The 144,179-nt window shown below is 41.7% G+C and overlaps 1 protein-coding gene across 1 annotated transcript; it reads right to left on the reverse strand.

The window, feature by feature from the left end:
• Nucleotides 1-17,745: 17,745 nt before the first annotated feature.
• Nucleotides 17,746-114,567, reverse strand: LOC141476678 (ADP-ribosylation factor-like protein 15). Its single transcript, XM_074165484.1, has 4 exons — nt 114,214-114,567; nt 31,402-31,546; nt 29,358-29,417; nt 17,746-18,738 (listed from the first exon to the last, which is right to left on the reverse strand). Exons 1-4 carry the CDS (start codon nt 114,223-114,225, stop codon nt 18,521-18,523), a joined length of 435 nt encoding a protein of 144 aa, XP_074021585.1. The 5' UTR covers nt 114,226-114,567; the 3' UTR covers nt 17,746-18,520.
• Nucleotides 114,568-144,179: the final 29,612 nt, after the last annotated feature.

Genomic DNA, 144,179 nt, shown 5'->3' on the forward strand with positions numbered 1-144,179 from the left:
AGTGGGATAAGCAAAAAAGGTGAATGAGAAAGTTGGCAGGGGGAAAGGTCCAAGTCCTACTGGGTTTATATATGATGGGTCTTGAGTTCCACAACACTGTTTTTCTGTACCAGTAACACTTCCGTTCTCACCTTCCTCCCACCCCTTGTTTGTGCCTGTACACTAACTTATCCAATTGTCTTGTAAGCTGAGTCTGTTTGAAAATAAGACCAGGAAGGAGAGGAGCAGTAATTCATTCTTATGTCCAAATCAGCTCATCACATGGCCACACAATCGGACTGTCACACCTGAAGGATGGGACAGAGGCCAGCATGCAAGTCAATATTACTGACAAAAGAAACAAAGTACACCCATCTATACATATCCAAAACAACCATTTGCAGACACAAACAGTGCTTTAAAAATCAGTTACTGATGTTGAAAAGCTATACACAGCAACACCCTTCGAAATCTACTCGAAATCATGCAACTTTTTTGGCAGACCTGTACCCCACACCATTAGTTGCAAGCACTACTCAAGAGATTTACTTTTCTAGGGACAGTTTGATGTCATGAAACTGGTGTATGCAGACAGCACTTCCAACTCCTGTGTCTTAGCTACTCTAGTCCTGTTCTTCAGCTCCTTGAACATTGTGCAATAAGTGCACATTTGCAGGTGTGCTCAAGCATTTTTGTATCTTTAGGAGGGTCATTCCAATTCAGAGTTTCAAGGGGTATTCTTTCAACTCAGTTCCTTGCAGACTTCTTTGTCAAGAGCAGGACTAGTCATTTACTATTGAGATATTTATATTTCTTTGCTAAATTGGACACATAAATTGGCACAGCACAGTTACTTGTAAGCTGCATTAGTCACCTAAAAATTATCAACAAATTCCAATTCATCTTTTGATCTAATATATCTAATATATATTTGATCTAAATATATTGGGGATTTTATCTGTCATGGCTTTGTTTATTTTAAAACAATAATTGAAACAGAAATCCATGTAAAGAAAAGAGTATGCTTACTGTTTGGATTCTTCATGTCACCTTTTTATAAAAGGATTTTCAAAAAAAGTAGAGCCATTCTAGATAGATTTATTTATAAATTCTTAAAAAGACTTTACAATTACTTTTCAGATCATCTTAATTTATTTTTTGCTCACCATTATTTCCTCCCATGACAGTGATTCAAAGAGAACAGACAAATCCAGCTTCTTCCAAGATTTGCAGTTTCTCATTTTAATTTCTTTATACGGTCACTTGTGATAAGATAGGGATAAGAGTGTCTCCACAAACAGGTGATAAAATATGGATAAGAGTGTCTCCACAAACAGGGAAGTTAAATGAAATTACCGGAGTGAGATAGCCAAAAGAATAGGAGAGTTAATTGAAGCTGCAGGACTGAGATAACCAAAAAAATAGGGGAATTAACTGAAAATGCAAAAGTTAGACAATTATAAAACTGCAAAAGTTAAACTTTTATGCAATAGGCGGATTGAGAAGTCTGTACCTTCCAAGTACCTCAGCCAATGGGGAAAGGAAGAGGGTTACATGCGGCCGGGGAATTAGGATAAAATGGAGGCTGCGTCCTCCGGAAAATTGAGAGACCCCACAGGGGAATGCCCCAGTGGACTCTCCCTTTATTCAAATAAGGTCTTTCCAGGACTCCTCTGTCTCCTTTGTGAACATCGACCTCTGGCAACAGGATTTTCTGCACAAGTAGGGGCTTGTCCGGGATCCTTCCACCTTCCAGGGATGGCGGACGACGAACGGAGCTGATGGCGCACCTCACCAGAATTTCGGTCATCAGTTCCCTTCGACAGCTGCCGGCACTGGACGACTGATTGGGTACCCGAGACTGTTCAGGAGAAGACGAGCAACGGACTGCAGGGGTCCGTGAAGAGGTCAACAGGGAGAGACCATTGGAAACCTCACCGGTGAGTACTATGGGAAATTCGGGGAGTAAAAGAGGGAGGACACCCAGGGAGGGCAGTAAGGAAAAGTCGAGAATGGGTCTCGACAACCAGGATGACGATCCTGAAATACCTGCAGAAAGTCCCTTGGGGAGAATGTTAAGATCTTGGGGAGATCTACACATTCACCCAGAAATAACTAAGGAAACAATGGTAAAGTTTTGTTATTTTATCTGGCCTGAATATAATTTGCAAAAAGGTTTTAGATGGCCTCCTCTTGGGTCAGATGATGTTAGTCTTTGTCAATGTTTATGCTTATACTTGAACAACACTGAGAAAGGACTTATTGAAAAAGCATGTGGGGAAATATGGTTAAGAGCGCCACCAACAGGAATTTATGTGGTCAGAGGGAGAAGAAATAAGGGAGAGTCAGAAAATGGGGGGGGGGGGGGGGGGGAAGGGGACAGAGAAGGAGACGTGGGATGTTCTTCAGTGTCTTCCCCTGCCTTATCGTCGAGCCCCTCCCGGTCCCCCAGGGGACCCAGGAGTGGCTGCTGGGCCTTTATACCCCCAAATCCCAGATCAAGAAAATCAGGGAGAAACCATCCCTACAGCCCCTCTTAAAGAAGACAACAGTGGAGGGAAGGATGGGCAAGAGATTATGTCCCCATCTAGAACTAGAAGGGGGACACAATATAAAGGACTAAGGGTGCCTAAAACCCAGGAGGCAAGCATTCATCAGATGCCTCTTCGCCAGGTCCCTTTGGGTGGACAAGGGGGAGGATTTGGGTTTGTAATTGTACCCCTTACAACTCAGGACATAAGAGGGTTGAAAAAGGAATTACCCCCATATCTGCATGACCCAATAAGGGTGGGGGAAAAGATAGACGAATATCTAGGGAATGCAGATTATACCTGGAAGGACTGGGACTTTCTTCTGGGAATTTTATTTGGGCCACAGGAAAAACAAATGATTTTGCAAAAAGCCCGTCAGTTGTGGGAAGATGAACACCCGCAGGCAGCGGGGAATGCAGGGCAGAATGTGCCCTGGTTGATGACATAATCCCCCAGGTGGACCCCAACTGGGATCCAAACAATCAGGCTAACCTAATCCGCCTTCGGGATTACAGAGCCTATTTGATTAGAGCAATTAAGACAGCGGTTCCCAGTACTAACAATATGACAAAGGCTATGTCCCTAGAACAGGAAAGAGACGAGAGTCCCTCTCACTGGTTGGAAAGGACCAGGAATGCCTTAAGAAAACAGGGAGGGTTGGACCCCGAGGGACCAACCTTTGACACTCTGTTGAGGGTGCAATTTGTCACCAAGTCCTGGCCTGACATAAGGAGAAGAATACAGAAAGACGAGGATTATAAGAACAGGCCTTTGGACAAGTTGGTTAGAAAGGCACAACAGGTATACGTAAGAAGGGATGAAGAGAGGGTAAAGACAAAGGCAAGAGTGATGGCACAGCTTTTACAGCTTCCAAAGGGAAAAATGCAGGGACCCCCAGGATCGAAGGGGAGGGGGCAACCATCAGGATTTAACAGAAACGTGTCTTCCTCGGTGGGGAGAGGTCAGCCCAGGGCTCGGTTGGGAAGAAATCAGTGTGCTATTTGCAAGAAAGGAGGACATTGGAAGAGAGAGTGTCCGCGGAGGCAGGTGGATTCTAATGAGGAGGAAGTCCACCGGTTGATGGAAATGGATTGTTAGGTGCGTCAGGGGCTCCCACTGTTCCAAGGACCCACCACCTTGGAGCCCTTGATAACCTGTCGGGTGGGTCCAAATCGGGAGGACGTACACTTTTTAGTGGATACCAGAGCCTCTTGATCTACTTTAAACTTTGTGCCTAAGGGGGGACAGTTGTCAAGAGAATCTTTAATTATCCAAGGAGTAAGTGGAAAGGATGAACGGGTACATTTCATCCATCCGCTATTAACAGATATAGGAGATAAGTTTGAGATGCATGAATTTTTGTTTGTTCCTAATTGTGATTGAAATTTATTGGGGAGGGACCTGATGGCTAAATTAGGGATGCAGATTAATATCATAAAGGGTGATGAAGAAGCGAGCACTGTTGTAACTTTGTGCAAATTGTCCAATAGAGCTTATGCTAAAGTAAACCCAGAGGTGTAGGAAGTCCCAGGGAAATATGGAAAATTAGATATGGAACCTCTTCAGGTCACTTTGAAACAGCCTGGTCAAGTGGTCTCTAAAAAGCAATACCCTATTTCAAGAGATGCAAGAAAGGGACTGCAACCCATTATTGAGTCCTTACTAAAGGCAGGTCTTTTGGAGCCGTGTATGTCTCCCTATAATACTCCCATCCTGCCAGTTAAGAAACCAGATGGAACCTATAGAATGGTACAAGATTTAAGAATAATAAATAAGATTATTAAACCAAGGCATCCCACGGTTCCAGATCCTTATACTATCCTGAACCAAATTCCCTCCTCACACCACTATTATTCAGTGCTCAACTTAAAAGATGCTTTTGGGGATGCCCACTCACAGATGATAGTAAACAATATTTTGCCTTTGAATGGGAACAAGAAGAATCAGGGAAAATAGCGAAGCAACAATTGTCGTGGACAGTCCTTTGGCAGGGATACACAGAAGCACTGGTTCTGTTTGGGCAAGCTTTACAAGAAATATTGGGAAAATTTACTCTGCCCCCAGGGATTAGGTTGTTACAATATGTAGAGGATTTACTCCTGATAGGAGAACAAGAGGAGGCAGTGGAAGAGACCACTGTGGAATTGCTTAATTTTCTAGCTAAGAAAGGGCTTAGAGTATCTGAAAAGAAGGCACAACTAGTGGAACAGAAGGTTAAATATTTGGGACATATTTGACTGAAGGTTTGCGGTGTATTGATCCAGAAAGAATTTGAGGAGTTGTAGAGGTGTCATTACCTAAGACTAAAAAGGAGCTGCAACAATTTTTGGGACTAATAGGATATTGCAGGATCTGGATCTGGATTGAGGACTTTTCTGCTTTAGCCAGACCCCTGTGTGATCTCTTAACACAAGACAGCCCAAATATTGTAGTATGGACACAAGAAGGGAAGCAGAGCTTTGAAATGTTAAAGAACAAGTTAACCAAAGCTCCGGCTCTAGCCCTTCCAGACCGGGAAAAAAAATTCGAATTATATGTGGATGTTAAACAAAGGGATTCTAAAGGGATTCTAGTACAAGAACACGGGGGTAGTCAAAGACCAGTGGCCTATTTTTCTAAAATGTTGGATCCAGTGGCAAGGGGGTGGCCCCATTGTTTACAAAACTGTGCAGCTATGGCTTTAATGGTAACCGAGGCTCAAAAACTGACAGCAGGAGGAGCTCTCATTGTTAAAGTACCACACCAAATTAAAGCTTTGTTAACTGAAAGAGCTTCTAAATGGATGACCGGTGCTAGGTTATTACAGTATGAAACTTCTTTAATGGAACAAGAGGATTCAGAATTAAGAAGCGGGGAAGGGTTTAATCCAGCCTCCTGCTTAGCTGGTCCTGAGGGGAGGAGATCCGGAGGAAATTCATGACTGTTCAAGTCATAGATCTTCAAACCCGGGATAGGGAAGAATTAAGGGATACCCTTTGGCCAAATGGGGAAAATGTGCTTATTGACGGGTCCTCAAGGGTAATAGAAGGAAAACGAGTTACAGGGTATGCTGTGGTAAAAGGAAGAGAACTGCAAGAAGGAGGGAAGCTACCCTCCACATGGTCAGCACAGACTGCAGAATTGTATGCATTAATACGAGCCTGTGAATTGTATCAAGGAAAAGCAGTAAACATATCTACAGATTCAAAATATGCATACGGGGTGGCTCATGCATTTGGAAAATTATGGGAGGAAAGAGGGTTATTAACCTGTAGAGGAAAAACATTAGCTCATGAAGGTTTAATCACTTGCCTATTGGAGGTGGTGAATTTACCAAAGAAAGTGGCTATAATACATGTCAAGGGACATCAGACAGGATACTCGGAGGAGGCAATAGGCAATCGACTGGCAGATGAAGAAGCTCAAAAAGCAGCACTTTTGCCAGAGGTATCTAGGATCCTCCCTTTGCTCCCAGTGACTCCACCACTGCCAGAGAGGATGTGTTTTCCACCTGAGGAGCCGGAGATAATTAAAAATAGTGGAGCAGAAAAAAAAGAGAGAATAATTGGTTTACAAAGAACAGTAAACAATGAGTACCGAAGGCCTTGGCCCTGCAAATATTAAAACAACTCCATGAGGGGAGTCATTTGGGTTCTCAAGGATTAACGGAAGCCTTCCTCAAAATGTATGCTGCCTTGGGTCTTTTTGTTTTAGCAAAAAGAGCAATTGAGGGTTGTGTAATTTGTGCTAAGGTCAATAATCGGGTTACAAGAGAAGCTGTTACAGGAGGGCGACCTTGGGCTGTACGCCCATTCCAACGATGTCAGGTGGATTTTACTGAAATGCCCCGAGCAGGAAGACTTAAGTATCTTTTGGCAATAGCATGCTAGCTTACCAGGTGGCCAGAAGCATTTCCAGTTGCTTCAGCAACTGCAGGATCAGTTATTAAAGTGCTTTTAGAACAAATAATTCCTAGATATGGAATAGTAGAGGCAATAGATTCAGATAGAGGAACTAATTTTACTGGAAAAATTCTTCAAGGTTATAGTGGCCTTAGGAATACAATGGGATTTACATACTCTGTGGCATCCTCAGAGTTCGGAGAAAGTAGAGAAGATGAATGGGGAGATTAAGAAGCATCTTTTAAAATTAGTTTTGGAAACCAAAATGCCATGAATACATCTTCTACCGTAAGCTTTAGCTAGAATACGGGCCAAGCCCAGAGGAGACATTCAATTATCCCCCTTTGAATTAATGTTTGGAATCCCTTACCCTGCTAACTCTCGACCTAGTGGGGAGGTAGAAATAAGTGATGTATACTTGAAGCAATATGTGGCCAGGATACTGTCTCTTGTGAAATCTCTTCAACAAGAAGCTCAGCTGGCACAGACCCTGCCTTTGGACTCTGCTGTCCACAGCATCCAACCAGGAGATTGGGTCCTAACTAAAGAGTGGAAAGAAGGACCACTGGTGGCAAAGTGGCGGGGACCGTACCAAGTGTTATTAACCACCGAAACAGCAGTTAAGACATCTGAACACGGGTGGACTCATCATACTCGAGTCAAGACGTCCAAGGCCCCGGAAAACTGGACTTCGGAGCTAGAGGAAGAGGAGGGGAAACTGCAGCTAACCTTCTGTAGAAAAAGACCCGATTAGCAGTATTTGATAAGTTAAAATCAAGGGCAAGACTGGATTGACCTATGTGTTTGCCACAACAAGAAATTCTAAACTCCACTACCGGCTGCAACCCAGTAGGCGTTGAGCAGTGGAAGCGCATGCCGTACCAGACCTTGATTTGAAAAAATGAAAAATTGAAGTTTAGGGGGGGAAAACTAAAACTAACTTTTACAAGGAGTGGATCAGACCAGTAGCCATCAGGTAGACCTCGGGAGGAGTTCCGTGTGTTTACCCAAAGGATCTATGGTATAGATCCATAAGGAAAGGAGTTCCCTTATTGGAACTTCCAGCAACTGGTGAGCAAACACTAACTGAATTGTTTCTGTATATTCACTTGCCACATCAAGTGTAGAAAGATAATAAGCTCAAGATGAAATTTTTAGTAATCATGTTTCTATATTATTGGCAAAAACGAAGTCTGGGATGGGAAAACTGATTTTTGACTCTAGGGGAAGAGGTAGCCAAAGCTTTTAACCTCAGTAATTGCTGGGTCTGTGGAGGCCCAGGAGGAGCTGAAGATTGGCCGTGGGTAGCCCAGCCCGTCCAGCCTACATGGTGGGTGAGTGACTGAAGTATAGTGCATAATGGAACTGGTTTCTGGAAGGAAGAAGGAGGTACATGCAAAATACAGTACCCAGGAAAAGGAAATTACTGTCTGAATAGAACCAAGCTGGGAGGGAAAGATGTAGGGAAAAGCGAATGTGAGTGGACATTGCCACCAGGAATGGATTGGTATGATCCTTATTGTAGACCTTATAGTTGCTTCATATACCAAAGAAGATGGAACCAAACACATGTTAAGCTTATAGATGGCACCTGGGTAAAGTGCTCTTTCAAAGAACCTTGGCACAGTGGATGTAAAGCAGTTGCGAGAGAAATTACACGAAAAGGGAGGTTTAGAGACTCTTTATTCCTGGCTTGTCAGCGGGACAATACCATTAGCAAAAATCATGTAATAAGGGTTTATCAATGGACCTGGCAAAACTCAAATGGAACTAGGACCTATTTTAGAAAATTTTGGTTAGCTACAAATCAAACTAAGAATGATAGGGGATGTAACTGTAAATGGCACCCAGATGCAGGAGCCTTTGAATGTGATTATTGCGATTCCTATGGTGATTTAAGTATAGCAGGAGGTCCATTGGGATCAAAAGATACTCTATACTATGAAATACCACAGGATAATGAGACATAGGAAGGCCCATTCGCTAACGGGACTTGGGCTTTGAAGGGCCATTATTTGATTTGTGGGCAACATGCCTACCGAAGGTTGCCTCCAAATTGGTCAGGGATATGCTATATAGGATATATTAGACCATTATTTTTCTTATTATCACAAGTTCAAGGAAACGAGTTAGGGGTTAATCTATATGATGATTTGATAAGAGAACGATGATCAATTGATAAATCCCTAACTAAAGGTGGTTCCCAATCATGGGGAAAAGATGAATGGCCACCTGAACGAATGATACAATATTATGGACCAGCAACATGGAATCCCCGTGAGGTGATTTCTGGAGCAAGAGACCCCATTTATAATTTAAATGGGATAATTAGATTACAAGCCATTTTTGAAATTATAACTAACCAGACATCTGAGGCTCTTGACCTTCTTGCAGACCAATCTACTCAAATGAGGAATGCAATTTTCCAACACCGAATGGTCCTAGATTATTTGCTAGCAGAAGAAGGGGGAGTTTGTGGAAAATTAAATGAATCCAACTGTTGTTTACAAATCGATGATAACGGGAAGGTAGTAAAACAGATAACAAAAGGAATGAGAAAACTAGCTCGTGCCAGTTCAAACCTGGAAAGGATGGGAATTAGACATGTTCTCATGGTTGCCTGGTGGACCATGGATTAAACGCATATTGTTTTTCTCTCTTTGTGCAGTAGCGGCTCTGATTTTTGTACCATGTGTGATACCTTGTTTTATGCAGCTCATTCAGCATGTAGTCAGAAGGATGCAAGTAGTAGCTGTGCCCACTGACCCAGAATTAGCTACAAGGGGACAAAAGATGATGCCTCTGCAAATAGTTCCAAAACCAAAATAAGTCAAGAAGAAAAGATCCAATTAATGGTGACTAAACTTTGTGAAGACAAATATTAAAATAAAAAGAGGAGGGATTGATAAGATAGGGATAAGAGTGTCTCCACAAACAGGTGATAAAATATGGATAAGAGTGTCTCCACAAACAGGGAAGTTAAATGAAATTACCGGAGTGAGATAGCCAAAAGAATAGGAGAGTTAATTGAAGCTGCAGGACTGAGATAACCAAAAAAATAGGGGAATTAACTGAAAATGCAAAAGTTAGACAATTATAAAACTGCAAAAGTTAAACTTTTATGTAATAGGCGGATTGAGAAGTCTGTACCTTCCAAGTACCTCAGCCAATGGGGAAAGGAAGAGGGTTACATGCTGTCCCGGTTTGAAGTAAAACCGAACCAATTTTCTGTTCTGTAACTTTATATCCTAGCTAGGCCTCCTCTAACTCTCTGAAATGAACGGCATATTGTGGAGAAAACTGCTCGTTCTCAGAGTGATAAGACCAATGTTTGTGCTCCGTGCCAAGGGATGGTGTGCAGGGAGGCCCTTGCTTATACTTATTGCTATAACAACCAAGGTCAGCCAATTTCGTTATTTGCCCCCTTAGAGGGTCGGAAAGGGAAAAAACGTAGAGGGGTCACATCGGTGGGGAGGAGCGGACAGGACAGGTGACCCAAACCTGACCAACTGGGGTATTCCATCCCATCTGCCCCATGCTCAGTATAAAAGCTGAGGGATCAAAGGGTCAGCTCCCTTCCTGCGATGACTTGACGTCCAGAGAGGACTCTGTCTGTTCATCTGCCTTTGATCCCGATCCGTGTGTTCCTGACTCCAGAGCTGGAATCCAGTTCCCATCCGTCACTGAGTCCAGTCTGGGACTTCCCCAGTGCCTGCCGGTGACGTGACTGTCATCCTGGGAGCTTGATACGGTTCTGTATATATTGTATCTATTTCATTATTTTCTTCTTTATTTTTATTTTAATATTAATTCTTCATTGAAGTAGTTTAGTTCATTCTAAACTTCTGAATCTCCTTATCTCTTTCTCTCCTCTCTCTCTCTTTTTTTTTGGGGGGGAGAGGGGAGGGGAAGGGCCATCTGTCGGTCTGGTTTCGGTAAATTCAGCCGAAACCATGACACATGCGGCCGGGGAATTAGGATAAAATGGAGGCTGCGTCCTGCGGCAATTTGAGAGACCCCACAGGGGAATGCCCCAGTGGACTCTCCCTTTATTCAAATAAGGTCTTTCCAGGACTCCTCTGTCTCCTTTGTGAACATTGACCTCTGGCTATGGGATTTTCTGCACACTTGCATTCTGCAGCACTAAATATTTACTACCCATCTAACTATGAAATGATTGAAGTAAATGCTACCTGCTAAATATTTACATTGAACACAGACTTGCAATTGTATGAAATTGTTTCACTCTTCACAGCCAGCTAGGATGTGGATCTACTTACAATATAAAGAAATAAAAAACCATTTTAAATAAAAATAATCTGTATTTACATTACTTTAGGATATTTTTATATCTATCTCCCTAACAGCTCTGAAGAAATTCTTTAATCAGAAAGGGATTTCCCATGGAACATGTAAATAGGAGTTATTTCTGCATTGTAGTAAACATGGTAAAAATAATATTTCCTAATAATCAGTTTAATAATATCCTCCTCTCCTGTAAATGTGTTCATAACTCAAGACTGACAAATAACTCCTCTGTTCCCACAAAGGCCACAGTTGTGAAGGAAGCAGCCAATACTCAAAATAGCAGAGTTCAGGGGATACACCTTGAATGGGAAGCATTTGTGGTGAGGGGATTGCAAATATGAAGGTCATTAAGGCCCCTATGATCTCAGAACAGGGTAGGAATCCATATTTTGGCTATTTGCTGCAGTAATTTGAAGATAAATCGTTTCAGAAACAGTTTCTTGAGGAACAAAAAAATTTGCCCCCAATTTAACTTCGCTATAGATGTCCCTGTCAAAATACACAGATTTGCAACAGTTGGTTTACAGAATTCAGATTGGTTAACTAATTTGAGAGGCTTGACTGGGGTGAGAATGGGAAAGTCTGCAAAGAGCACTTCCATTTTCACTCTCTGCTTCAGGCTGTTTTTATAGTATCTGGTGCTGGAGGCGTTATCTGTTCAAAGCTGTTAGCTGAGATAGTGCACACTCTCTGCAGCTAAGCCTCCTCACATGTCACTGTTCCAACACAGTTTTTCACCTTGTTAGTAACATCATCTACAATAATACTCACACATTGATGAGTTAAAAGCGTTTCCAAAAAGAAACTATTTTCCCCTAAACTAGCAAAAGCTACAAAAGGCATGAACTATGGCAAAATAGTATGAAGACACTGATCCCCCTAATACAAAATGCAAAGATGTAACTAAGTCCTGGAATTAAGTCTGTCATATATGCAGCCAACTCAGACCATAAAGCATCAGCAGGCTCAGAAAGTGCAGTTTCTATAGCACTCCAGCTCCCTTGCATGAGTAAGAGCCTCTGCAGATGCGGACAAACTTGGACATTCTCCTGCGATGGTTATTTAGCTTTAAGACACTTAAGGCATCAAGATGACATTGTTTATCTACAAAATTATTTCTAGACATAAAAAAAAAAACCATAGAAGAAACCACCAGGGTAACAGATATTAGCCCTCACATCACTCAGGTGGCTCTTTTCATAAGGAGAATCACCCTCCACTTTTTCTGCTAGCAGAAAACCACAATTCAAAACCCAGACACCTTTAAAATACTCTCAAATAGATAAATACATCACAATCTATGTAAACATGGGATCAACTTTTTACATTTGCTTTTGAAAATATTGTTTGTAATTCAAAGATATTTGAAGTGGGAAAGACTTTCCTCTGGAGTTTCACACCCCACAACTTTAAACAACTTTAAAGTAAGATCTTGTTTTCAAGAGGAAAAAAAAGCACTTGTGATCAGCTCACTGCATAATCTTTTCACCTTTTTTTCCCTGACAACAATATTAAAAAAGATATGCTCTTAAAGCAGATTGAGAAGACTTTTGATTCACTGTCTACTAGTAAGTCTATATTAAAAGTTCTGGTATTTTTTAATAAGGGAATTTAGAATATATCTTGAATGATTGCCCCTGGTACTGGTGGTCAACAATTTATATATGAAAGAAAGTTATTAATTGCCTGCACTTTTGGATAACTAAAATAAAGCCTACCAAAAGGTTATACTCTATGAATGTCTTCAAATATATCATCTTCGAATAGAACAGCTCAGTTGGAAGGGACCTACAATGATCATCTAGTCCAACTACAATCTTGAAAACAGCCTTAAGTATATAAAAAAAAAAAAACCCAAAGAAAATCCCCAAAACCCCACCACTCAAACACATAACTGCTTCACCATCAAACTGGCAAAGCTCCATGATTCAATTGGGTTCCTACTTTGGCCAGTCCTACGTGGCTTCTAGAAGTCCTCAACAGATTCAGATGAGTGTTTCCTCAGCACAGCCTGTTCCTCAAGTACAGTGGCTATGGACAACTTCCAACCCATCTTACCTGTGACTCCTAAATATTGCTCTGACTTGTGTTGGTCGACTGTTGGCATAACATGAGCCAACAGTGTGCCCAGGTGGCCAAAAAGGCCAACAGCATCTTGGCCTGTCTCAGGAACAGCTAGTCCAGGACTAGGACTCCAGAGGTGATCGTCCCCCTGTACTCAGCACTAGTGAGGCCCCACCTTGAGTACTGTGTTAAGTTTTGGGCCCCTTACCACAAAAAAGACATTGAGGTGCTGGAGCGGGTCCAGAGAAGGGCAACAAAGCTGGTGAGGGGTCTGGAGAATAAGTTTTATGAGGAAAGACTGAGGGAGCTGGGATTGTTTAGCCTAGAGAAAAGGAGGCTGAAGGGAGACCTTTATCACTCTCTACAACTACCTGTAAGGAGGCTGTAGAGAGGTGGGGATTGGTCTCTTCTCCCAGGTCACAGGCGATAGGACAAGAGGAAACAGCCTCAAGTTGCACCAGGGGAGGTTCAGATTGGATATTAGGAAAAATTTTTATACTGAAAGGGTTATTAAGCATTGGAATGGGCTGCCCAGGGAAGTGGTTGAGGCACCATCCCTGGCAGTATTTAAAAGACAGGTAGACATAGTGCTTAGTGACATAATTTGGTAAGGTGTGTGTGTTTGTATGGTTTTCTTTTGTTTTTTTTATGAGTTCGGTTGATGGTTGGACTAGATGATCTTAAAGGTCCCTTCCAACCTAGATGATTCTATGATTCTGTGAAAGCGACTCAGTTTGCATACAGGTTCAAATCACAGGAATCCACTGCAAAATCCAGCTTCCAATATTATTACACAAAGTAGCACAGATTCCAAAATAAAAATCAACAAGCTGGTGTGGTGGTGCAACCCCCCTCCTCTTCAGGCCACTTGGTACTTGGTGTGATCTCCCTCCCAACCTGGGCTGCAGAACAACGCAATGGACCAGAACATAACATAATGGTCTAACATGAAAGAAAGGTAGAGAGCAACAGACCAAGAACACAATGGCGTGCCTAGTCCCCATGGCTCCTACTGCTTGAAGATAATAACTATAATCGATCACTCCTGACACCATGTGGATCATGGCCACAGAGGGGGGAGATACCAGGACCCCAAGATCTAGCAAGCTCTGGGGTTGTGTAACTATCGTCCAAGTTGGGCCAGATTGGAAAAGTACCTGATGAAATTCAATTGTCTTGTACCCTGTAAGTAGCGATTATAGTAAAGATCCTTTGAGATCTTCTGGATCACAGTGGGCTGCGGCCAGTAATTCCCCTGAGCTGAGATACCTCTCAGGCTGACACCTCGAGATCAGGGCAGAAGACCCTTCTCAAGCCTCAACTATCACCCGTTGAGGAATGCCGATGCATTGTGAGTATTTACCCTAATCTGAGAAAGGGAAATTTTAACTATAGGCTAGTCTCTCATCCACCTCTCCACCTGTATGTTGTAAGATACACATTAGCTTTATGGATGTGGATGCTCTTCTGTCCATCTGTACACATGTAGGACCTAAAAGCGGCACCTTTTGGCTCACTAGCATTGCCCGCTATTAAGAAATTCCCGATCAGAGACCTATATGTGTGTGCGCGCACGCTTATATGCTTTTTATATATAAAAGCATTAATTTGTGATTTGTACCTTTATGTATATGCATTTTACCTTCGTATATATTGCCTATATTACGTATTAGGTATTACCTTCGTATATACTTTTTTCGTATATACTTTTATATTTTACCTACGTATATACTTTTACCTTTATGTATATGCATTGATTCGGGATACCTTCTAGTAAGTTAGTGTGAATCTTGCCATCTTCAAATCCGTAACTAATTCACTGTTCGATTATTTTGTTTACTCACTTTGTAAACTCCTAAACCGGTTAATGATTAAGTGCTGCTAAAATTCAACCTCTCAATCCTCCTTACATCATTAATGAATTTTTAATAGTGGCTAAATCATAACCGTGTCAAATATTTTAGGGCTACAAAGATGATTAGGGGCCTGGAACATCTCTCTTATGAGGAAAGGCTGAGGGACTTGGGTCTTTTTAGTCTGGAGAAGAGAAGACTGAGGGGGGATCTGATCAACACCTATAAATACTTAAAGGGTGGGTGTCAAGAGGTGCCAGTCATTTTTCAGTGGTGCCCAATGACAGGACAAGAGGAAATGGGCACAAACTTGAACATAGGAAGTTCCATCTAAACATGAGGGGGAACTTCTTTCCTTTGAGGGTGCCAGAGCACTGGAACAGGCTGCCCAGAGAGGTGGTGGAGTCTCCTTCTCTGGAGACATTCAAAACCCGCCTGGACACATTCCTGTGCAACCTGCTCTAGGTGGACCTGCTCTGGCAGGGGGGTTGGACTAGATGATCTGCAGAGGTCCCTTCCAACCCCATATCATTCTGTGATTCTGTGATTCTCATCCACAACAGGTGGTAATCATAGTCATGCTGATGTTCCCTTGCAAAGCAATTTACAGTGCTCTTATCACCATAAATCTCCTGTAATATTTTAAGCCTGTAACAGAAATATGACTAATCAAAACCACTTGCTATAATCAAAAGCACCTCTGTGATGGAAAACCAGCAGCACAATCCATCAGTAATATACTTATTAAAAAAAATATAATTTGGTACACTGTTCTAGAATTGCACCCTGTTTTTTTGAAACAGTGACTGAACAAACTCATATGCCACTACTAAACCATCTTCCCATCTGCCGAGTAACTAAATTTATTTTTCACTTTTAACTATATTTATTAATTCAGGAAGCTTCCAAAACAGCCGTAAGAACTGACTTACATATGACTGATTCTTCATTATTGTAATTTTATTCTAAAATAAAGTTATTTTACAACATACCTATTGACTCAAATATGACTGTCTGAGTTGTACAGTCTGGTTAATATACACAGTCTTTATTTCAACATGGCTCAGTTGAAATCATTCAGTAGCTATTTGAAAACACTTAAATATGTGCTACTATCACAAGAACATCAAAACAACTTACAAGTATCTTTGACATGGGAAGGTGGAATGAATACCATACAAGTTGACAAAACAGAAATAAGAGGCACAATATTTAAAATGACATCTTAACTTATAGTTTCTAGAACGAAGTGTCAAATGTACTTTCTTGGTTTCATTTTAAACTTAAAAAAATAGGAAACAGCCAACAAGCAACTGAACAAAGGAAAAAAGGATTACATCTACTGATTAGTATTTCAACTTATCTTCTGTAATTTTTCCTAATAACTTCAATAATATTAAGTATTTTCTCCAATCATGCCTGAAAAATGAATTAGGTTCAATTATATTTCATAAATTAAAAAAAGTAATTGGATATTCTTAAAAATAGTCATAATTTTGAATTGAACCATTCATGACGTTGATTAATAGTTACAGCATGCAGCTTCTACAATACTGTTTCTACCTAAGCACTGCATGGAGAAAACACATTAAAATAAAATACAAAATTTTGAAAAACTGAAACAACTGCACTTCCCAACAATAAATATAACTAACATCTGTTGCAGAAACTGCTTGGCACTTGTATAGTTTTGTAAAGGATTTTTGTTGTAGATAAATATTTTTCTACAATTCCTATTACACACCACTCAGACATTTTCTTTAATTATACTCCAAGGGGTCCTTTCATATCCATTATTGTATTCAGCATTTCATACAGACTCGAAGTAGCAAGACTTGTTTGCTATGAAAATACACTGAAAGTTTTGTGTTTTTTTTTTTTATGAAGAGAATGCAGTAGAAACATATTTAAGCACATAAATATCTATTCCTCTACTGAAATATCAAGCAATTGGTTATGATGCAGCAGAAGGATAAGGAGAAACTGAGGGTACTGTCAATAAAAGAGAAGAAATGCTAACTCTAAATACACAAAAGATTCAGTACAGGCCCAAAAGTGTATCCACATGGGCTCAACTGCAAAATGGAGAGTTAAGTCTGTAACTTGCTGTAAAGCAAACTAACTGGCATACGTCACGTGGCATAAAGACATTGTTCCTCTCCTGCATTCACTATTCTCATGAAACCAGAAAAGGAACATTTCTTAAATGAGATTTATCATCAAAATCTTCAATTAACTTTAAACCCAATTTGGAGGTTTTAAAAAGGAAAAAAGTAGTAAAATAATAAAGGCTCAAAAATACTTAAATCATGTGAAAAAAGCATTTCTGTTGATGGAAATTGTAATCTGCATTGCTCTATGAAAAAAGTAAAATCAAAACACCTAAGGTATATTTGGATGAATAAAACGAAACCAGTTGTGTCTCAGGACAGTGTTGGCTTTGCTTTTACACTGCACGATAAACTACAAGAAACTAATAAACTGTTATATTAAAATCTGTATTACATTTCCTTTAAATATTCATTACTTCTTCCTAAATCTATTTTTAGGTGAACAAGAGCTATAACTTGTAGATTCTATCCCTGCATCATTTCAGTTTACCTTTTAATGTAACTTGATATACTAAATCCAAATTCCTTATTTCAGGGTTTTTTCGTTTGGTTTGGTTTTTGTTTTGGGGTTGGTGTGGTTTTTTCTTTCCTAAGCATGTATCCTTGGAGGAAAGGACCAACAATTTAATAAAACATTTTACAGTATAGCTTACATGATTCTCACTCTCTTCCTCTGATATTAAAAACATCACTATACCCCAGTCACATTTACATTTCTCCTTCTTAACACATAATAAGCTTAACATTTTATCCTCTATTTATTTTTGCTAACTAAAGAGGCATAAATAGCAATAAAACAATACAGAATGTACAAAAAACTATACTGTACAAATAAAAGTTATCCTACAGATCAATGTTTTAAATTGAATTGAACTGGCATTCTTCAGAAAGATCATCTTTTCGACAAAAGCACATCTAAGAAAGCAACAATTTTAAATACAAAGCAGCAACACAGTAAGTTGCTGAATCAGTTTTGACTCTGCTGTAGTAAAAAACACCACTCACGGAACAAACAGGAGATTTCACATACAATCTTTAATGGGAAGAGTCCTTTAAATGACATCTATGAACAGAATGAAACAATCAAAGTTTAATTTCTTCCTACAACTTCAGAAGATTAAGTGGAGCTTCTCATGAAGAATCGGTAACTTTCAGCATTTACTCAAAGGTATATGACGTGATAGGAATTGTAGGTAAGAATTTTTCAGAAACTTAAGAGCAAAAGGTACACTGAATAGAACAATTATATAATTTACTACTGTGTTAGCTACAAATTAGATAAAGACATTCTTTAAAATAAGAAAATCAGAACAGGTTAAGGACTTCAGAACAGGAATTGCAACTCTGCCTTCACATCAGTACGTAACAATTAAGAAAAAAGCTTTTACATAAAAGACTACCCATGGTTGCAATCTATTAGTTTAAGCAGTTGCAAAGAATGAAGTAATGGGATAGTGCAAGATTAAAACTAATAGCAAATAAAAACCCAAGCAAAACAAAAAATCACTGTCCCAGCAGCTTTTGATAAGAGTAGTTTAAAAACATCTTTTCTTCCTTAAACAAAATATGGTGAAAGTGGGAGAACTGTGTTTGTATCCAAGTATTACTTGTCTGTTTTCCAGAACAACTAAGCCTGTACAGAGTGCATTGGACTAAGTTCTATGGGGCTGGGACTGTTCTTAGTCTGTGTACTTACAGCGAAGAGTAACTGAGGCCAGTCCTTAACTAGAATGTCAGGATAATATGTCAGTGGTGTGCAGATAGTAAATACAAACAGGCAAGATGCTACCATATTAACATACCTCTTGTATGGAGCGAGCTGCTGGCTTGTCTTGATGATTGGCCAGTATTAAAAATGGCAAAGTACATAACTGTGGGTGCTGGAGAGCAGAATGCAGTTCATTCCTAGCGGTTTCTAGATCATCTTCAGAGGAGGCACTGTCTAATACAAATATTACCCCTTGGGATCCTTGGTAGTAACGACTCCAATATTTCCTGATATTGTCAGTCCCTTTCAAGACAATAATAAGAACTAATTAAAACAAGTATAGTTAAACAGATTTAACACTTGTATCTGAAAATAGCCCTTCTACTTAGAACAATCAAAGCAATGGACTAAATTTTCTCTCCTAAATATACATCATTAAAAGAGTAAAACAGAAAAAAGCAACCATAAATCCAACATACACACCAACATCAAACTAACATTGTTTAAATAAGGAAGGAATTGACTCAATGCAGTTCTTTATTCCTGAAAGTTTCTGCTCCGTTAATGAGTACTGGCAGAACTACCATGCTTCCAGTGCCACCTAGCCTAACCCTATGCCTTCTCACTGAAATATCTTGGTATTAATATATATAAACCTTTGCCCATTCTTTTTCCCTTAGCCCTGCAGCTCCTTGCCATAATCAGTAGCTTCTGTCACGGCAGTTGCTCATTTCTGAGCATGATAAGGTCTTCCAGTTCATCTCCAAACTCTTTGTAACTGGAAAAAAGGTGTCAGGAAAACCTATTAAAGTTGTAATTAGACACTCAATTAGGAGAATGGTGATACAATAGTGATTTGAACAGTGACAACATACAAAGGCATTCATTTCAACTACTTTTGGTCTGTCAGCCACACTAAAGATTCTGGAAGAGCCCAACAGTAGACACGAGCGACTATACAGGCTTATGTGCCACTGTGGGAGAATGGCTAGCTGAGAAGGGTTACGTAGACATGATCCAGCTGGCCGAGCAAAAGCTTGAGAAGCATCGGATTCAGCCCCCGTAACTGCTGGGCTGGTAAGGACACCTTGTCCTTGACTATAATTGTTGTATGATAACAGGGAGGTTGCAGCTGCTCAGGCATGGGAAAAGAGGATGAAAGTAACTGTAAAGAAGGAACCAAGGGCGGAGTTGATCTTTCTAAGAACTAACCAATCATGAGCTTAACTTTTGTAATATGTATGAGCTAATTATGTTAGGACATAAAAGGCAACTGTGTGAATCAATAAACGAAGCTTGCTGATCACTCATATTGAGTGGCCCTGTCTTCCCTCCGTCGCGACAAATGGCGCCCGAACAGGGACCCTACAGAGGGCTGAACCTGCGAGCCACGGTCAACGGAGTCTCAGTGCTGGTCCTGTAAGCAGCGCAGGAGGCGAAAGGGATTAAAGGAAAAGGTCCCCGCGCCCAAGAGCGAAAGGGATTAAAGGAAAAGGTCCCCGCGCCCTGGAGCACCTATAGAGAGTGTCCTGCCGGCTACGCGCCGCCGAAGTCTGGAAGGCTGCAACAGCGCGCTGACGAAGGTATGAATAGACAAGCGGCGTATGATTTGCTCAAATGCTTTTTAGAAAAGCGGAGCATTCAGGGTATAGATTGTAAAAGGGAGTTGCCTGGGTTATCAGCGTATGGAGTAGCGAGAGGTTGCTTTGATAATCCAGATACGGTTTTTGAACACAAGGAATGGCGTAAATATGAGGATAAATTGTTTGACGAAGTTATATGCGGTAATAAATCAGCCAAAAAGTTGATAAAGCCGTGGCGGGCAGTTGCTAACGCCCCGTTGCAAACCGAGCTGAGAAAAAAAAAAAAAAAAAAAAAAAAAGAGAGAGAGAGAAAAAAGCCGTTCACTCAAAAAAAAAATAAAAAAAAAAATCCCTTCATATATGGGTATTAAGCAAGGAAGAGAGGAACCATTTGGCCTGTTTATCGATCGAGTAGCAAACGCCATACAGGCGGCCGGGGTGCCCGATTATCTCAGAGGCACTATACTAAAGCAGTGTGCTATACAAAATAGGAATCCGGCCACACGCAACATCTTGGCTACATTGCCAGGGACATGGACTATCGAGGAAGGACTAGAAAGGATGGCTCAGGTACCGGTAGGGCCACAGGCAATGTTAGTTGAGGCAGTAAAGGAACTAGGGAATAGTTTAAAGGAACATGCGCAGGCTACGCAGAGTCAAGTTCTTGCAGCCCTTGCTCCTTTGCAAGCCTCCGTTCAACGATTAAATGCTACTGGATCACCTCGCCCACGATGCTACCGTTGCGGCGCTGCTGGACACATCAGACGGAACTGCAACGCCAGCTCAGTATGGTGCAGAAACTGCCGGTCGGACAACCACAATGAGACTGCATGTCGCGCTTCTAAACCGGGAAACGGACGATTCAGCGGGAAAAGCCGCCCCGCGCCGACACAAAAAGCGGCTGCATATCCGGCAGCACTCAATCCCTTCAGCTCAGACCAGCCACAAGCGGAAGCCTCGGCTTGGACCTGGCAACAGCAGTAGATTGTACCCTGTTGGACTCAAAGCCTGTCCGGATTGCTACTAGCACTCAAGGACCAATCTGTATCAATGGACAAGCTGTCGGAGCACTACTTATAGGCCGTTCATCGGCCACCATGCTGGGACTTAATGTGTTGGTGGGACTGATTGATAAAGATTACCACGGTGAGATCCAGATCATGGCCCACACGTTATTTCCACCGCTCTTCATCACTAAAGGCACCAAGGTGGCGCAATTAATTCCCCTACCACATCTTGCGGGGGCCCTTCAACCGCTGCAGGAGCAACCTCGAGGGCAAGGTGGTTTTGGATCTACGGGACAAATGGCCTTGCTAACTATCGGCCTGCACCAACGGCCACGACGATCGGTTACGGTGCAGTACGGCGACCAAACCATCTCACTTGTCGCACTTTTGGATACTGGTGCCGATGTTTCTATAATCAGTACACGGAAATGGCCGGCTCAATGGCCGACCTACGCGAGCAGCACCACGGTCGCGGGAGTAGGAAGATTGACCCTTGCTCGCAAATCACCCCTTCTACGATGGACCATAGGGGACAAGGTACCATCTGGGTTCCCAGCCGTTGGGTAAGGCCCGCCATCGACCACCCTGAAGTCGCCGCTGAAGGTGACCCGACTAATCATCGTAAACCAACGGACTGAGACCGCTGCGCCTGAGTGTGAACCACGAGGTCGCAAAGACAGAAATTAATTGTACAGTCTGTGGGGTCTGTAACCCCTAGGTATTATGTGCATGCTATTTGCTTAGAAGTTGAAACAGAGAAAATGGTTAATTTAGGTATAGAAAGCTTTATAGTAGTTGCCTTAGTTGTAAGCATAAGAGCCATCCCATATAGCGAGATGTTTGACCCACGAGAAAATGTGTGGATAACTTTAGCTCGGTCACTCAACACGACCAGCTTTTGTGCAAGCCTAGCAACACCCCGCTCCCCATTTACTACGTGCCTTATAGGGGTGCTCTTGGAGACTGGTTGGGTCTGTCCGGATGGCTGAGAAACCTTTTACAGACAGGATTGCTAGTCTTAATCATTGTACTAATAGCGTTGCTTTGTGTGAGTTGTGTGTTGTCTTGGATGAAAACCCTTGTGTTACGGATGTTTAACCAAGCCTGTGTCATTCAAAATAAAAACGGGGGAATTGTGGGAGAATGGCTAGCTGAGAAGGTTTATGTAGACATGATCCAGCTGGCCGAGCAAAAGCTTGAGAAGCATCGGATTCAGCCCCCGTAGCTGCTGGGCTGGTAAGGACACCTTGTCCTTGACTATAATTGTTGTATGATAACAGGGAGGTTGCAGCTGCTCAGGCATGGGAAAAGAGGATGAAAGTAACTGTAAAGAAGGAACCAAGGGCGGAGTTGATCTTTCTAAGAACTAACCAATCATGAGCTTAACTTTTGTAATATGTATGAGCTAATTATGTTAGGACATAAAAGGCAACTGTGTGAATCAATAAACGAAGCTTGCTGATCACTCATATTGAGTGGCCCTGTCTTCCCTCCGTCGCGACATGCCACAGTAATTTTTAAGACGCAGTTCAGCGCTACTCAGCCATCTCAACAGAAGTCAAGCAATAAGGTTATCTATACAAAGCTTTTGTCTCCCCAGAGAGCAGCATATGTTTGTAACACCAAGGTAGGAAAAAACACAACAAACAACTGTATTTGACAGCTGTCAAACTATCTAAACTATGATTTGGATATGGGCTATTCTTCGTATGTCTGAATATGGCACTACACTCATGAGGACTAACACTAAAGTGAACAGAAGCAGCAATACTCCAGTAGAAAGCTTGACATGTCTGCAAGCCAATGGTTCTCAGAAATGTGCTGAAAGTATCCTTTACAGACACTATTCTCACTTTGAGATAGAGAGAAGCGAGCTTTTAATGTAGACACGGATACCAAGTGCTGATAATAATAAAACTCCACTTTTTAATGAAACAAAACAACTACATAAAAGTTCTGACCAAAATGTAGGCACAAAATGAGAATTTAATGCAACATAATCACTATAACATTGATATGATACTTAAAATATTCACTTAATTTGTACACTGTGCAACAGAAAAGACAGCCACTAAACAAAGGTGAAGAAATCAATATCTAAAAAGGAATTTACACCATATACTTTAGGCATCCAACTCAAGAGTATTCAAATCTTGCTACATGGAGCTACAGCCCCTCCATGGCAGGGGGGGTGGAACTAGATGATTTTAAGGTTCCTTCCAACTCAAACCATTCTATGATTCTATGAGTTACTCCCTTCTCTGTACCAGCCACACTAGAACCTTGAGCACTCTGTTTCTGCATTCTGCACCTAGCACAATTTAGGTGGCTAATGAATGTTGTGAACACACACATTTTCCTATAGAGGATATTGAAGTCAGAGCTGAACCGTGGTTTTCTGTAAGAGATCTAAAGAGATGGTTAAAGGTAAATGGTCATGGGATTTAGTCAAGACCTTGCTTAACTTATCTATTAATTTAACTAGACTCATAAAGTAACACCACAAATAGGACAGGTGTTTAATTTATTTTATCAACTTCTGAAGATCAACATTACTTATACAGAAGAGGGACTGCATTGAAAGCTAATTCTATGCTTCTGTACCACCATAATATCTATCAATTGTACTTGTAAAGAATTTCATAGCATCTGTTAGATGTCCCAGTCTTTCCAAACAGCTGTCTATGTCAGAACCAAGTAGAGCAAGTTGCCAGAGGGATACTATTTACATAGCCACACACAGCAGCATCGCAGGCTTCTGAAGTATCACATTACTTTAAAAACTGGTAGAGAAACATTTTCAATGAACTGGAAGGGCAACACCATGATCAGTTCTTTGAAGGTCTTTTTTTTTTTCCCTAGCAATGTAACTTCTGTCTTATCCTCTAAGCTTCAGCCAGCTACTTTTCAACCACATGTCACTACCAGACCCTGAGTCTTATCTCTGTAACTGTACTATTTCTAAGGAGAAAAATTGTGTGGTGAACTGCAGAGCATTTGACCTCTTGTATCCAGGCTCACAGAAAAAAGCAGCACATGGATCCCTACATGAAACACTGGAGCCAGAAAAGCAGTATGCTGATTTGTTGACCTTATGGCCCTGTCTTTTTGGTTCAGGTTCTTTAGCTGGTGAAATTTGTTTCTCCACATCAACTGTCCCACTTCATGTTATGGCAAATTTAGTCTTACAGAGCAAGCAGTTGTTTTTAAAGGTGTAGTTTAGCACAGACCATTATATGAATTAATCTTTTCCTCTATTCCAAAGGTTTCTAAGACAGGGAAATTCAAAGTCTGAGTTCTCCAACAGTCCAGAATGTAATGTGCATCCATTAAACATCCTCAGGCTCTCAGAGACTACTGAAATGAAACTAGAAACTTAACTGGTATCCAAAATGTCCTATCAAACAATAGTAATACATGAGATAAGCATTTAGGTTTGTCAGCCTAATACCATGTGTTGCTCTAACAGCTTTGCAGGCACATGGCTGTTTCTTCAATCACTTCATGTCTAAACTAAGGGTTGGGTTTTTTTTTTTTTAAAAAAAAAAAGAAAAGAAAACAATTAGGTAAAAATCCCCAAAGCATCAGAAAAATATAGCAATTCACATTAGACCTAGGGAGGTTCACTAAAATGTGACATTCAGTGTGACATTGCAGCAAGTCTCCATCAAGAGCACAACAAATGTCACATAGTCCTTGCTTTAAAATAGTCTCAGCTGTGCATGAAAGCTCTTATTCACCTCAAAACAGGAGGAGGAATACATCACAGCTCTGGAGAAGTTATATTCTCAATCCAGGGAAGAATGTTTTTTCCTTCCCACCAAAAATAGTTAACCTGGGGCCATGAAAGAATGCAGGCTGCAACCAGTTTTTCTACCACTTCAAATATAACATCCACTCACCTGAAATAAAGATACTTACTGATTTTGAAGGTTATGTAGTTGATAAAAAGTTACATAGTTAATTCCTCTAGTGATATTAAATAGATAGTTTATAACTAGCAAAAAAGATTAAAAGACGACAAGGAATATGTCAACTGCACCAGAAAAATCTTCTTGCCTGAAAGACTGCCCCATTGGTGGGGGAGTAAGAAGGAAGAGAAGGGAAAAAAACCCAACAACAACTCTTGTATGTTCTTGCAAAATTTTTAAATATACCCTACCCCCTCCCCGAAAAACCTTATGAAAAGGCTTTTGAAATAACTGTTTCTAAATCTACATAGGTTTTATAACTTTAATTTCCATCACTTTCTCAGAAGGAAAACTGCCATGTTTTCTTAGATAATCAGGAAGATGCTTGAAATCTGAGAAATTTTAACACATTTTTAAGAGATCTAGCTGCTTCTTATCTATCTCAGGCATACCTTCTGTTTAGATCTCCCACTAATCCCCTTAAAGAAATACAGCATATAGATATTTGATTTTTTACATGGGCTATTTTTCAACCTGTTTTCTCCTTTTTATTACAAATAAAGTTATAAATCCTTTCTAAGATACCCACTTTGTACGTACATGCAATTTGTCCCCATTGACAGACACATCTACACACAGATACAGAAGTTTCCCGTGGGTGTATTATCATTCACCCTTCAATGGCTATTTTGTACTGCTACTGCTTATTGCTAAGCAGCAATACAGATGCTAAGCCAAAACTTTCCTCAAGGTTCAAAAGTTCCAGGACTTTTGCTTCCTAGGGTTTAACACCAAGAGATCACAGCCTGCTTTCTCCATCTTTTCAGACATTATACTCCTGCAATCATACACAAAGCACGGCAGCAGGGAATTGGCAGGTTTTTTCCCTCAAGGAGGAACATTTTGAGATTGCTAGATCAGCTATACTCACTGCAGCAATTCAACAACGCTGAAAAAACAGCGTAAAGAAACAACCCCAAAACCACTAAGGAATAAATATTCTCCCTTTATCTTCAATATATACAAAAACCAGAAATACGCATAATTTATTTGAAACAAAAATCTCCTGTTCTAGTCAGGACCATGAAGTTAATTAAAAGTTCATAAAAGTTCATTAAAAAATCTTACAGATTATTTTAAAAGGAAGATAAGAAAATATGTGCCCTGCAACATGCTCTAAGATTTATTTAAGTCTGAAGCTTTAATAGTTTGCAGTAGGTGGCACACCACACTAAACTGGACTTTATGTATTACAGCCATTCTCAAAATCACCTCCGCTTTTTTTTTTTTTTAATTTTTAAAGGCACAAACACACAGTAAGTCCTCCAGGGCAAGCAAAGCTTATGGTTGGCAACAAGAAAATCACCTAGCAGTTTCCTTTCTACCTATTACCCCCTCTCTGCCCTCCCCCCACCTCTGCTGAAGGACTCGATAACAGCCGGGATCTCAGAAGCAGCAGCACAACTCCCCAGGCTGACAACTGCTGTCAGTACCCAGCAAGGCTCAGATGTATCCTGCTCTGAGCTGCAGTCACACCTTTGGTAACAGTGCAGATAATCTCAAATAAAGCTCAAAACACTCTTTATGCATCTATCTCTATGGCACTTAAGACTAGTAGAGGTACCACAGCTGTGTTAGTTCTGTCTGTCTAGCCCTTCTGCTGACAGGCTCACAAAGTTTGAATCTGCTTTAGCCTTTGAAAGGATCAAAGCCATTTCTGGCTAGAATAAATAAAAACTTTTTTTGGGAGGGGGGGAGGTGAGGAGGGTGTTCATAAAACTTAGGTATCTTTTCTGATGCTAAACTATGCTGCTATACTCTATCCTTTGATTCAGCCTGAAGAAAATGGAGTTGTAAGTGCAACAGGAGACAGAATTTTTAGCAAACCAGAGTCTCTATTTTTCTCACCACAAAATGTCCCATCAACAAAAAAGCAGCCCCCCACCCCACAAAAAATGTAACTAGGAAATTTTGTGGTTTGCTTATCCTATTGTACATAGCTTTGATAGGTGTTGCTTACATGGCTCCTACTTGCTTTGAATAAGATAGACAATGGGTTGCCTATTCACACCGTAAAAAGCTAATTATAGAAAAAGAATGTTTTCAAACAACAGTGGAATGATGGCTACTGCTGAATCCTTATCTGAGCTTCCTCAGGACTCAAGATCTGTAAGCAAGTGCAAATGATCTCTCTTATCTACAAAATGAGGAAATTATGTGAAAGAGCCTGGGCTTAGGCACCATTTGAACAGCAGGCTGAGTATGATCGATAGCAAACAGATCTAACTTTAATGCTTTCGGAAGCTGAATGTCTCTGTGTGACTCACAGCTTGGACAGCTCATCAGGGTCATCTAAAAACTTCATCTGCCAAGACATTCTGTAAACTGTTAGACACAGCTATGTCACAGATGGCATTGCATGCACTCCACAACCAGATTTTGTAGAAGTGTCAACTGTCTTAGTCAAATACAGTACAGAGATTCTATTGCTTTGTGTTAGTATATCCCTGTGAGGTTGATTTAGCATTTACTTGTGCGATCAGTTTTCTGATGACTAACTAGATGAAATTTTAGCTGCTCTGACAGGCTATGTTGCTAGAACGGTGTTCAGTACTCCTCTCCTCCACAGAACAAAGGAAGAGGGTGGCTTTCCTATAACTATTCAAATATTAAATTTAATTAATAGGTCAACATAATTTTCTCCCTCCTTCCTCATTTTTTCACAAGGCAGATACTACCTGACAACTATTGCCATCTTCTCCAAGGGTTTATATTTTCCATTCAATTTGGATCGCACGACAGTGACGACTCATCCTACTCTCTCTTCTTTTGCTCTTTACTTTCAAATTAAGGCAAAATACACATGCTTTGTTTAACCAATCCTATTTAAAGTTATTTTTTTCTCAAGCTCTCATCTCACCTAGACAATTAATTTAGCTGGCCTAAGAGTGGGAATTTATTACCTTGGTAATGAAGCTTAAGGAGGAACAACAGTGGGGAGGACAGTTCTCATCTCTCTTCCTGGGCGTGCTCAAACAGCTGGAAACTCAAGCATCCCTGATATTTACCACTCTGCAAGCACTTAACACATTTTGTCTTAACTGAAATTTCAAAGATGGCTATACAACATTTTGATTCTCTGTGCTTGTGAAAAAGGCCTTTGGGTGGATTACAAAAATGTAACACAAACATATGACAATATATTTTAGTACATAAACCAGAGAAACTTAGTAAACCCTATAACATGTTGTTAGTATTTTTACTGGCACTCACCAGTAGTTTTTAAGTCTGCATTTACAAGATAGCAAACTAAATTATAAAATAGACTAAAAAACCCTGTAAATTATTCGTTGGCTTCTAGAATGGGCCTATAATCTTGATTTAGGCCTGAATATGTATCCACATCACAACTGACATCATGACTTCGCATTCTGTTTTGACAGCATTACAACAGCAAATGACTGAATAAACACACTGAATAAATGGTGGTTTCAGGTACTGTGTCTCCAGGCTGGAAACAGGCTTGTTAGAACCGAAGAAGCAGCTTCCTATTGCCTTTGCACCTTCATTATCTGTCTTGAGATTAAACCTCAGCATCCCAAAATTCTATCAGCAAAACTCCATTAGAAACTTCTGAACAACAAATGTTATCATCTGCCTTATTTTTCCAGTCTTTCCCCATTCTCCTGTATGTTCATTGTACACAATTTCATCCTTAGTTCCCACCAGAGATTGCTGCACTGTAACAGGAAATCATCAAATCAAATTTCAAGTTATCCTGGTAAGAGTACATTCTGAAAGAATGTGGGCTAGGGCATGGCACATCTTCTAAATTACACACGTTATTTTATAGACTAAATTTTTGGAAGAAAATGTGTGGGTTTTTTAGTTTCTCAGGAAGCAGGAAGGGTTTCTTGGTATATCAAAATAGAAACTTAGAGAACAAGCAGTTCAACTTGATCAGTAAATGAAGCAAGAGCTCCTTTTCAAGTAATTCAAGTAGGCCTATGTTTGATTTGAAAGCTATATATAGCTTACCTGAGCTACTGCTTGTAAGTAAAAGCTTATACGTACAATAAACACAAGGAACACACTTCCCTGAGCTACCACATGAGCCATACTAAAATTATAGCCCAGTTTGTATTTCTGTAGGACTTAACCTCTGCAATCTGAGAAATTACATTAAGGAGATACACCAGATACTTATCAGCCTTCTACTCCTCCTGCTTTTTACATTTTGTTCTAGTCAGCATTTGTTCAATTTTTCTCAGCTTTATCTGCTGTTGTGAAACATGGGTTTTAAGTTCCAGCCACAATGGAATTTTTAAATTTATCATTTTAAAACTGAAATCAAATAACAGTTTGGTATGATGAGATTTAGACACTGCATGTTTTTATAATCAAATGAATAAACACTATACCTCCAAGTTCTTTTACGTTCAAGATGGCATTCTGGAATGGCACTGCTTTTATGCTAAAACCTAAAAAGAGAAATAAAGAGTATTAGTAAGTTATTTGTTAAAGAGATCATTTGAAATCAGTTGCATACATTCAGAAAAGACTACTTCTTTCACCAAGAACCAGGATTCTGAATGTGAAATTCTGTTTCAATATGATGTTTAAAAATATCAGTTATAAGATGGAAAAAAAAAAAAATCAGTATGAGCAATGAAATTTGCAAAGATACTATTAAATAGCTGGCATACATTAAATTCAGCACGAAATTTCCATCCAGGCCATCTACCGTTTGGTAAGGAGTTAGTATGGAATATACCTTTATAAAAAGATCTTTTAATGCATCTGGAACTAAAGTTTCAGATTACCAGTAATATGAAGTGATCCTTCTGCAATTTTTAGGAGACACGGAAGACAACATGCAATTCACATCACTGTTTTCCTACATTTAAACTTCACAGCTTTTGTTTACACCTAAAGTATTAATCCTGTCTATAAATGTTAACAGAAAGATCCTTTTACAGACCTGAATGGTATGTATTAAAATGGTTACAAGCACACTAGAAGTATCTATGGATCTTCTATTAGCCTATTATATGCTTTAAACTAAAAAACTTTAATAAAGTTTGATGTTTTCCCTTAATTGGACATTCAGACAGCCAAGAGAAAGGGAATATGAAAGGCTTCCAGCAATCCCTCAATATACTACATACTAGATTCTGCATGTTTAGTGCATGCATACATTTAAGTTTATATAATACTTTATATATGAAAAATTACATCTGCTCTTTCTCTTCCTAGAAAGGAGCAAAAACTGGAATGGACCTGAATGGCATTGATGAGAAAGGCAAAAATACAGGTTATAAAATTTGAAAACTGAGTGGAGAAGTTGTCACATTGTATTCTTAACGATATTTTCTAATATAGCATGGATATGGTACATATGGGTAGATTTATTATAAGCTCAATAACCTCAATATGCATCATTTTGATTTGGATGCTGCCTAGTATCCATTTTCATTCCTAAAGTTGCCTAACTAAATGATGGTATTTTGTTGCAACTATCTAGAAACATATAAGAAATTTAATTTTAAAATAAATTATATTTTTGTTATTTCCTTTGATGGATCTATACTGCTATATTATATTGCTGTTACTATTGCTTTCATAGTCCAGGTGAACTTGCACTAATTTCAGGTGAACTCTAAAGATAAAGGGGGGAAGAGAAAAAAAAAAAGACTGAATTACTCAACAATTTCCTTCTAACCTTTTGAGTTATGCATTGACATCTTCTCCACACAATGAAGTGTCAGATCTCTTTAACATTCCTAATAACACCACTACGAAGGCAATGGGTTAATTATTCATTGCAGAAAAAACCCCCAGTATTTTCTTGTACCTGTTTTACTTTACAGTTGTATTAAATAACCTTATGTTCTTGTATTGGAGCCTTTTGTAAATTGATTCTCTGATCTCAATCTGCCCTTACTACATAAACAAGTCTCTGCTGATCTAAAAGAAAGAATTATCACCAGAAATAAACATTTCCATTACATTTATTCTTTTGGTTGCTAGCATATACCACAGGGCAGTACTAACCAAATATGATAAGAAATAAATCCCAATATAAGTTTCAGAGCATCACTATCCCATTCTATTATATATCACATTCTCCTTTTTCCTGTCTGTATAACAAGACTGCTTAAAAACCAAAAGACACCAAACCTTTTAAGGTCTGTCTACAGTAAACTGAATGTCCGTTTCCAAAGATTCTACTTACACCACAATGTATGTTCTGACTTTCGACATATTCCAAATTGTATGTTTTCATGGATATTCCCCACTGTATGACCACTGAAAGAGTAAGTAGTAGTAGCTTCAAAGCAATCCATTAGGTACTGTCAAAAGCAAGATAATTAAGCTGAAGTTCTCTACTGCCTTTACTATGCGTTTCAGAAGTTACCTTTGGGCAATTTTACAGCACACCATGGAATAAAGTCAGCATCCTACCTGTGGTAGACACTATATTCTCCGGGCTTTCACTGCAAAGCTGTGACAGAAGACTTGTCTTGCCAGAACCAGCGAGGCCTATGCAAACCAAGTCATATTCAGGTCGTGGTGGTGGCGGTCCCTTGCAGCAAAGTGCTCTAAAACACTGCCAGGGGGCGGGGGAAAGAGAAAAGGAAGAAGTTACTTTTTTGCAAATGTTTCTTCAACAAGGTACTAAAATTCAAGTTTATAAATTTAAAGGCACTAGAGAGAAGCAGATTATTATTCCAATTTACTATTTCGGCAAAATCAGCAATTTATTGACTGAGATTAGCTCAACTAAAATCGATAAGAGCTTTATAAGAAAACATAAATATACCCATTAACTTTTCACCTAAACCTCATAGAGCTGGACTGAGGAAAGTGACTTCCGTTTCCTGAATAGCATGAACAGTGCACATACAGTGAGATAGGCATGTGCTCTACTCAACCCTGTGGTTGGGTATGCATGAGTTTGCTTCCTGTGCTAATTTCATGCAATATCTAGTGTGAACATTAGAGCAGCTGCTGGCCAGTGTCTCCCTGTTGTCACAGGGAAGAATCAGAGAACTTTGCTCCATTGATGTCCTTCCTGGGCTTGCTTTGGCGCATGTTTTGAAGGAGAACAGCACTCATTCTACCTTACAATATCCTCTGTTAAAGAGTACAGCTTGTAAAGAAATAAATTTAGCTGGACGTAGCTCTAGTCATAAAGCAGCATACACAGACTCGCCACACACCCACTCATCCTTCACCAGTAAGCACAGCTAGGTATCACAGTTTCTGAGATGCAGCAGACACTGAACCCCAGAAGACAGGGAAATGACTCGCTCCAGACTACTCTCGTATTTTATTTGATATGATTCCCCTATCTTTGTTACATTCATGACTTTGTCCTTCTGAAAGGCTAGATATTTTTGTCTGGATGGAATGAAAACAGACTTTAAATATTCTATCCTCAAGAAGTTGCTGAAATTTAAGCTATTGCATATAGTACTTGATAAATTCTACAGTTCTATTACTACCAGCACATTTTGGGGGATACTTGTAATAACACATTTAAATTTTATAAACTTGTTTTGCAATCCTCCTTACTCAAGCTCAACGAACATCTCTTGCATCGGAAATATCACTATACAAACAGTTCGATCACTGCCTTCCTGTTCTCTCAGCCACCTAAAGTTATTTGGCCCCTAAAAAAGTCAGGGCTATTTAAGCATCCATTATAGAGACTAAACCTCTGTTACTGCTTTGGCAGCTGTATCTAGTAGCTGCACAAGACTTGTGTGAGAGTAGAAAATTCAGAGGTCATTGACCATGTAAATAAAATTGCATCCTATATTCTGCTTTTGATTACGGACAGGAAATGCAACACAACATATTTTATAAAGCATTGACTAGAGCTACACCATTATTTAAGATGATGTCACATATTACAGTGCAGTCTGTAATGCACAGAACTGCAAGAAATACATGTATAAGTAGTAACTAAAGAAGCCATTCCTGAAACCCAAAACACAAATATCAAAAATATTGAGACAGTTTTTTAATCCACAATTAGTTCTCAATCTTTTCCAAAACCAGAATACTTTCCACTCCAGTTGGACAAACCAAAGGGTGTAAGAGAAACTTGAATTAACAGCCTGGAAAAATAAGGCTGCCTTTTAGATACTATAAAACAAACTCAGAACCCAAATGAGGACAGTTGGAGGGAATGTTGGAGAGGACAGAAATAAAAGATGTGACCACGACAAACGTAGGGTCAGAGCTAGCTGCCACAGTCAATAAAATGCTGTTTGGGAGAGGGTTGTGCGTCAGTCCCACTGTTAGCAAAAAAAAAGGAACAATATTTTTTGGAACCCAAATAGGGCAAGACCTTATTTATAGATATAACTTTAAAGGGCGAAACACGTCAAACAAAGTCTAAGTTTTCATGATTTCTGAGAAAAATCACACTCAAAACTCGTTGTAGCCATTGGATGAGGAGAAGAAGCAGGCAAAGAGAGGCAGGCAGGGAGAGGCAGAAGTTATTTTTTAAATTTTTTTTCAATGAATGAGCAGATTTGAAACCATCAAAAATAAAGCAACACAGTATCTTGAAAAAAAAATGTAAGCACTTAGCTAGTTTTGGAAAAAATGATGTATTTACCCAGGAAACGGAGTAATTAGGTGCTGCAGTCTTCAGAAAAGTGTGCAATATTTAGCACCCCCGTTACTTTCATTTTACTTGTCTGTGTATCTATCCCAATCAGATGATTCCAATTTTAGGGGGATCAGAATTTGAGATGACAATCATAGCAAGTGGCCCTTTAAAACCCTACAGAGGTTTCTTCTAGGCAAAACATTAAATTTTGTGTCTATAGCAGGGGTGGTCAAACGTGTCTGAAATGTGCCAAACTGCCCAAGTAGCAGAAGGCAAAGGTAGGGACTGGGAGAATGAGGAACTGCCCAATGTAGGAGAAGACCAGGTTTGAGACCACCTCAGAAACCTGGAGGGGCACAAGTCCATAGGACCTGATGAGATTCATCCATGGGCCCAGAGGGAACTGGCAGATGAAGCTGCCAAGCCACTATCCATCATATTTGAGAAGCTGTGGCAGTCTGGTGAAGTTCCTGCTGACTGGAAAAGGGGAAACATAACCCCCATTTTCAAGAAGGGAAAAAAGGAAAACCCAGGGAACTACAGGCCGGTCAGTCTCACCTCTGTGCCCGGCAAGATCATGGAGCAGATCCTCCTGGAAACTCTGCTAAGGCACATGGAAAATAAGGAGGTGATTGGTGACAGTCAACATGGCTTCACCAAAGGCAAATCATGTCTGACAAATTGGTGGCCTTCTATGACACAGTTACAGTGTTGGTGGATAAGGGAAGAGCAACTGATGTCATCTACCTGGACTTATGCAAAGCATTTGACACTGTCCCACACGATATCCTTGTCGCTAAATTGGAGAGACATGGATTTGACAAATGGACCACTCAGTGCATAAGGAACTGGCTGTATGGCCGCACTCAAAGAGTTGCAATCAATGGCTTGATGTCCAAGTGGCGACCAGTGACGAGTGGTATTCCCCAGGGGTTTGTACTGGGACTGGTATCGTTTAACATCTTTGTCGGAGACATGGACAGTGGGACTGAGTGAATGCAGACCCTGATGAAATGCCATGCAAATGACATGTTCTGGAAGCTTGTGCAGAGAGCACCATCAATGTATTCCCACACATTGACAACAAGGGTCTGGGGAGGATCTAATGCCGACACGCCAACTGTAAATGAAGTGGCTAACAGTATGACAATATGAAGATAGTCTCTCTTGTCCCCTCACTGGGGCAGCCATGGAAAAACTGGCTGAGAAAACCAAGAAAATGACCGAGAAAATGGCTGAGCAAAACAAGGAAATGGCTAAGAAAAATGATAAACTGTCCAGGATGGAGGAAAGATCCCACTCTTCCCCTCTGTGGACCCACGTCACAGCCGTGAGAAGACACCCTCCTACAAGACTGACTCAAGTGAAACAGAACACACTACAAGATTCATAGATTCATAGATTGGTCCAGGCCGGAAGGGACCTCCAAAGGTCATCTAGTCCGACCTCCCCGCAGTCAGCAGGGACACCCCCAACTAGACGAGGTTGCCCAGGGCCTCGTCGAGCTTCACCTTGAATATCTCAAGGGAAGGGGCCTCTACCACCTCCCTGGGCAACCTGTTCCAGTGTTCCACCACCCTCATGGTAAAGAATTTTTTCCTAATATCCAATCTAAATCTCCCCTTCTCCAACTTAAAACCATTGCCCCTCGTCCTGTCACTGCAGGCCTTTGTAAACAGACCCTCCCCAGCCTTCCTGTAGGCCCCCCTCAGGTACTGGAAGGCCGCTATGAGGTCTCCCCGGAGCCTCCTTTTCTCCAAGCTAAACAACCCCAGCTCCCTCAGTCTGTCCTCATAGGAGAGGTGCTCCAGCCCCCTGATCATTTTGGTGGCCCTCCTCTGGACCCGCTCCACCAGGTCCATGAATATCCAAGATATCCTGTGGTTTTGCCTCTGCAACTATGGAGAGGACATGAGGAAATGGGAAGGACAACCTACCTCGATCCTACAGGCATGAGTACGAGTCGCAAGGTAAAACACGTAGAAAGAATTCTTCCAGAAGGATGACTGCTCCGGTCTACGGTGAGAGTGATCCTCCGGTCCGGGTAGAAACTTATCTGCTAATTGTAGGTACTATGCTCAAGATTAGAGGGGCCCTGCCTCCAGCCAGGAGGAGGAGAGGGACAACTGAGTGTATTGGACTGCGTGGATTTGATGGCCTGGCACATTAGAGCCACAAAAGTATAAAGCCCTGGTGGACACTGGTGCACAGTGTAGCCTATTGCCATCGAATCACAGAATCATAGAATTGTCTAGGTTGGAAGGGACCTTTAAGATCATCTAGTCCAACCATCAACCGAACTCTGATAAAAAAACCATCACTAAACCATGTCCCTAAGCACTATGTCAACCCGAATCATAAAGGGACAGAATCATTCACTATTGCTGGAGTGACAGGTGGGTCTCAAGAGCTGACTGTACTGGAGGCCAAAGTGAGCCTGAATGGGAATGAATGGGAGAAGCACCCCATTATCACTGGCCCAGATGCCCCGTGCATCCTTGGCACACACTTCCTCAAGAGAGGGTATTTCAAAGACTCAAAAGGGTATGGGTGGGCTTTTGGTATAGCAGCTGTAGAGACTGAGGACATTACACAGCTGTCTACCTTGCCTGGTCTTTCAGATGACCCTTCTGTTGTGGGATTGCTGAGGGTTAAAGAACAGCAGGTGCCAACTGCTACTGCCATGGTGCATCCATGACAGTATCGCACTAACTGGGACTCTCTGGTTCCCATCCAGAACCTGATTCGCCAGCTGGAGACCCAAGGAGTGATCAGCAAGACTCGCTCACCCTTTAACAGCCTGATATGGCCAGTGCGCAAGTCTGACGGGGACTGGCGTCTAACAGTAGACTACCGTGGCCTGAATGACTCCACGCTACCACTGAGTGCTGCTGTGCCAGACATGCTGGAACTGCAATATGAACTAGAGTCAAAGGCAGCCAAGTGGTATGCTACAATTGACATTGCTAATGCCTTTTTCTCTATTCCTTTAGCAGCAGAGTGCAGGCCACAGTTTGCTTTCACCTAGAGAGGCATCCAGTATACCTAGAATCGACTGCCCCAGGGGTGGAAACACAGCCCTACTATTTGCCATGGACTGATCCAGACTGCACTGGAGAAGGGTGGAGCTCCAAAACACCTGCAATACATTGATGACATCATTGTGTGGGGTTACACAGCAGAAGTTTTCAAGCAAGGTAAGAAAATAATCAAGATTCTTCTGAAAGCAGGTTTTGCTGTAAAAAGAGGCAAGGTCATGGGACCTGCACGAGACATCCAGTTCTTGGGAATTAAATGGAGAGATGGGCATCACCAGATCCCAATGGATGTCATTAACAAAATAACATCTGTGTCCCCACCTACTAACAAAAAGGAAACACAAGCCTTCTTAGGCGTTGTGGGTTTCTGGAGAATGCATATTCCAGGTTATAGTCAGATTGTGAGACCTCTCTATGAAGGGACTCGAAAGAAAAATGAGTTTACATGGCACCTTGAACAACAACAGGCGTTTGAGCAAATTAAACAAGAGATTGTGCATGCAGTAGCACTTGGACCAGTCCAAAGAGGACAGGACATTAAAAATGTGCTGTACACTGCAGCTGGAAACAACGGCCCTACCTGGAACCTATGGCAGAAAGTACCAGGGGAGACTCAAGGTTGACCCCTGGGATTCTGGAGTCAGGGATACAGAAGATCTGAAGCCAACTATACTCCAACTGAGAAAGAAATATTGGCAGCATATGAAGGAGTTAGAGCTGCTTCAGAGGTAATTGGTACTGAAGTACAGCTCCTTCTGGCGCCCCGATTGCCAGTGCTGGGCTGGATGTTCAAGGGTAAAATTCCTTCTACTCATAATGCCACCGATGCTACCTGGAGTAAATGGGTTGCCTTAATCACACAGCGAGCTCGAATAGGAAACCCAAATCATCCAGGAATTGTAGAAGTGATCACAAATTGGCCCAAAGGCGGAGACTTCACAATGCCACCCGAGGAGGTGGTAACACGTGCTGAGGAAGCCCCACCATATAACGAACTCTCAGATAATAAGAAACAGTATGCTCTGTTCACTGATGGATCTTGTCGCATTGTAGGAAAACATCACAGGTGGAAAGCTGCTGTGTAGACTCCTACACGACAAGTCACAGAAGCAACTGAAGTGAGGTGAATTGAGTCAATTTGCAGAGGTAAAAGCCATCCAGCTAGCCTTAGACATTGCTGAACGAGAACAGTGGCCAGTACTCTATCTCTATACTGACTCATGGATGGTGGCAAATGCTCTGTGGGGATGGTTAAAATACTGGAAGCAGAGCAACTGGCAGTGCAAGGGTAAACCCATTTGGGCTGCTGAATTATGGCAAGATATTGCTGACCGGCTAGAGAAACTAGTCGTAAAGGTACGTCATGTACCCATGTACCCATGAGTCGAGCCACTGAGGAACATCAAAACAATCAGCGAGTGGACCAAGCTGCTACAATTTTCCAGACAGATTTGGACTGGGAACATAAAGGACAACGGTTAAAATATAAGTATGGAAAGGCCTGGCAAAATGACTATATCCCATTCCCTCAAACCTGCCAGGGTAAGCGCTGTGTGCTTACAGTGGTGGAATGAAGCACCAGATGGTTGGAAACCTATGCTGTACCCCATGCCACCGCCCGGAATACCATTCTGGGCCTTGAAAAGCAAGTCTTGTGGCAACATGGCACTCCAGAAAGAATTGAGCCAGACAATGGGACTCATTTCAAAAACAATCTCATAAGTACTTGGGCAAAAGAACACGGCATTGAGTGGGTATATCATATCCCCTATCATGCACCAGCTTCTGGGAAAATTGAGCAATACAACGGACTGTTAAAAACTGACCTGAAAGCAATGGAGGGTGGAACCTTTAAAAATTGGGACAAGCATTTACCTCAAGCTACCTGGTTAGTTAACACCAACTCCATCAATCGAGCTGGTCCTGCTCAATCAGACCTTTGACATAATGTAGAAGGGGATAAAGTCCCTGTGGTGCATGACAGGAATATGTTGGGGAAAACTATTTGGGTTTTTCCTACGTCAGGCAAAGGCAAACCCATTCATGGGACTGTTTTTGCCCAAGGACCTGGATGTACTTGGTGTGTGATGCTGAAGAATGGAGAAATTCAATGTGTACCTCAAGGAAATTTAACCCTGGGTGAGCATACTCAGTTTTGAGCTCTATGATGTTAATTGTTAAATAATACTAACAGTGTTCAATAAGTGTTTTTCAGGGTAACATAGTGGTGATGAAACCTGAGCTAGCTGCATCAAGTGGCGTCCAGAAAACTCTTCGAGGTGGACATGCTGTCTGTTGGCACAAACCACAATGAATTTCATATCATCTTTCCTGCCCTGAGAGACTGCTACAATAAATGAAATCCTGCAAATATGAACTTAAAGAACTCAATGAACTTTTGTGTATAAAGATAAATCATAAATTAGTGATCTGTATATATATGTATGTATATGTGTGTTTGAAGATAAAAAAAGCAGTAGCAATCTGACTATGATGCAAATGGTATGGAATAAGGGGTGGAATGTCCTAGTTTGAGATAAAACAACCAATTTTCTGTTCAGTAATTTTATTTTGCAGCTAAGCCTCTTCTAACTAGCTGAACTCTCTGATATTAATGGCATATTTGTTAGACACTATCCCCTTCCAGAGACTGATAAGACCTGATTGTTTCTAATTTATGCCAAGGAATGGTATACAGAGAGACTCTTCCTTATACTTATTGCTACAACAACCAAGGTCAGCCAACTCTGTTATTTGTAACTCTGTTATGCTAACTTGCATCCTGGGCTGCATTGAAAGAAGCGTGGCCAGCAGGTCCAGGGAGGTGATTCTGCCCCTCTACTCTGCTCTCGTGAGACCCTACCTTGAGTACTGCGTCCAGCTTTGGAGTCCTCAACACAGGAAGGACATGGACCTGTTGGAATGGGTCCAGTGGAGGGCATTCTCTTGATGCAGCCCAGGATGCGGTTGGCTTTCTGGGCTGCCAGCGAACATTGCTGGCTCATGTTGAGCTTCTCATCCACCAACACCCCCAAGTCCTTCTCCTCAGGGATGCTCTCAATCCATTTTCCGCCCAGCCTGTATTTGTGCTTGGGATTGCCCCGAACCACCTGCAGGACCTTGCACTTGGCCTTGTTGAATTTCATAAGGTTTGCACAGGCCCAACTCTCAAGCCTGTCAAGGTCCCTCTGGATGGCATCCCTTCCCTCCAGCGTGTCGACTGCGCCACACAGCTTGGTGTCGTCAGCAAACTTGCTGAGGGTGCACTCAGTCCCACTGTCCATGTGTCCGACAAAGATGTTGAACTGTACTGATCCCAGTACCAATCCCTGAGAAACGCCACTCATCACTGATTGACACTTGGACATCAAGCCATTGATTGCAACTCTTTGAGTGCGGCCATACAGCCAGTTCCTTATGCCCATTTGTCAAATCCACGTCTCTCCAATTTAGAGACCAGGATGTCATGCGTGACAGTGTCAAATGCTTTGCATAAGTCCAGGTAGATGACGTCAGTTGCTCTCCCCTTATCCACCAACGCTGTAACGCCATCGTAGAAGGCCACCAAATTTGTCAGACATGATTTGCCCTTGGTGAAGCCATGTTGGCTGTCACCAATCACCTCCTTATTTTCCATGTGCCTTAGCAGAGTTTCCAGGAGGATCTGCTCCATGATCTTGCCGGGTACAGAGGTGAGACTGACCGGCCTGCAGTTTCCTGGGTCTTCCTTTTTTCCCTTCTTGAAAATGGGGGTTATGTTTCCCCTTTTCCAGTCAGCAGGAACTTCACCAGACTGCCACAGCTTCTCAAATATGATGGATAGTGGCTTGGCAACTTCATTTGCCAGTTCCCTCAGGAATCAGGTCCCACGTACTTGTGTACCTTCAGGTTCCTTACATGGTCTCGAACCTGATCTTCTCCTATAGTGGGTGGCTCTTCATTCTCATAACCCCTGCCTTTGCCTTCTGTGACTTGGGTGGTGTTGGCTAGAGCCCTTGCTGGTGAAGACTGAGGCAAAAAAGTCATTGAGTACCTCAGCCTTCTCCATATCCTGGGTGACCAGGTCTCCCGTTTCCTTCTGGAGAGTTTTTCTTATTGTCCTTGATGTCCCTGGCCAGATTTTATTCTATCTGGGCTTTTAGCTTTCCTGATCTGCTTCCTGGCTGCTCGGACAGTTTCTCTGTATTCCTCCCAGGCTACCTGTCCTTGCTTCCACCCTCTGTAGGCTTCCTTTTTCTGTTTGAGATTGTCCAGGAGCTCCCTGTTCATCCATGCAGGCCTCCTGGCTTTTTTGCCTGACTTTGGAATTCTTGGGATACACTGCTCCTGAGCTTGGAGGAGGTTATCCTTGAATACTAACCAGCTTCCTTGGGCCCCTCTCCCCTCCAGGGCTTTATCCCATGTTACCTTGCCAAGCAGATCCCTGAAGAGGCCAAAGTCTGCTCTCCTGAAGTCCAGGGTAGTGAGCTTGCTGTGCACCTTCCTCGCTGCCCTAAGGATCTTGAACTCCACCATTTCAAGATGTGGCACTACCTGTCATTTCTAATTTCTAGTAAGGATGAAAGATATATATATAGAGATATTTTTTTTTAATCTCCCCTTCCCCAGTAACTTAAAGCTTTCAGTCTTGCTAAAGTTATCCCTTTTACAGGTTCTGAGCCCAATCATAAAAAGCTTTTCTATGATTCATGTGTGTTACAAGGTGGGTTACAGAACACTTTTCTTTTGTTCAGCATAGCAGGAATAATTACTTGTTTTCTAAAAGCTCACATGGGATCACAAAAGCCAGAAAGCAGCACATAGACCACTTGGTGTTCTTTGATTTTTCTAATTAAAGGTGACTGTATGTCACCTAAATGCAACAGCACACTTCGTTTCTTTCTTCTCTCCGAAAACTATTTAATTTGGCACACAACACTGCACATTCATATTTGATATACATGGCACATGTAGTATTACTTCTGTAATTTATGGAAACAGTACAGTGATATATCCAAATCCCATGCCCAAATGGGTCAAAGAACCTCAAAGAAACAAAATTAGAGAAATACTTCAGGTGCAAACAGAAATCCAGATGTACACTAGATGAAGAGGAAGGTAAATGAAGACTTACATTGTATTCTATATATTAAAAAAGAAAAGCTACTGCTGCTGTCCTACTCGGAAATTTCTAGGCAAATTCAAAGTACACTGGGAGAGTAAAACAGTCTCATAATCTTCATGGCAAAAGCCCCATCACCAAATGTGAAGTGAGATTTCTGCAAGTTACACTAGGATTTATGTAGCAAAAAGGGTCTCAAAAATTTCAGTTAAAATAAACACAAACAAATTAGTTTGAAATTTAGTTGGAAAAAGCACAAGGAATGGCCAAGTACGACAAACAAGAGAAGTGTGCCCTCATGCACTGACAGCCAGAAGATCTCAAGGGTGATTTCAGGTGATACCAGTTAATACATCCCCGAGAAAAGTAACAAGATCCAAATTCTTCCACCTGCTCTTTCAGTAACATTTCAGGAATAGACAAACTCCAGATAATTTTTTCCACCCAGCTTCAGCCTAAGCTTTCAGAATTGTTGGACATCATAATTGTAACTAAAAGAAAACATCTCCTGGGATGTGCAGGTTTGTGTCAGTACAAAAACCAAAACAAAACAAAAACCCCAAACAAACGAAAACCAAACAAAAAAACTCACCACAATCCAAAAACCCCCACAAAAAACCTAGAGAAACACCAAGCGTGTTTTGAGGGAAAAGGAAGAAATATCTAATGTTTACTTGAGGCAATGTTTCCTCTGAGATTAAGCCCCAGAATATGTCTTGTTCTTTCTTATGAAAGATTTCAAAACTAACCTTTACCATCAAATCTGAGAGGAAAGAGGAAAAATCTCTAAGGACAACAGACCACATTATTTGCTATAAAGTCCGATCTTACTGAACGTGTCCATAGCTGAGGCAGAATATCAAGTACAAAGAAACTGTGGATACCAAAGTAAGAAAATCTGTACAAAAACCACAAAATAGGGGAGAAGGACCCAAATATGCCACTGACAAATGAGAAACCTAAGACAGTTTTAGAATTATTTTGCAAAATACCATACAGCAAAATTAAACAAAATTATAATAGTGTGACAGTATATTAGAAAGGAAAGCATGGTTTTAACTGTCACTTTTAAACCTATCTGCTCAGGGGTCCCAACTAATAATTCTCTCTCTGCTCATACAGTACAAGAAGCATACCATAGCAAATTTAGTTATTACCCAACCAGGAAGTTAACAAAACAATGAATGCTTGGTTGCTCCAAAATTATCAGGAAGCAAGGGAAAGAAGATACCCGTAGAGTATGTAAAAAAGTTACTCAAATAGAAACAGTCTATGCAGCTAACATTTAAATATAAGGGTGAAAAGCACTGCTAGTGTACACCCAGTCTAACAGGTAGTAATGGGAGGATTTAGAAAAAAGGAGGAGGTGGACAGAACAAGGATAGCTGAATTTTGCAGGCGGTGCAAGTCTTCTGGAAAAAGAATTCTGCTGCTAGGAACATTTAAGATTAGACTGCTTTCCAACACTAGAAAATGGAGTAAGAATTACACCAGCATTGGCAGAGGCAAACAGGAGATCTAATGGGTATGCTCTATTACCAGTTTATGGCATTATGAATCTCCAGCTTTGGATTTGAAGCATTATATAGTTACAGGCCATGGGCATCTCTTATTCTTTAGGCTCTCTGTGAATGATTTTGCTCTTACGTGCCCTTTTCATTTTATTTTCCCAGAATGCTATATTTACAAAAATAAGAACCTCTAAGAAGATATGTATTTTGACCAAAAAACCTAGAGAATAGAAAATATGTAGAAACATACACAGGAATCTCTCTTCCCCCCTTATATAGCTGTCGTGGTTTTGGCTGAATTTACCAAAACCGGACCGGCAGATGGCCCTTCCCCCCCCTTCCCCCCCCAAAAAGAGGAGAGAGGAGGAGAAAGAGATAAGGAGATTCAGAAGTTTAGAATGAACTAAACTACTTTAATGAAAAATTAATATTAAAATAAAAATAAAGAAGAAAATAATGAAATAGATACAATATATACAAAACCGTATCAAGCTCCCAGGATGTCAGTTACATCACCGGCAGGCACTGGGGAAGTCCCAGACTGGACTCAGTGACGAATGGGAACTGGATTCCAGCTCTGGAGTCAGGAACACACGGATCGGGATCAAAGGCAGATGAACAGAGTCCTCTCTGGACGTCGGCCATCGCAGGAAGGGGGCTGACCCTTTGATCCCTCAGCTTTTATACTGAGCATGGGGCAGATGGGATGGAATACCCCAGTTGGTCAGGTTTGGGTCACCTGTCCTGTCCGCTCCTCCCCACCGATGTGACCCCTCTACGTTTTTTCCGTTTCCGACCCTCTAAGGGGGCAAATAACGAAATTGGCTGCCCTTGGTTGTTATAGCAATAAGTATAAGCAAGGGCCTCCCTGCACACCATTCCTTGGCACGGAGCACAAACATTGGGCTGATCATTCTGAGAACGAGCAGTTTTCTCCACAATATGCCGTTAATTTCAGAGAGTTAGAGGAGGCCTAGCTAGGATGTAAAGTTACAGAACAGAAAATTGGTTCGGTTTCACTTCAAACCGGGACATTCCACCCCTTATTCCATACCATTTGCATCATGCTTAGATTACAACTACTATCATCTATAATATCTATACATACATACATATATAGATAGATATATGTAAATCACTCAGTTATAATTTATCTCTATATACAAAAGCTTAAGTCCATTTCACAGCAGATCAGGTTCTCAGGGTAGGAAAGACAGTGTGAAATTCATTGTGGTTCGTGCCCATGGGTAACATGTCCATCTCGGAGAAGTTTTACTAGACGCCACTTGATCAATCCGGCTAGGTTTCATCATTGCAGTGTCATCCTGAAAAACACTCATAGAACACTGTTAGTATTATAAACAACTAACATCATACTCGGAATTAAGTATTCTCACCCAGGGTCAAATTCCCTTGAGGTACACATTGAACTTCTCCATTCTTCAGCATCACCCACCAAGTACATCCAGGTCCTTGAGCAAAAACAGTCCCACGAATGGGTTTGCCTTTGCCCGAGGCAGGAAAAACCCATACAGTTTTCCCTAGTATATTCCTTTCATGCACCACAGGGACTTTATCCCCTTCTACAATATGTAAAAGGTCTGATTGAGCAGGACCACCTCGATTGATGGATCCCCTGGTATTAACTAACCAAGTAGCTTGCGCTAAGTGCTTGTCCCAATTTTTAAAGGATCCACCACCCATCGCTTTTAGGGTAGTTTTTAACAATCCATTGTATCGTTCAATTTTTCCAGAAGCTGGTGCATGATAGGGAATATGATATATCCACTCAATACCATGTTCTTTTGCCCAGCTACTTATAAGATTGTTTTTGAAATGAGTCCCATTGTCTGACTCAATTCTTTCTGGTGTACCATGTCGCCACAAGACTTGCTTTTCAAGGCCCAGGATGGTATTCCGGGCAGTGGCATGGGGCACAGCATAGGTTTCCAACCATCCGGTGCTTCCTTCCACCATTGTAAGCACGTAACGCTTACCCTGGCGGGTTTGAGGGAGTGTGATATAGTCGATTTGCCAAGCCTCCCCATACTTGTATTTCAACCACCGACCTCCATGCCACAAAGGTTTTAACCTTTTAGCTTGCTTGATTTCGGCGCATGTTTCACAGTCGTGGATAACCTGCGCAATAGCGTCCATGGTTAAATCCACCCCTCGGTCACGAGCCCATTTGTATGTTGCATCTCTTCCTTGATGACCTGAAGTGTCATGGGCCCATCGAGCTAAGAACAATTCACCTTTATGTTCCCAGTCTAAATCTGTCTGGAAAATCTTAGCTGCTCGGTCCACTTGCTGATTGTTCCGATGTTCCTCAGTGGCTCGACTCATAGGTACGTGGGCATCTACATGGCGTACTTTCACGACTAGTTTCTCTAGCCGGTCAGCAATATCTTGCCATAATTCAGCAGCCCAAATGGGTTTACCCTTGCGCTGCCAGTTGCTCTGCTTCCATTGTTTTAACCATCCCCACAGAGCATTTGCCACCATCCATGAGTCAGTATAAAGATAGAGTATTGGCCACTTTTCTCGTTCAGCAATGTCTAGGGCCAGCTGGAGAGCTTTTACCTCTGCAAATTGACTTGATTCACCTTCTCCTTCAGTAGCTTCTGCAACTCGTCGTGTAGGACTCCATACAGCAGCTTTCCATCTTCGATGCTTTCCTACAATACGACAAGATCCATCAGTGAACAAAACATACTGTTTCTCATTATCTGAGAGTTCATTATATGGCGGGGCTTCCTCAGCACGTGTTACCACCTCCTCTGGTGGCATTGTGAAATCTCCGCCTTCGGGCCAGTTTGTGATCACTTCCACAATTCCTGGACGATTTGGATTTCCTATTCGAGCTCGCTGTGTGATTAAGGCAACCCACTTACTCCAGGTAGCATCGGTGGCATGATGAGTAGAAGGAACTTTACCTTTGAACATCCAACCTAACACTGGCAATCGGGGCGCCAGGAGGAGCTGTACTTCAGTACCAATTACTTCTGAAGCAGCTCTAACTCCTTCATACGCTGCCAAGATTTCTTTCTCAGTCGGAGTATAGTTGGCCTCAGAGCCTTTATAGCCTCGACTCCAAAATCCCAGGGGTCGACCTCGAGTCTCCCCTGGTCCTTTCTGCCATAGGCTCCAGGTAGGGCCATTATCTCCAGCTGCAGTATACAGCACATTTTTAATGTCCTGTCCTCTTCGGACTGGTCCAAGGGCTACCGCACGCACAATCTCTTGTTTAATTTGTTCAAAGGCTTGTCGTTGCTCAGGACCCCACACAAACTCATTTTTCTTTCGAGTCACTTCATAGAGAGGTTTCACAATCTGACTATAACCTGGAATATGCATTCTCCAGAAACCCACAACGCCTAAGAAGGCTTGTGTTTCCTTTTTGTTAGTAGGTGAGGACATAGCTGTTATTTTGTTAATCACCTCCATTGGGATCTGGCGACGACCATCTTGCCATTTAATTCCCAAGAATTGGATGTTTCGTGCAGGTCCCTTGACCTTACCTCTTTTCACAGCAAAACCTGCTTTCAGAAGAATCTCGATTACTTTCTTACCTTTCTTGAAAACTTCTTTTGCTGTATTACCCCACACAATGATGTCATCAATGTATTGCAGGTGTTCTGGAGCTCCACCCTTCTCCAGTGCAGTCTGGATCAGTCCATGGCAAATAGTAGGGCTGTGTTTCCACCCCTGGGGCAGTCGATTCCAGGTGTACTGGACACCCCTCCAGGTGAAAGCAAACTGTGGCCTGCACTCTGCTGCTAAAGGAATAGAGAAAAAGGCATTAGCAATGTCAATTGTAGCATACCACTTGGCTGCCTTTGACTCTAGTTCATATTGCAGTTCTAGCATGTCTGGCACAGCAGCACTCAGTGGGGGTGTGACTTCATTCAGGCCACGGTAGTCTACTGTTAGACGCCAGTCACCATCAGACTTGCGCACTGGCCATATCGGGCTGTTAAAGGGTGAGCGAGTCTTGCTGATCACTCCTTGGGTCTCCAGCCGACAAATCAGGTTCTGAATGGGAATCAAAGAATCTCGGTTAGTGCGATACTGTCGTCGATGCACCGTGGAAGTAGCAAGTGGTACCTGCTGTTCTTCAACCTTCAGCAATCCTACCACAGAAGGGTCATCTGAAAGGCCAGGTAAGGTAGACAGCTGTGTAACACCCTCAGTCTCTACAGCTGCTATACCAAAAGCCCACCCATACCCTTTCGGGTCTTTGAAATACCCTCTCTTGAGGTAGTCTATGCCAAGGATGCACGGAGCATCTGGGCCAGTCACAATAGGATGCTTTTCCCATTTATTCTTATTCAGGCTCACTTCGGCCTCCAGTACAGTCAGTTCTTGAGATCCTCCTATAACTCCTGCAATAGTGACTGATTCTGTCCCTCTATGATTCGATGGCATTAGGGTACACTGTGCACCAGTGTCCACCAGGGCTCTATACTTTCGTGGCTCTAATGTGCCAGGCCATCGAATCCACACAGTCCAATAAACTCGGTTATCCCTCTCCTCCTCCTGGCTGGAGGCAGGGCAACCCTAATGCTGAGGACAGCATCTCCAATTGCAAGGTGAGTTCCTGTCTGGACAGGGGCAGTGCATATTCTGAACTGGAGCAGCCATATTCATGTAACCATCCTTTCTTCTGTTTGCTTTACCTTGCAACTCAAGCACTCGTGCCTGCAGGGCTGAAGTAGGTTTTTTATCCCATCTCCTCATGTCCTCTCCATTATTGCAGAGGCAAAGCCACAGGAAACCTCGGAACGAGTCCTGTTTCCCTTTGGTTGGTCTCATAGGAGGGCGTTTTTTCTTAATGGCTGCAACTCTGGTCTTAACTGCAGCTTGGGTCTGAGCAGGCACCTCAGCCTGACCTGCAACTTGGATCTGAGCAGGAACTTGAGCCTGAGCTGCAACTTGAGCCTGAGCTGGAGAAGAGTAAGATTCTCTCCCAATCTCAGCAAGTTTTTCAAGCAGTTTGTGAAAAATTGTGTCGTTTTGCTCAACTATTGCCTTGGTCATTTTCTCTATTGTCTCATTCTGTGTCTTATTCTGTTCAGCCATCTTCTCAGTTTGTTCAGCCATCTTCTCAGTTTGTTCAGCCACTTTCTTAGTCAGGTTTTCTATTGCTGCAACACCGATGGGACGAGAGAGACTATCTTCATACTGTCGCACCCTATCAGCGACCTCATTTACAGTTGGTGTATCAGTATCAGATGCTCCCCAGACCATTGTTGACAAAGCGTGGGAATACACCGATGGTGCACTCTGCACAAACTTTTTCAACAAAGGTCGTTGACATGGCATTTCATCAGGATTTATAGTCACTTGCCAATCACCATAAATCACTTCTCGAATAGCCAGTTCTCTCAGGTATGTAATACCTTTCTCCATGCTGGTCCATTGCCTTGGACGGCATTGGATATCATCCTTAAAGGGATATCTGCTCTTTACAGCTGATAACAGTCGCCTCCAGAGACTGAGAACCTCTGCCTTATTCCCAATCGCTTTATCAATACCTCCCTCTTTGGCCAGATTTCCCAGCTGGCTGGCTTCTCTACCATCTAAGTCTATGGAATTAGCTCCACTGTCCCAGCATCGGAGCAACCAAGAGAGAAGTGGCTCCCCATCATGACGAGTAAAATCCTTCCTCAGATTTCGCAAATCCTTTAAGGACAAAGAGTTAATAATTACATCTACATCTGAGGCATCATCCTGTATCGAGGCTGGCTGAGAAGGACCCTCTCCCCTATCTACCTGAGAAGGGGCTGCCCAACTGGTTGGCTGTGTTGTAAGAGGGTGCTTTCCTTTATCTACACCAGACGGACCCTGTCCTGCATCTTCATCAGAGGAACCCTCTCCCGAGCTCTCTAGCTTGGGCATGTCCTTGTCGTAAGGAGCAGGGGACCGAGCCGACCTCTTTTTCTGCTTCCTGGTCACCGGAGCAACTTGTGCCGGTTCTGCTGGCGCTGGGGGAGCGGCAGGGCTCGGGTTGGGAGCTGGAGCAGTGACAGCGCTGGCTGTCGGGGCCGGAGCAGCCGGTGCAGCTGCGGGCGGAGGAGGGGCTGGCGACGGAGATGCGGGGGGTGCGGGCGGCGGAGCCACTTTTACCGCCGGCTGCGGAGTGACCGGGGCCGGGCCGGGGCGCGGCTTGTGCCGAAGCCGGAGCCGGAGCCGGTGGGGGGGCGACCGCTGCCGCTGGGGCCGGTGTCGGCGGGGCCAGGGGCGTGGCTTGGGCCGGGGCCGGAGCCTTGGCTCGTGCCGGTGGCTGTGGGGGAGCAGCTGATGCCGTTGGCGCCGGTGTCGGCGTGGCCTTGGCCGGTGCCGCTGGCTTGGCTTGGGCCGGGGCCGGGGCTTGGGCCGGGGCCGGGGCTGGTTCTGTTTGTGTCTGAGCAGCAATAGTGCATGTCACACAACGCTCGCTTCTGCACTGACATTTCATAGCAAGTACTGCCTGCATTACATTCAGTGAAATCGACACCACTATTACAATTAAGTGACCGTAACAATAATCACAATCGTTCTCCAAGGAGCCCACAGGTTTCTCATCCCCTAATTCCGTTGGTATCACTTTGGGATAATCACTAAGAGGCAAGGTAAACTTTCCCCAGCGAAAATCGAAAGTGTGATTAGCAACAGAATCCATCCCATGATGCCCAAGATATGCAGGTACCATAGCAATCCAACTGACCACATTATACATCTGGAGGCACATCCACATGAATACAGCACGCTTGACCCACCGCATCCAAACACAAAAAACAAATAAACCTTTCAACATATTCGGCCAGTTTAACACCACTGTGTCAATGAACTTCATACAAAGCTCTCTAAAAATACCATATACAATATTCTGTAGGTACAACATGGTGAAAGCTATCGGTTCTCCCTGAGCAAACTGGAATTCAAACTATTCAGGCAATCTTATCAGACCACAGTCGTCGTGCCCCACGTTGGGCGCCAATAAATCTGTCGTGGTTTTGGCTGAATTTACCAAAACCGGACCGGCAGATGGCCCTTCCCCCCCCTTCCCCCCCCTAAAAGAGGAGAGAGGAGGAGAAAGAGATAAGGAGATTCAGAAGTTTAGAATGAACTAAACTACTTTAATGAAAAATTAATATTAAAATAAAAATAAAGAAGAAAATAATGAAATAGATACAATATATACAAAACCGTATCAAGCTCCCAGGATGACAGTCACGTCACCGGCAGGCACTGGGGAAGTCCCAGACTGGACTCAGTGACAGATGGGAACTGGATTCCAGCTCTGGAGTCAGGAACACACGGATCGGGATCAAAGGCAGATGAACAGACAGAGTCCTCTCTGGACGTCGGCCATCGCAGGAAGGGGCTGACCCTTTGATCCCTCAGCTTTTATACTGAGCATGGGGCAGATGGGATGGAATACCCCAGTTGGTCAGGTTTGGGTCACCTGTCCTGTCCACTCCTCCCCACCGATGTGACCCCTCTACGTTTTTTCCGTTTCCGACCCTCTAAGGGGGCAAATAACGAAATTGGCTGCCCTTGGTTGTTATAGCAATAAGTATAAGCAAGGGCCTCCCTGCACACCATTCCTTGGCATGGAGCACAAACATTGGGCTTATCATTCTGAGAACGAGCAGTTTTCTCCACAATATGCCGTTAATTTCAGAGAGTTAGAGGAGGCCTAGCTAGGATGGAAAGTTACAGAACAGAAAATTGGTTCGGTTTCACTTCAAACCGGGACAATAGCATAAGAGTTTTACTTGGCTAGCACAGCACATTACTACTGTGGGAGGAAACAGAAGACTGACCTACACAAAAACATTAATCCAAAATATACAATTAGAGGAAGGCATACAAATCTCAAGTACCATTAAAAATCTTCTGATTTTGATCAATGAAAGCCTCTTTGAAAACAATATTTGCTTCCACCAAACTCTTAATGAGTTAGGTTTGAAAAACTTCAACCATTGAAAACGAAAACATCTCATGCTCCAACACACATATTTTGCATTTCTCCTCTCTCTAGCTGCAAGTTTAGCTTTTTTTTCTGGCTAAATATCTACAGCTACCACCAACTTTCTCAGCTGTCACCAATCTGTTTGCTGACGAAGACTATTGGCTATTTTGTTCTTCTAGCACTGTAAAATCAGAACTGTCAAATTTGTCACTGCTGAGCATGCATGGTCAAGGACTATACAGCCTTTAAACTGTCTTAAAGAGAAACCCAATGGGTGCTCTGTGTTCTAGTCCTTGAATGTTTGGGGGAACATAATTCAATTTGAGATGGGAATTCTCAGCTGACAGGAAAGGGAATAGATCATATGCAGCAACAGGACAACTATAGATATAAACTGTATTCATATTCTTGCAACTGTTAAAAAAAGTAAGCCGACAAACCAAAAAAACCCACACAACAATCATACTACTCTGTTCAAACAAGAATTTGTTTAATAAATATTGACCAATACCAATTAATCTACTTAAGGTAGGTGAGAAAAAAGAGAAAAGGTAAATAATATTTTGTAGATAAATTCTGGACACACTTAAAAGTTAAGCTGCCTTTGAAAAAAACACAGCTGAATTTTAATATTTTGGGGGGAAATGAGAGCTGGCAAGAACCAGCTTTATTTTTTTGTGAAAACATGGATTATTGTAGCCTTGTTCACCACAGCCAGCCATACAGCTATGCCTAGTCACAGGTATGTCAGCATGCCCTCTCTGCAGTGCAGACAGCCCAAACCAACAAGTTTCTGTTGGTATACCTACAACTATTTCTTATCAGCCAAGGGGCATGAAATACTTCAAACCACAGGATGGTATCACTATACCAGATTTTTTGTGTGAAAAAGATTTGCTTTTAGTCTCAGAGCTACTGAAAACCTTTTGAGGTGATTCAAATTTTTCACCTTTGGGTAGGTGCAGCATCCAGGCAGCTCTAGCAAACACGCTTTTAAAGGGCATAAAAGCCCTCAGCCTGAAACCTTCCTGTGCCGTTCCTTTCCCAATGCTACTGCTTTCACGGATAGAGTTCTGGGTTTCTGTTTTTCAGATTCTCTTAAGTTAAAAAAGCAAGAGATTGTTGCTTAAGAATATACCTTATGTTGACGAAATATGATCATAAATCCAAGCAGAAATAAACTCAACATGCAATTCAGATAACCGAGCACAGCTCTGGGGTGTTCAGAGCCTCACGTACTTTAATGCACAGCTGTGAGAGATTTAATACTTGTTCTAAGAAAGCTGCAGACACCTCAGTAAGGACTCACTGCTGCTTATTGGAACAAAAATTTTACCATTTATTCTAGATCAACATAAATCTTGCCAAGCTGGAAAACTCCTTTCACTCACTAGAGAGAAAATTTCTCTGAGGACCAGGGAGAATTGCCATAATGATGAGAGTCTATCAGAGAAACATAAACAATCTGGAACTGGTAGCATAATTCAAAGTGATACAATGAATAAAAACAGGCTTAAGAAATTGAAGACAGCTGTCTTTTGGAGACTAAGACATATGATTAGTTGTAAAAGCCAAACACTGGCTTTAACTCAACCTTTCTGTTTGAATTTTTCTATGGTTTTTGTTTACATTCACTTCCCTGAATACTGACAGATTATTAAAGAAATGTAATAAAGAATTGGAAATAAGGATTTTGTAATATAAAGGTATGATAAAGAAATAACTTTTATACTGAGACTTCAGTAAGTGCCAATTACCTACATATCATAAAATCAGCATTTCTGAAGCTTAAAGAATGTATAAAGAGTATGAGAAGAGATGCACGCACTTCTCAGTCCACAGAGATTTTTCAACTGAGGAAGCAAGTATTTCACAAGTATTCAATACTCCAGTTCAACTCTGGGAACAGGTTGCCCAGAGAAGCTGTGGATGCCCCATCCCTGGAGGTGTTCAAGACCAGGCTGGATGGGGCTTTGAGCAACCTGCTCTAGTGGGAGGTGTCCCTGCCCATGGCAGGGGGGTTGGAACTCGATGATCTTTAAGGTCCCTTCCAACTCTAACCATTCTATGATTCTAAGGTCAAGGGACCTGTGCAGGAGATTCAGTTCTTAGAAATAAAATGGCAGGGTGGACTCCGTCATATACCTACAGACAAGGTCAACAAGATAGCAATTATGTCTCCACCAGCAAACAAGAAGGAAACACAAGCTTTCCTAGGCCTTGTGGAATTCTGGAGAATGCATATTCCAGGTTATGGTCAGCTTGTGAGCCCTTTCTGTTGAGTAACCTGAAAGAAGAACTATTTTGAGCGGGGCCTTGAGCAACAACAAGCCTTTGAGCAGATCAAACAGGAGATAGCTTGTGCAGTAGCTCTTGGGCCTGTCCAGACAGGACCAGCTGTGCAAAATGTACTCTACAGTGCAGCTGGGGAGCGTGGTCTCACCTGGAGCCTCTGGCAGAAAATATCAGGAGAAACCCAAGGTCGACCATTAGGGTTTTGGAGCCAAGGGTAATGAGGATCAGAAGCCCACTACACCCCAACTGAAATAGAGATACTAGCAGCCTATGAGTGGGTTCAAGCCACTTCAGAAGTTGTTGGTACAGAAGCACAGCTCCTCTTGGCACCACGACTTCCTGTGCTACACTGGATGTTCAAAGGAAACATCCCCTCTACACATCACACAACCAGCGCTACATGGAATAAGTGGATAGCGTTGATCGTGCAACAAGCTTCACTAGGGAAACCCAATCGCCCAGGAATACTGGAAGAGATCATGGACTGGTCAGAAGGCAGAGAATTTGGAGCATTACCTGAGGAGGTGACTCATGCCCAAGAGGCACCACCATATAAGGAGTTATCAGAAGATGAAAGGCGTTACGCTTTGGATCCTACCATGTGGTAGGAAACCGTCGGAAGTGGAAAGCTGCTGTGTGGAGTCCCACACAAGTCATTGATGTCACTGAAGGAGAAGGTGAGTCAAGTCAGTTTGCATAAGGGAAAGCCATCCAACTAGCCCTAGAGATTGTTGAACAAGAAAAGTGGCCAGTACTCTATCTCTATACTGACTCCTGGATGGTGGCTAATGCCCTATGGGGGTGGCTACAACAGCAGTGGAAGAAGACCAAGTGGGAGCACAGGGGTAAACCCATCTGGGCTAGGTACATCATGTAGATGCTCACATGCCCAAAAGCTGTGCCACTGTAAAACACTGAAACAACAAACAGGTAGACAAAGCTGTCAAAATTGAAGTAGCTCAGGTGGACCTGGACTGGGAGAGTAATGGTGAGCTATTTGTAGCTCAATGGGCCCATGAAACAACATTTCTGAAATAACCTCAAACTCCTGGGCAAAGAAACACAGCATTGAGTGGTTGTATCACATTCCCTATCACCCACAAGCCTCTGGAAAAGTCGAGAGATATAATGGACTGTTAAAGACTACGTTGAGAGCACTGGGAAATGGGGCATGGAAGCACTGGGATACAAATTCAGCAGAAGCCACTTGGCTGGTTAACACCAAAGATCTGTTCACCAACCTGGTCCTGCCCAAACAAAACCCCTACATACTGTGGGAAGAGATAAGGTCCCTGTAGTGCACATAGGGAAATGGCTGGGGAAGGCGGTGTGGATTGCTCCTCCCATGGGAAAAGGCAAACCCATTTTGAGACTGTCTTTGTTCAAGGACACAGGTGTACTTGGTGGGTAATACAAAAGGATCAGGAGACCCAGTGTGTGCCTCAAGGAGATTTAACCTTGGGGTAAAAATAAACTGTAATACAACTGTAAGTTGTAAGTTGTAGGAAGTAATGTAGCAGGAATGACCTGAACCGACAAAGAGTGAATTTCACAAGGAACCAGACAAGTGCAACGACCCAAACTAAGCCGGTGCCCAACAACCAAAAATACTGCTTCTCCTGTCCTGAGTGCCCAGCTTGACAGATGGGGTCCAAGTCACAGCCTGCTCTTCTGAGCAACTGGAGAAAGCTCACAGAATGGGAGAGTAATATCTATCTGTTAAGAGACAGGGGACAGTAATTAATGAGAAAGTATAAATCTGTACGTTGGGTATAAAGATGGTTTAAGTATGTAGTTTAAGTTATAAGTGTTGATAAGAAGGGATTTCAGTAATGAGAATTAAATATAATGGAATGGTTAGAATATATATATGTAAGAATATCTATATATGTATTAAATTATGTGGGACCTGAGCATGACACAAATGGTATGGAATAAGGGGTGGAGATTGCATTGGGTCTGGCTGAGGTGGAGTTAACTTTCCCCATAGCAGCCCTCATAGTGCTGTGCTTTTTATTGGTAGCTAGAAAGGTGTTAACGCACCAGTGTTATGGCTGCTGCTGAGCAGCGCTCACACACCATCAAGGCTGTCTCTCCAACATTCCCCCCCTCACCCCAAAGGCCAGTAGGCTGGGGGTTGGCAAGATCTTGGGAGGGGACATAGCCAGGACAGCTGACCCAAACTGACCAAAGGGACGTTCCATAAGATATCTGCTCAGCAATAAAAGCTAAGAGAAAGGAGGAGGAAGGGGGGCATTATTTTTAATGATGTTTGTCTTCCAGAGCAACCTCTAAGCGTATTAAGCCCCTGCTTCCCAGGAAGTGGTTGGACGTCGCCTGCTGCTGGGAAGCAGAAAATAAATCTTTTGTTTTCCTTTGCTTCCACATGTGGCCTTGGCTTTTGCTTTATTAAACTGCCTTTCTCTTGACCCACAAGTTGCTTTTCCATCTTATTTTCTCCCCTCTTCCTGCTGAGGAGGGGAGTGATAGAGCAGCTTGGTGGGCATCTAGCCACGGTCAACCCATCACAATGCTAATTTCAGTGCTAGTTTTCTTCTTAAAGGCAACAAAAAATATGAGAACAGAATTGCAGTGTCCATCTAGCACAAGGAAACTAGAGTCCTTTTAAGTAGTGCATTGTAAGAGGACACAACCAAGCTTAGAAGTCTCATATTTTACTCTTGTCCAGAAACAAGAATCAAAATGAACTACTAAAGCCATGGTCTAAGTGTTCAAAGATTTTTCAGCTGGGGACATTATGCAACCTTAAATGCTAAAAACAGTAATTCCTATCCCAATAAAAATCCTAAGAAAAATAATCTTCTACAAATAAGACAAAGTTCCAACAGACCATAAATTGATTTAGAAATGTTCACATCAGAATAAGGACACTGAGAGCAATAAGCACAGTGTTAAATAGTATCAATCAAGGTAAATATTTTTGCACTAAGTGTACATATGAAGTCCCTTGTAAAAACATTAAAACCTACTTGGACTTCCAGGCACACTGAAATATTTTAATGACAAATATATCATGATTCTTCTTCCTGCTGTCTACTGCTTTTCTCTTCTGCTAAGCCTTACATTTCAGCTTAATAGCAACATATTTTCTACTCCAATCAACCATACTATTCAGTGTCATTTCCTAGAAAAAAATTTTCTTGTGTGTCAGAAATACAGATGAAAATCTTCAGGGACAGCTTGATATACCACAGATTCCAGATGAAATAATACTGAAGCAAGAAAGAAAGCATTATGGTATTGCACTATTACATGATCATGCATGTTTTGTTGGTAAAAGTAACTCATGTGGAATTTTAGAAGAGTGAAGTCCTTTTCATAATTTTCTGGTTAAAAATCATTTGGTGGTACCTGACCAGACAAAAATGGTGACAAAAAAGTTACCCTGCAAGTGCTACACAAAATCCCATTAAGGCTAAACAAAAACATTCTTTCCTTGAAGAACTACTGATCTTCTATCGACAATTAAACACTCCATTAAATCAAACTGCACGTAACAAAACTGTGTGAATTTTCAGTGCAACTCATTTATCAGTGTTCTCATACAATTCTGTGTTCTGCCCACATTTTAAGGAATTAGACCTGCAAGTTTCTCCGTTTTTACACGTTCAAAGAATTTAACATTATTAGACTGTCACAAATGACTTAAGATTTTTGGCAGGCCACCTGGTGTAATAGCTTTGAATTTCCCTTAAGTGCCTATTGTGGATGACTTATTTTAACAAGAATTAACACTACTTTGTGGCTCAGAAAAAAATCTAAACTCTTAACTCCTTTGTCCTTCGCTTGGCACGTTAGTGATGCAATATTATATACATGGTATTTTTTTAAGATAAATTAAGGTGTATGACGTCTTACACAATGGACATTCTTTTGATCTTAATAGTAAACTCCTAAAGCAGAGTAAGACCATCTCCATATGCTTGGTCTGTGTACTTTGTATGTCTTGGTCAGCAGAGTAAGAACTCCAGAAAATTTTAAAATAAATTCTTTGCCAGTGACAGTAGGGTTAAAAGACAAGCAAGATCTCTAATACTTACCATTCCACAAATTCTTAACTATATTTGAAAAGTCATGCCAGTCCTATCCTGTATTGCAAATATCTGCAATATTTATTAGTTTCAGCATAAGAAGCATCATGAGCAGAAGACAGACTGGCTTGTAATGTTGTGTTGATTGCACTGTAGATCTACTTTGTTAAAGCAGTACATAGAAGAATTTAATCAATCTTCCCAGAAAAAAATCTCAGCAACTAGACCTATTGCAGTGGCTCATTAGCTACTCATTAAAAACAAACAGTCTTCATCACTGATATCTTATGATAGTGAAAACAAAAAACAGATTGCATAGATTTGTTTTTAGAGAATTTGATGTCATCATTTTTGCCCTTTGTATAGGGTTTGTGTGACAAGATTTTGGTAGCGGGGGGGCAACAGGGGTGGCTTCGGTGAGAAGCTGCTAGAAGATTCCCTTATGTCCGATAGAGCCAATGCCAGGCAGCTCCAAGACAGACCCACCACTGGCAAAGACAGAGCCAATCAACAACAGTGGTAGCGCCTCTTATAACATTTTAAAAGAGGAAAAAGTTGCTGCACAACAGCAAATGCATCTGGGAGAGAGGAGTGAGAATGTGAAAGAAACAACTCCGCAGACACCAAGGTCAGTGAAGAAGGAGGGGGAGGAGGTGCTGCAGGTGCTGGAAGCAGAGATTCCCCTGCAGCCCATGGTGAAGACCATGGTGAGGCAGGCTGTCCCCATGTAGCCCATGGAGGTCCACAGTGACATTGTTTAGGCCAAACTGGCCTATGACAGCAACAGATGCTCTCCCCCCACTTCTCGCTCCCAGGAGAAAAGGAGGAGAGATAAAGAGATTTATGAGTTTAGAAGGAACTAAACTACTTCAATGAAATATTAATAATAAAATTAAAAGAAAATAATTAAATAGATACAATATAAATGAAACCATATCAAGCTCCCAGGATGACGTCACTGGCAGGCACGGGGGAAGTCCCAGACTGGACTCAGTGACAGATGGGAACTGGATTCCAGCTCTGGAGTCAGGAACACACGGATCGGGATCAAAGGCAGATGAACAGACAGGGTCCTCTTTGGACATCAGCCACTGGAGAAAGAGGGCTGACCCCTTTGATCCCTCAGCTTTTATACTGAGCATGGGGCAGATGGGATGGAATACCCTGTTGGTCAGTTTTGGGTCACCTGTCCTGTCCACTCCTCCCCACAGGTGGGATCCCTCTGTGCTTTTCCCTTTCCGACCCTCTAAGGGGGCAAATAACGAAATTGGCTGCCCTTGGTTGTTATAGCAATAAGTACAAGCAAGAGCCTCCCTGCACACCATTCCTTGGCATGAAGTACAAACATTGGTCTTATCACTCTGAGAACAAACAGTTTTCTGCACAATATGCTGTTAATTTCAGAGAGTTAGAAGAGGCCTAGCTAAGAAGTAAAATTATTGAACAGAAAGTTGGTTCTGTTTTACCTCAAACCGGGACACACGGTGGAGCAGATATCCATCTGCAGCCTGTAGAGGATCCCACACCTGAGCAGGTGGATGTGCCTGAAGGAAGCTGTAACCCTGTGAAAAGTCCGCACTGGAACAGGTTTTCTGGCAGGACCTGTGACCCCATGGGGAACCCACGCTAGAGCACTTTTCCTGAAGGACTGCACCCCATGGAAAGGACCCACAATGGAGCAGTTCATGAAGAACTGCAGCCTGTGGTAAGGACTCACATTGTGGAAGACTGTCTCCCATGGGTGGGACCCCACACTGGAACAGGGGAAGAGTGTTGAGGAATCCTCCCCCTGAGGAGGAAGGAGCAGCAGAGACAGTGTGTGGTGAACCTACTGCAACCCCTGTTCCCCATCCCCCTGCACTGCTGGGGGAGAGGAGGTAGAGAAAATCAGGAGTGAAGTTGAGCCCAGGAAGAAGGTGTTTTAAGATTTAGGTTTTATTTTGTCATTATTCTACTCTGATTTGCTTGGTAATATATTAATTTTTGCCAAGTCAAGTCTGTTTTGCCTAATTGGTGAGAGATCTCAGAGAAGGGCCACCAGGATGATCAAAGGGCTGGAGCACCTCTCCTAAGAAGACAGGCTGAGAGAGTTGGGGTTGTTCAGCCTGGAGAAGAGAAGGCTCCGGGGAGACCTTATAGCAGCCTTCCAGTACCTGAAGAGGGCCTACAAGAAAGCTGGAGGGACTGTTTGCAAGGGCATGTAGTGATAGGATGAGGGGCAGTGGTTTTAAACTAGAGCAGGGTAGGTTTAGATTAGACATTAGGAGGAAGTTCTTTACAATGAGCGTGGTGAGACACTGGAACAGGTTGCCCAGAGAGGTGGTGAAGGCCCCATCCCTGGAGACATTCAAGGTCAGGATTGATGAGGCTCTGAGCAATCTGATCTAGTTAAAGATATCCCTGCCCATGGCAGGGGGGTTGGACTAGATAACCTTTAAAGGTCCCTTCTAACCCAACACATTCTATGATTCTATGCTCTCTCACTGTCCTTATCCTGACCCATGAGCTTTTCGTTATATTTTCTCTCCCCTGTCCAACTGAGGAAGGGGAGTGATAGAACAGCTTGGTGGGCACCTGGCGTCCAGCCAAGGTGAACCCACCACACCATTATAAATTGATAGTGAAAACAAATATTGGCAAAGAAAGCATATGTCCTATACTTTCTTTTTCCTCCATTGCCCATGCATAGGAAAAAATACTGCTCTAACACTGCAAAAACCTCCCCTTCGAATACAGACAAGAGATTAAAAGATTTCAAAAATGAATGAGCAAAATCTTATATTTTCTGTTCTGTCACAGGGAGCAATCTCAGTTTACACTTTTCAAACCATGTTTTCCCCTCAAAAAGATACTGACTTAATGAACTGTAACTAGTTCTTTTAGAGAGATTCCAAAGTACAAACAAGAGCTCACATGAAAAACAAAATGTTAACTCAGCTTTATTGTGAAGCCTTGATAAGCAATTCCCAAGCATCCCAAAAGTTACTTAGGAGAGTCTTACCAACAAACAGCAGTTACTTAGGAGAGTCTTACCAACCCAGATAGTAGCAGGACAGCCGAGCAGCAGGATGGCGAGGAGCCACATTGGTATGGTGGGGGGGAGGTAGGCACAGCACCTTCAGGGTGTCCCCTGTAACTTCAAAGTGCCCTCATGTCTCTCTCCCCCTCCACCCAAGACAACCCCCTTATGCACTCCTGCACGGGAGTGAGTGGGAAAGCACCAGCTAGGGTGCTGCATGCATGGCCAGTGCACACAGCGAGCCTCGCCAGACTCGTGCTCTGGCTGGGCTAATAGCAGCTGCCTGATACGCGACCACATTGTTACACCTTCTTCTTGTTGTTTTCCTTCTTTGATGGTCAGGTTCTCATGAGTACGCACACAGTTTGGCAACAACAATACTGAGTTCCCTTGTTTTTCTCGGTGCGTATACTGGACTTAGTTTAACTAGTAAGTTTCCATCGTGTCTCACTCGAACCATCCTCTATTATCCCTGACACATGAACCTGCCTTTTTCAGCCACTTTACATTTATTATCATGTGGCAGCAATTTCAGTCATACCCCTTAGCATTTTATACTCACTAGCTTAAGTATTCTCCATGTCATGAATCTTATTCTTCAGCACACAACTGTACCCATTCTCAACATGTGGAACTTGGGACCTGCAGCAGGGTAGAAAGTTACACTCAGAAACCTGAATATGTAAAAGTTTGAGAGATGCTCAACATCATGAAAGTGAAGTCTCCTGCAGCTTTTCAGAGGCTTTCCGCACATCATCTAGAGATTATACTTTTCTCTCTGCCAGCTGAGCCGATATTTAAATAATTTCTTATTACAGAATTAATTCATAAGTCTGTAGGACTGTGACTGTTAGAACACTTCAGCAAGTTCCAATTGTTTTTCTGTATTTATATATAGCCTAATAACACAGGAAATCGTGCTTAATTCACCTCAGTCAATGCTTCCATCTGAACACCCAAAGAAAAGTGTTCCAAAATTGAAAAGCTGCTATTCCCCCATTATGCTTATCCTACTGTCACATTATGCCATGTTAAGCTGTACCACATGGTAAAGGCCAGGTTTGCATTTTCAGTATCAACACAAGCCACGCATAAATGGGGCACATCAAAACCAACATATGAAGAAAAGAACCTTACCTATGGTGTAGACTCATTACTTCAGGGTGGTTTGCTTGTTTGTTGTCTTTTGGGGGGTGGGGTGTCTTTTTTTCTTTTTTTTTTTAAATTTCCAATTTTAGATACTGGTAGGCTACAGCTTCCAAATCAGACTACTGAAAGGACTTCCACACCCTGAAAAGCGGAGGAGGGATTTGGTTTGGGTTTTTATTTGGGAACTATTTGTAGTACTCCTGTATGCTTACATAGTAAGAGTAGCTAAAAGCTCTTGCTGTCTTTGGATGTCCAGAAGACTGCATCCCTTCTCCAGGAACGTGGATTCAAGCATAGCTATCCACGTATTCATCAACCCTAGGCTGAATATCACCAAGCGCTACACTCCAGGGATGAGGTGTTTCAACCGAATCAACACGCAGCACGCTCTGCAAAGCGGCATGTGGAGATAGCTCACCTGCACCAGTCTGCCTGCTGATCTCTTACCAGATTCTTTCTGAGATCTGGTGCTTGACTTCATGCTAATGAGTGAGAGTGGATCCTTTCCCCATGAATTTCTGTGATGATGGCAGTTGAGAGATCATTGGTAGGGGCCAAACCAGGGGGGAGAGGCTCATTTCCACAGCAGCTGACTTCAACAACTAAATACTCGTGGTGGTGTCTCAACTACAAAACAATTATTAGTTCAGCAAAATTTCCTTTGTGATAGCATTGTGATTATAGGAACAGTTTCAATGCCTACAATGAAAAAAAAAATGGAAAGCACCATCTCAGAGCACTCCATTGAGTTTCACTAGGCACTCGTACCGCATTACTGCATATTTTGAGCACGTCTGCTACATTTTTGTCTGAACGAAAGGTGTATTTACGAAGTTGCATAGAAAGCTTATGAAATACCCAACAAATGCTTCCTCACATAGAAGGAAGAGCAGGGAGGGTCCAAACAAAACAAAACAAAAAAAACCAACCAAAAAACCCCACCAAAACGTGATGTTTCTTTTACCCAATTCTGTTGTTTGCCAGTTAGAAAGTAGTTAATACAACAGAAGTAAAACAAATAGATAAATTGAGGCAGACACCATTCCACAATTTAGATTCCCCACGTCTTCCCTGTTCCAGCTGCTCCTAGTTTTCTGCTCTATCAGAGAACCTACTCACTTCAGTAAATAGCACTTTTTGTTAGTCAAGTCTTGTATTAAAAAATATTTTGCAGCCTTGATGCTAGATTTTTAATACTTGCTATTCATATGCAGCTCCACTCATCAAGAATGCTATTGTACCACTGCAGAAAAGCAACTACCTAAGGCACAGGCTTTAGAAAGCAATCATTGTAGATCCTGTACAATACAGCAAAAGCTCCAGTGCATCTGGACCAGGCAGAAGAAGAGAACATAATATTGTTACTTTTCAGAAGCAGGGGTTTACTGATTTAAAAATAAAACAAGTAATGTACCTTACACAGCCACAGTAGGCCCTAGACAGCTCAACTGACAATGTGGAGCTACACACAAACAAGTGATACTTAAGCCCTTTCAGATAATGCACAAAAAGAATGCAAAAGGAATTAAGAAGTGGATTCTTATTACTTCCATACATTACATATATGCATGATGCAAGTTAGCCTAAATTAACTCAGTGAATCTTAACATGTAGGTTAGCACTTACTTAGCTAAATAGTTTTTAAATTGATTTTAATTAAGCTGCAACTCATGTATAGACTAGACTGTAGCTCAGCATGTACTTACTATCAAAAAAACATAAGGAAACAAATCTATGAACAGAGCTTGAAAACAGTGCATTGGGTGAAGAACTGGCTGAAGGACAGGGCTCAAAGGGTTGTAGTGAATGGGGCTATATCTGGCTGGTGACCAGTCACCAGCAGTGTTCCTCAGGGCTCAATTTTAGAGCCAGTTCTGTTCAATATTTTTATCAATGATCTCAAGACAGGAGTTGAATGCACCATTAGCAAATTTGCTGATGATACCAAACTGAGAGGTGCTGCTAACTCTCTTGAGGGACAGGAGGCCTTGCAGAGGGATCTGGATAGATTGGAGCATTGGGCAATCATTAATGGCATGAAGTTTAACAAGACCAAATGCCAGATTCTGCACCTGGGACGGAGTAATGTCAGGCACAAGTACAGATTGGGAGAGGAGTGGCTGGAGAGCAGCCCTGCAGAAAGGGATCTGGGGGTTCTGGTTGACAGCAGGCTCAGAGTCAGCAGTGTGCCCTGGCAGCCAACAGGGCAAACCACATCCTGGGGTGTATCAAACACAGCATAACCAGCTGCTCAAAAGAGGCGATTATCCCCCTGTACTCAGCATTGGTGCAGCCTCACCTTGAGTAACGTGTGCAGTTCCAGGCCCCACAATTTAAGTATATGAAGGTCCTTGAGTGCATCAAAGCTGATAAGAGTGCTGGAAGGCATGTCCTATGAGGAGCTGCTAATGTTTGGGTTTGTCTAGTTTGGAGAGAGAGAGAGGGGCTGAGGGGAGACCTCATCGCTCTCTGCAGCTTCCTGAAGAGGGGAAGTAGAGAGGGAGGTGCTGGACTCTTCTCCCTGGTATCCAGTGACAGGATGCCTGGGAACGGTTCAAAGGAGAGGTTTAGACTGGACATTAGGAAGCATTTCTTTACCGGGAGGGTGGTCAAACACTGGAACAGGCTTCCTACAGAGGTGGTTGATGCCCCAAGCCGGTCAGTGTTTAAGAGGCATTTGGACAGTGTCCTTAATAACATGCTTAAACTTTTGGTCAGTCCTGAACTGGTCAGGTAGTTGGACTAGATGACTGTTGTAGGTCCTTTCCAATTGAACAGTTCTATTCTTAACACAACTTATCCACTTGATAGTGATTAGAGAAAAATCTACCCCAAGAGCAGAAAGAATTAAAACATCAATTTTCATACAGCTGACTATTTAAAAAAAAAATTTCAAGCTGCTCTGCTATGTGAAAATAGCAGTGTATGAACATATTGCTATCTTCTAGTTCTGTAGGCTTTTTAGTGTCTGTGTTGATGCCCTGAAGTTTCCTATGTGAAATTAAGATGTCAGCCTCTCAACTCAGAGCCATAAATGCAACAGCATATTAAAAAAAAAATAATTCCATTTCCATTTGTTACTCATAAAACCACTCCAATTTCCCACCTCCAGAACAGGCATTAATTAATGCAAATGCATCAGGCATCACTTTTTTTTTTCCTTATGTTTCAGACTGCAATACTGCTAAAAGTACAAATTTCTATTTATTCAAATTTATTTTGTACTTATACTGCATGGCATACTGAATGTGCCAACTCTCAAAAGAAAATTCACACTGCTGAGTTGCACCCTCTGCTGAAAGAAATCTCACTTATAAAAATCTAACAAGGTCACAGCAGTACAAACACAGAATAACACTAGAGACAATCTAAAGCAAGGAGGGGGGTCAGCAGAACTGCCACCTTGGACTTCCAGAGGGCAGACTTTGGTCTTTTCAGGAACCTGATTGACCAAGTCCCTTGGGAGGCAGTCCAGGAAGGCAAAGGAGTCCAGGAAGGCTGGACATGCTTCAAAAAGGAAGTCTTAAAGGCACAGGAGCAGGCCGTCCCCATGTGCCAAAAAACAAGCCATAAGGGAAAAAGACCAGCCAGGCTGAACAGAAAGCTATCGTCGCAACTAAAGGAAAAAAGGAGAGTTTATGGTCTTTGGAAGAAAGAGCAGGCCACTCAGGAAGACTACAAAGATGTTGTGAGGCTATGTAGGGAAAAAATTAGAAGGGCAAAAGCCCAACTAGAACTTAACCTGGCTTCTGATGTTAAGGACAACGAAAAAAAAGTTTCTATAAATACATTAGCAATAAAAGGACTAAGGAGAATCTCCATCCTTTACTGGATGGGTGGAGGGAAACAGGGGAACATAGTGACCAAGGATGAGGAAAAGGTTGAGATAGTACTTAATACCTTTTTTGCCTCAGTCTTTAGTAGTAGGACCAGTTGTTCCCTGAGTACCCAGTTCCCTGAGCTAAAAGACAGGGAGCAGAATGAAGCCCCCATAATCTAAGGGGAAATGGTTAGTGAATTGCTACACCACTTAGACACAAACAAGTCTATGGGGCCGGATGGGATCCACCCACAGGTACCAAGAGAGCTGGCGGAAGTGCTCACCAAGCCACTTTCCATCATTTATAAACAGTCCTGGCTAACTGGGGAGGTCCCAGCTGACTGGCGTCTAGCAAATGTGACACCCATCTACAAGAAGGGTCAGAAGGAAGATCTGGGCAACTACAGGCCTGTCAGTCTGACCTCGGTGCCTGGGAAGGTCATGGAACAGATCATCCTGAGTGCCATTATGCGGCGCATGAAGGACAACCAGGCGATCGGGCCCAGCCAGCATGGGTTCATGAAAGGCAGGTCCTGCTTGACAAACCTGATCTCTTTCTATGACAGTGACCCGCTCGGTGGATGAGGGAAAGGCTGCGGATGTTGTTTACCTGGACTTTAGTAAGGCTTTTGATACAGTCTCCCACAGTATCCTCCTGGAGAAACTGGCTGCCCGTGGCTTGGATGGGAGTACTCTCTGCTGGGTTAAAACCTGGCTGGAGGGCCAGGCCCAGAGAGTGGTGGTGAATGGAGTTAAATCCAGTTGGCGGCCAGTCATGAGTGGTGTCCCCCAGGGCTCAGTATTAGGGCCGGTTCTCTTTAACACCTTTAAGAATGATCTGAACGAGGGGACTGAGTACACCCTCAGCAAGTTTGTAGACGACACTAAGTTGGGTGGGAGTGTCGACCTGCTGGAGGGTAGAAAGGCTTTGCAGAGGGACCTGGACAGGTTGGATCAATGGGCCAAGGCCAATGGGATGAGGTTCAACAAGGCCAAGTGCTGGGTGCTGCACAACAACCCCATGCAGCGCTACAGGCTTGGGGAAGAGTGGCTGGAGAGCTGCCCAGCAGAAAAGGACCTGGGGGTGTTGGTCGACTGTTGGCTGAATATGAGCCAGCAGTGTGCCCAGGTGGCCAAGAAGGCCAACAGCCTGTATCAGGAACAGTGTGGTAAGTAGAACTTGGATTGTCACCCTGTACTCAGCACTAGTGAGGCCCCACCTTGAGTACTGTGTTAAGTTTTGGGCCCCTCACTACAGGAAAGACATTGAGGTGCTGGAGCAGGTCCAGAGAAGGGCAACGAAGCTGGTGAGGGGTCTGGAGAATAAGTCTTATGAGGAGCGGCTGAGGGAGCTGGGGGTGTTCAGCGTAGAGAAAAGAAGGCTGAAGGGAGACCTCATCGCTCTCTACAACTACCTGAAAGGAGGTTGTAGAGAGGCAGGGGTTGGTCTCTTCTACGAAGTCACAGGTGACAGGACAAGAAGAAATGCCCTCAAGTTGCACCAGGGGAGGTTCAGATTGGATATTAGGAAAAATTTTTACAATGAAAGGGTTATTAAGCATTGGAATGGGCTGCCCAGGGAAGTGATTGAGGCACCATCCCTGGCAGTATTTAAAAGACAGGTAGACATAGTGCTTAGTGACATGGTTTAATGACTTATTTTTTTTAATCAGAGTTCGGTTGATGGTTGGACTAGGTGATCTTAAAGGTCCCTTCCAACCTAGAGAATTCTGTGAGTCTATGATTCTACTAACAAAAAGGAAACACAAGCCTTTTTAGGTGTTGTGGGTTTCTGGAGAATGCATATTCCAGGTTATAGTCAGATTGTGAGACCTCTCTATGAAGGGACTCGAAAGAAAAATGAGTTTACATGGCACCTTGAACAACAACAGGCGTTTGAGCAAATTAAACAAGAGATTGTGCATGCAGTAGCACTTGGACCAGTCCAAAGAGGACAGGACATTAAAAATGTGCTGTACACTGCAGCTGGAAACAACGGCCCTACCTGGAACCTATGGCAGAAAGTACCAGGGGAGACTCAAGGTTGACCCCTGGGATTCTGGAGTCAGGGATACAGAAGATCTGAAGCCAACTATACTCCAACTGAGAAAGAAATATTGGCAGCATATGAAGGAGTTAGAGCTGCTTCAGAGGTAATTGGTACTGAAGTACAGCTCCTTCTGGCGCCCCGATTGCCAGTGCTGGGCTGGATGTTCAAGGGTAAAATTCCTTCTACTCATAATGCCACCGATGCTACCTGGAGTAAATGGGTTGCCTTAATCACACAGCGAGCTCGAATAGGAAACCCAAATCATCCAGGAATTGTAGAAGTGATCACAAATTGGCCCAAAGGCGGAGACTTCACAATGCCACCCGAGGAGGTGGTAACACGTGCTGAGGAAGCCCCACCATATAACGAACTCTCAGATAATAAGAAACAGTATGCTCTGTTCACTGATGGATCTTGTCGCATTGTAGGAAAACATCACAGGTGGAAAGCTGCTGTGTAGACTCCTACACGACAAGTCACAGAAGCAACTGAAGTGAGGTGAATTGAGTCAATTTGCAGAGGTAAAAGCCATCCAGCTAGCCTTAGACATTGCTGAACGAGAACAGTGGCCAGTACTCTATCTCTATACTGACTCATGGATGGTGGCAAATGCTCTGTGGGGATGGTTAAAATACTGGAAGCAGAGCAACTGGCAGTGCAAGGGTAAACCCATTTGGGCTGCTGAATTATGGCAAGATATTGCTGACCGGCTAGAGAAACTAGTCGTAAAGGTACGTCATGTACCCATGTACCCATGAGTCGAGCCACTGAGGAACATCAAAACAATCAGCAAGTGGACCAAGCTGCTACAATTTTCCAGACAGATTTGGACTGGGAACATAAAGGACAACGGTTAAAATATAAGTATGGAAAGGCCTGGCAAAATGACTATATCCCATTCCCTCAAACCTGCCAGGGTAAGCGCTGTGTGCTTACAGTGGTGGAATGAAGCACCAGATGGTTGGAAACCTATGCTGTACCCCATGCCACCGCCCGGAATACCATTCTGGGCCTTGAAAAGCAAGTCTTGTGGCAACATGGCACTCCAGAAAGAATTGAGCCAGACAATGGGACTCATTTCAAAAACAATCTCATAAGTACTTGGGCAAAAGAACACGGCATTGAGTGGGTATATCATATCCCCTATCATGCACCAGCTTCTGGGAAAATTGAGCAATACAACGGACTGTTAAAAACTGACCTGAAAGCAATGGAGGGTGGAACCTTTAAAAATTGGGACAAGCATTTACCTCAAGCTACCTGGTTAGTTAACACCAACTCCATCAATCGAGCTGATCCTGCTCAATCAGACCTTTGACATAATGTAGAAGGGGATAAAGTCCCTGTGGTGCATGACAGGAATATGTTGGGGAAAACTATTTGGGTTTTTCCTACGTCAGGCAAAGGCAAACCCATTCATGGGACTGTTTTTGCCCAAGGACCTGGATGTACTTGGTGTGTGATGCTGAAGAATGGAGAAATTCAATGTGTACCTCAAGGAAATTTAACCCTGGGTGAGAACACTCGCTTCTGAGCTCTATGATGTTAATTGTTAAATACTAACAGTGTTCAATAAGCGCTTTTCAGGGTAAAATACTGGTGATGAAACCTGAGCTAGCTTCTTCAAGTGATGTCCAGCAAACTCTTCAAGATGGACATGCTACCTGTGGATATGGACCACAATGAATTTCATATCATCTTTTCTGCCCTGAGAGTCTGCTATGATAGATGAAAACCTCCAGTCATGAACTTTGGTGTGCAAAGATAAATCATAAATGAGGGACCTATGTATATGTATGTATTTGATGGATAAGAAATGACAGTAATCTGAGCATGATGCAAATGGTATGGAATAAGGGGTGGAATGTCCTGGTCTGAGGTAAAACAGAACCAACTTTCTATTCAGTAATTTTACTTTTTCAGCTGGGCCTCTCCTAACTAACTAAACTCTGAAGTTAACAGCATATTGTTCAGAAACTGTTCACTCTCACAGTGATAAGACCTGATTATACCAAGGAATGGTATGCAGAGAGGCCCTTGCTTATACTTATTGCTATAGCAACCATTGTTAAAACAGAAATAACTACGGGACCTCAGGGTGACAATCCGCAGCATAGTACACGAACCAGCCCCTGGGAGCCATTGCAACTGACAAATTTGCAAGAGAAATATAGCAGAAATCCCGGTGAAACTGAAACTGAATACTTGTGGCAAGTATGCTTAAGTGGCGGCAACCGAATGCTGTTAAGCTAGGATGAAGCCAGCAGTTACTGGGGTCCAGGAGTTCTCTTAAATTCAGGACCCGACCCAGCAGATACACCCCATTCTATCACCATCCAAGTAGCTTATTGGACAGGAGGAGCTGACACCACGGACCAGGGTGAGCCCTCCCTAATCCCCATGAAATCTCTAAGTGAGTTATCCACGGCCATCACAAAAGCCACTTGCATACAAGCCATGCATGAACAAGGACACCACGATGTCCCACTATCTGCCCCACTCCACCTGCAACAGCTGTGTAACAACAATATTTAGAACACATAAATCACAGAAATATACTCAAACAAAGATTATGTCATCACAGTGTCTGACCATAGACTAGTCGATTTTTCCAAGATTCAGTGGTACACTGCTGCTGCATAGCAGAGAGGTTGCGAGTCCCCAAAACAACAAACAGGGAGCACACGCGTATTTTGTGGGGGACAATGAACTGCCTGCTAGAGAACCATTTCTGATTTCATGGAACTGATTCTTGTCAATTAAAATATAAATATTATTTACATATTTACCAGACATACTCACTTTCTTTCAATGTCACAAAGCTCCTTCAAGCAGGAAAAATAGCGAGTACAGAGAATAAAACTGTCTATAAAATGGCTTTATATTTGATCCATTCTTGTTCTTATTCATTTTCAGTAATAATTATTCTCATTCCTAGGGGAGAGACTTTCCAAAGCACAAAACACACAGACTTGCAAATTAATTCAAGTATTTTGTAAAAATGTTTCTTCATTAAGTGGCAGCATTCTCCAAATACAGTTTACTATAACATCTGATCCTTTCATCATCCCATTACTCCCTTTACTTTTCTTGAAATATCCTTATAACAAGGAAACATTTTCAAAACATGCTCTGGCATACTCAAGCCCAAAGCTCACCACTGCAATTCAACTATTTGGAATTTACACCACCTCTTGTTTCCATTGTCAAATGTATCAGCATATCCAGCTTAATTTAAAATTTCCCCAACACTCCTGCTTAGCATTCCCATTGCAACACAAGTTACTGATGCCCTAAAAAACAGAAACACCCCCACCCACCCTCAAAACCCTACCACATTTGCTTTTTTTAAATATGCTCTCCTCAAAATAATCTCTCCCCTGGTCAACCATCAGTGGTTCTTGCATTGCATAATAGCTATGACCCCTCCATTTGAGGTGGCATTATCAAAGGAGCCCTGGCCAGATTTGGAAAACCATTTCCACTGAGAATGGACATACTGCCTATCAAAAGGTTATTCCCACTGCGTACAGGGAGCAGCTCATAGTACTCCAATGTAACATGAAAGCACAAACTCTAGCTGTAGTAATCTACATGAGTTTTTCTTTCCAAAAAGGGCATATGGGAGACACTGACCAGAACAGGACATCTGTATTATTATTTGAAGGGAGGGGATGGAGGGGCAAGGGAAAGCTTCCTTAATCAATCCAGCTATAGGAATCAGCCTCCTAAAAAAATACTTTAAAAATTCTGCCTCTTCCAATAGCAATTGGTTCTCTTTGGTTGCTTTCTTCCCTTTAGTTAAAAATTTATATATGCAAATATACATCTATATATAGATAATCACACACATACACACATCAGACTTTACACTCAGAGGAAGACAAAATAACTTTGGAGGCATTAAGATTTATGTCAGTGACAGGAAGGCTTTGGTGAACCACTACCATAAATCTGACAAACACTAATTTGATGGGTAGCTGGATCTGTCTGCTGCAAGACCTGTCTAGACAGTCTACTGAGAAAGCCTAAAACACAACTGTTCCTTGTAACACCATCTGGATATGGCAATAAGAGTCAACCCAGTACCATTCACATATGGATCAAAGCACATGCTAATGCCATCATGAAGTCATACACATAAGAAAATTGCATAGAGATCTCAGATTAAATTTTTTAAGTCCTCAGTTAAGAAATCTCAGACTTGGTGCAACTCAAGCTAAGTGCATGAAGAGAAGGGAAAAGGGTGGAAAAAAAGAGAATATTCAATGAGCTTAGCCTTCCTAAGGAATGTTAGGCCACTCGTTGTATTGGAAGAGGCTCATGTCACACTTCAGTCATGGCACCCATCAGGGTGCCCCTTTACAAAAATTCATCTGGAGGTTTTTGTAATTACCCATTTCAAACAGAAATAGTGCCCAGAAATAAGAGAAGGTTTCCAAGGTGTAAATCTTGCATTCCCTTATTTAAGACCGAGCTGGCAGAATTTGCAATATTGCAGACAATATTGAAAATCCCTCTCTCAATTAAACTGCACTGTAGCACTAGATCAAAGCACCAAGGGCACCCTACTGAACTTTTCTAAATATTACAAACATAAGAGCAAGTCTGGCTACGCAGAAGCTAAAAGTAAAGCCTATTTTTTTTTTTCTGCCTCCAAGAAACAAAACATGGCTTCCCATAATACAGCTTAAAAATTTACCAAAAAAAAGTACTATATCGCTAAACTGCAAACTTTAAATTGACAAAGCTTCAAGTCCAAAAATAAATAAATCAAAGATTACTGGGGGTTTTTTCCTGCATAGCTCACTTCCAACAATTTCTGGGGTGCTTTTTAAACTACTGCCCTTCAAGAGATCTCCTGTTTAACTTTGTTGCCTTGTTATGATTCAATTTGTAAAAGTTTATGGCAAGTAGTCTTTAGTGTTTCTGAAAAAAAATATTAATATACTATATATAGTATGTATATCATACTATATAATTGTGATCTCATGACAGTTTACAACTTCCTCAAGGGGGGCAGCAGAGGGGGAGGTGCTGGTCTCCCCTCTCTGGTGACCAGTGATAGGACACAGGGAAATGGAATAAGGCTGCATCAGGGGAAGTTAGATTAGACATTAGAAAAAGGTTCTTTACTGAGAGGGTGGTCAGTCATTGAAACAGGCTCCCCAGGGAAGTGGTCACAGCCCCAAGCCTGTCAGAGTTCAAGAAGCATCTGGATGATGCTCTTAGTCATATGGTTTAGTTTCAGGTAGTTCTGTGAGGAGCAGGGAGTTGATCATCCTTATGGGCCCCTTCCAACTCAAGATATTCTATGATTCTAATAAAACTTTCAGTCTAACATGAAAAAAAAAAAAATCTGTATTCTTACAGGCGTATAAGTTCTTTACAAGGCTTTTAATAAAAACTTTAGAAGATAAATAATTTCAGACTGTTAGAGAGATGAAATATTCTGAGAAACTTTCTGCTAACATGCCATCAGAAGGGCCAATTCTAATAACTTTTTCTTAATGATATAGATTAAATACAATTTCATCTTCTTCTAGAGGATTAATATTCCAGAAAAAAAAAAAAAAAAAAGACAGAACAGTTATTTTTGCAATCAGATGACTCTTTAGGACAAAAAAAAAAAAAAAAAAGAAAGAAAAGTGAACAAGTACTCTTTCCATTCAAAGTGTGTTCATGGATAAACAGAAAGAAATCTCCGGTACTAGAAAAGCCAGGAGGAATTGACCCTGACTTAAGACTCAAAAGACCAATAAATTATGAGTCATCAAGTTCTCAGAACGTAAAGATCTTTCAGTGTGAGGAATCGGGAGATTTCATAATGCACAGTTCATTACTGTAATCGACAGTTGTTTCTGCAGAAAGTAATTCCCCTCGAGGAAAAAAGTTCAGAACGCACATATTGCAGTGACTTCTCATTGCATTTAAAATATCATTAAGTGGCATTATACTAGCATCAGGCTCTTATGTCTGAGTCACAAAACAGATAACCAAAGAATACATATGCACTTAGTATTGATTTATAAATAAAAACCTATAACATCCTGTCCCCCCCAAGCTTTGACATGGATAATAGTCTTTAGAGAACTAATCTAATTCTAGATGGAACAATATTTAGCCTAACTATTAAAATCTTTCACCAGCAGGTATTTAGTGAAGGGCATGTTACACGAGATTTAAAATTTCTGATAATGTCCCTTTTCAAGCACTGCAAAAGGACAGCACTGCCATCTACTGTCCACTGCCGCAGCAGAAGCCTTTCACAATCATAGAATCGGTTTGGTTGGAAGAGACCTTTAAGATCATTGAGTCCAACTGTTAACCTAATACTGCCGAGTTACCACTAAACTATGTCCCTCAGCACTACATCTTTTAAACACCTCCAGGGATGGTGACTCAATCACTTCCTGAACAGACTGTTCCAATGCTTGATAACCCTTTTGGTGAAGAATTTTTTCCTAATATCCATCCTAAACCTCCCCTGGCGCAACTTGAGGCCATTTCCTCTTGTCCTATCACCTGTGACTTGGGAGAAGAGATCAACCCCCACCTCACTACAACCCAGTTTATGACACAGAAGCCCAATCATTTCAACACTGAGAAATACCTCTTTCAGGACATCAGTGCACAACCGGCGTAAGAGGAAAAACAAACCTTTCCACAGAGGTAATGGAATCTCCTCCTGGAGAGAGCAGCAGAGAAAGCTTTCTGCTTACCTGGGTTTGTCACAGGGACTGCAAAACATACAGATGCAAAAATCACTTCTGCAAGAGGGGGGAAAAAAAAAAAAAAAGAAAAAAAGGAGGCAGAGTGGGAATAGGAACACCATCCTGCCATTTTCCCTTTCCCTCCCTGCTCCAGCCACGAAGCCAGCAGCAGGAGCTGGTTAGGGAAAGGCAGGAGACCTGCAAGTGTTTAAGTAAGAAACTTGCTATTCCTGCTGCCACTTAGAGGCCACAGCACATTCCTTTGTCCCTGCAGCCAAACAGAAGTGAGGAAGTGTTCAAGATCAGGCTGGATGGGGCTTTGAGCAGCCTGCTCTAGGGGGAGGTGTCCCTGCCCATGGCAGGGGGGTTGGAACTAGATGATCTTTAAGGTCCCTTCCAACTCTGACCGTTCTATGATTCTATGAAGCATTTTGCTCTTCTGCTACTGTGTGCCAAATGGAGTAAGCCTGCAGGACAGAAAATGACTACCAAAAGATGAACCATAGTGACTTCAGTGAACTTCATCTGGCTGTCCCCTTCAGAAAGCTTTTGATAAACATTAAATTCTTGTTTGCTGCATCTCACCAGATTTCATATAAAATTCATCCAGGTTTCTGTGAAAGAAATTCAGCTTTGCTTGCAGGCATCACTCCAGAGAACTTCAGATCCAAAAGTTAAGATGTGCTGTTCACCTGTTTTACATCAAATAGTAAAAGGTTCCCCAAGCTAGCTTGTGCTGATGGTCACATGTATGCAATCCCTGTGATTTTAATAGACATGCCCGACTCTGACTGGAGTTCAGTGAACTGTTCTGGGAGTGCCCATAAAGACACTGAAAGCCAGCAGTGTTTTAGTCAGTGAAGCAAGCAAAACCTGCTCCTAACACACAGGGAGCAGACAGTTTTGTCTTAAACAGTGTATTAGATCTGGCTGAGATGGAATTAGTTTTCCCCATAGCAGCCCTCATAGTGCTGTGCTTTTTATTGGTAGCTAGAAAGGTGTTAACGCACCAGTGTTATGGCTGCTGCTGAGCAGCGCTCACACACCATCAAGGCTGTCTCTCCAACATTCCCCCCCTCACCCCAAAGGCCAGTAGGCTGGGGATGGGCAAGATCTTGGGAGGGGACATAGCCAGGACAGCTGACCCAAACTGACCAAAGGGACGTTCCATAAGACATCTGCTCAGCAATAAAAGCTAAGAGAAAGGAGGAGGAGAGGTGGCATTCATTATTACTGTGTTTGTCTTCCGGAACAATTGCTAGGTGTACCAAGTCCCTGCTCCCCGGGAAGTGGTTGGACATTGCCTGCTGATGGGAAGCAGCAAATATCTTTTATTTTCCTTTGCTTCCACGCACAGCTTTTGCTTTATTAAACTGCCTTTCTCTTGACCCACAAGTTGCTTTTCCATCTTATTTTCTAACCACCACCACCACCACCCCCCCCCAATCCTGCTGAGAAGGGAAGTGATAAAGCAGCTTGGTGGGCACCTGATGGCCAGCCAGGTCAACCCACCACAAACAGTAATAGTTTTTATCTACTCCATTTTGAGAAGAGAAGTAATAAACTATACATTTTTCATTTAGATTCAAAAATAGTCTGTGGGCATGCAAACAGGTCTGCCAAGTCTGTACTAACTCAAGAATTAAAATGGTGTCTGTAGATGACCATTACCAGGTAGCAGTTTAGACAGCTTTTATTCAAACCAATGTAGAAGAGAAAATTCACCTTAAATGGGGTAAGCTTGAAAGGAAGGATTGTCACCAAATTGTCATTCAGAAATAAAACAAGATCAATTCCTGCTAAAAACATATTTCTTTTTCCCAACTGGGAGCTTGTTATAGGGAAGCCTCACAACTGAGAGAACACTTCAGAGAAGAGTGCATATAAGCACCCACACTGGAAAAGATTGTTAAGCTAGTGAAGGCAAGCTTATTTCTCTAAAGCAATCCCTTCTCCTCTCAGGAGATAAATCTTATGCAAATAATAGTTGCTAGCAATGAAAACATAAGATTTCAACAGCTTTCTAGTTTGTTATGCTATTTAATACCAAGTTTGTACCAAGCACAGTGTGGGAATAAAAAAAAAAAAAAAATTACTGAAAACCACACGAAGTTATTTGCAATGATCAAATTCAAAACAGTTTAGTTAGAAAAGCCTGGAATGATTCTGAAGTACAGGAGGTCTTTAAGAGTCTTGGAGATTTCCTCATAAGCCAAACAGGCATAAACAAAAGAATCTTTAACCTCAGATTTATCTCATATTTAAGTGAGCCAGCATGGATAAAAACAAAACCAACCAAAAAAACTACATACTTTTTCCTGGCATGAAACTCTCAGCAAGTCACAAGACAAGTGTTGTCAGTCCTCTCCATGTAGTAAAACAAAAAAGATGGGACTAAATAGACAATAGAGTATTCTAAGAAAATTCCACCGATAATTCAGTTTACATTTAATAACTTCCATATAAAAACTGTGTAAACCACACTTTTTCCATCACAAAGCTTAAATATGTTACCTGAAGCAATTTCAACCCGACGATAAATTAAGTTATCATACTCGAGATAACAGTTTCACCAAATCAGAATCACAGAATGATATGGGGTTGGAAGGGACCTCTGGAGATCATCTAGTCCAAACACCCTGCCAAAGCAGGTCCACCTAGAGCAGGTTGCACAGGAATGTGTCCAGGCGGGTTTTGAATGTCTCCAGAGACGGAGACTCCACCACCTCTCTGGGCAGCCTGTTCCAGTGCTCTGCCACCCTCAAAGGAAAGAAGTTCCTCTTCATGGTTAGATGGAACTTCCTATGTACAAGTTTGTGCCTGTTTCCTCTTGTCCTGTCACTGGGCACCACTGAAAAAAGACTGGCCACTTCCTCCTGACACCCACCCTTTAAGTATTTATAGGCGTTGATCAGAACCCCCCCAAATCTTCTTTTCTCCAGACTAAATAGACCCAAGTCCCTCAGCCTTTCCTCATCAGAGAGATGCTCCAGCCCCCTAATCATCTTTGTAGCCCTCTGCTGTACCCTCTCCAGCAGTTCCCTGTCCTTCTTGAACTGGGGAGCCCAGAACTGGACACAGTACGTCAGATGCAGCCTCACCAGGGCAGAGTAGAGGGGGAGGATGACCTCCCTCAACCTGCTGGTCACACTCTTCCTGATGCACCCCAGGATGCCATTGGCCTTCTTGGCCGCAAGGGCACATTGCTGCCTCATGGTCATCCTGTTGTCCACCAGGACTCCTAGGTCTTTTTCCACAGAGGTGCTCTCCAGCAGGTCACCCCCAACCTTTACTGGTGCAGGGGGTTATTCCTCCCCAGGTGCAGCACCCTGCATTTGCCCTTGTTGAATTTCATCAGGTTCCTCTCTGCCCAACTCTCCAGCCTGTCCAGGTCTCGCTGTATGGTGGCACAGCCTTCTGGTGTGTCAGCCACCCCTCCCAGTTTTGTATCATCAGCAAACTTGCTGAGGGTACATTCCATCCCTTCATCCAGGTCATTGATGAATATATTGAAGAGGACTGGACCCAGTACTGACCCCTGGGGAACACCACTTGTTACAGACCTCCCACTAGTTTGCAGATAGAAGATGCACACTTCTATCTTGCACTTTTATTTCACTATTTAGGGATTATTTAGCACACATTAATGCCACAGAACTTTCTTCAGTTCCCATGTGTAGCAAACAATTCCAGTCTGTATTAAGTGACAAATGCCATACTCAACTGAAAAGACAGACTAATTCCTGATCTGAAAAAAACCCAAATAGTAATACCCAGAAGTATGATACAGGACATCCAAGAACAAAATTTGGCACACATTCCTTACAAAATTTGCACCTTGATGACTGATGATAAAGGAATCATAGACACAACAACGTTCGTCCTTTGAGCGTGAAACCAAAATGAAAGAAAGAAAAGCTTACGAGAGTTTCTCAACAATTTATACTGAACCAGGTGATGCAAAGTTGGCACTGGAATACTGTCTTGGTTAACATCCTGATTTGGACGAGATGCTTCTAAGTCTAATACCTAAAGTGCATCAGCTTCATATGAAAAAGGGAAAGAGCCTTTAACATGCAGGCAAGAAGTATTTGGAAAGTGCCAGAAGTTTAAGAGCACTCATGGAAGCCTCATGAAGACTGATCCACTTTTGTACAAGAGTAACGCTACAAACAATTTTAAGAAAATCCTATGGATACTGAAAATAATGTTATGGGGAAAGGCTTCTCTTGTTAGATGTTATCAGAAAAAACACAGGGCCAGAATGGATACAGAAGAAATTAGAAAGTCCTGTAGCTCAGTCAACGAGATGTGAAAAAACAGCAAGATGTGAAACATCCCAAATCTGTAAGACAAGCAAAACCAGTGCTTCTCTTTTGCTAGCACTACTGTTCACGTAAGCAATTCAGGAATCGTATGAGCAGAAAAATAACTCTACTAACGGAAGTGATCAGTTTTCTGGGCTTAAATCTCTAGATCAATTTAGCTCTAGCATCAAAACTTCACTATGATCTAGGTAGGCGTTTCAGTGAATCAACAAGGTCTCCGGTCTCTATCCCAGATCTGCCCAGATGTTTTTTGAAATTCTTATTCCCTTGAGTCTGAAAACTTGCTCACTGTTGAAAAATCAAGTGTTAACCAAAGAGTTAAGTACTCCTTGTTTTTATTTGCATTTTTTTTTTTTCAGATAAAATCCATTCTCTCTCTCATTTGGAGCCACTGCTGGATTTCATTGCTGACCTAGCTTGTTTGCTTGCATCCTCTGGAATCCTTCTTTGTAGTCCTTGGCACTCATCAGCACTATATCTTCACGAGCTTTGCAATACAAGATCTAAGCTAAGACAATTCAGAATTGTCTCCCCAAGGACACAACTCTCTAACCAGAAGAGATTTACATTGGCTCTCTTTTCAAACCAGACAAATCTGTCTTCCTGGCATATCTTTTTTCAAAGTGCCTAATAGCTTAGTCAAGATGATGGAAATGGCAGAAAGGCAAACAGGGGAGTAAAGGTGTCAGCCAACCTCTCATCTCAAAATTCCTGCACCTATTTAAAATAATTAGCTATGTAAAAACAGCCCTGCCTTGAAAAGTCAGTGGCAACCTTGCTCTTTCTCTTCTGTAAATACTCTATAATCAGAAAACAAGAAGACGGATAAGGTTCCTTCTCTAAGGAAAATTGCACAATGGTCCAGAGATTAGGTAGTTGTGAAAACAGTAAGGAGCATCAATTATTTCAGTAAGCAAAAAAGGTGGGTACTTCAAAAACAAGCAAAAAAACCCCAAATAAAAAGTTCCCTCACAATATAATTAGACAGAAAAACCCCACTATTAAAGATACTATAGAATCCAGTAATTTGACAAGAATTTCACTGAATTTCACTGAATTTTTTAGAGTTGGAAGGGATCATAGAGATCATCTAGTCCAACTCCCCTGCTGCAGCAGGATTGCCCAGAGCATGTCAGAGCATGTTACTCAGGACTGCATCCAGGCGGGTCTTGAAAATCTCCAAAGAAGGGGACTCCACAACCTCCCTGGGCAGCCTGTTCCAGGGCTCTGGCACCCTCACTGTGAAGAAGTTTTTCCTCATATTTGAGTGGAACCTCCTATGTTCCAGCTTGTGCCCGTTGCCCCTCGTCCTCTCACTGGGAGCCACTGAAAAGAGTCTGGCTCCCTCCTCCTTCAACCCACCCTTTAGATACTTATAAGCATTGATAAGGTCTCCCCTCAGCCTTCTCTTCTCCAGGCTAAAGAGTCCCAGCTCTCTCAGCCTTTCTTCATAAGGGAGATGCTCCAATCCTTGAATCATCTTCGTTGCCCTTCGCTGGACTGAATCAGAGTGGCATTTACATGCCTGAATTTACAGAGAGGCATTTACATAGCAGTAAGCACACTCGGAGCTGCAGTGCTAGAAAAAAACTTTAGACTGTAAGGAACACAAATTGTTTAAATCCGACCTTTAACCATTAGGAATTGCATAAAATCCTCATAAACATGCAGATTATTCCATACGTTTGCTATGAGACTTTACGGTTTTACTGAATGTTGGAGACTATGCTCTCAGCTGGATCACATGTACAAAGCATGACAGTTTTTATGTTCTTGTCTCCTATGCAAGTGCTACAGGGAGTAAAAGCTCTACTATGCGTTACTTGCATGGAACAGGTGGTTTCCTTCTATTAAAAAAAAAAGTCAAATTTAAAAAACCCAAGCACAACAGAAGTAAGGCAAACCATACAGAGCTTAACAGCTGTACAGATCTGCAATACAACTGCAAAAAACCAGACTACTGTGGACTCTCCCTAGCATCCGCCTTCCTCCCTTTTCTCCCCAGTTTAGCCAAGGAGGAAGATTGCTGTGGGGTGTCAGCCTCTCGGCAGAGCAGCAGCACCAAAGAAGGTGGTTCTCTCTTGGCTTCCTGCAGGACAAAAGCCTAGAAATGTTGTGGATCGTAGGCAGAAAGGTTGCCTTTCTATCCCTCTGCCGTGATATTAATGCAGTTAATTTCTCACTACCACCATCTGTTTCTGATGCCTGGCTGAGGCACCCACACCCCCAAAACTTCCACTGTGCAGAAAGTGCCCGTCTCCATGAGGTGCTACACTGAACTGCTGAGGTGCTACAGGTGAACTGCTCTGAGCTAGCTCTCGCTTTCTGCAATTTTTGACTGCTGCCTGTGAACTACCCCCAAGCCTTGCAGGCTCATTGTACTGTACATAGTTAGTTTTTGGCCATCCCTGTTCCCCCTAACTTGCAGGTGCTCTTGCTTCCAAGCTTTATTCTCTGCTCCTTCCAGCACAGTCTCCCAGTAATTGCTCTGGATGCTCACAATTCATTTGACTATCAGGTTGCCCTGTATTGTACTGAAGGCATGGCAATGCTAGGGAAAATAAAAAAAACAAACAAAAAAGGCAGCATATCCCCCCCCCCGCTTCAAATTCACCTTGCCAAACCTGTCCCAGTCTCCTTTTGCCCTTCTCCTCGTGCTAAAATTTCTTCATCACACCCTCCCCACTGGTAGGGATGTAATTCTGTTCATCCCCAGTAGGGATGAGGGCTCCATGTTTTAAACTATAGCTTAAAACAAAGTTTGCCTGTAAGTAGTGTTTTCATAACAATGCAGCATCCAAGGTCTTCACTGAAACATGAATCCTCATCTAACTACAACTCAATGTTTTCCAGCAGCAATATAGCTGTACCTAAGCTATGAATGCATAATCATATTTTACAGGTCTTTTTACAGGAGGCCTTATGGTAAAGTAAGAAACGGTGACAAATTTGAAAGCGCCGAGTAAGACGGTGAATTGTATTAATGAAGTAAAGAACAGAGGGGTTTTCCCTCTTCGTACTTTTTTTTCAGCTGGTGCAGCATTTCAAACAGGACACACGAAGGCACCGAGTAAGCAGCAGCGAGCCACCAGCCGCCCCGCCCGCCGATGGGCTCCCGCTTCCCCGCGAGAACCACAGACGCCCTCCCTTGGCGCGCTGCGGAACGGCGCCCGCGCCATCCCACAGACAGTCACACAGCAGAAGCGAAACCTGTCGGCACCGCTTCCATCACGTGCTTTGGTAGGATGTACAACGCTTAATACACATCCATTCTTTCCAGAAGGCGTTTTGTGCATCTCCTTTGTTTCCTTCTCAAGACATTAAAGGAAAACTTAAGGGCGAGGGACTGAACGAGGCAGTCACCTGTACACAAGTGCCAAAAATATCACTCTCAGACTGTTCACAAAGAGAACTTCCCAGCAGCATATGAGAGGCTACGTGAGAGAAACCCACTGGGCCAGATGGGCTGCACCCAAGGGTGGTGCTGGCTGATCTCAATGGTGAGCAAGATGGTAAGGTCCTCAACAAGTGAAAAAATGCAAACGTCATGCCATCTTCAAAAAAAAAAAAAAGCCAGAAGAACTGTTCAGAGAGCTACAGGCTGATCAGTCTAATTTTTGTCCATAGGAAAGTCACATAGCAGGACCTCTACACAAGGAAAGATGTTACAGTCCACTTAGGCAGACAACTTAGATAAGTAAAAGTTGGTTGGATAATTTGGCTTAGAGGTAACAGTTAATGGCTTATATTCTACCTTGACAGTAATAACAAAGTGGAGGACCACAGGGGCCCAATCCGCAACCCATCCTGCTTAACATCTTCATTGTTGACTTCGGAAGAGTCACTTTTGTCAAGTTCATAGGTGACGGAAAATTGGATGGACCAGCCACTGTACTGGAGAGCAAGGCTACCATCCAGAGGGACCTGGGCAGGCTGGAGGAATAGGTCTTGTGCAGTTCAGCCCAAACAAACATCAAGCCCTGCCCCTGGAAACGCAGAGCCCTGGGCAGCAAGTCCAAATTGCCCCAGTGACCAGGAAGCAGAGTCATCCCCCTGCCCCTTATGACAAAGGCCAGATCAAGCTAAGTAGCATGGGAGAGAGTTCTTCTGATGAAGATCCAGGAGAGGGTACTTCTCAGGCAGCATCAACACAGGAGGAGTAATCAGATGCAGAGATAATTGTTAAATCCTTCTCTATGAAGGACTTGCAAAATATGAGAAAGGACTTTAGCCATCATGAAGGTGAAACGCTTCTCTCCTGGTTGCTCCGATGCTGGGACAATGGGGCCAATACCATACACTTAGAAGGCAGAGAAGCTAGGCAGTTGGGAAACCTGGCCAAAGAGGGAGGTATCGATAAAGCAATTGGGAGGAAGACAAACAGTCTCTGGAGGCAACTGGTGTCAGCCATAAAGGGCAGGTATCCCTTTAAGGATGATATCAAATGCCATCCAAGCAAATGGACCAGCATGGAGAAAGGTATTAAGTACCCGAGAGAACTGGCTGTGTGAGAGGCGATTTATGATGACTGGGAAGTGAACGTAGACCCTGATGAAATGCCATGCAAACAATCCTTGCTGAGGAAGTTTGTGCAGAGAGCACCATCTATGTATTCCCACATATTGACAACAATGGTCTAGAGAGGATCTGATGCTGACACACCAACTGTAAATGTAGTGGCTAATAAAGTACAACAGTATGAAGACAGTCTCTCATCCCCTCACTGTGGCAGCTGTGGAAAAACTGGCTGAGAAAACAGAGAAAATGATTGAAAAAACAACCAAGAGAATACCTGAGCAAAACAAGGAAATAGCTAAGAAATTATAAACTGCTTGATAAACTGTCTGGGACAGAGAAAGAATCCCACTCTTCCCCTGAATAGACCCACATTGCAGTCATTACAAAAAAAACACCCTCCTACGAAACTGACTCTATACACGTGCATGGCCTCTCACAACTAGGTATTGGGTCTTTTAGAGCTTGAAGCAAACTAATTACTCAAGTTATTCTTCAACAAAAATATATGCTTCCCCTTTACACACACCCTTCTGAGAGCAAGTGCAGTTGGGTTCCTGTCAAATACAAAATAGGGGGAGTCCAGGCAAAGCAGAACAGGAGATGAAAAGCACAAGCGGAGCTCACTCATCCACACAGAGCAGGCACAGAAGACAACAGCCATCACTGAAAGGAATTAACCAGCACTAGCACAGATTTACTCCTGTTTCTTGGAGCTTGAGGACATAGACTATTAAAGATGACCACTTTTATTCCATACTACATTCTGAGAATAAGGAGCCAAAATGAGTCCTAAGCATTTTTACAGCACAGAAGGCACTCCAGATACAAACACTCAGACACAGAGTTTGTATTTACCTGCTAACATAAGACATTTCTGGTCCCATCCATAATTGCTTTTAATTTCATTTATCAGTATTGTTGGCAGACCAAGTACAAGGTCATACACTAGAAAAATTGTATATTTCAGCACAAGGAATATGATTTGAAGTACAACTCATACTGTATTTTTGCAAGAGAAATATGGGGGGAGGGGAGTATCAGCTCAAAAAAACCCAGTCCCAACCAACCCTCAAAATTGTTTGGAAATTAGTTTTCATTTTTCTGGGTTTGGTTTTGCCGTATTTTGTGCATTCATTCCACACTTCCATCATAAGGGGGGGGGGGGGAGTGGAGAAGGTTTTTCTTCTCCCTAAACAACTTGCTGCTGTTTCTTCTCTTTGCTCTTGAACTTCATTCCACTTCTGGTTGTTTGTTTTAATTAACATTAACTGCAAAATGCACCACTGAAACATTAATTCCACCACATAAAACAGTTTGGAACTACTGCTCAGAGACAGTATATAGGCATTTAAGCGAGGAGATTATTTTAAAACCAGCTGCAGTGTCTCTTAAACATACAGAACCAGCTGGATTTGACATAGCTCAGCTTTGCCATTTTGAAAGTGACAGCACCAAAAAAAAAAAAAAAAAAAATCACTGTCTTTAAGTATTGCTATTCTACTCTCTTCAGCTCACAGGGGCAACCCAAAATCAGTGAGGGAAATCAAGAAACTGTCCTCCAAGAAAAAGTACTAAACTTCTAATAGATTTTTTTTTAAACTTCTACCAATTCAAACAGTTGATAAGTAGGAATGTATCATTAAACTACAAATCAAGAGAAAATCTAGAAAACTGCTAATAATTTTGTAAACTAATGTTATGCTAACATTAAGTTATGAAAGATAGTAAGAACTGTCTGAAGATCAAGTAACATCTGGAGCATGACTTCAATGCAAGACCATTTGTTAGAAAACCACTTACATTTGCATATACCAACAATGTGTGGCTGAAAGTGTTCCTATCGCAGTCAGAACCTGGATATGACATCAGCTTCATAGTTTCCAATAAGATCAACAAAAAGATGCTTAACTTGAAAGTCTCCCAGAACCATCCGTTTCAAATGTGTTAAAATACATAACAACATTATGTTTACGTAACAACCTTTTTAACCGTCACCCCTCAACTTTATTAGAGACCAACACAGCTTTACTGAAAGCTGAATCCAAGAATAATTTGAAATTTTGAGGATCATGTAACTCAACTTGTCCTTCAAAATATACAGCTACTTGTTCTTTAAGTAAAACCTGTCTCTTTGCCATCAGAATGCCAAAATATATTGTGAAAACATGAATATTTCAATGTCCATTTCTTACTGCACATTCTATGGTTACTGAAAGCATCTGAAATTTTAAAGTAGACGTTATTTTTCATTTAGCGGACATTAACAGACTGACAAAAATACAAAATTCTATTACAAATGATGTACCTAGATTAATATAAGCAATTTATTTTTTTTTCCAGCTAGTACATGAATTTCTAAAAGTTATGAGAAACTAAAGCAAGTGCTTTTTGGATAAACTCCAAAGCAAACAAATGAGACAGAAGAGAAACTTTCTAGACTGCATATTAGTCTAAAGTCAGTTTAAGAGCTAAGAAATACAGTGTCCAGTGCCTAAATAGCAACACAAAGACCTGCAATAGTTCAACATACTGAGTATATAATAGTAAAAATTTATATACAACTTTTATAAATAAATGTTTTGGCACCACCTTTGCTATGTGTTCTCTTTTCAGTTCTCCACTGAATACTTTTTCTTGATTAAGAGCACAAGATCCTCCTGGCAGCAGTTATGTTAAGCAGGCAATACACACACTGAAATAGAACAGAAGTTTGGTTTTTAACAGAAGTATTCTAGCAATGAAGGGAACAGGAGATCAAAAAAACAAAATCTTGAATCCTGGTCACATACACTATCACAGTTAGCATCTATGAGAAAAAATAGTTAGTTAGAACCGTATGCTGAGAGGACAGATGTCAGCTCACCTGGTGTACTTATCTCACCTAAAGAAATGCTGAAAAGAAAGCTTGCAAGAGATTAGAAAGGTAGTGACAACATGAAACCAAATTATATTCTTCGCAATATGATTCAAGAAAGAGCAATTTACTAACACCTTGGGAAAAAATCCTTAACACACAAAACAAGCTTATCTTTTTCAAAACCATGTTAAAATTCACAAATTTGCAATCACAATGTATTTTTTTCTTCCTAATTTCAACAGTAAAAAAAGAGCAGAAGGCTAATATCAGAATTCAAATGCACATATGTCAATGAATCAAGGGCACATAGCAGGTCACAGGGCAAAGCACCATGATTCAGAACCACAAGATTCTAAATCTTGTCTAGAACTTGCTGTGGAATATCAATAAGTTGTTTGCATTTTACACCTCAGTTTACCCTGCTGTAAAAAAAGAAAGTAAGTTAGCTTGTCTCTCATCAGGAAGTTTGAAAGTTAAGCCACTAGCTGCAAGATTCAGGAAGACAAGCAGATAGAATAATAAAACCATCACAAAGAAGAGTTCCAGAGGCATTTCCAAATACATTCAGATTTCATGCTTACTAGGATCTTTATTCATATTCTCCATCTGAAGATGATTTACCATCCACTATATTATTAGAGAATAACAGTTTATTCAGATTAATTCAAATTACATTGCAGCCTCAGCAGAACGGACACTTAAATCCTCAGTTTCTTTTATTGTCGTTTTCTTACTCAGCATCTGATTAGTCCCAGAACCTCACATTTCCATTGGCTCAGTATAGCTCATTCCACAGCAACTTTTTTTTTAAATACATTTTGATCTTCTTATTCACGGGGTGTTTGGATTTATAATTCCCTTTAATGACCTTCATGTTATTCTGACCTGCAAGGCTGAGGCCTGGTATTTGGGACTCCCATGCTACAGTAGCCTCTGCTTTTTAATCTGGTATGTAAATCTGGTGAGCATTTGACCATTTGGTCCCTTTCACAGTTACCTTCTTTTTTAAAGTCAAGCAAGATGAAAGTGAAAATCATTTTAGAACCCTTGAAACCAAAAGTTACCTCCCTCTAACAAACCACAACATGACCCAACCTGCTCCTGTGACCTTCTTTCTTAGTAGATTCATTCTCTTCCATAGCCAATAAATTCAAGAAGAGTAAATAGCCAGGAAAAAATAAAACACAACACTGACAAACAGCAAGGCAAAAGCATCTGAAACACAAACCTTGATATAAATAATCAAAAGTATTTGTCAACTTTTAATCCACCTGCTCATTCCACTTTCCCTTTGTCATTCCGGGATCTTTTGTCTATACTGATTCAACTTCACAACAAATCCCACATTTTTTTCCAATGCATAGACAAGAAGTTCACACAACACAGAACTCGCAGTTTCCACACACACTACTTTGTTTGATACATTCCCTATGTGCCTGTAGCCTGCTTGAAACAGCAGAGACTATGCTAGGAATCAACCTCTGTCAGGCCTCTAAGTATGACCATATACAGAGGGGTTATTAATTACTTAAGAGCATATAATCCAGAGAAATGCACTGGAACATCTTCCATGTAATTCAAGATGACAATAAAATGAAGTAAGCATATCTTCAAGAGAACACTAACACAACACAGGCTAAGAAACAAAGTCTACCATGTTTTGGAAATGCATGCAGTTTTACAAGTTCACTTTTGTCCATAACAGAACAAATTTTAGGCTTCTTAAACCCTGAATCGGGTTAGGATTGGGGAAGAAACAGGAAACAAGAAGAAAAGATTCAATCCAAAAAGCCCACCAGCAATCTAACCTGGATCTTGAGAAAGTTGACTTCAGTTCCATGCTCTGAGCACCTCAGTTCCATAAAAATGAGCTATCCTAAACTACCAAGTAGTGATGCACTATCAACCCTCTGTATTTTTAAATTACAAGGCTACCATACTTGACAGGAATTCATAGTAGGACAAAATGAGAAAGAATTTTAAACTACAATGGACAGTTTACCAGGGAACAACAAATCATCTTCCATAAGTTGAAGTGTATGTTGTCTGACTACACTACAGTGTGAACAGTGGTTAAAAATGCAATTATTAATGGAATTTGAGGGAAACGGATTCTAGCACACAATTTACCTCAAAACATTTCATCTGCACGCATATACCCCTTTCCACCACCACCACCACTCACCCCAACAAACAACTGGAAAAGGTAAAATACTCTGTGCTAAAACTGGAGGAAATGAACTGATGCCGTGAAAGACGAAATCAGGATGACTATTAAGCAGGTATCCTTTATTGCAGCGCTGGATGCACAGGGGATCTCTCCTCCAGATGTGCGTGCCAGACAGAGTCAGTTTAACAACATATATGCACACCACACATACATATTCATGCAAGGACTAATTAACATATTCATTAGTTTCCAGTAATTCATTACCATATGCTACCTCCCTCTTGGAGCCCCCCATTTGTCAGAGATAAGACAACATTGTGCTGGCCTCACAACTGCTGCCCACATACATGCCTTCCTGTCTTGTTACTTATTGTAGCTCTGCAAGGGGGTAAGCCCCTGTTTGTGGTCAGCCAAGCTATATTTGCTAACTCATACTTAGGCAAGCAAACCTTCAAGCCATACCTAGCCTTATTCTTTAATTCAATCCCCCCTTTTCTTTATGCTATTGCAAATTCTTTTGCATAATTTTGTTTACAGTCCATAATACATGTACTTGTTGAGCAACAGTCCGTACTTTCCACCACAGCCAGAGGTTGAGAATAGTCAGCAGTAGGGCTGCAAAAATCAACACCAGTACAGGATGCACTAGGAAGTTGAAAAACTGTGCAGCAGTTGGAGATTTTAGTGAGGTATTTAGAAAAATGTCCCACCACTGGTGTTCCCCAGTTTTCTCAATGGCTGTGATGATGTTCTTTATTTCCAGAGTATCGTGCTGGACTTGCCATAATGTTCGTTTAGAAGCTTCTTTCACTTTCTTTAGCAGTATTTTAACGTCTGGGTGGGAAAGCATTTTCTTAAGGACATTAATGTCCATTCCAATCTGTAGTTTAGGTACATCATTGTATAGCATGAAACTGTCAGAGATCAACTGAGAAGTGGTTATGGGAGCAGAATAGTTAAAATCACAACCTTGTATCTTGGTAAAATTACAAACACAAGAGTTAGTTCCATTTGTTTCTTCTTCACAAGTATCAATGCTGACATTAACACAACTAGTCCTTATGCAGACACATCCTTTTTCTACATAATACACCTGTGATTGAGCATGTTCCGAGGGCAGCATCTCAAACGTGCATGTACTGTCCTCTGTGTCTAAGCACAAATCTTTGTTTTCAATTACTGCATTCTCACAAACATACCCTAGTTGTTCCTTTGGGATGCAGGCTTCGGTACTAATGGTCTGCCATTTCCTTATATCATCACTATATTTTGCCCAAACATTATGGTTTATTGGTCTGACCACTACATCTTGATGGATTGCCCCTAGTGCTAAAATAGGGAAAATATCCCACACCTTTGCCTTTTGAATTGTGAGCACATAGGCTTCAATTTGTTCTTTTGTGTCATCATAAGTGAAATTAACTAATTGCCACCAAGCCTGATGTTTTAATTCGAATGGGGTGGTAGTATCATTCTTAGCGATAATTTCTCTAATTTCCTGTGGTAGGTTTCCTGACATCCCTTCTCTGATTATATCAGAAACCACAGATTGTATCCAGAGTTGTGTTTGTATACACTGAATGGCAATAGAGACATTTCCTTGTAGTCCTTGTACAAAAGTTGCTAGTGCTTGGAAATCCTCAGTAGTATGGTTAGATAATAGGGAAACGAAATCAACAGTTAATTGCTGAGTTTCAGCCAGAGTGATTAGAGATGACCTTAATGGTACTTCTAGCCTTCCTAAATCAGAGGTGACTGTGCTCAGTTTATTAATCATTACTTCCTGATCAATCGAGTTTAAAACTCCTAGTCCAGATCCAAACCATCCTGTTAAACCTCTCCGTTTCCTTGAGTGGTGAGCTCTGGAATGTAACCATGCCTTCCATCCTTTAAGGCTTTGCAAAATAAAAGGTAAGCATTCTGATTTTATCTGAGATATATGAGCTTGTACTCTTACCTGTACCTTCTTTAAAGAATATGTGGGGTCCAGAAATAATTTCTGCTCGTTGGATTGTTTCACTACATAAGGGCCTGCGAATGAGAGGTTGTGGTATTTTACAGCACAGTCAGCTGGTTCAAACGGAGGGATGGTGGTTGGACTTGGAGTAATTATATTTCTCCAAGGCACTTTGAGCAAAAAGGGGAATGTTCCTGAAAGGCTTTCTAGGCTCCATAGCGCATTTAGTTTATAAACTGCTTCCCCTTTATTTACTATAGTAAGGCTACATTGAGGTTGCTGACATGTAGCCTTCAAAGTAGCTGTTGGTACTTCCCGTATGGTAAGTTTCCCTTTTTGAGTGCTATCGTATTTTATATTTATAGTGATGTTTTCAGCCTTTTCAGATGCATTACAAATAACCATACTCCTAAAGGTAAATGGTTGGGTGAAAGTTTTTATCTCCTTTTTGCATGCTACATTTTCCCCATGTATTACATATTTCTTATATATTATTGGTACATTATAATTGAGAATAGTATTTGAACGTTTCACTTTTGGAAAGGGGATAGGTTGGGGAGAGAGAGCAATCGATTTAGTCGTTTGAGCTTTATCCATACCATGTGTGGTGGTCATACCCTTTGGGATTGAAATCAAAGCCGCTTATCAGTATGATCTTATCATTTTCCTTCCATCATATATAACTCCTATGCACCTAATCATTGAACTAGCTTTAGGCTGAACCTCTGCTCGACAGTATTCTTGGTGAATCGTACATACTGCCGAGAATATGCATTGTTGCAGCTCTTCTACATTGTATACATAAATGCCAACCATCATTACAGTGGTTAGGTACACTTGTGTCATATCAAATTTACATGCTATATCAACCAAGCTGTTTTCTCTTATTTCAAAGGACGGTATTTGTCGTGAATCTCCCCAATCTCTTCTAATCTGGCCATCAATTTTTAAAACTGTGTATACCTTAGTCTTTTTATGTGATATTCAGAGCTGCATTGCCCAAATGTCCATTCCTGGTCCAGTCTTCAGGGTCAGGGACATCATCTAGATCTTGATGGGTGGTGCAGTTCTCTGTCTGTCCAGCTGTGATGTAGATGATCACAATAATGATTTCTGGAATCGCAGTTTTGCTGGTCCAGTACATTCGGAGGTCCATTTCTGCTCAAGCGGGGGATCCTCCTTACGCCTCAGAGCCATTTTTGTAATCTTAGTTTTAAAGGTCCTAAAGGTTCAAAAGTCCACTGCTTGTCTGGAGCTTTTTTTCACTCAAGAGTAGTGAATCCAGGACGGCTGTTCCTTCACTTTGATTGCAGTGAAGGTGGTCAGTAGCACTTGGAATGGTCCGTTCCACTTCTCTTCCAGTGGATTGCCTGAAAAATTCTTGATATAAACCCAATTTCCAGGACTAAAGGGATGGATAGGGTGGTCCAATCCCTTAACTCTGGTTCCTAGGACATTTTTATTGATTTTCTCTAATTGTTTTCCCAAAGTAGTAACATATTTTTGTAAATAGGAATTACCCAACTGGTTTAAATCTTCTCCTTTATATTTTGTCTGGTATGGTCTCCCATATAATATTTCAAAAGGGCTTAGGTTCTCTTTAGCTCTTGGCTTTGCACGTAGTCTAAGCAGAGCTATGGGTAATGCTTGATACCAATACAAATTCGCTTCTTGACATATTTTGGCTATCTGCTGTTTTATCATGCGATTCATTTTTTCTACTTGCCCACTGGCCTGCGGCCTATATGGGGTGTGTACCTGCCAATCAATTCCCAATAGTTTGCTAACTTGTTGCACTATTTGTGCACAGAAGTGAGTACCTCTATCTGATGAGATGACTATAGGTACCCCGAATCGAGGTATTATCTTGTTCAGTAACACTTTAGTCACTTCTCTTGCCTGGTTTGTTCTACAGGGAAAAGCCTCTGGCCATCCAGAAAAGGTGTCTGTAAGCACCAATAAGTACTTGTACCCCCCTTTTCTTGGGAGTTCGGAAAAATCGATTTGCCAATGGTCTCCTGGTATGTTTCCTTTCCCAATAGTTCCTAACTGTACTCGATTACCTGGGTTGGGGTTGTTTCTCAAACATATTTCACGCTGTTGAGTCACTTGTCGAACAGTGGTATATAAATTCTTCCCTATCCATTTTTGGCTCAAAAATTTATATAACGAATCTGCTCCCCAATGTGTCTTATCATGTTCTTCTTTAAGAAGTCCCCACACTAGTTTGGCAGGTATGATAATTCTACCATCACTCAAATGAGCCCATCCCCGGGAAGGAACTTGTCCTCCTAATTCTTGTATTAACTCCTCATCTAATCTAGAATATTTAATGCCCTCCTGGTCATCCAGGTCTTCATCTCTATTATCTGGAATTAAGGCTAGAATTTGTTCTTTCTGTATTCTTTCTGCTGCCTGTTTAGCCGCATAATCAGCCAATCTGTTACCTCTTTCTTGGTCAGTGTTACCCCTCAGATGTCCTCGACAATGCATGATGGCGACGCTAGCTGGTAACTGTACTGCCTCCAATAGGCGAAGTGTCTCTTCTGCGTGTTTGATTTGTTTTCCTTGCGCGGTAAGCAATCCTCGTTCCTTCCAGACTGCTCCATGGGCATGAACAACTCCAAAGGCATATTTAGAGTCTGTCCATATATTTATCCTTTTCCCTTTTGCCAATTCCAAAGCCCTAGTCAAGGCAATAATCTCAGCCTTTTGAGCTGACGTCCTGACAGGCAATGGTTGGGATTCAGTCCAGTCTTATTTGTTGTGGTCACTGCATATCCAGCCTTACGGATACCTTGTCAGACAAAGCTACTTCCATCCGTAAACCAGGAGTCCTGCGCGTCCTCCAGGGGTTCTTCTTTCAGATCTGGTCTGCTGGAGTACACAGTCTCTATTGTTTCCAAACAGTCATGTGTCAGTGGTTCAGTTGTTGCTCCACTAAGGAAAGAAGCTGGGTTCACGTTAGTCACTTCAATTTTAACATCATCGGATTCAACGAGGATGGCCTGGTATTTCAAAAACCTGGATGGGGAAAGCCAGTGATTCCCTTTTTGTTCTAATACAGCGGATACTGTATGTGAAACCAACACTGTCATCTTCTGGCCCAAAGTAAATTTCCGGGCTTCCTCAATATTTAGTGTTACGGCCACTACCACTCGTAAACATCCTGGCCATCCTTTACTTCATCTAATTGTTTAGAGAAGTAAGCTACGGCTCTTTTGTATGGTCCCAGCCGCTGAGCTAAAACTCCTAGAGCTATTCCTTGTTTCTCATGAGAAAAGAGACAGAAAAGTTTGGTTACATCAGGCAAGCCCAAGGCCGGGGCTCTCATGAGTTCCTTTTTAAGTATTTCAAATGCGTTCTGAGCTTCTTTGGACCATATCAATTGAGTAGGATTATTTTTCAAAAGTTCGTATAAAGGTTTCACTATTATTCCGTAGTTATAAATCCATAATCAACACCAACCTGTCATTCCCAAGAAGGTTCTGAGTTCTTTTACCGTCTGAGGAAGTGGGGTTTTACAGATGGCTTCTTTTCATCTGGTTCCCAACTCCCATTCTCCTCCAGATAATTCATATCCCAGGTAGGTCACTTGCTGTTGTATCATTTGAACTTTCTGTTGAGAGACTCGATACCCATTTAGTCCAAGAAAGTTTAACAAGCTCACAGTCCATTGGATACACTCAAGTTTTGTTTCGGTTGCTATTAATAGGTCATCCACATATTGTAAAAGGGTTCCATTTTTGGAAGGAGGCTTCCATCCCTCAAGCTCTTGTGCTAACTGATTTCCAAAAATTGTTGGACTGTTTTTGAAACCTTGGGGTAACACTGTCCAAGTAAGCTGGGTTTTCCTACCAGTGGTAGGGCTTTCCCATTCGAAAGCAAACAACTTTTGACTTTCTTTAGCCAAAGGCAGACAAAAGAATGCATCTTTTAGGTCTAATACTGTAAACCATACCTGACTGTTTTTTCAATTTGGTAAGTAATGTATAGGGATTGGCAACTACCGGGTGCAAATCTTTTAACAATTTTGTTTATTTCTCTTAGGTCCTGTACTACCCGATAAGTTCCATTTGGTTTCTTTACCGGCAGTATGGGGGTGTTATATTCTCATTCACATTCCACTAGTAGTCCATGTTGTAAAAAGTTCTTAATTGGACCTTCTATTCCCCTGTGATCTTCTAATCTCAAGGGGTATTGTTTTTGACGTATTGGGCTCACTCCCTCCTTAAGTTCTATTACTATGGGGGTGGCCTTTTTCACCCTTCCTGGAGTCCCTGTAGCCCAAACCCCTGGATATACCTGATTAATGATTTCTTCAAGTTCCGGTGATGATACAGTGAGCTTTTCAGAGTGCATTAGGGCTAGGCTCAAAATTTCAATCAACTGATCTTCTTTTAATTCCATGACTCCTTGATTAAAAACTATCACTGCCCCTAACTGCTCTAATAAGTCTCGCCCTAACAATGATTTGGGGAAATATGGCAAGTATAAAAATCGATGTTTTCCGATTTGTTTCCCCAATTTAAATCTGAGGGATTCCAAAAAGAACACCTTTCTCTACTGGCCAGTGGCTCCTATCACATTTAAATCAGTGGTGGAAAACGGAATTTTCACTCTGGCTGGCCCACTAGATCCCATTACTTCCCGTAACGGGGCTAGGAGTTGTGGAGCTCTCTGGGTTTTACTCCTGGTTCTTGCAGTAACTGGAGTAAAGGCACTTGCTGCTTCCCCTTCTTCCTCACCACAACTGCCACCCTCTGTCTCAGGGAATGGCGATTGGTGTGGAGAAAGCAGATCTAGCAATAGAGGGGGAGGCATTCCCAAATCATCAAGCTGATCCTCTGTTTCCTCTTTCTGTATTCTGTTACTTTCAAACACCTTTGTCCAATACTACATGCCGAGCAGCACCTCTTCATTCAAGCCATACCTAGCCTTATTCTTTAATTCAGAACAAAGCAACACTAAGAAACAAGTCTGAGGTACAAGGAAAGCAAGCTGTAGAGAATAAAAAACATTATTTTGGTCAGGATACAAGTGGCAAGATGTATGATCTAACAGAAGGCCAGGAAGAAGTAGAATGACATCAGAGGTGTGAAGAAAACAAACATGACACTTAAGGAAGCATTGAACAGGATGGGAGTGTAGAAAATAGATAAAATAATGAATATCTGAACTGTGGGATGAAAGAGAACAGACAGTGATAAACATTAGCAGATTATATTAAGGTAATTCCATAAGTAACTGAACCAAAGAAAAATTTAACATGCAGAACCACACTACTTGGCTGATGTTCAGAAGTTTTGAGATGGCAAGGAAGGTATTACAGATGTTTCCCAAACCAGGGAACCAACACAGTGCCACAGAATGATCAGAGACAAAGTATTTGACTTCAGCCTTGTGCTAGCTAGAACTGCTGCAAGTGAATCACCTCTGTGCAGTCTTGGAGCTCCTCTGCCACATCTATCTCAAACAGGACATATAGATGTATTTCATGCTACTTAGACTGAGGAAAGCCCATGTGCTGCACTACATACATGCTTCTCTTGTTGAAGAGGCAAACATACTGAAAGTACACAGGAGTACTGCTCCTCAGAGAGACAAGATAAGCAAAAAGGGTAAGTCATGTTTTGGCCTGAGATGCAACATTTAATAAAATAACTGTACAACAAATAATTTGTGTTGATCCAAGCTAGTGTTTGTGTACTCTGAAAGTACTCATCAATAGGGTTGAGTGAAATAAGGTAGGTCCAGCACTTAAACTGATAGTATTAAATACAGCTAAGAAATCGAAGTTTAGAAAGCCTAGGAACAAACACTGCTGCAAAGGGAGGTACAAGAGAGTTGACTACGTTCACACAGGCAGTTGCGACAATACCAGAAACAGAAGTGTAAAGTATCAGTTACAACACACCATGTGATAGCTGTAAGTAACCTCTACTTTTCAGGACACAAGACATCCTTGACATCACTTCTCAATATCTTATTCCTAAAAGTCTAATGCCCAGAATGGCATTGGACATACTAATACATTTAATTACTCAAAAGCTATCTTTTAAAATATAAGTATGCCTATTTATATACATTCATACCAGTGGAATCATCATACAAAGTCACAATATCTATTAAAAACTATAGTTTTCTACTCTTCAACAGCATAATACCTAGCAATATCAACCCATTAAAAAAAAGAATCAATGCAATTTTATATTATAAAGAAAATCCTTGCCAATAAAAAAAAATTTAAAAAAAAAATAAAATCAAGTGGCACTCTTCAAAGGTCTCCATATTACAGAATATAAATAGGCTTAAGATTTGTGTGAAATATAATCAGTGATCAACATACAAATATTGCAATAAAAGGCTGATCCAAAAACAGTTATTTACTTTAAAAGGATCCAAATGATGCTGCAGAACAGCTGTTCCAAAAGCATTTACAGCTTTATTTAGACATGGACACAATCTCAAAGATTTTTGAAGACAGCAGACTATAATTATAAAGAAGCTGTAGCAGCTAAGAATTCAGCAGGCCACTTTAAGAACTAACTTCAACACCTGAGCAAATGTTTTCAATTTCACAGCGAGAAGAAACATCAAAAACACCAAGGACAGACAGCCTTAAGGCTATGCACAATCCCAATTTTTGGACTACAGAATGTGAAAGAAAAACTTCACTGAAGAGGCATTTCTAGTCTTTTTGCCCCCCCCCCAGTAATCCATATGATAAAGCTAACTGCTGGATTTGTACACTTGCCACGTAGTAATTCAACATGCTCCACTGCTATCCAAGTCCACAGTCATAATGCAGTTCAAATTTCAAGTATGTGATATTTTTAATAAGAGATTGTCAGGATTTTAAATACCTGTGCTTTGCAATGTACTTACAATTTAAATTTTAAATCTATTGATTTATATTTAAATCTATTTAAATGGATATTTAAAATAGTTATTTTTTATTTTTATAATTAAAACAGCTACTCTGCAAACTGCACCCAAAAAAGGATGCTCAGCAGAGGCTATCAGAAGAATTCCATGCTCACACAGTCACCCCCTGCACTACTTGAGCCTACAGGAATAGTTTATCTTTCACATAGACCAGTCACTGAAGGCAAAACATGAAATTTTGCCAGTACATTACAGAATTGCTTCCTGAAAAGTGATGCCGTGAAAGACGAAATCAGGACTCAATAGTCGGGATGACTATTAAGCAGGTATCCTTTATTGCAGCGCTGGACGCACAGGGGATAGCTCCTCCAAATGTGCGTGCCCGACAGAGTCAGTTTAACAACATATATGCACACCATACATACATATTCATGCAAGGAGTTTTAACATATTCATTAGTTTCCAGTAACTCATTACCATATGCTACCTCCCTCTTGGAGCCCCCCATTTGTCAGAGATAAGATAACATTGTGCTGGCCTCACAATTGCTATCTACATAGGTACCTTCCTGTCTTGTTACTTATCGTAGCTCTGCAGGGGTGTAGGCCCCTATTTGTGGTCAGCCAAGTTATATTTGCTAAGCAAACCTTCAAGCCATACCTAGCCTTATTCTTTAATTCAAAAGAAAACAACAATGAAGATCAGGAATCCTGATTTCCAAAGGGAAGATGCAAAACAGCATTTGTGTACAGGATAACTAACCACATAACTTTAATAAATACAAACTGAACAGCAACTTGTCTGAACAGAAAAGACTTGAGACTCTTGTAATAAATATCTGGGCTTTTTTCCTAGCCCTCCCTAGTTAATGGTCTGTGGAACACTGGTGTTCTCTAGAGCAGAAAGACCTTGAACAGTAAGGGGTCACAGACAGCAAAGACCAGTCAGATGGAGCATAATCCAAAGTTCATCATTTCCCTAGTTCAGGACAAGGCTCTATTCCAGCCTGAAAGTTTGTCAAAAATTTCTGTCAGAATGAAATGTCTTAACAGGCTAATTTGACAAACCATACATTTCCCAATGAAATAAATTACTAGTTGTCAGAAGTTGTCAAAGGGCTATAAGTACAGAGTACATCAGTTAATAGCACAGCGAAGCAATGCTGTTGCACCAGCATTGGTTGGATCAAGCTGCTGAGCTCTTTGAGCAGATAATATGAGCTCTGGCCACAAGGAGAGGCTGCTCAGCAATTCAAGTACAGTTTACTTTGACCAATAAACTCTATGGAGATAAAGGGTAGATAATTGTATTCTGATCCTCACTCCTGGCCCAGCCTTGATGTTTTCCCACTTCACCTGTCTTTACTTTCCCCATTTGAAGAGTCACAATTCTTTATTTCAGAAAAGTAGAAGGGAAAGTCTCACAGCTCACGTAAAAAAAAAAGTGTCCATAATATATCTAACATTCACATGCACAAAACACCACGTGAATCAAAACATTCTGCCCCTCTTTCTCCTGTTTAGGTTGATAGCAACACATACCACAACCAGCATAGTTCAAGCAGCTTGACTACACATTTACAACAAACTGGACATGCTGTCGTCAAACACAAGTCACTGCCAAGACTCTGGCAATAGCAAGCACCTTTTATTTAAGGCTGGAAGTTGAAAACATTTATAACTGTTGATACTCTGCTGGAAAGGAAAGTGACTGTGAATGGAATTGTCCACATTTCCCAAAGGGTAACACATAAAAGGATTTTTTTCCTGCTGCCTTTTTGTGCCTTTGTTTTGCTGTTCACGTCAAGGACACAACATGAGAAAGGGAGGAGTAGACAGGATATGCTATATGAGCTCTGTTATTACTTTAGCTTTCTATTTTCCAACAGGAAACCATGTCAGGGAGGGGAAGAGTCTCACAGGAAGCTTTCCATACTGTAAACCACAGGCTAGCTCCTGAACCTTTCCAAACATGCTGCCATGATTATCTCCTATTCCATGACTGCCTTTAGTTATCACTTCAGTTGGTTTATCTTCTCTTAAGAGCTTCCCCTCGAACACTTCATGAATAAATGATATTTCTGTTTTGTTCCAACATCAGACAAATTCCTTAGCACACCAGCTGGTTCCAGTCAAATCATTTGAAGACATGAATTTATTATTATAAACAAAGAAAAATGTAAATTAATCCAAAGTAAACCAAAGAACTAAAAGCATATTTGCATCATTTACTATACTTACTATATATAAACTATAGTAAGCACAGCTTTATAAATGCATCATTTATTTCCACAACTCACTGTGCAAATTCAAGCCAAAAGGCTACTTATACCAGAATATCCATTACTCATTTTCAGGAAAAAGATGCCAACACTGATGCAATACTGCTAGCATGCATCACTTTTGCCATACTAAGCATCTAAGAAGCAGAAAGCTCTACAGAGGGCTTTTTGTTATCATTATTGTTTGGATGTGGTTTGTTTTTTTAACTAGTGTTTTCTAATTGTTTATCTATTGATGTCATATTCTGCAATTAAGGAAAACTTACTTTCCAATTTCCTGAGAAGAGGGGAAAAAAAAAAGAAAAAAAAAAAATGTTCTTTTCTAGAATTTTTCTTGCTAATGCATACCAGCCAAGGACCACACTTCCCCTAGGCTTCCTTAGTTTTTCTGCATAGTTCTTACCACTGCAGAGGCTTCTGTCCTTGTTTTGTTGTTCAAAACAAGCGATAGGAAAGTTACTAGCCTTTTTGCTTATTCCTGGAGTCATATTTGCAGGGTATGGACAGGAAAGAATACATTATTAACCCTGTTCAAAAAAATCTTACTATTTATGCAAACAGTTTAGAAGAAAAACATCTCAAAGCCTAGTACAGAGTATCAGAGAATCTTCCAGAGATGATGTGTCGGCATATAATCATGCATACTGTTTCTGAGGTGGAGTCCTAAGTATCTATAAAAGGTGGCAAATGTCCCATTATAAAAACTGTCTTACAAGACAGACAACAAACTTTTGATTATGTAGGTTGGACTCTCCATCATCATTTCGTTAGGATTTTTACCTGGTTAAGAAAATTAAATCAGAAGCAGAAAATAAGTTAATGATAAGCTTTGCTACCAGGTGTCATATGCTTGCAGTCTCCACCGCCATGCAGATTCAAGAAGTAATTTATCTGCCTGTTCCCACACTTCCAACTGATACATCTGACTGAAACACTAGTATGGTGGAAGAAGCAGAAACATGCATTCTGAAAAGACTAGTACTTCTACCAGAAGGTACCAGCTGTGTGAAACATACAGAGGAAATAGTTTCATTTTGTTTGGTTGGTTTTTTTAATCCCAAAAATTTCCATTTAAATTTATTATAATCTTTTCATTTTAGGATACACATCTTTCAGCTTCAGATACCTACAAATGCCAACACAGTTTTTATATTAACCACCTCTGCTTTTCTACTCCCCCCTTGGATTGGATATATACTTCTAAATAATCTCATCTGGTTTAATCCCCCAAAATCCATCAGCACCACATCTCTTTCTGCACTCTTGCAGAGATCTATGCTTTTCCTAAACTCAAGGCAACAAAGCTTTATCCTCTTAGTCAGGGTAGCCGAATGCAAGCACAGGCTCTTTTGTCATGGATAGCTATATAAACCCTTCCTCCATCTCATGATCTGTACAGGCCTGAAAAACAGGAAGCCTATTTAATGCAGTAGTACAGCTGAAGTAATGGGTGCTCAAGAGCATTACTGATAACAGACTAACAATTGAGATGTCTGTAGTCCAAAGAACTAAAAGCCTTTGTAAGATACAGCACAACACAAGTATGTGCAGAACAGCAAGTGTTCATATAATACAGTATAAACTGTATTATGGTGCTGGTAAGGACTGGCATTTGAGAGACTGCTTAACTTTTGGATAAAAATCAATTAACAAAAAAAAATAATCTATTAGATCTGCAAAACAGCATGCAGTAAAAAGCACATAATACAAAGAACTAGTTAAATGGGAAATATGAATTAGAGTTTCGCTTTCTGACATCAGTAGGGAGCACCATACTTACTAGCTGCCAGACTGCTCGCATATCTGAGCGATGAACCCAGTGATCAAGTTACGTGACTGAGCACGAACAGGGCACAGTACAGAGAGGAACTATCACACTGCATTTCTGCATAGCTCTGACTTCAGCAGGCCTGCCTCTCCCTTTAATCTGATACCAAATCTGTCCAAACCCACTCTCCAGTCAGATCATCTGAGAACTCACCTTTCCAATGACAGGCATTTCTGTATGAACAAGTACTGGAGGCACTCAGCATTTTCCTAAAGCAACTATTTTAACCTTGACATGCACTTTATGTGGGATGCACATCCTCCCTCTACACTGTGGCCACAACAGTGCATCTCTGGATGCTCCAAAGCCTACTCATCATCCTCCTCACTTATTTCCCTTGTAGTCCAAGCAGTCAATGAAATCAGTTCCTCTCAGCATTTTCATAAATGAAGCTACCTCTTTATATTTTGTGATTTAAAATGTTTGATAAAATTAAAAGTTATGCTACCCAAAAGGTCACAATGAGATACCAGTTATCCAACTATCACTATAACAGCAGCTACCACAACTTGGCAGTGAACTGTGGTATACACACCACACTTACCTATTTTAAACTAAACCAGAACCAATTATTGTCAGAGGGTGTATTTTGCTATACATTATACCTGCTTATACCAGATTCTGCAACACACAAATTTGTACTTGGACATCCTCTCAAAGTCACAGGCGATAGGACAAGAGGAAATGGCCTCAAGTTGCGCTGGGGAGGTTCAGATTGGATATTAGGAAAAATATTTTTACACTGAAAGGGTTATTAAGCATTGGAATGGGCTGCCCAGGGAAGTGGTTGAGGCACCATCCCTGGAGGTATTTAAAAGACAGGTAGACATAGTGCTTAGTGACATGGTTTAGTGATGTTTTTTAATCAGAGTTCGGTTGATGGTTGGACTAGATGATCTTAAAGGTCCCTTCCAACCTAGGCAATTATAGGATTCTATGATTAATTTGGACAGCTTAATATAGCCTTCTAGAGAGTGGCAGGTGCTTTGCATACTTGGCAGCCATTAAAACCTCAACCTTCTGTGAGCCTTCAAGATGAGCATACTCTTATCACATAGGAATTTAGAGAGAAAGTCTTGCTAAGGAACTTAAATACCATAGGAAAACATGCTTTTGACTTTACAAGTAGCAGTTTCCTCCATGAGGATTTTATCCATATTACCAAAATCTGTTATTTTCTACCATTTAGAAAATAGTCTTAGATGTTGAAAACAAAACATAGGCAAACGTCATGGGAAAAAAAAAAAAAAAAAACCTCATGCAGATATTAAACCCTATCTGGAACTAGATTCTAGGAATAAAAGCAAATCTTTTGCTTGGGAATAGAATCACAAAGCTTGACTTACTGGTGGCACATAGCCCTCAGCTGTTCAAAAGTCACCTACCCTTTTGACTGTACAGCGTAATGAAATGGAAAACATGACGTGCCAGGCTTCCTCCTGAAATTATTAACAGTGGGAGGGAACAGCACTCCCACTCTAAAAGCTCCAGGATTTGAAGCATGGTTTGAGCAACATTGTCTTATACATTCAGTAAGTAGATCTTACTCAATGAATTTCTACAAAACATCCCATTCATTTAACTGTTCTCATCGTTAACTGGAACAATTGGAAACAGCAACTGCAAGAAAGGTAAAATTAAAATATCTTAGCATATTTGGGATATATGTTTAAAGTAAACCACATATTTCTTTTATAGAACTTAATTAAGGTTTGGGAGGTTTAAACTTAACAGCACTTAGAAAATATTAAAGTACTTCAGACAAAGCTTATAACAATGTGCGCATTTAGCTAACATGTTTTAATATATGACATTACTCAAACATTATAGATATTTTAAAGCAAACATATAAACTCTTCAGCAATTACATTAGGCCAGAATTCTAGCAACTGGTACACTGGCACAAATCTCTTTTGATAACTACATTACTTAATCCTGATCCCAAAAAAACTAAGTAACTTTTCACTAAAGTGGCATTAACACTGGCAAAAATTATTGTTAGTTAGAACATTGCCTTATCGTGTAAATGCCAATTCTACAAACAGCAAGTGAGAGCTGGATACATTCAGATATAGTCTACAGAAATTAAAGACATTATCAAGAATGCTATTTATTAGGAATTAAATTTTTTCTCCCACCTCTCCCCTGAAAGAAACACCTGATAGTATACTACTTTACATTTCTCCTGTAAAAATTGTACTAAACAAGGTGAGAAAAATGCCGTATAAATTCAGATTATGCAGATACTTATTACTTTTCATAAAGAAGCAGCTGCCAACACCATTGCACTTACTTATTCAATATTTCATTATAGGCAAAGTAGGCAATGCTCCCCAAATTGCCCATACACATTAATATTTTGCATGCAAGTTTTCAGTTTTTTGTTTGTTTGTTTTGTTTTTTTTGTTTTTTTTTTTTTAAATCTACTCCGATTTAAAAAACAACCTGTAAGAGACATTTTAAGAGTAATGTCTTTTTGACTTCTTAGTCAACTGTAAAGAGCTTCCATAGTTCTTTCCCTGTATCATCACTCATAGATTCATAGATTGGTCCAGGCCGGAAGGGACCTCCAAAGGTCATCTAGTCCGACCTCCCCGCAGTCAGCAGGGACACCCCCAACTAGACCAGGTTGCCCAGGGCCTCGTCGAGCTTCACCTTGAATATCTCAAGGGAAGGGGCCTCAACCACCTCCCCGAGCAACCTGTTCCAGTGTTCCACCACCCTCATGGTAAAGAACTTTTTCCTAATATCCAATCTAAATCTCCCCTTCTCCAACTTAAAACCATTGCCCCTCGTCCTGTCACTGCAGGCCTTTGTAAACAGACCCTCCCCAGCCTTCCTGTAGGCCCCCTCAGGTACTGGAAGGCGGCTATGAGGTCTCCCCGGAGCCTCCTTTTCTCCAAGCTGAACAACATTCAGATTCTCTTCTTCCATATACCAAAATAATGCATATACCTTCCTACATTTCTGAATTCATACTCCTTTGTCTGCAATTTTCATGTTTAAAATAGAACTCTTTACTATCTTGATTATTTTATTTAATCTACTCTTACAGCTGTGAATAATCATATTAAAAGATTTTACCCTCAACTCACTCAACTTCTGATCTGTTGTGATGACACAATTATGTCTTCTGCAGTATCACAGAAAGGCTGACAGAGGACTATGAATTTCAGATGAAACAGATGAAAACCCACCTTCTTTAAATAGCATAAAGAAGCCAGAAAGTAAAATCTTCCCCTTCCAATAAAACCTATTGTAGGTTTTCCTTTTTTTTTTTTTTATACAGTCAAGTACAATAAACCAGGCTTACAATGATTTATTCAAAACTGTAATTGAGGAATTCCTTTAAATAAAGGTATTCAAGAAGTCACTGTAGGCAAAAATTAAAGTCACATTTTTACTATATGTTTACCAAGTCCACACCTCATCCGCATGTATTTTAAGACGTTGAAGGTAAAGTGCTAGACGTTACCAGACTTCAAACAGTATCAGCAAAAACTTTTTTTTTGGCCTCTGCTTTCTACCCCCTCCTCTCCAAAAAAATTGCAAGTGAATTACTCATTTAACTAGAATCGTGGTTTTAAAAACTAAGAGTGCAGCTCTTCTGAATTATGAGTAATAAAAAAAGTAGCAACATTTTTCTTTTGCTATACCTGCTAAATTTAAATTTTAAATAAGCAATATTTCACTGAACTGTCTGAAAGTCAAAAAGTACAGCACAAAAACCTGAAAGCAAACCTCAACAGCATGGTTTATTTTCTTTTCTTACTGGCAGCAAGCTATAATATTATTAATGACAAGGGAATGCTGCTTCAAAACATCATTTAAATTGCAAGGATTATTTTTTATTCAGCTTTCACAACAAACATCCAATTCTATGACTTGTGCTCCGAGTAACCCACAGAAAAAGAGTCACAGAAAAATAGGAGTACAACTGACTTTGAGAAATCCTATATTACACAAAGTGGTGGGGGTATACCTCTCCTGACAGTATTTGCAGACCTTGTTCTAAAGATTCCAGGGATGGATGACTTCCCCAAGCATTCTAGTCCAGTGCTTCAATACCCTCCCCTACTAGAAAGTTTCCTAATGTTTATCCCGAGTCTGCAACAATTTAAGCTCCTACTTAAACATAGGATGATATATACAGTGATTTGTATTTTCAGTATCCTGACAGATTTTATGTTGATGGCAGACCCAACTTTGTACATAAAGTAAGATTATTTCTGGTTGCAAGGGAAGTAAGTGTGCAGCAGTAGCATACCATTACAATTTCTCAATGTATCTAGTTTGCTTTTATTCTAGACAAACAAGTGCAGCATTACAAATTGTTTTCATTTTTTAATGTTTTGTTCAGTACTTCTAGGCTTCACATTCATGAGAGAAGTAAGCTGCAGTTCAAATTTCCCAGCAAGCGCTTGTGGACCCTTGCTTTAGTAGAACACAGCAAGCTACACCAGTTACCTTACTCATCTGTTGCTATGTTTTGAAATCATCAAGTTATTACAGGCCATGAATTCTAAAATTATCTCCCCCTCCTACCATCACATACAGTACCAGTGAATGTTTCCCCTATGCATTTCCCAATTAAATACTAAGCTAATGCCTTCCCCAAGCCTCTAAGATAATGCTTATGATCTGATTATCTGCAGTCTATAGCTTTAAAAAGATTATTAACTCCAAAGCTGTTATTAGTTTCTCTCTTATATTCACACACATCCCTCAATATTATTTCACTTTAATCACTGGAAAAGTGTCAGGAATTTATTTAAATAATTAGATGTTTAATGATACTGTCCTACAGACTATCACTGATCACAGAATTACAATATATGTTATAATCTGCCAGTACAATGGGGGATTTATTCTTTATACTTGTAATCTTTCATTACTTCAGTTTTGCAACTCATTTTGCACCATACAATTAGGCAACAAAACAATTGTTAGAGAATTTGCATTTAATTTACTTACAGTTTATTGTTGCTTTCTGAAAGGATTTTACATGGTAAGCATGAAAGAAAAAGATAATATAAAAAAATACCTACAAGTATTACAAAGAAAGATACCTTGTTTGATACAACACTGCAAAGACTTATTCTTAACATGTCTGAACTGAGAAAAGGAGTCTTCAGGTCAAGTATGTCAAACAATATAAGCACGCATCTCTACCAATATGCACTCTTCTGCTTAGGCAAAGGGTCATCTCAAACATTAAATAATTTCTCCAGCTGGAATCTAAATTCATGGATAACACATATTTGCCCAAAACTTTGTTATTTTAATCATTATAAAAACATGACTTAATAATGACTTAGATGTCTGCCTTGCAGCTGTGCTACCTTTCATTCACCACAAGCATTTCTGTTTTTTTCAAACATTCAGCTGTCAGTACAAAATAATTTCAGTATTTGGTGTTTAAAACCAAAAAAACCTCATACAGCTCTGATGCAGGCAACACATTAGTCTGCAATTGCATTAATTCTTTGTTTTAATATCTATATCTTCACCAAAGTGAAGTTCCTACCCATAATATTTACAAGACTGCAAATTTTGAAGAGACTAAGTAGAGCATATTCCGCAATTGATCGCTTAAAGTTGAAAACAGAGTTAAAAGTACAAGTCTCAAGAACCTTGATGGACAAAATGGGGATCCTAATCAGCTTCTCAGAAAAGACACAAAAGGCTCAACACCTGACAGAACTGCAGGAGCTGGTATCCTCATTCTGCCAACAGAAACACTCACCTTGACCACAGCTTGCTTTGCCATAATCTTAAATAAATTACAGCACTAAGTATAGTTCCAAGAACACAAAACCAGAAAGCAATATGAGAAAAGGAAGTTGTTGGGGTTTTTTTTCCTGGTGATATGTTGCTTTATTAAAATAAAGATTAAGATGTCCACCTGTTCATTTATAATGAAGTGGTCCACCCTAGTAATCGTCTGGAATTACTGGGCCTTCCAGATAAAAATCTTCCCCCCCCCCCCCCCCACTCTTCTCACTGCATCTTTTTCTGTGCATAAATGTGAAAATTCACAATACAAGTGTAAATAATATGCAGATTTTAAGGTAAGGCGCATAAATAAATTCTCTTATGCGTTTTAAAGAATGTACAGGTACCCAAAAGCACACACAATTATACTACAGTACAGGTAGCAGGAACTTTGATCAGAATTGTCGTTTGCTACACTTGTGCACTAAACAAGTAGTAACCTGAAGGCTCCTCTTTCTACACAAGATGTCATAGCCCTTTAGCACATTCCATTATTAACATTTCTAATTTAAACTCCCAAAACTCTTTTTTAATACAGCTCTCAGGGATAAGAGACAGAAAATATTTTCATATTCTCCTTTAATGTGGAATAATTAGATTTTTAAAATACCAACCTTCTTGTACATAATTAAAAAAATAATTCTGAGTTTAGAGACTGGAAGAAACTGGATGCTGATGGAAAGCCAATGATACATGAACAGAAAATAGGACTGGATCCAAGAAATCTCTTGTCATCATAAGAAGTAATCAAGTGGATGCACCAGAGAACAATGCTCTCCCCTCTTTTAGGCAATATTCTCACTAGAACAGTTTTTCGTGACTGTTTCCAGGACTGCAGTGGTTCAGACAGTGAAAGATGCAGATTAGCCAACAGAAAATGAACAGTTGCAAAACCAGCAGAGACATCTCACAAGAATTCTGGATCTTTTTTCTAGTCTTGCTGAAACCTGAAATTATGCAAGTTCCTAGGCAAGAATAAAGTACTGAGAGAAGAGATCACTTGCTGTAGAGTGCATCATCACTCTGCACTCTACACATGCTGTCAATTCCATTTCAGGTTCACTTAGTGTTGTGGGCCTTATATAAAGTCATAAATTGGTTAGGATACAAATGTCAGAAGGCTAACAGCCTCTGCTCATGTGTCAAGGTAGCACCTCCAAGCAGACATGTCCCTGGAGCAGATTAAGTAGCTTCATAAATCCCTCTGAATGAAGTCTTGCCTCCTGTGTAGTCAATACAATTCTGCTTACACTTGGGAACATTCCCAAGCATCATCCAGAATATCTCTGTTTTCTAACAGCAATTTTCTGTTCTGGAACTAGATGTAGCTGTGCCCTCAATGAGGGGGGGATAGATGTTTAGCACACAGTATAAGCACCAGAACATACAGGGAACCATGTTTCATGGATACATCCTCAGGTTCCATCAATCACAGCTTCAGGATCTCCACAAGCCTACCATCACATCTGAACATCATGTTTAATACCTCCCCAATGGGCCTGTCTTCCAAGAAACTGTACAAATTCATAATCTGCTCATTTTGACCTCCCTAACATTACTGCAAAAGCAAGACTCAGAATTCAACTATACTCGTGGGAGAAAAAGCAATTCCTGGATTATAACCGTCATCAAGTCCTTCTATTGGGAGAAGTGACTTATTGCCTATTCACCCTCTTTATAATTTCCAAGACGTCTATAACATTGCTATTCAGCTGTCTCTTCTTCAGACTGAAGAGCTGTAACTATCTAATCTCTCCTTTTACAGAAGCAATTGTTTTCTCTTGATTATCCTGTGTCCTGGGTTGAGAGACACAGGACTAACTTTTCTTCTAATGCTGGGGAAAATTACACTTTCAGAAGACTCTAGTGTCTGAATTCATGACAATATTTACTTTAAAGCCAGCCAGGCTCTGTGGGATTCAAGGTTTTAGTGGTTTTGAGCCTCGCCAGGTGCAGGGACGAGGAGGAGCAAGGCCTGGGCATTTAACCCAGGCTGGCCAACAGGATTATTTCATACCATGAATGTCACATTCAATATAAATTAGAAAAGTTTTCTGTGTAGCTGGCTCTCTCCCTTGATGGTGGCAGTCCAGACAACTCCTTGCCCCAGTGCCGGACCCCTGAGGCCTTCCTTTCCTCCCAAAGCCGTTGCGCTCACAGTGTCCGACATTTGTTGTCCACTGCTGGGAGTGCACAGCTTCCTACTGATATAATTGGCTGAGTATAACTCTTGTATATCTTATATCAGTATCGGGATTAATCCTGGTTCTTTAGTATTATTTAGTCTTATTCTATTAAATCTATTTATATTTCAACCCTTGTGTTTCTTTGTGTTCCCCGATTCCCCTTTCTGGGTGGGGAGGGGTCATCGGGTGATAGAATAATTGTCTAAATGACAATAAATTGTTATGGCTTTTCTCAAACCTGTCATCCTTCTCTGTATCTTCTTTAGTTTTACAATATTCTTTAAGATGATGCAACCAGAAATGTAGCATTTAAGACAACAGCAGACCTTGCATTTAAGCAAGGAAAAATGAAAGTCTCATTTTTACACTAATATTCCAAACTTGTTGACAGTTGTCAGGGTTGAGATGACATTTTAAAGGATCCTCTTTCCCTTTCCTGAATACTGACAGTATTTTAGAGCCCATACACACATCTGTACTGTCAGGTGACTTCTACTATAAATATACTTAACTTTGCATTTATCAACACTGAATTTCATCTGCCATTTTATTACCAATATCAAAAGGGGTACTATGATTTTTCCCCCCCAGGTTCAATATGCACTCTTAATATTTGTCTCTGCATCAACCCATCCAAAGCATATACAGCTTATACAACGAAACATAAACATGAAACTCCCTTGTAATCTCTGTGTTATCTTCTCCCTCTTATCCACTGCCAGAGCAGCATTATCAGTGCTCATTTACAAAACTTATTATTGACAGTTTACAGAATGATTACTTCATTTCTAATTGCGTCAAAGTTTTTCATCTCCATTAGAGGCAAAAATCATATAGTGGAAGACTAGGCAGTAGTTGCTGTAAAAGTTAATAAAAAAAAAAATGTAAGAAACAGATGCTTCTTCCATCCAAAAGTTCCAAGTCATAACAAGGAAAAAAAAATAAATACAGAATTACAAAATCACTTTCCCCATATCAACAGTTCCTACTGGCTCTTTGATACTGCCTTGCTTCCCCAGGCTCTCCAATGTCAAAAGCTAATGTGGCCCTGCAAACAAGTTTTTCTTTTACTGCTCCACCAAAACATACACCGTAAAAACAAAGCACTGTGCAAAGACTCATGTTCTTCCTGCTGTTTGTCCTTATAAGCAAAGCAGCTACAGGGGAGGACTGCATTTAAACATAACAGGACTTGTCAGCTAGACTTCCTGCTTTGTGTCTTCCTCAGATAGCAAGAAGCTACTTACATCCTCATGTTGGCAATTAATATCGTCACCTTACCAGGCTGGCAGTGAGACAAAATAAAAGTTCTGTCCTCTGAAGAGCTCCAGCATGAGATGAACCAATTGCTTATTCACTTGCAAATATAAAAGTCCTTGGGGACATAAATAGGGTATAGTCAGTTTGCACTTCAGAAAGTTTTGCTGCACACACACAGTGGAAAAAAAGCAAATCAACATATTCCAGAATATTACGAGCCAAAACCCAAACAATCACAAAACGTTAAGTACTGCATATGTATTTTTTCTTCCTTTACAGCTTTACAGCTGCATGGGCCCACATTTGTTCTTTTAATTTTGAAACCAAAAATACTTCATTAATGGAAAACTGATATCCTCACATAATCACAAAATTCAGAACCTAGGCTTTAAGAGAATAAACATCACAAGCTGGCAATATTAAAAAACATGAGCTGATGATAATAGCAACAAGTCAAAAATGTTAATCAGGATAGTGTATTTCGAGGAATATTCTGTCCTTCCTAAATGCAGATTTTCTCACTTACTAAAAGCTTGCATTTCTAACCTATGAAATTTATCACAATGTTGCCTCAAGTTTGGAGCTCTGACTGAAGAATTTAGGATCAGCACACTGCAGAGCAACATTGGGCCCGACACATATTGAACCTTGGTAGTAATTTACAAATAGCCCTATAGTGTCCTTGTGAAAAACAGACTAGCACATTTTCAGAAACTTGGACACATTTTTTTGATGTAATAACACCTACCACTGTAATGCAAGACTCATCATGGAAAAGACAAAATGGTAGTTTGATTTTAAACGTGCCAATTCACTTGTTTCTTCACATGTGCATCTGAAGAGAATGAAATTTCTGGAGCTGCAATACTCCTGTGACTTCACAGAATCTTGTGCTGGAAATTATAACTACATTAAGGCAATCTTTTATGTTCCCAAGAAAGCTGTATCAAGTTTCAGTGTTTGCAACAGCCACCTTTGAATCAAAAGTTTACCTGGGGAATTCAATAATGCTTCCTGAAATAATACAGCATTTAACTTTTATCATCTTCTGCAACAAAATTCTGCACTACTGCTCACTGATCTATCTTCAGCCAGGTGATTTCCAGTGAATTAAGTCACTGATATTTTTATTGCCCTTTCGATATCACTGATAACATCTTTCATTCAGAAAAAACTATTTGTGATACCGACTAGGTAAATTCTACTAAGGAGGAAGATTTGTTTTTCAGAGCACCTCTCTTCTAGGTCTTCAGCCAAATCAGGTTCTTGAACTCCCAAACTCACTTAAACCCCCTTCAGAGGAGGCTGTCTCCCAGAATTGATTCCATTTGCCATTCCCAGTTGATTTAGATTTGAACGCTATGCTTCATAGCGCTGAAATACCAACAGGAATCTAGCCACAATAACTGCTTTGAGTGAGGGTCTCAAAAATTTGTTTTGGGTTTCCTCCTACATTGCTATGCTGATGCAGAAAGTAATCAGAAGCAGCAACACTCTCACTTCCAGATTAAGTGACCCTGGCTATGTATACAATAGCAAGTAGTGCAGCATTAGCAAGGGTTGGTACTAAAGACCAAGTATTCATACTATGTACTTCAGGCATTTTATTTCAGACTAGTTTTGATCTGGTTCTGTGGACTGAAAACCCATTGGTTGAGTGCATCTTCCAATCTGGTTTCATCTGAAAAAAACTCAAGTTCATGTGATCTGTGATCACTCTACAATGCGAACTTACATACAGCAAGTAAAGATGATTAAGACTCACTTCAACGGTTCACATCTGATCCAAACACTAATTCAGTTACCTGCACCCTGTACATCAGTTGCCTTCTTTCCCATGTTCAGCTGTATCTTTATCTTGAAAGAACTGACAGACCCCTCATCCTTTGTCCTAATCAGCTTCCCAAAGTGAAGGAGAGAGAATATCTTAACATATAAGCCCTCGTGCTCTACAGAGGGTATAAAACATCAAGGATGTTATATCTGATAGATGAGTCAGACAACCCAATAATCCTTATAGTTACATGAAAAAAGAAAATTCATATGATGGTAGGGATATTTAGCAAATGTCAAGAGGGCAAGGCTACATAGACCTTCATTGCTCATGTTGCAGGTGATTTATCAAACACCTGCATGTGCCTCAGAGGAAAAACCCAGGGTTCCTAGCATGGACCTTTCCCTATCTTTCCTTATTCAAAGGACAGCAACTGCTGGTTTACAAAGTTTCATGGAAGGAAAACTCTAACCTTCAAACAGATACTTCCATAACATCATTTGTAATAAAAGAATGTTTTCCGTGGCCTGCAGATACCAAACAATGTAACAGCAATAGAAAGACAGGCTCTGAAGTAGATCAGAAACATCAAGTGATCATGATCTACCCTGTATTACCACTCCAAATCAAGCCTGTCCAATTAAATTAAAGGGCATGTCTTAAAGGTAGACTATCTCAGAAATAAAAGTTGCTCAAACCTTTTTTTTTTCCTTTTACTATGACCTACTGTTTTTATTAACACCCCGGTTTGGTATACACAGCTTTCCCCAGTCAATAGGGTTTAGGTGAAGCCTTTAACTATCCAGAACTTGAGGTCAAGACAAAAAAAAAAAAAAAAAAAAAACCACACACACACGCATGCAACCAACCAAAAAAACCACACCCATCAACGAACTCTGAGATCACTTCAAGGTCTCTTCATCTAAAATTTTAAAGTTTTGTTCAATTACTCAAAAACTATCCAAATTTCAGCTTCTGTGTGCACATATACAGAAATAAAGTAGTTCATAACAGGTAACAAATGTACAAAGAATCAAAAAAACCAACCTTTTTATAGTTATAAAAACAATCCAAAGCAAAATAAATTTAAGCTACATGAACACAAGAATAATATTTAGGTAAATATTTCATATATTTCTGGTTTAGTTATTTTCAACATCAGAGAAGGAAAAGTCAACCACTGCACACAGCTCTCATCTCAATAGGGCAAGCCTCCAAAACAATCCACTAAAGAGCATCTCCAGAGATTTTGTTGACTAGTTGATGAACCTCTCTTGAAAGCCTACACCCACGTGCACGTCATGTGATGACAACACACTTAGTCAAGTTTTTGACTCCAAATACTTCTTGACTGATCCCACCAGACAGCAATAGTGAACAGGGGTGGCCAGAAGAGACCTACTCATTGCCCTAGCTAACTCTTCACAGCACTTCACAACAAAGGAGAGGTAATAGTTTATAGACTAGTGCTAAAAGCAACAAAACCTGAATCATGGGATAGGCCCATTACACTCTCCTGCTGTTCTATTGAGAAGACCAGGTAAGCAGGCACCGTAATAAAATACAATCATGAGCTTATTACCTAGCCATACCACAGAGTCTACTTGCTGAGTATACATCGGTGAGTCTGAACACCAACTACGACAGCCTAAAGTGCACACCTGCAATACAATCTCTCAGATAAATAAAGCTAATATTCATTAAAGAGCAATAAACGTTACTCCTGAATACCAGGCTGCCAGGGAGCAAGGTTGATCCCGCCCAAGGTGACAATTTAGTTCATTCAAGCGTACCCTATGCTCATGCATTTAAGAAAAAAAAAAAAACAGTGACCCAGGCCACGGCTTTAGCCATTTAATAGCAGCCAAATGAGTGGGGCCACCACATGTTTTAACGGAACTGAGACAGCTTACCACCGTTTAACAGCCCCGCGGGCCGCTGAAAAGGAACGCGGCTGTCTCTCGGGGCGCAGTAGACGCCCATGGCCCCAGCGCCGCGCCCGCGCCCCCGCCCCCTGCCACACACACTCTCTGCCAGAAACTCAAACTCCACAACGGCGCGCTCTGTAAGATGTCCGATGGGCCGGTGGCGGGTGGGTCCCCACTCCCGCCGGAAACCTACCAGATAATCCATGTACCGGGTGGCGCCGGGCGCAGCGCTGCCAAGGAAGTCTCTGATCCGCTGGCACCCGCCCAGCTGACAGCGGCACTAAACCACGGGGCACCCTACCGCGAGAGAGAGCGGCACTTCCTGCCGCCGTCCCACCAGGTTCGGCGGCACGGGGGGAGCTTAGCCTCTGCCGCAAGGGGCAAGAGCTGAGGAAGGCTCGGCGCTTTCAGATCTGGCCCACTACTGCCGTTGACTCGCACCCCAGCCGCCCTGAGCAAGGACGAGATGATGACAACACGGGACAGACAGCAAGCGCGCGACTACAACACAACAAACCCCCCCGCCCCCCAAGCCAGACGCCTGAGCGCCCACGAACAGCGAAAACCTCCGTCCCACTTCGCCCTGCACGACGTCACTGTCAGCTGATCGCATACGTGGGGCGCGAGAAGGACGCTCTTAAAGGCGTACGCGCCCAGCGGAGAGCAAAGAAACTGGTGGGTAGGGGTGTCTTCATCGGCTTCCTGTAGGTGTGTGGTGGGCTGGTGTGCTTCACATTCTGCTCTACCAGGGGTGGCTGGGCCGCTCACGAGAGTCAGTCTCTAGCTGCTGTTCCTGTGCCCCATTTGAGGTGTTACCTACTGTCGTGGTTTCGGCCGAATTTACCAAAATCAGACTGACAGATGGCCCTTCCCTCCCCTCTTCCCCCCCCAAAAAAAAGAGGAGAGAGGAGGAGAAATAGATAAGGAGATTTAGAAGTTTAGAATGAACTAAACTACTTTAATGAAGAATTAATATTAAAATAAAACAAAACAAAAAAAAAAAGAAAATAATGAAATAGATACAATATATACAAAACCGTATCAAGCTCCCAGGATGACAGTCACGTCACCGGCAGGCACTGGGGAAGTCCCAGACTGGACTCAGCGACGGATGGGAACTGGATTCCGGCTCTGGAGTCAGGAACACACGGATCGGGATCAAAGGCAGATGAACAGAGTCCTCTCTGGACGTCGGCCATCGCAGGAAGGGGCTGACCCTTTGATCCCTCAGCCTTTATACTGAGCATGGGGCAGATGGGATGGAATACCCCAGTTGGTCAGGTTTGGGTCACCTGTCCTGTCCGCTCCTCCCCACCGATGTGACCCCTCTACGTTTTTTCCGTTTCCGACCCTCTAAGGGGGCAAATAACGAAATTGGCTGCCCTTGGTTGTTATAGCAATAAGTATAAGCAAGGGCCTCCCTGCACACCATTCCTTGGCACGGAGCACAAACGTTGGGCTTATCATTCTGAGAACGAGCAGTTTTCTCCACAATATGCCGTTAATTTCAGACAGTTAGAAGAGGCCTAGCTAAGATGTAAAATTACAGAACAGAAAATTGGTTTGTTTTTACTTCAAACCGGGACACCTACCCCAGAGCTTCTACCCGAATTGGAGAAAGCCAAGCAGGTACAAAGGCTTTATGCTGCCACTATGTGCCAGTGTAAAGATGTGGGTGCAGATGCTCTGATGGAGCAGGTGAATGCCAAGGAGATCGTGAGCAGCTGGCTGTGGGTTCTGTGGTGCATGACAGCTCCATCTGGTGTGTCCAGTTTCCCCACATATTATGGGAAAGACTTAATTGCTTCCAAAGGGAAGCCACAAAGGCCTGTGAAGATAAATGCTGAACCCCTAACTTTTAAAAACTGAAACATGCTCCAGAGAAAGTGAGTTCATAGAGAAAACAAGCAGCTGCATTCATCTGGGCATTTAGCTGGTGTAATGAAGTGGGGAAAACTGGCTAGGTTCAACCAGGGGTCTCCTGGGTCTTGTTTATTACATGTGGATTGGCAGGGAAGGAGACTGAGGCTTCCACCTAGGTGGGTTTGTTGCCTGGTCATTAGGGCTTTCCTGTAGCAAGCGAGATTAGGGTTCTGTTACCAAAGACAGGCCTCTGCTTTGTTTTATAACCATATGCTAACTGAAATGAGTTAATTCCTGAGCTTCTTACTGTGTGAGAAAATAGTTGGTCACCGAGCTGATAGTGATGAGGGTGGGATAACAAGAAGTAGTTAATCACTTCAAGGTTCTCTCATATGTCAAAGTATGTAGTCCTATACCAATTAGGACACAGCTGTGGCTACTTCAAAGAACATCCTTATCATCCTCAAGAAGCTGGCAAACTTACAGTAAACTTTTACTGTCCTGAGATGACTCAATACCTTAAAAGGATAATGTGAGGAAGGGTATCCTTACCCAAACAACTACTGTGCAGAAGTGTTTTGCCGACACTGCAAAATTTAATATGCATGTGCAAAAGGGCTATTTGGTCATCCTAATGAATATGGTGGCGCAACCCCCCCCCTCCTTTAGGCCACTTGGTGCTTGGCACGATTTCCTCCCCCACCTGGGCCATGTAAAAATACAAGGGACCAGAATGCTATGACAATCCATTAACAACTTGGACACATAATAATTGAACATAAAAGAAGGAAAGAAGTGAAGGGTAACGGACCAGAACGTTATGGCAACTCCTTAACACACTGTCGTGGTTTAGCCTCAGACAGCAACAAAGAACCATGTGGCAGCCGCTCTCTCAGGCTCCCCCCACGGCCATGAGGGGAGAATCGGAAGAAAAAGGCAAAACTCGTGGGTTGGGACAAAGGCAATTTAACAGAACAACAAAGGGAACAAGAAAACAATAACAGTAGCATGGATAGAGGAATATACAAACACGATTATGATACCACTGCCCACCGACCGCACCCGGGACGCCCCAGCCCACTCCCAAGCTGCGACTTTCTCCCCCCCCACCTTCCCCAGCCAGCTCCCGGCTACCCCCTGGGCATGGCTCCCATGGGATGGAATACCTGTGTCCCTGCTAGATCCTGGGAAGAATTAACCCAATCCCCACCGGAACCAGGACACACACCTGGCTCCCATGTCCCCTATCGCTGGGAAACAATAACTATAGTTGATCACTCCTGACAATATATGGATCGTGGCCCAAAGAGGGGGGGTGATACCAGAATCTCAAGATCTAGTAAGTTCTGGGCTTGCGCAACTGGTGGAAAGTACCAGAATATCCCATTATCTGAGTTGGGCTGGAGTGGAAAAGTACCTGAAATCTAAACCTAAAATCCAACCTCTTGATCTACCTCAAATCATCAATAAATTTTGAATTGCTGCTGAATCATAACCGTGTCAAATATTTCCATCCGTGACAATGCCCTCTATAACAGCCTTGTACCACGAAAAAGTGAATGTTGAAACATAACACAGTATGAGTAAGGTAGTCTCTTTCAGTACTTTAAGAGATATTGAATGCTTTATCTCTGCTTCTCAACTTTAATTAGAAGAGTAATATTTATTCTGTAATTAAGCTTCTTAAACTATCTGGGCACCTTATATCACTAAAAACTGAAGATTAGTACAACTACCTTCTTGCTAATAAACGAAAGTCAGTTGCCTTTCACCTGAGGTTATTAAAAAGTAAGGCAATTGGGAAGGGTGAGGTGACGCGCGGAAACAAACCCTACAACTCGCAGAGAGTTATAAAGCAGGTATGTTTATTGCAGCGCTGGGTGCAAGGGGGATTTCTCCACCAAACTTGCACACCGGTTTGTGAAGCAAGCGTCCATTTATGGTGAAAAGCATACATATTCATTAAGGTGGGCAGGTTATTATAATTAAAGGCGTTACTATTCTAATTATTTCTAAGAACTCATTATCAAAAATCTCCTCCCCTGTCCTGACCAGATGGACACCTTTCCCAGACAGTTAGGTTCCTCCTCAGCACCTCCTTAGCATGCAGCTGCTCCCGCTATCTTATACACAAGGCCATTTCTTTATCTTGGAATGCTGGGGCCCCGAGCTTTTGCTCTTTCCCAGACTGTAATACATCCGCACTAACAAACTGTAACCGTTCGTTTTCTGAATCAAGTCCCCCCTTTTCTTTCAACTTTGTAAATTCTTTTACAATCACCTATAACACATTCCCCCTCTCCATCTGATTTCTAAAATACTTCCCAGATTCCACTCGTTCACGGAGCTGATGCTTCTTCCATTGAATGTATTCGTCTTTGGCCCCCCCTGGTACAACACATAAGACATCTAGTTAATGCACACACTAAAATTCCTAACACAAGTATTGCTACTAGAAACAAAAACAGTTGTTTAAGCCAAGCCAAGTTAGGTAACCACGAGGTTCCCAGGTACAATTGTTACTGCTAATTAATACAACAAGTTCTTCTTTCAACACTTGTAAATCAAATCTGGGTCCTAAGGGGTAGATATTATCATCATACTCACAATACCCATTCGACTCATCCCCCCCTTTTGCCCAAAATTTAGGCCAGGTTCCGTTGGCATTGTTTCAATTGCTTGCTGCCACCCCATATAGAGGTAATTTCATTTCCTCTTTAGGTAGGGTAGTACATACCCAACAATCTGACAGATTAGTAGCATTTACCAATGTTTCCAGACTTCGTATATACGTATTCACATCCCATGTCCCTCCCCCCGAAATACAAAGTCCCGGCATGTTGACGATTATCAATGTTACTAATGTCCATCTTTTCGTTGGAGGCGAAGCTTCAGGGGTCCGGTCTGTGTTGATGTCCATTGGGGTTCTGGAGCCCTCTTGACGCGAGTCCAATGGATCCAAGCGGCTTGTTCCTTGATCTTTATGGCCGTGTGAGTGGTCAGCAGTACCTGGAAGGGACCTTCCCACTTTGGCTTCAGTGGTGAATCTGTAAAAGACTTAACATATACATAGTCCCCAGGTTCGATCTCGTGTACTGGTCCATCCAGTCCACGAGCTCTTGTTCCCAGAACCAGTTTTTCTACCTCTCGGAGCTGTTTTTGTAAATTTATCAGATAATCTGTTAGTATTTCATTCCCCAGCTCCGTCTTGTACACTATATGGTCTCCCATACAGTATTTCAAAGGGGCTCAAACCTTCTTTGGTTCTGGGTTTTGTTCTTATCCTGAGAAGGGCTAAGGGTAGTGATTGAGGCCAGGCCAAGTTAGCTTCCTGGCCTAGTTTCACAATTTGCGTTTTGATCAAGTGATTCATCTTTTCTACTTGACCACTCGATCGTGGGTTGTATGGGGTGTGAAGTTGCCAGTCTATACCCAATAATCTGCTTACTTTCGAAACAACCCTTGCAGTGAAATGAGATCCTCGGTCCGAGGAAATTACTGCGGGAACCCCGAACCTTGGTATAATTTCATGCAATAATGCTTTGACTACTTCTCTTGTTTTGTTGGTTCGACAGGGAAATGCCTCTGGCCATCCTGAAAAGGTATCAGTTAACACCAATAGGTATCGAAACCCCCCTTTTCTTGGAAGTTCTGAGAAATCAATTTGCCATTGTTGTCCTGGATAGTTTCCCTTCCCTATCTGGCCAAATTGGACTCTGGGGCCTGTCTTAGGGTTGTTCTGTAAACATACCTCACACTGCTGAGTGACTTGTTTGACAGTGGCATATAGATTCCGAGCACATATTAGCCTATTCAGGTATCTGTAAAGTGCCTCTGTTCCCCAATGGGATTTTCTATGTTCTGCCATGACCACTGCCCATAATAACGAAAAAGGCACTATTATTTTTCCCTGTGGGGTTTTGGCCCATTTCCCTTCAATTTTCCCATTTAAGTCTTTGATCAATTTGTGATCATCCCTAGAATATTTAGGTTCGTCGTCAATTTGTATCTTACCATCTGGGACCAAGGATTGTATTTCTGCATTACCCATTTCCGCTGCCCTTTTGGCTTCTCGGTCCGCCAGTGCGTTACCCAGTTCCACAGCGGTGTTCCCTTTTTGGTGGGCTTTGCAGTGCATGATAGCCACTTTGGCAGGCAGTAATACTGCATCTAAGAGTTTGAGAATTTCTTCAGCATGTTTGATGTGCTTCCCTTGTGTAGATAAGAGTCCTCTTTCTCTCCAGACCGCCCCGTGAGCATGCACCACCCCAAAAGCATATTTAGAGTCTGTCCAGATATTTATCCGTTTTCCTTTGGCCAATTCCAGGGCTCGGGTTAGTGCTATAATCTCAGCCTTTTGAGCTGATGTATTTGGGACCAGGGCCTTGGATTCTATTACCTTCTCTGTGGTGGTTACCGCATAGCCAGCTTTGCGTATCCCCTGTTGAATGAAGCTGCTCCCGTCGGTGAACCAGGAATCCTCTGCATCCTCTAATGGTTCTTCTTTCAGGTCTGGTCGGCTGGAGTACACCGCCTCGATTGTTTCCAAGCAGTCATGGGTCACTGATTCTCCTTCGGTTCCGCTGAGGAAAGAGGCTGGATTGACAATATTAGTTACTGTTATTTCTACATCATCTTGCTCTATCAGGATAGCCTGGTACTTGAGAAACCTCTGAGGTGAAAGCCAATGCCCCCCTTTTACTTCCAGTACTGCTGAGATGGTATGTGATACCATAACTGTGATTTTCTGGCCTAGGGTGAACTTACGGGCCTCTTGGATGTTTATTACCACTGCTGCCACCGCTCGGAGACAGCTAGGCCACCCTTTACTTACTTTGTCAAGCTGTTTGGAGAAGTATGCCACCGCCCTTCGATAGGGTCCCAAATTCTGAGCTAGGACTCCTAAGGCCATTCCTTGCTTTTCATAGGAAAACAACCAGAAAGGTTTAGTAGTGTCAGGTAATCCCAGGGCAGGTGCTTCCATTAACCTCTTTTTTAATTGATGGAAGGCTTTGTCTGCCTCCCTATTCCATATAATATTCTTTGAGTCAGATTTTAATAACTCGTATAAAGGCTTTACCAAAAGTCCGTAGTTATATATCCAGAGACGACACCATCCTGTCATTCCTAGGAAGGTTCGAAGTTCCTTAGGCGTCTGTGGTCGAGGTGTCTGGCAGATGGCCTCTTTCCTCTCCTTCCCCAGTGTCCGTTGGCCTGCGGTTATTTCATATCCCAGATAGGTCACTTGCTGCTGGGCTATCTGTGCTTTCTGTGGAGAAACTTTATAGCCATTAAGTCCAAGAAAATTTAACAGGCTCACAGTCCATTCTAGGCATGTTTCTCTGGTGTCAGTGGCGAGTAATATATCGTCCACATACTGCAAAACCACTCCTGACCCAAGCGGGCGTTTCCACTGTTCCAAATCTTTAGCTAGCTGATTTCCAAAAAGTGTCGGGCTATTTTTGAAGCCCTGCGGTAGCACAGTCCATGTAAGCTGTGTTTTCCTCCCAGATTCTGGGTTTTCCCATTCGAATGCAAATAAAAGCTGGCTCTCTGGGCTCAAAGGCACGCAGAAAAAGGCATCCTTTAGGTCCAAAATGGTAAACCATGCCAATTCAGGTACCAGTTTAGTTAGAAGAGTGTATGGATTTGCCACTACCGGATGTAAATCCTCAACAATTCTGTTGATAGCTCTGAGGTCCTGCACTATGCGATAGCTACCATCCGGCTTCTTAACAGGTAATATTGGAGTGTTATACTCTGATTCACATTCTTTCAGCAGCCCATACTCAATAAACCGATCTATAGTTGGTCGGATCCCCTCCCTGTCCTCTATTCTAGGGGGATACTGTTTAACTCTCACCGGTCGTGCTCCTTGTTGAGGCTTTATCACTATTGGGGAAGCATTTTTTGCTCTCCCTGGCACTCCCGAGGCCCATACCCCCGGATAAATTTGGGCTTTAATCTCCTCAGGCACTCCTGTAGAAATGGGAGTTCCTATTAGGGCCAAACTTAGTATTTCAATTAGTTGATCTTCTCTTATCCGGAGTTCCATTTTCCCTTTTTTGAATTTAATTTCTGCTCCCAATTGCTCTAATAAATCTCGCCCTAACAGGGGTCTCGGCGAATTTGGCAAATATAAAAATTTGTGTATCCCCAATTGTTTTCCCAATTTGAACTTAAGAGGTTTGAGAAAATATGCCTTTTCACTCCGGCCAGTGGCTCCTGTTACTGTTATAAAATCAGTATCAATAGGGGTCAGAGCTTGATTTAAAACCGAATACGTTGCTCCTGTATCCACCAAAAATTCTATTTCTTGTTGCTTTTTCCCTAGCCTTAGGGTAACCAGTGGATCCGCTAGGGTAGATTCCCCCGGTCCCCGTCAATCTTCTTTATAATGGGCCTGAATTTTTCTTTTCGTCTTTTTGGGCACTCATTCTTCCAGTGCCCTCTCTTCTTACACCATGCACATTGATCTCTTTCTAATGGTTTCCTAAAATTCCCTGCTTTTGTTTCCCCCCTCCCATGTATTGCTACCACCAGTGCCCGTCTGTCCCTTTTCTTATCCTCCTCCTCCCGGTTGTTAAACACTCTCCATGCCTCATCTAACAGAGTCTCTAGATTCCTGCTGTCGGTTGTTCTCAGTTTTTGCAGCTTCTGTTAGGTGATCTAATAATAACTGGATATCACTCCAGTCAGGGTTGTGCTGCTTTACCAGAAACTGAAAATGTCTAGTAACCCCTACGGGATCATTCCGATAGTTCTTTGCCACGCTTTTCCAGGTTTCTAAATCGAATGAGGAAAAAGGGACTTTTATCATTACAGGTAGTCCGTCCGGACCCACAGCTTCCCTTAAGGGTGCTTGAATCACTGCTCGCTCTGTTCCTTTCCGAGTACGGGACGATACAGGGCTGTCAGGTGGGGTTTTGGATTCAGTTTTGGAATCAGCTTCAGTTTCTCTATCTTCTTGAGGAACCTTTACCCCCTCCCAACGGTCTTCTATTGCTCTAACCGGTGGTAAGTAAGTGTCAAGAAAACCGTCTTCTTTAAGATCCCGAATCTTTTCAGGCTTTGTGCATCTCTGCCCTATGCTACAGGCTGAACAACATCTTTTTATATTACCTTTCATTTCTCCTCTTCTTTCTTTCTCTAAGGCTAGTACCATCGGGTCTTGTGGAGGTAATAGCCCGCAGTCCCGTTGGTACTCTGGGTGGTTCCAAAGGGTGAAAAACATATCCGTATATATGACTTCATCCCACTTTCCTTCCCTTCTAAGGAACAGCATTAATTGTAGTATAGTATTGTAATTAAGAGTCCCGTTAAGGGGCCATTTCTCTTGATCATCTAATTTGTAAAGGGGCCACCATTGATTACAATATTTAATTAAGGTTTTCTTGTTCACGCTGCCACCTGGTGAGCCCCCGATCTCCTTCCAGTGTGCTAAAATACACCCTAGGGGACTCCTTTTCAGTATCTCACTTCCTTGATTATTGCCCATTTTATGTTCCCTTACCCCCTTAGTTCAGAGGCGATCCTGATCTCCGTGTGTCACTTAGGTGTTACCCCCCCCCCCCCCACTGCCGCTGCCACTACCTTTACCTCCAGGGGTAGGCTATGTCTCCACAGATTACTTGTTTCAACTCTCCCGCCCGCTCGATCTTTTCCCACTCAGTCCAGCTACCACACTGTGGACACCAAAAATCGTCCTCCCGATCTACCCAAACCTCCGTATTACAAGCAAAGCACTTTAAGACAAAAATAGGATCACAAACGTTATCCGAATGTCCAAGACACTGCCACTTAATATTCTCAATATTAGATTCACACAATGCTTCTGTACAGTCTGTCATACGCTTCGTTCGTCTCCGGCCGCTCTCCTCGCGGAGAACACGGAACCGCGGATCGGAACTCCGCACTCGCTCCGCAGCAGTGCCGCGTCTCAATCACTCAGTTCACTCATACAACAATTACAGACAATAACACGGTAGGGGTACCTTATGACAAATACAACAAGTAACCAGCAGTATTGCAATTCTACATACTAACACAAAAACCCGAAACCGAGGGATCCCACACCAACCATTAGCCCAAGCCTGAGCATACCCCGGGGCGAGTACACCGACTCTTTACCACGCGTAGGACGTCTCCTCACGACTTACAGGTCCCCCCCTTAAGAAACCCTAAACATACCTGGTCCGCAGGAGATGGTCCTTGTCTGTCCCCGCGGTGATCTGGATGAGTTGGGGAGTCCTTCCGAGAAATCTCGGGGGCGCCCAGAGGAGTCCCGTCCTCAGCAGGTCCCGCAGCCGGACAGAGAGGGTCCCATCTGGGGTGCCAAATTGACGCGCGGAAACAAACCTTACAACTCGCAGAGAGTTATAAAGCAGGTATGTTTATTGCAGCGCTGGGTGCAAGGGGGATTTCTCCACCAAACTTGCACACCGGTTTGTGAAGCAAGCGTCCATTTATGGTGAAAAGCATACATATTCATTAAGGTGGGCAGGTTATTATAATTAAAGGCGTTACTATTCTAATTATTTCTAAGAACTCATTATCAAAAATCTCCTCCCCTGTCCTGACCAGATGGACACCTTTCCCAGACAGTTAGGTTCCTCCTCAGCACCTCCTTAGCATGCAGCTGCTCCCGCTATCTTATACACAAGGCCATTTCTTTATCTTGGAATGCTGGGGCTCCGAGCTTTTGCTCTTTCCCAGACTGTAATACATCCGCACTAACAACCTGTAACCGTTCGTTTTCTGAATCAGAGGGGAAGCAGGAGGAGAACACACCATCCACTTTGTTCTCTTACTGAATGAAATTATTATAATGTGGTAAAGTGGTTTAAATTGTCTCAATCACTGATATACTGTTAGGTCTCTTTTCTTTAGGGTACCTTCTATAAAACATCCAGTGTTCAGGTCATTCAAACCATGATTGGTATTGCTCCTCATCACTTCTCAGGGTCAAACCCTAATTACAGAAAGTCCAAGACTGATTATTTTTCATACAAGTTTTCCAGAAATAATTTTTGCAACAGGATTCAACCGAAGATACACTCACCCTTCTGTGATGAAGCTCACTTTTTACTTTTTGGAACCAGAGTTATTACCTAATAGCCTCAACATGAAGTTTTGCCCCATTAAAATACTTTGATCTTTTCACTTCTATCTTGACATGTTAGTTCCTGCTGACAAGCTTCTTTATGAAGATAGCTAAAACTGTATAAGTCATATATTCAAATATAAAATTCAACTTCTTACTAGATGAAAGAAGTCCTACAGGACTTGCTAGAAAAATCTCAGCAACATGATGTTGTAGGCTAGAAGACACATGTTATAGGACTTATATTCTGCTTACATTCAGCTATTGTTCAATGTTAATCTTCACTTTATTTCATAAAATGAATGCTCCATAAGGCTACACAATGGCCAAAAGACTTGTTTGTTTATAGTGAACAGAATAATTTATATATAAGCTTAGGCTTGGTTTCTCTCTTGATCAAATCTGTGGGATTTGCAGTGTATACATTAGAACTTTTATGATTTTGTAAACTGATGTTCCGTTAGCTCATGAACACTTGTTTATAAGCTAGAAAGAAAATTTCATGTATAAAATAGTCATTTGGGAATAAGTATTTTGCATGTATAAACATATTGCATCTTCATAATCAAATCTGAGATATCAGAAACATACAAAACAGAAGGGTCTTCTAGTTCATTCTCTACAGATCAAAATCAGTGCTAATTAAACCATGCCTGAGCAATATTTATGTAATCCATGTCCACTCACAGAAATTCTACCACTTTTGGTAGTGATGTCTTTCCGTGCTTGATTATCCTTGATTAAAGTGTTTTCCAGTGCCTGAACTAAACCTCCCTTGCTACAGTGCAAGCCAATCACTTATTTTCTCATCACCACATCTTCTTTGCAGCAACTGTCTTCATATGGATTCTATTTTCCCCTCAATCAGCTCTAGAAGATATAATTCCCAGTCCTTTCCTATTACTCTACAATCATAGAATGGTTTGGGTTGGAAGGGACCTTAAAGATCATCGAGTTCCAACCCCCTGCCATGGGCAGGGACACCTCCCACTAGACCAGGTTGCTCATAGGAAACACTTCTGAAATCTCTGCTTATTCTTGCTGCTCTCCTTTAGATTTTCTTCTAGTCACCCTTCATTTAGAAAAGTGTCTAAAGGCAACAAGTCTCAAGAGTGGTGTATTACTGCTACTAAAAAGAAGAAATAAATGGTTGTAAAGGTTAAGGGGAAAGCACTGCAAAATGTTAAAAAAAATAATCACATGCAATGACAGAAGAAGAAAGATGAAATCTGAGTTTCTTGCAGCTTCTTTGTTACATTATTGAGAGGCGTACTTTAGACGCCTCTATTCACCCTGTAGTTCCCACTGTCAAAAGGACATCCCGTGATCAGCAGAAAGTTGCCAGCAATGGCTGTAACTATAAGGAAAACAGTCAGAATACTGAATAGCAGGAAGGGCTAAGCCCTTCTTCTACCCCTTAGCTATTAAAATGCTAGAACTAGCAAATGTCTCAATAATTCAAAGTAAATAAATTCATTTGTACTTATTTAAATTCAATTTAAACTGCTATACAGCTGTATTTGACATTGATTCCTGAAGTAAAATGATGAAAGTCAGAGGAAGCAAGGTTTTTGTAGACTAGACACATGAGGAAAATTAATTATCCATTGACAAGAACTACCTGCTTTTGGGCAGGACACTTTCTGACACTGATTGGATGTTGTAACTGAGCCTGTTTGCAACAGGCCTTAATTAATTATAAAAATTAGAGCCACAATCACACACACACAGAGTTTATTAAATCTAGGCCAACTACTTACTAATATCCTTACAAATATACATTCCTGTTTACTCTTGAATCCTCATTTACTACTTTTTTCCTCTTTGCTCCTTACCTGCTTTTGCAATCCTTTTTTATTACACTGTGGGGTTTTTTGGTTAGTTTTTTGTGTTTTTTTTTAAAAACACCTCACTTGATATTGTCTTTCCAGATTGCATATCCCACAGTCATATCGAGATGTTTCCTTCTATTTCTCCATCAAGACAGCTGATACTGCTAATGTTAAGAATTTGTGGAAAAGCCTACAATTCAGATCTCAGCTTCCATTATAAAACACTAGCATTGCTTTCACAGGTGGTTGGGGGAATTAATACCATAGGATAAAAAAGATAAAATTCTTACCTGCCTACATCAAATTTCTCAGAAATAAGTTTACTCAAAGGTTCTGCTGAATGTAGTTTAGCTACTTGGTCCCTCCAGACAAGAGTTTGTTTCTAACGAGGTTAATATCAAAACTCCTGTACATTCCCATCAGGAATAAGTATTTGCAAACTTGCTTACTCTTTACTCGGGGTAAAGAATCCCTGTGTTTTCAGGATGTTCTGTTAACAATGAGCAACCAAGTGCCACACTAGCTTTGAAAGGGTATAAGGTCTCTCCCACTTTGTATTGGGTCTGGCTGAACTGGAGTTAATTTTCCCCATACAGCCCTCAAAGTGCTGTGCTTTGTATTGGTAGCTAGAAAGGTGTTGATAACACACCAGTGTTCAATGTTTTGGCTACTGCTGAGCAGTGCTCACACACCATCAAGGCTGTCTCTCCAACATTCCCCTCCCCCCAGTAGGCTGGGAATGGGCAAGATCTTGGGAGGGGACACAGTCAGGAAGGTGACCCAAACTGACCAAAGGGATGTTCCATACCATATGATATCTGCTCAGCAATAAAAGCTAAGAGAAAGGAGGGAGGGGGGGCATTTGTTATTATGACGTTTGTCTTCTGGAGCAACTGCTATGCATACTGAAGCCCTGCTTCCTGGGAAGTGGCTGGACATTGCCTACCGATGGGAAATAGAGAATAAATCTTTTGTTTTTCCTTAGCCTCTGTGCACAGCCTTTGCTTTTGCTTTATTAAACTGCCTTTATCTTGATCCATGAGTTCTTTTCCATCTTATCCCCCCCCCTCCCCATCCTGCTGAGGAGGGAAGTGATAGAGCAGCTTGGTGGGCACCTGGTATCCAGGCAAGTTCAACCCACCACACCCTTCTAAGTAAGAAGAGACTAAAGCATGAAACCTGGAGGCACCTAGAGTGGTAGTGCTGAAGTTAAACAAACTGTGATTCATGATACACCTCCTCCACTGTTGCCCAACACTAGAGGTACACAGAAAGCAAAAATGTGAGTTTTCAACATTAAAGTTCACAGGTGTCTGCAGTTCTGCTTCTAGGCATTCCCAAAACTAAATACTTTGGTTTTGCTAATACTACAAATTACTAAACCTTAAGCCACACATAACAAGCTCTATCCAAAGACTTGGCACCTCCATTTCTATCTGACTTGCTGGTATTGACTACCCTTTTAAAATGACTATTCTTGTGTGCCTGAAATATTTAGACTTAGCACAAAATACAGCAATAACTTCCTTTTGGCTGAAAGCTAGAGGCTGTGCATTCACATCTACTCCTCTGTCCACAGCAGAGGAGACTCCCCTATGTGAAGTGGTTCAAACTGTTACCTGAAGCAAAAGCTCTTGAAATCAGAAGCAGTTTAGAGAGGAGATATTACTTTATTCGATGTCGGGTGCTAGGTGGAAATCCACAATTCTAGCACACCTTACCGGGGACATTCACCCGTTATTTATACACAAAAGATTCTCATTATTCTGCCTACCTAATACATAACTCCACCTAGGCTTACATATTCATTAGGATGACCAAATAGCCCTTTTGCACATGCATATTAAATTTTGCAGTGTCGGCAAAACACTTCTGTTGGGTCAAGAGGCAAAATAGTTTTGGCAGAAAATAAACCCCCATCCGTTCTAACACTCCTCACCGAGGTGGGAGGCTAGGGGCGGCTGGGTTTAAATTCTGAGTGATGTCCAATTCACCACTATCAGTCCAGTTCCGTTTAATATATTAAACTATCACGATTCTGGATGCACTAATAGTGGACTGCACCTTCAGTCTAGTCATGCTCATGAACTAGCACGGCCGCACTCTAGTGTTTGGTCGCGTTCAATGAGAAACCGAAACGGCTAGCTACTTAAGCAGTGCAGTTTGTTTAAGCAACAGATATAAAGGTTCTTATGGTTTGCCGGTGATAAATACACTGTCTGCAAAGCACGTGCAAGTAAAAATATTGTTAATGGTATAAAGTGCGCGACAAAGTTACAAACAATACAGCCTGGCTATAAATGTAACAGGTAACCCTCTAGAGAGATTTCTAAGTTTCCCTAGGAAGCACTCGGTATAGTCTAAGTCTTACCCACAGGCGTCCCTATGGGGGGGAAGAAAGGCTCAGCCCATCGACTGTTCCCGGGAGTCAAAGGCAGTCCGTGATGGGGTCCTCCCTGACTTGTTCACGATGGTGTCTTCCCTAGCATCCCCCCTTTCTTGGGCTATTTTTATACTATTTTTTACCTACAAGGTGGAGCTTGAGTGACTCTAGTCATAAATACCTTTATTATGATTGGTGTAAAATCCTCTCGCCTCGCATTTAAAGGTATAGTTTACGAAAAATTCAGGGCGCAGACTCAAGGAGGAGTGGTCGCACCTTGGAGGCGGGTAGCCTTCGGGCTGGAGGTGTGTTTTGGTATTATAATGACATTATAATGAGCAAAGTTCACACAAAGGACAGCATTTCATCAAAATTTGACAGACTGTTGGCTCAGGGTAGCAAGCATGCCGCTTATCACTTCCATAGGATCACCTTGTTCCCATTCTGCTGTGTAATCACAGAGTTTGGCCGTGGAATCTTCACTCCACTCCATCCTCCATGTTGCTTTTGCAAGCAATATTGTTCAGGGAGTCACAGATGTAGCGGATTCCTTGCATACCAGCTGCTCTTGTGTTCCACCCTGGAAACGTTTTGATTTTATACCTTTCCTTAATGTGTGAACAATGCTATATATTTTTAATAAAAATTATATTTCAGGAATTATTCCACAACTTATGTGCAGTAGTTGTTTGGGTAAGGATACCCTTCCTCACATTATCCTTTTAAGGTATTGAGTCATCTCAGGACAGTAAAAGTTTACTGTAAGTTTGCCAGCTTCTTGAGGATGATAAGGATGTTCTTTGAAGTAGCCACAGCTGTGTCCTAATTGGTATAGGACTACATACTTTGACATATGAGAGAACCTTGAAGTGATTAACTACTTCTTGTTATCCCACCCTCATCACTATCAGCTCGGTGACCAACTATTTTCTCACACAATAAGAAGCTCAGTAATTAACTATTTTCTCACACAGTAAGAAGGTTAGTAGGAAGTAAACAACATTTCAGTTAGCATATGGTTATAAACAAAGCAGAGGCCTGTCTTTTGTAACATTGACAAGTCACAGGATAGTTAGCAGCAGGAAAGCAAAACATTACAACATGTATAGCTTCATGTTAATACCACATCCTTACTTTGGAATAATAAATATCTGTGGAGAAAAGCCTCACATAAAAGTATGGACTACTTTGACTCAGGATACTCATACAATAATGAAAATGCTCCCAAATGCTACAAAATCCCTTTATTGGGCATGGGTAGAAATTTAGAAACAGATGCCTTAATAGATACAAATTGTGGTTAGTTCAACAGGACAAAATGATGAGATAAAAGTCTCTTCACTGACAGAATAGACAAGAAGCTAGAGATAAGTAGTAAGACTAGAGGAGTTCTGAGTTTTGGCAGCTTGAAAACATAGAAAAAAATATGAATGGTCTAATGGTAATAGATTTCTAAGTATAAATTGTAATAGTAAATGTGTTTGGCCAACTGTCACCAAAATTATTTCCTAGAAAGATCTAGAAGAGCATAAAAATGGAAAAAGAACTGGACATAGAAATCAAAGAATGGGGTTTTCATAAGGAGAGTTTCAGTACTAAATAGAGGTCAGGAGCAGTCAGCAGTTGTATTTGCAGCTCTAATTTCAGTATATGACTGTCCTGGGTCTGGCAGGGATAGTCCCATATGGCCAGTGCGGAAATCTAATGGAGAGTGGAGGCTAACTGTGGACTATCGTGGCCTTAATGAAGTCACACCACCACTCAGTGCTGCTGTGCCGGACATGTTGGAACTTCAATACGAAGTGGTATGCCACAAGTGATATCGCTAATGCATTTTTCTCAATCCCTCTGGCAGTAGAGTGCAGATCACAGTTCGCTTTCACTTGGAGAGGTGTCCAGTACACCTGGAACCAACTGCCCCAGGGGTGGAAACATAGCCCCACCATTTGCCATGGACTGATCCAGACTGCCCTGGAACAGGGTGAAGCTCCGGAACACCTGCAGTACATTGACGACATCATTGTATGGGGCAACACAGCAGAAGAAGTTTTTGAGAAGGGGAATAAAATAATTCAAATCCTTCTGAAAGCTGGTTTTGCCATAAGATGAAGTAAGGTCAAGGGACCTGCACAGGAGATCCAGTTTTTAGGAATAAAATGGCAAGATAGACGCCGTCAGATCCCGATGGACGTGATCAATAAAATCGCAGCTATGTCTCCACCAACTAGTAAAAAGGAAGCACAAGCTTTCCTGGGCATTGTGGGTTTTTGGAGGATGCATATCCCAGATTACAGTCTGATTGTGAGCCCTCTGTATCAAGTAACCCAGAAGAAGAACGATTTTAAATGGGGTCCTGAGCAGCAACAAGCTTTTGAACAAATTAAACAGGAAATAGTCCATGCAGTAGCTCTGAGGCCAGTCCGGGCAGGACAAGATGTTAAAAACGTGCTCTACACCGCAGCTGGGGAGAACGGCCCCACTTGGAGCCTCTGGCAGAAAGCACCAGGGGAGACACGCGGTCGACCCCTAGGGTTTTGGAGTCGGGCATACAGAGGATCTGAAGCCCGCTATACTCCAACAGAAAAGGAGATATTGGCAGCATATGAAGGGGTTCGAGCTGCTTCGGAAGTGGTTGGTACAGAAGCACAGCTCCTCTTGGCACCTCGGCTGCCGGTGCTGGATGTTCAAAGAAAGGGTCCCTGCCACACATCATGCAACGGATGCTACATGGAGTAAGTGGATTGCATTGATCACGCAGTGAACTCGAATGGGAAACCCCAGTCACCCAGGAATTCTAGAGGTGATTATGGACTGGCCAGAAGGCAAGGATTTTGGAATGTCACCGGAGGAGGAGGTGATGCGTGCAGAAGAGGCTCCACCGTATAATGAACTACCAGAAAATGAGAAGAGATATGCCCTGTTCACTGATGAGTCCTGCTGGATTGTGGGAAAGCATAGAAAGTGGAAGGCTGCCGTGTGGAGTCCTACAAGACGAGTTGCAGAAGCCACTGAAGGACAAGGTGAATCGAGCCAGTTTGCAGAGGTGAAAGCAATTCAGCTGGCTCTGGACATTGCCGAGCGGGAAAAATGGCCGGTACTTTATCTCTACACCAATTCATGGATGGTGGCAAATGCCTTGTGGGGGTGGTTATGGCAGTGGAAGCAGAGCAACTGGCAACGCAGAGGCAAACCCATCTGGGCTGCTGAATTGTGGCAAGATATTGCTGCCCGGATAGAGAATCTGGTTGTGAAAGTACATCATGTAGATGCCCATGTACCCAAGAGCCGGGCCACTGAGGAACATCAGAACAACCAGCAGGTGGATCGGGCTGCTGAGATTGAAGTGGCTGAGGTGGATCTGGACTGGCAACATAAGGGTGAATTATTCATAGCTCGATGGGCCCATGACTCCTCAGGCCATCAAGGAAGAGACGCTACATATAGATGGGCTCGTGACCGAGGGGTGGATTTGACCATGGACACTGTTGCACAGATCATCCATGAATGTGAGACGTGTGCTGCAATCAAGCAAGCCAAGCGATTAAAGCCTCTTTGGTATGAAGGACGATGGCTGAAATACAAATATGGGGAGGCCTGGCAGATCGATTATATCACACTCCCACAAACCCGTCAAGGCAAGCGCCATGTGCTCACAATGGTGGAAGCAACCACTGGATGGCTGGAAACATACCGTGCCCCATGGCACCGCCCGGAACACCATCCTGGGCCTTGAAAAGCAAATCCTGTGGCAACATGGCACCCCAGAGAGAATTGAGTCGGACAACGGGACTCATTTCCGAAACAGCCTCATTGACACCTGGGCCAAAGAGCATGGTATTGAATGGGTCTATCACATCCCTTATCATGCACCAGCCTCTGGGAAGATAGAACGGTACAATGGACTGTTAAAAACTGCACTGAGAGCAATGGGTGGTGGGACTTTAAAAAATTGGGATACACATTTAGCAAAGGCTACCTGGCTAGTTAACACCAGGGGGTCTACCAACCGAGCTGGCCCTGCCCAATCAAAACCTCCACGTACTGTGGAGGGAGATAAAGTTCCCGTAGTGCACATGAAGAATATGTTAGGGAAGACCATCTGGGTTAGTCCTGCCTCAGGCAAAGGCAAACCCATCCATGGGATTGCCTTTGCTCAAGGACCTGGGTGCACATGGTGGGTGACGCAGAAGGATGGGGAAGTTCGATGTGTACCACACGGGGACCTGATTTTGGGCGAGAATAGCCAGTGAATGAAACTGTATGATGTTAATTGCTAAATGACCCTGCCACTGTACATCTCATTTCTGTAACTGCTATTGGTTGTACTATAGTAAGAATCACCCAAACTAATGACAAATGGATTCTGATGAAAAACCGAGTAAAGTGCAGCAGTGAAGGGATCAGAACTGACCTCAGCAGCTGGCGCCCAGCAACTTCATCGAGATCAACATCTTCAACCCATGGACCATGGACATGAGCTGCACCGGATACATCAGCTGCAAGCCCCAAAAATACAGCATGCGACAGTCCAGCCCCACACACACCATCTTGCATGCCCTGAGAGACTGTTCTAACAGATGGAGCTCGAAGTCATGGATTAAATGAACTCAACGGACATTTTAGAGTGATGGCCCACAGACTAAGAACATTATACCTGCATGGAGATATACATATATATATATGTATGTCAGGGGAAACTGATAGTATTTAATTGGAAACTGTAAGATCTGGGCATGGCATGAAATGGTATGGAATAAGGGGTGGATGATGTCCTGGGTCTGGCGGGGATAGGGTTAATTCTCCCCAGGACCTAGCAGGGACACAGGTATCCCATCCCATGTGAGCCATGCCCAGGGGGTAACAGGAGCTAGCCGGGGAAGGGGAGGGGCAGGAAGTCGGGGGGGGCGGAAGAGGAAGTCACCACCAGGGGAGCAGAGCGGTTGGGGGCATCCCGGGTGCGGTTGGCAAGTGGTGGTATCGTACTTGTGGTTGTATATTCCTCTGTCAGTGTTGTTATTGTTGTTGTTTCTTGCTCCCCTTGCTGTTCTGTTAAATTGCCTTCGTCTCAACCCACGAGTTTTTGCCTTTTTCTTCCGATTCTCCCCTCCCGGCCGCGCTGGCTGTGGGGGCCCGATCTGAGCTAGAGGCTGCCACGTGGTCCTTTGTTGCCGTCTGAGGCTAAACCACGACAATGACTTGGAGCCTGCTGTTAAAGAAACTCATGTAACTGTTACTGGGGAAAAGGAAAAAATGCTCTGTGTAAATAAAACTTGAAGTGATTTGCAACTCTATCAGATATATTGACAAATGTCAACATGCAGGGATGCTACAGGCAAAGCTGAATGAGCGCTATGGGAGAAGCAAGACCTCTCAGTCAAAAATCTCTTCCTTTTTCTCTGTGCTCTAATGCTTTGTTATCTTCTGGTATTGTGGTCACTGTCTGTGCTATGGTTAGGCATTTTTCCTACAAAAGAACAAGTGGTTACGAAAGCAAGCAAGCAGATTTTGAAAAGGATTTTTCACCTCTACTCCCTTTTCTTGTTTCCTAAAATATTTGTCTGTCCTTTAGGTAACCTTACTAGCAAAATAACAACAGGCAGTCTAAAAGGAAAGACTAATGGTAAAAAAAGGTCAAAAGTAGAAACCAGGTTCTGACTGTAGTTACACTGATATAAATTTAGTATAATTTCAATTCATAATCAATATAAAGCTATGGGATATTAATAAAGTCATTGTAATATTACAGTTGATTTTACATAGGTTATTTACTCTTCCCTGTACCCCAAAAATGTTACTGTTGGTAAAGCAATGCAAGATTTGAATGAAGAAATTTTAAAAGATTAGTCAATAGATTATATTGCTGAGAAGACTGGCGATTATATATGATACTTTTTCATTTCTAAGTCACCTCAATCAAAATTGGTAGCACTGTGGACTCATTTTTCATTTCATGATTCTTCAATGGAAGGTCCCCACAGCAGTAAAAACAATAGTTAAGAGTCCTAGTCTTAAACTGGCAACCTTGTTAGAATTATTAGCAGTTTAAGGACTAAATGAGCACAGACAGGGAATCTCCTCTTGGTAGCAGGGATTCTGTGTTTAAGAAATTGTAGAATTTGGAAGGCCTAGATTTAGGCCTTTAGGGTTTCTTCTCATACACACTTGATAAAGCATTTGACTTTTCTTTGCTTGGTTTCTTTTTTGTGAAATGTAGAAAATAGTGTCTTCCTATGGCAAGGTGTTGTGAAGATTCTAAAAAAAATAATGATTGCAAGCTTTTCTAACACTCTACTGCTTAGGGCACTGTGGAAATACCTTCAAGAGATGGATTATAAGTTGTACCTTCATGTCCCTGCTGAGAACCAACAAGGAGGAAAACGCTAAGAAATCTAGTCCCGTTCCACATAATGTCTGACTTTCAGGATGAGCTGAACCTTTGGATTTTTGCGACTTCAATCTGTGACTACAATTCTGATTAAGGCTTGTAATACATTTGCTTCTAGTATTAATATTGTTTACGGAGTATTCAAATATTTCTTTCTCTCGTTTTCTGATTGTTTTGCCTTTTTACTGAATAAATAAATAGAAGCAATATGGTTACACTGGTCTTTGCTCTAGTATTAATATGCAAATACATGTTTTCATCTGTAGCCTTTTCCGTTCTTTTTGACCACATGATGAGAACTCTGTTAGGCCAGAATTACACGTGTGTGCTATATTTACCCCTAAAAACATTAGAGAGAAAATATTCTGGGTCTTTCAGTCTATAACATGGACTGGTTTTGGATCCAGTTCTTAAAGCCTTCCATCTTCCCATTTGGTCTTCCCAATTCTTCATATTGTTTGTCAGAACTTCTCAAATTATCGTCTTGTGAAGGTGTAAAAAAATGCCATTGCAATAGTAAAAGACAATATATCTTATGACTTATATAATACCTGTGTTGTGTTTGGAGATTAACAGTGCCCATCTTGTAGGTCTGCCTGTCCAAAGGAGAGGAATGTGGTGCCTCAGCTAAAGCTGTGCAGAGACCTGGAACATGGTTCTGACTGTTGCTAGCACCAGTCTTTCTCCTCACTCTAAAAGAGCACATATGAATTGGTGAGAAGAAACATGAAGTCTCAAAGCAATTGAAAAAATGGATAATTCAGAAACAAAATAAATTGCATTTTGCTTATGACCTTGTATTTCATATTTATATTCAACATGTTAACCCACCTTATATGCTTCAGTTTTGTATCTTCATTAACAGCCACATCTTCCAGAGAAGTCAGCGTGACTACTAACCTGTATAACTAAATTTTGCCTGTAGTCTAAATATAGCATATATTGAGCGAAGCATTGCAGCTATCAGTGGACATGACCATTTCATCTCTTGCTGGAAATAATGAACACCAGAAACAAAATCTCAGTGGTTGAAGTTTTTCTACATTTTAATTTACTTTGTTTCTCAATCTTAAATGAAAAGCAAAATGCCTTTTAGCAAAAAGGATAAAATAAATGCTCAAAATGAGTAAGAAATAATTTGTTGGTACAGATATACCTTTATGGCAGAAATTAAGCCATGTTTTAGCCTAATCTAGGTAATATATTAAGAAGAGAAATGACAATGTAGTAACATGCCTTAGAGCTTGAACTCCAGTTAACAGTTCAAACAAAAGTAATGCTTTCACTTTTACTCGTGTTAGTGAATTTAAGCTATGCAGGCATATGAACACAAGTTATAATTAAACCTGCTTTTTGCTATGTAGCATATCCTTAGGAGCTCTTTTTTTCTTTAAATCATGTCCTAAAGTCCTATTGACTAAAGTGTGCTTAAATGCTTTGCTGCATATTCCTGATGAATTATAGGGAACTTCACTTGGACTGCCACAACTTCTCAAATATGATGGATAGTGGCTTGGCAACTTCATCTGCCAGTTCCCTCAGGACCCACGGATGTATCTCATCAGGTCCCATGGATTTGTGCCCCATCAGGTTCCTGAGATTGTCTCAAACCTGGTATTCTCCTACAGTGGGCAGTTCCTCATTCTCCCAGTCCCTGCCTTTGCCTTCTGCGACTTGGGTGGTGTTGGCTAGAGCCCTTGCTGGTGAAGACTGAGGCAAAAAAGTCATTGAGTACCTCAGCCTTCTCCATATCCTGGGTGACCAGGTCTCCCGTTTCCTTCCGGAGAGGGCCCACATTTTCCCTAGTCTTCTTTTTATCACTGACATACCTGTAGAAACTTTTCTTGATGCTGTTGACGTCCCTGGCCAGATTTAAGTCTATCGGGGCTTTAGCTTTCCTAACCTGATCGCTGGCCGCTCGGACAGTTTCTCTGTATTCCTCCCAGGCTACCTGTCCTTGCTTCTACCCTCTGTAGGCTTCCTTTTTGAGTTTGAGATTGTCCAGGAGCTCCCTGTTCATCCATGCAGGCCTCCTGGCGTTTTTGCCTGACTTCCTCTTCGTTGGGATGCATCGCTCCTGAGCTTGGAGGAGGTGATCCTTGAATATTAGCCAGCTTTCTTGGGCCCCTCTTCCCTCCAGGGCTTTATCCCATGGTACTCTGCCAAGCAGATCCCTGAAGAGGCCAGTCTGCTCTCCTGAAGTCCAGGGATAGTGAACTTGCTGTGCACCCTCCTCGCTGCTCTTATTTTCTTCCAAGTAAATATTTTGACAAACATATCCAGAGCTTCAGTACACCATAGCTATTTAATTAATTCTAACTATTTAACTTCAAGTGTTAACTTTGTTTTTAGGAGAAACTATAAAAAATGAGATCATGGGGGGGGTTTGGGCTAATTACAGTTTAGCATGTTTTGTGTGTAATTTAGGTCCTATACTTTCCAGCCCTTACCCCTAGAAGCCTTAGACAGTACCTAATTTTAAACAACAGAAACATTCCTACTCCTGGAACTTCATAGGTGAGATTTTCAGTACTTCTATTATTTTTAATAAAGTGGTCAACCTCAAAACATGCAAAACTGAAGATCTGATCTATGGAATAGGAGGTTCACATTCTCAAGAAGCAAGTCAGCACTTGCTATTAAGTTTAAACAACTCCAAAATAAATAAATCGGTCTTATTGTACTCAACTGCCTTGAATTATTTCTACCAAGTCTCAAGTCAAGGCTTCAGTGAGAGAGAGGAGGAGGAAAACTGAAAACTGGCATTCTTCTTGGAACACTAGTTAATTTTTAACTGGTGAAAAATAAGACTGTTTCTACAGCAAGTGCATTAGATCCTACCTTTCAGTGGCAAAACAGAGCTTTCAAGCCCTTAGGCACATTATTCTCTTTTAATTGTTCATTTCCTCTCTTCTGTTCTTCTGTGTGCAAGAAGTGAACAGATTTTTATCACTCTAAATAAAATACTATAGGTTGCTTTTTATAGAACTTCCTCAAGAATTTGAGGTACAGATGCATTTGCTTTTAACAGGCATGAAAATGTTTAGAAAACAAGTCATGTGAATAACAAAGCAAATACTTGTAAAGAGCTCCATGACATCACTTTAAAGTAACTTTTATAATAACTTGAAATTTTAAAATTAGTATTATACAATTTGCATTTTTATTCCTTCACTGTTCTGTAAAGATGTTGCTCCAACAGAAGCTGCTGTGATCCTATTATCCCTCATTCTCATCCTTCATCTGCCCCTCTATCATCTCAACACATCAAACAGAAGTCTTGTAATAGTGAATGTAATGTGTCAAAATTATAGTCCTTTCCATGCTTACTTATATTTCTTACGTAGCTCCTAACAAATGAGCAAACGCTTAATTCTTAGTGTAAAAGCTGAGATTAGCTTTCCACTTCTTAAGAGGCCCCTAAAATTAGGAGACAGAGTTTACAGTTACAAGCGAGCATCAGAGCCCTGGAGAGATTTTTCAAGAGTTTGGGCGGATCCAGCCTTTTCTAGGTTTTGAAGGACGTGACCCACAGACCGAAGCCTTCCTTCAGTTAAGCTGGCTGTGTAACAGCACAGCCCTTATAACTTGCAAGACGTTTTATAACAGAGCATGAAGTCTTGCTGAAGAAAGAGTTATGTTGTGATTTACTGCCCAATGTAAATGCCATGTGATTGGAACGAGACATTAATAAAAAAGAGTCCCTCAATATTTCTTGAAAACAGAACACCTGATATCCGCTGATTAAACACTTGTAGTAGTTGTGATTACATTTTTGATTCCTTCAGAGCTTACATATATCCAGATCTAACAATCTAGCTATGTCTGGTTTGAGGTAAAAAAGAACCAATTTTCTTTTCACTAATTTTACTTTACAGCTAAGCCTCTTCTAACTATCTGAAATCTCTGAAATTAACAGCGTATTTTTCTGACAGTATCTGCTTCCAGAGTTATAAGACCTGATAATTTATACCAAGGAACGGTATGCAGAAAGGATCTTGCTTATGCTTATTGCTGTAACAAACAAGGTCAGCTAACTTCGTTATTTGTCCTGTTGGAGGGTCGGAAGCAGAAAAGCGTAGAGGGGTCCCACCTGCGGGGAAAAGTGGACAGGACAGGTGACCCAAACCTGACTAACAGGTATTCCATCCCATCTGCATCATGCTCAGTATAAAAGCTGAGGGATCAAAGGGTCAACTCTCTTTCTTCAATGGCTGGTGTCAGAGGAGGACTCTGTTCATCTGCCTTTGATCCCGATCCGTGTGTTCCTGAATCCAAATCTGGAATCCAGTTCCTGTCCATCACTGAGTCCAGTCTGAGATTTTCCCAGTGCCTGCCAGTGACGTGATCATCATCCTGGGAGCTCAATACTGGTTTTGTATATGCTGTCTATATTTCATTATTTTCTTATTAATATTATTATCTTTTCTTTTTATTATTTAGCTTTAAACTAGGCTCGAGCGTTAAACTAGGCTTGTTAGGGGAGGGGGATATTATCCGGCTGGCTCGTGACAAGCCAAGGGATGACACTCCAAGGTCTGAGGGATGGGTCACTAGCAAAGGCCCTCAACCTGTTGCTCTGAGATGTGCTGGGTACGCTGCAGCACACTCGAAGTCTTATGGGGATGAGCGAGGGGCTCCTGAGGCAATAGGAACTGGGGAGTCACAGATAAAACACCTCAAAGGAAGGCCACCTGAAGAGCATCACAAAGGAAATGTAGCCACTCCAGCCAGTAAGCTCCATTGAAGTGCCTTTACACAAATGCATGAAGCACGGGGAACAAGCAAGAGGAGTTAGAGACATGCGTATGCCTCCAGGGATATCATCTTATTGGCATCACAGAGATGTGGTGGGATGGCTCTTATAATTGCAGTCTTGGAATGGAGGGATACAGACTCTTCATGAAGGACAGGCAGGGGAGATGAGGAGGGGGTGTTGCCCTCTATGTCAATGACCAGCTGGAGTGCATGGAGCTCCACCTGGGGATGGATGAAGACCCAAGGGAGAGCTTATGGGTCAAGATTAAAGGGAGCACAGGGGCAGGTGATGTTACAGTAGGGGTCTGCTACAGACCACCTGACCAGGGTGACAGGGCAGATGAGGCCCTCTATAGACAGATAGGAGCAGCATAGCATTCACAGACCCTGGTCCTCATGGGGGACTTCAACCACCCCAATATCTGTTGGAAGGACAACACAGCGGGGCAACTTTTTCAGCAACTTTTTATTCTGGGTGAGGATAGATACCTGCATGTGGGAAATGAATGAATGCTCAATCCTTCATTCTTGCTATATGATACTTTATTCATCCTATACAATGGGTTTATTGCTGAGATTGCTTTATTACTGAAATGCATGTCAAGGACTGGCAGTTGACCTGGGCCCATTCATCTGTAAACATGAAAAACCCCTAGCACCATCCAGAACGTCTGTCTAGCACATACCCCTACTGCCACAGCATGGAAGAACTGCATGCATAATGGATTTATCTTGACAGCATGCTTAGATGATTGTGAAACATTATCTCTTCAGACAGGGAACAGAGACAGACATGCATTCCAAGTAATATTATTATTATTATATTAAATAGAGGGTTAAGAATTTCTGAGTAACAGTCATCTATTACACAGATGGGGGCTGAGATAGCTAATACATATTGCAAAGGTCAAACAAGAATCTCAGCATTTCTGCTCAATTATCTCTAATTTTACACAACCTTGTTTGAAAAAAAAAAAAACCCTGCAATTTTATGTTCCCACTTGAAAAATATTTTCTCCTAAATTTCACTGTCTTTTCCTAAATTCTGTAGCACACTATAAAGTGTCTCCAGTTCTGATACCTGTTTTATGTTCTCAAGTATGATTGTAAAAAACATTTAAAAGCTATTCGATCTTTTAGAAGCTGAAAATGAAAAAAAAAAGCAAACACCACCAAACCCTAGAATAACATAGTTGTTGCATTTATTGCATTTTCTTCATTGCTTTGCTAGTTCAGTCTTTACTTGCTTTTAGTCTGGTAACTTCAGTGTTTAAAATCATTTCATGCCCTCTAGTGGCAGCCCTGCCAGGCACGGCGAACTGCTGCTCTGGAAGGATTGGGAATTAGACATTACAGTTACAGATGATGTAGAAATGGAAGAAAACCAGTTTATTACCCTTTTAAGTGAAATTTATTATCTATCTCTATAGTTTAAAAAAATTACATTAATTTCTAGTTATGATGAGATAGTATTGCCAGCAAAACAAAATCTAGATATACAACATAAATAGCAACAATAAAAAAATCACATACTGAGTAAGCATTTGACTGAGTTTGCTCTTAGAAATGATAGTGATGAAAATTGGCCTATTTATAGCCATTTCCTTGCAGAAAGCACTATTCAGTGTGTTTCCTACTAGGAAATTGTACAATATGAAGATGCATGTTTTTTCCAGGGTCCACAAAGGGGTATCATCATAATGGTGACAGTGATGTGAGAAATGAGCTGAATTTTGCTTCAGCTACTTGGTATATTTCTATTTGTGTGCTCGGTTATAGCATCTAACTGATCCTTACAAGTACCCTGGAATGGCCCAGAGACTCTGGTTTACAAGAAGCCATTTAGGTAAAGAGAACCGAATTGATGGTAGACTGATAAGCGAACAAAGGACGGTGGAAGGTGATAAGTGGATAAAGGCCACCTGGGGGGTGACTGGAGAAAAGAAGGATATGGACACTAGATCACGAAGATGACCACCAGGATGTTTGTAACTACTAACATTAGACAGTAGATATTAGCAGAGACTGTGAAACAATGTATTGTTAATTAAAGGTTTGTGTCTTTAGCCGGTCGGGAAGAATGTGAGCTCCAACTTCTCAGCCAATGAGAAGAGAGACAGGTATTCAGGCGGCCGGGAAAGAAAGGTATAAAATATCTAAAAAACTAAAGATGTGGGTGCCTCTACTTTGAGATGCACCCGATTCAGCGCTGCTTCGTACAATAAACCTTTGCTCCAGTGACTTCGTCCTCTTTAAAATTTTAAGTGTGAGCCGGTGTTTCTCACAATTTGGGGGCTCGTCCGGGAGCCAGCACTCCTGTTCCTGCGAGGCGAGACAGCGAAGAGGGGATGGCGCGCCCCGCTGATTTCAGCGGTCTCCAACCCACTGTCTCATCCCGTGAGGGGCAGCGGGTCCTATCCGGACAGAGGACTCCCGGAGCAAAGGAGGGGAAAGGAAGAATTGAGTTAACGGGATTGAGTTACGCGCGGCAGCCGATAATTTCTGTGCACGGGACCCGGGTAAGAAAATTGACTGTTAAGTACTACTCGGGCGGCTGGGATAGCGGGATTGGGACTGTGTGTGTGAGACGCAGAATTGTCTGCGGAGCGAGTGTGGAGCCCTTCTAACTGCGGTTCCGTTTCTCCGCGAGGAGACCGGCCAGTGAAGGGGCGAAGCGAAACGGTTCCAGGTGAAAAAGTCCCACGGGAAAGTAAAATGGGAAATAGGCCTAGCAGAGAGAAGGCTATAAAGAATCAAGGACTTGAAAGTCCTGGTGCGAGCATTCCACCCGACAGTCCTTTAGGGGTGATGCTCGGGAAGTGGGGGCAGGGTTGCACCCGGGGAAAAGATAAACAAACAATGATACAGTACTGTATGTTTGAGTGGGTGAAAGAACCTATTAGATCTGACCCACTGTACTGGCCGCAGTTCGGGTCAATGGAGAATTGGTTGTGCCAGGCTTTGAATCTCTATGTATGTAGTAAGACTCCAGTAAACCAAGAAGAAATTGAATATGCTTCATGTTGGAGGAGGTCTCACTCCTTATTCATGACAAAAGACCTTGGGGGAAAGAAGATTAAGAAGAGAGAAGAAAGTTGGGAACCTCTGGATCATCTGCCACCCCCATACAACCCTGAATTCGACGAAACAGAAGAAGATTGGGGGGGGGAGGAGGAGGATAATGAACGGGAAGGGGGGGACTCTGTGAGACCGGGTGCCCCTCTGCTCGGGGAGACTCGGAGAACCCGGGTCACTGAATTAGATCAGATAGTAAGGGATGTTCGGAATTTTCCTTTGCCGTCTTGTAAAGGGGAACATAAGGAGGGTATGTTCCCTTTAAGAGAGGTACCCATGCCGGGAGCCCCGGGGGGGGTGGGCTTTGTGAATGTACCTCCGACTAGCACCGAGGTGCGGGAATTTAAGAAAGAGATGAAAAAGTTATTAGAGGACCCTTTAGGGTTGTCAGAGCAGCTCGACCAGTTTCTGGACCCTAATCTTTACACTTGGGATGAAATGCAGTTCATTTTAGGAGCCCTGTTCACACCGGAAGAAAGACAAACGATCCGGGCTGCGGGTATTAGAATTTGGGAGCGAGAAAATCCTCCCGATATCCCTGGGGGAGTCCTAGGGGAACAGAAATTCCCTGTGACCAGGCCTGCCTGGGATCAGAATAATGCGGAGGGGAGGAATAATATGTCTGATTACAGAAGATTAGTAATCAGGGGAATAAAAGAGGCAGTCCCAAAAGGACAGAATTTTGATAAAGCCTTTGAAAGCACGCAACAAAAAGATGAATCTCCTACAGATTGGCTGGAAAGGTTAAGGAGAAATATAC

Source organism: Numenius arquata, chromosome W (assembly GCF_964106895.1).
Source record: "Numenius arquata chromosome W, bNumArq3.hap1.1, whole genome shotgun sequence".
Taxonomy (NCBI): Eukaryota; Metazoa; Chordata; class Aves; order Charadriiformes; family Scolopacidae; genus Numenius; species Numenius arquata.

Bases quoted from the DNA above. Each gene is read 5' to 3' on its own strand.
- LOC141476678 (XM_074165484.1), bottom strand. The intron at 29,418-31,401 runs GTAGGATGCTGA...TTCTCTTTTTAG, and splicing joins GAATATAGTGTCTACCACAG to GTTTTAGCATAAAAGCAGTG. The intron at 18,739-29,357 runs GTATAGTGTTTA...TTGTCTTGAAAG, and splicing joins GAACGTAAAAGAACTTGGAG to GGACTGACAATATCAGGAAA.